This window comes from Bombina bombina, chromosome 12, assembly GCF_027579735.1.
Source record: "Bombina bombina isolate aBomBom1 chromosome 12, aBomBom1.pri, whole genome shotgun sequence".
NCBI classification, from domain to species: Eukaryota; Metazoa; Chordata; class Amphibia; order Anura; family Bombinatoridae; genus Bombina; species Bombina bombina.
Genome location: NC_069510.1, coordinates 106,731,610 through 106,875,788, shown reverse-complemented (window position 1 = coordinate 106,875,788; position 144,179 = coordinate 106,731,610). Strand labels below are relative to the sequence as shown.

General features: G+C 40.3%; 6 protein-coding genes across 9 annotated transcripts in view; 4 read left to right on the top strand and 2 right to left on the bottom strand.

Annotated features, from left to right (window-relative positions):
* Positions 1 to 6,428, top strand: part of IKBKG (inhibitor of nuclear factor kappa B kinase regulatory subunit gamma) — a 66,519-nt gene extending 60,091 nt beyond the window's left edge. For all 4 annotated transcript variants that reach the window (XM_053695935.1, XM_053695934.1, XM_053695937.1 and 1 more), the window contains 5 exons: positions 4,692 to 4,791; positions 5,299 to 5,424; positions 5,499 to 5,605; positions 5,688 to 5,746; positions 5,828 to 6,428. In XM_053695935.1, coding sequence (XP_053551910.1) covers positions 4,692 to 4,791; positions 5,299 to 5,424; positions 5,499 to 5,605; positions 5,688 to 5,746; positions 5,828 to 5,979 — 544 coding nt within the window. In that variant the 3' untranslated portion in view covers positions 5,980 to 6,428. The remainder of the gene's footprint in view (positions 1 to 4,691; positions 4,792 to 5,298; positions 5,425 to 5,498; positions 5,606 to 5,687; positions 5,747 to 5,827) is intronic.
* Positions 6,429 to 10,360: 3,932 nt separating this feature from the next.
* LOC128642960 (selenide, water dikinase 2-like) lies at positions 10,361 to 23,360 on the bottom strand. The gene is made up of 8 exons (XM_053695857.1): positions 23,102 to 23,360; positions 20,323 to 20,426; positions 15,834 to 15,941; positions 15,174 to 15,328; positions 13,727 to 13,817; positions 13,542 to 13,641; positions 11,575 to 11,787; positions 10,361 to 11,010 (listed from the first exon to the last, which is right to left on the bottom strand). The coding sequence occupies exons 1-8, from the start codon at positions 23,316 to 23,318 to the stop codon at positions 10,787 to 10,789; spliced, it is 1,212 nt and encodes a 403-aa protein (XP_053551832.1). The 5' UTR covers positions 23,319 to 23,360; the 3' UTR covers positions 10,361 to 10,786.
* Positions 23,361 to 23,467: 107 nt separating this feature from the next.
* Positions 23,468 to 26,620, top strand: INVS (inversin). Its single transcript, XM_053695856.1, has one exon. The coding sequence runs from the start codon at positions 23,595 to 23,597 to the stop codon at positions 26,532 to 26,534; it is 2,940 nt and encodes a 979-aa protein (XP_053551831.1). The 5' UTR covers positions 23,468 to 23,594; the 3' UTR covers positions 26,535 to 26,620.
* Positions 26,621 to 28,515: 1,895 nt separating this feature from the next.
* On the bottom strand, positions 28,516 to 34,720 carry UBL4A (ubiquitin like 4A). Its single transcript, XM_053696203.1, has 4 exons — positions 34,534 to 34,720; positions 32,210 to 32,315; positions 30,631 to 30,803; positions 28,516 to 29,197 (listed from the first exon to the last, which is right to left on the bottom strand). The coding sequence occupies exons 1-4, from the start codon at positions 34,579 to 34,581 to the stop codon at positions 29,087 to 29,089; spliced, it is 438 nt and encodes a 145-aa protein (XP_053552178.1). The 5' UTR covers positions 34,582 to 34,720; the 3' UTR covers positions 28,516 to 29,086.
* LAGE3 (L antigen family member 3) lies at positions 34,640 to 38,390 on the top strand. The gene is made up of 3 exons (XM_053696204.1): positions 34,640 to 34,772; positions 37,737 to 37,865; positions 38,019 to 38,390. Exons 1-3 carry the CDS (start codon positions 34,750 to 34,752, stop codon positions 38,134 to 38,136), a joined length of 270 nt encoding a protein of 89 aa, XP_053552179.1. The 5' UTR covers positions 34,640 to 34,749; the 3' UTR covers positions 38,137 to 38,390.
* Positions 38,391 to 51,637: 13,247 nt separating this feature from the next.
* SMC1A (structural maintenance of chromosomes 1A) lies at positions 51,638 to 120,375 on the top strand. The gene is made up of 25 exons (XM_053695814.1): positions 51,638 to 51,870; positions 59,526 to 59,714; positions 60,172 to 60,284; positions 64,132 to 64,335; positions 72,487 to 72,725; positions 74,864 to 75,122; positions 75,235 to 75,375; positions 76,012 to 76,094; positions 76,225 to 76,432; positions 76,688 to 76,873; positions 77,007 to 77,186; positions 77,501 to 77,647; positions 77,801 to 77,938; positions 89,342 to 89,458; positions 89,591 to 89,697; positions 96,043 to 96,184; positions 97,193 to 97,338; positions 99,265 to 99,418; positions 107,294 to 107,404; positions 107,512 to 107,668; positions 108,873 to 109,027; positions 109,101 to 109,252; positions 119,428 to 119,497; positions 119,613 to 119,723; positions 119,834 to 120,375. The coding sequence occupies exons 1-25, from the start codon at positions 51,762 to 51,764 to the stop codon at positions 119,909 to 119,911; spliced, it is 3,696 nt and encodes a 1,231-aa protein (XP_053551789.1). The 5' UTR covers positions 51,638 to 51,761; the 3' UTR covers positions 119,912 to 120,375.
* Positions 120,376 to 144,179: the final 23,804 nt, after the last annotated feature.

Below are 144,179 nucleotides of genomic sequence, written 5' to 3'. Positions count from 1 at the left end.
GCATCTCAGCAAAGTTAAGCTGATGTGAAAAGTTACGGTTTAAAATTTAAAGTGACTAACGTTTTTTTCTGTTTAAATTTTTATTAAAAAATGTAAGCCTTTTATTTGATAATTTGATCCATTGTGAGTCAGAATGCACCAAGAGGCCCTGCAAAATATCAATTGTTCTTTTTGTTTTGATGCCAATGTGGAACCACCAATCCCTTTCTGTTCTTTATGTATTGTGAGAACTTTAAATTATAGGGATAGACTTTTTTCTGAGCCAACATTTTTCAAGGAGGATACTGTTCAGGAGTCTAATGACAATGTTCAATATATGCTGCAGCTTTCTCCTCAAGCGTCCCAAATGTTATGGAGTGCCCTGCGCTTCCTCTCTAACTTCTCCTGGAGTTACTTTGCAAGACATCGCTTCCCTCATGTCTTCTGCAGTCTCTGATGCGTTGTCTGCTTTTCCCATGTTGCAGGGAAAGCTGAAGAGGAAGAATAAACATTCAGTAAGCAAGGTTACTGATGCAGTTGTTGCTATTTTGAATGCCCCCTCTCCGAAGCCTGAGGAGGAGGATACTTCGGTAGCATCTGAGGGTGAAATCTCAGATTCTGACGGTGTAATTCCTCCTACTGATACTGAAGTTGTATCTTTCAGGTTTAAGCTAGAACACCTCCGTCTATTACTCAAGGAGGTTTTAGCTACATTGGACGACACCGACACCATGGTCGTAGTTAATCCTAAAAAATCCAGTAAGCTAAACAAATATTTGATGTACCTTCCTTGGTGGAGGTTTTTCCTGTACCAGATCGAGCTACTGAGATCATTGCTAAAGAATGGGAGAGACCAGGTATCCCTTTTTCTCCATCCCCTATATTTAAAAAGATGTTTCCCATAGCGGACTCTATCAAGGAGTCTTGGCAAACAAGTACCCAAGGTGGAAGGAGCAATTTCCACTCTAGCCAAGAGGACTACTATCCCCATAGATGATAGTTGTGCCTTTATGGATGCTATGGACAAAAAATTGTAGGGTTTACTCAAAAAGATGTATGTACACCAGGGTTTACAATGGCAACCTGCAGTGTGCATTGCTATCGTCACTAGTGCGGCGGCATACTGGTTTGATGCGTTGTCTGATTCTATTGTGACAGACACTCCCCTTGAAGAGATCCAGGATAGGATAAAGGCCCTTAAGTTGGCTAATTCCTTTATTATGGATGCTTCCCTACAGGTTATTAAACTGGGAGCAAAGAGGTTTTGCTGTGCTAGCCCACAGAGCTTTATGGCTAAAATCTTGGTCTGCGGACGTGTCATCTAAGTCTAAACTTTTGGTGATTCCTTACAAGGGAAAGACCTTGTTTGGACCGGGTTTGACGGAAATAATTTCGGACATTACGGGAGGAAAGGGCCATTTCCTCCCTCAGGATAAGAGAAACAAACAAAAGGGACGTCAGAGTAATTTTCATTCCTTTCGAAATTTCAAGGGAAATCTTTCCACTTCCTCTTCCAAACAGGAACAGTCCAAACCCTCCTGGAGACCCAATCAGTCTTGGAACAAGGGAAAACGATCCAAAAAGCCTGCTATTGAATCAGACAGCATGAAGGGCCTGCCCCCGATCCGGGACCGGATCTTGTGGGGGGCAGACTTTCCTTCTTCACTCAGGCTTGGGTTCGAGATGTTCAGGATCCCTGGGCGGTGGACCTCGTGTCCCAGGGATACAAACTAGAGTTCAAGAACTTTCCTCCCAGGGGCAGGTTTCTGCTTTCAAGATTATCTGTAGACCAGACAAAAAGAGAGGCGTTCTTACACTGTGTACCGGACCTCTCCTCCCTGGGAGTGATAGTTCCTGTTCCGAGGCAGGAACGGGGTCTAGGGTTCTATTCCAATCTGTTTGTGGTTCCCAAAAAGGAGGGAACCTTCAGACCAATTTTAGATCTCAAGAGTCTAAACTAATTCTCAGAGTACCATCTTTCAAGATGGAAACTATTCGTTCCATTCTTCCTTTGATCCAAGAGGGTCAATTTATTACAACCGTGGATTTAAAGGACGCGTACCTGCATGTTCCCATCCACAGGGACCATCACAAGTTTCTAAGGTTGCATTTCTAGACAAACACTTCCAGTTTGTGGCTCTTCCATTCGGCCTTGCCACAGCTCCCAGAATTTTCTCAAAGGTTCTGGGATCCCTGTTGGCGGTGCTCTGATTGCGGGGCATTGCAGTGGCGCCTTATCTGGACAACATTCTGGACCAGGCGCCATCCTTTTAACAAGCAAGATCCCATACAGGAATGTTGTTATCTTTCCTGCGAGCTCACGGATGGAAGGTAAATTTGGAAAAGAGTTCCTTAGTTCCAAATACAAGAGTAATTTTCTTGGGAACCATAATAGATTCCTTATCAATGAAGATTTTTCTGACAGAAGTCAGGAAATCAAAGATTTTTGATTCTTGCCTAGCGCTTCAGTCCTCTCCTCAGCCATCAGTGGCTCAGTGCATGGAGGTAATCGGTCTGATGGTAGCGGCAACGGACATCATCCCGTTCGCCCGTTTCCACCTCAGACCTCTGCAGTTAGACATGCTCAGTCAGTGGAACGGAGATTTTACTGATCTGTCTCTGCGAATACAGCTGGAGCAGGAAACAAGGGATTCTCTTCTTTGGTGGTTGTCTCAGGATCATCTCTCCCAGGGAACATGCTTTTGCAGACCTTCTTGGGTGATTGTGATAACAGACGCCAGCCTTCTGGGATGGGGAGCAGTCTGGGGCTCTCTAAAGGCTCAGGGAACTTGGACTTGGTCAAAATCTGTTCTGCCCATAAACATTCTGGAGCTGAGAGCAATCTACAATGCTCTTCTGGCCTGGCCCCAGTTAACCTCGGCCCGGTTAATCAGGTTCCAGTCGGACAACATAACTTCAGTGGCTTACATAAACCATCAAGGAGGAACGCGGAATTCCTTGGCCATGACAGAGGTAGCCAAGATAATTCATTGGGCGGAGACTCACAATTGCCGTCTGTCGGCGACCACATCCCAGGAGTGGACAACTGGGAGGTTGACTTCCTGAGCAGACAGACCTTTCACCCGAGGGAGTGGGAACTCCATCCGGAAGTGTTTTCCAGCCTGATTCTCAAATGGGGTCAGCCAGAATTGGATCTCATGGCATATCGACAGAATGCCAAGCTTCCGAGGTACAGATCGAGGTCAAGGGACCCTCAGGCTGTACTGATAGATGCCCTGGCGGTACCTTGGAATTTCAGTCTGGCATACCTATTCCCTCCGTTCGCTCTGCTACCTCGGGTCATTGTTTGAATAAAGTAGGAGAAGGCGTCGGGGATCCTCATTGCACCGGCGTGGCCTCGCAGGATTTGGTATGCAGACCTGGTGGACATGTCATCTCTTCCACCTTGGAGACTTCCGTTGAGGAAGGACCTTCTACTTCAAGGGGCCTTCCTTCATCCAAATCTAGTTTCTCTAAAGCTGACTGCTTGGAGATTGAACGCTTAATTTTATCCAAGCGTGGATTTTCGGAATCGGTCATTGAGACCATGATTCAGGCTTGTAAACATGTGACTAGAAAGATTTACCACAAGATATGGTGTAAATATCTATATTGGTGTGAATCCAAGGGCTACTCTTGGAGTAGAGTTAGGATTCCTAGAATTCTGCACTTTCTCCAATAAGGTTTGGAGAAGGGCTTATCGGCAAGTTCCCTAAAGGGTCAATTATCTGCCTTGTCTATTTTGTTACACAGACTTCTGGCGGACGTACCAGACGTGCAATCCTTTTGTCAGGCCTTGGTCAGGATCAGGCCTGTGTTAAAACCAGTTACTCCTCCCTGGAGTCTTAATTTAGTTCTTAAGGTGGGCTCCGTTTGAGCCCATACATTCCTTAGATATTAAGTTGTTATCTTGGAAAGTTTTGTTTCTTATTGCTATTTCATCTGCTCGTAGAATGTCAGAGCTCTCTGCATTACAGTATGAGTCTCCTTAGCTTAATTTTTAATTTGGATAAGGTAGTTTTACTTGTGGCTGAAGAGTATCATTCGCTTTGCCTATGAAACTGCTGGACAGCAGCCTCCCGGGAGAGTTACGGCTCATTCTACAAGGGCTCTTTCCTCTTCCTGGGCGTTCAAAAATGAAGCTTCTGTGGAACAGATTTGCAAGGCTGCAACTTGGTCGTCTCTTCACACTTTTTCAAAATTCTACAAATTTGACACTTTTGCTTCGGCTGAGGCCGCTTTTGGGAGAAAGGTTCTTCAAGCAATGGTGCCTTCCGTTTAGGTTCCCTGTCTTGTCCCTCCCTTATCTGTGTTCTCTAGCTTCTGTATTGATCCCCAATAGTAATTAGATGATCTGTGGACTCATTGTGTCATTAGAAAGAAAACAAAATTTATGCTTACCTGATAAATTTCATTATTTCTTGACACGATGAGTCCACGGCCCGCCCTGTTCTTTAGACAGGTTGTTGGTATGTTATAAACTTCAGGCACCTATGTACCTTGTTGCTTCCTTTCTCTCCTTTACTTCGGTTGAATGACTGGGGTTGGAGGGAAGGGAGGTGATATTTAACAGCTTTGCTGTGGTGCTCTTTGCCGCCTCCTGCTGGGCAGGAGTGATATTCTCAGTAGTAATTAGATGATCCGTGGACTCATCGTGTCAAGAAAGAAATAAATCTATCAGGTAAGCATAATTTTTTATTTTATTTTTTCAGGAGAAAGCTTGCACAGTTACAAGCAGCATACCATCAGCTGTTTCAAGAATATGATGCACATATCAAGAGCACTCTGCAGGTCGAGAAACACGGCGGAAGGGTGAGATAACATTTTTCGGGCTTTGGGAGGGATGCCGTATCTGGTGTGTGTTGTGATTTAAATACATTTAAAGTACATGGGTCTTAAAGCATTGTAGGGTTGTTTATAGATAACTGATGGGTTGTGTAGACCAGAAGGTGTATGGATAATTAATGGTTTACACGAGGCTTGCAGGAACAGGGGGTATAGGTTGTGTGATTGGTTGTGTACAGAAAGTAGGGTAAATGGTTATATGTGAAGGACTTTATGCAGCATGGAGTAGGTATATTGGTATGTAACGGTTTATTTACAGTTCATAGGTACGGAATGCGTTTGTTATTAGTAAGGGAAATGGGGTATATGAGATGGTCTCTATACAGCATAGAGGGCAAATGAGTCGGGTTAAGAGGTCATATACAGTGAAACATATGGTGCATTAGTTATGTACAGAATGGCTGGTACATGGTAATATAAGATGCTATATAACTTGTAGTAAATGTGACCTGTATGGGCCTAATCTGCTCACAGGTTCAGGAGCTGAAGCAGCAGTTGCAAGAAGCAGAAGAGGCTCTTGTGGCCAAACAGGATCTTATAGATAAATTAAAGGAGGAAGCAGAAAAAATGAGAGAGACCACGGACGTGCTGAAGGCCCAGGTAAGTCGCACACAACTGGACTGCCAGTCTACACCACTGAATAAGCCAGTATAATACCTGTACCACATTCACAGGTGGAGATCTATCGTCTTGATTTCCTGGCAGAGAGGGAGGCGCGGGAGAAGCTGCATGCGGAGAAAGAGAGGCTTCAGGAACAGCTGGAGGGTCTGAAGCAAGAAAGGTGGATGTCTTATTCTTATGGGGGGGGGTGTGTGACAGGTTGTTGGCTTATGTATGTGATGTATTTCCCCTTAACGTTTCAGGTCTATCTTTGAGGGCATAAGGAATCGACATTTAGACATCCGTCCAACTCTAATCCCAGGTGAGTGGTACAAGGTCTACACTCACACACCAACCCACACAATCACTTAGTTTTGCCTCTAATATCCTGTTTCTTCTTTAGGTCCTTACCCTGGGTCAGGATCTTACGCACACCCCCCTATGAGTTCATTTTCTACAGTGATGGAACCTGAACCGTATTGCTGCCCCAAGTGTCAGTACAAAGCTCCGGATATGGATACGCTGCAGATACATATAATGGATTGCATCAAGTAATACCCCCCAAACACTATGGACTCAGCCTTGTAGAGCAGGACACGTTTATGCTGCTGATGATGATTGGTCTCAGGACCGTGCTGAAGCTCATGTTTAAAGAGAAATAACTGTACACAAAGCTATATTTTGAAACAAATCTAGTTTATTAATGTAAATATTGATTTTATTGTTGCTGGACCAGAGCCGCCGCCGCCACCCCCCCCCCCCCCCCCCTCCATAATTGCTCATTGTAGAACTATAAACTTCTGGAAGGAATGTCTGTCGTGGAAGTTTGTATGTGAATTTATTGCAGGGAATCAAACATGGCTTCTGTACCCTTATCCCTATTTTCCAACGTCGCCTTGTAAAATGCTGTAAACACGTGAAAGCTGAGAATTATTTTATTCTGTATGTACTAATATAATGCTGCTAAGGCAAGGTCGTAAATAAAAATATATATTTTAAAGTCATGGTTAATCCAGGCCTTCAAGCCTGCCAGATTTGTATGATCTCCCATGTACCTGTGCACGTGTACTGCCTACTGATCATTAGTAGGAAGTGCACGTGTACTGCCTAGTGATCATTAGTAGGAAGTACACAACAGATTCTGGTATACTAGTAACTTCTGCTTAAAGGGACATAAAACATGTAATATTAAATAACTTTCCAATGTTTTTCTATTACCTAAATTGTTTCATTCTCTATATCTTTTGTTGAAAAGTATATCTAGGTAGGCTCAGAAGCTGCTGATTGGTGGGTGCACACATTATATATATATATATATATATATATATATATATATATATATATATATATATATATATATATATATATATATATATATACCTTGTGTCATTGTCTTTCAGCTAACTCCCAGTAGTGCATTGCTGCTCCTTCAACAAAAGGATACCAAGAGAATGAAGCAAATTAGATAGTAGTACATTGGAAAATTGTTTATTGTATGATCTCGGGCTCTGCCCATTGCAGAATTGGGTTTATATTAACTGGAGCCTTTTAAAAGGGACGTTGTATTGTAAAATGTGTTCCTAGTTACCTGTTGGGGACTATAGTTTAGAAATAGATCCTTAATCTTTAGTTTGTCATTTGAAATATGTGGTTTTGGTGGTGGAAATCACCACCTACACTGAAAAATATGAATACTGCAGTATTGGTTATAGCAAAACTGTTGATAAGAAGCAGCAACCTAAAAATACCCCGTGGGGAGTAGTAGAGCCCATCCCAATGTAAAAAGTGTTCCTGCAGCTTGCTTATAATATAATGTAGTCTTATCAGCTACTTGCCTAAAGTACACTGTCCCTTTAACCTTTTATGTGCCAAAATATAGGATTTGCTATGGATATGTTTTGTACTTTTATATCCATGAAAATGTGTGAGTACAATGTCCCTTAATAAAACTTTACACACTGAAATAGCAATATGCTGTAGTAAAGTCATTTTAATATTTACATAGACAATTCTGCTCTATGTTGTAAAACATTTACATAAAAGGGACATTAAACTATTTTTTTATGATTAAAAATAGAGCATGCAATTTTAAGCAAATTTCTAATTTACTCCTATTTTTTTCTTTGTATCTTTATTTGAAAAATCAGGAATGTAAGCTTAGCAGCCAGCCCATTTTTGGTTCAGCACCCTGGGTAGTGCTTGCTGATTGGTGGATACATTTAGCCACCAATCAGCAAGTGCTACACAGGTGCTGAACCAAAAATGAGCTGGCTGCTAAGCTTACATTCCTGATTTTTCAAATGAAGAAAAATTGATAATAGGAGTAAATTAGAAAGTTGCTTAAAATTGCATGCTCTATTTTTAAAAATGTTAAAAACTTTTTTTTTTTAGCAAACAGTTTATTCCAGGTTTTTCAAATGTTATCTTCTTTGTTGGGGCCAGATGCAAATAAGCTCTTGTACTGATCAATCATTCATGACGAAGCATGTTGCAGGGTCAGTTATGTACAAGGAGCTAAGAGGGACTACATGCACAAGCATTGCCCAGATACATTTCTTTATCTTCATAGTTCTCTACTGTAGTTGGATCCTTATGTTCTGGCCAATAGTTGTGCAGAGTGTCGGTATGACGGCAACTTCTCTCTCACCTATTTCTATGGCAAAGTCAAGGCATTAACCCTCTCCCTTCCCAGCATTGCACATTACCCAAGAGACAGAGTGGGACCCTCCATTTGTTCAGGCCCCCCAATCCGCCCATGTAGCGACTAAAGCAGAACTGTCCAAATGAGAGACTCTCGCTACAAACCGGCATGCTGTGCTTTGCTTACATAGACCTCTGTCCTTTCTAGATATCACTACTGCGCTACAGAGCAACTGAAACTTGTATGATAACACACGGGGCAGTTAGTTTTCCAGCCCATGTGTAGCAGAAAGTAATCTCTTAAAAGGGACATGACACCCAAAATTTATCTCACGATTCAGATAGAGAATGCAATCAACTTTCTAATTTACTTCTATTATAAATTTTGCTTAATTCTTGTGGTAGCCTTTATTGAAGAGCTACTGGGAACTAGTTGAACTCATCCAATGACAAAAAGGCATATATGTGCAGCCACTAATTAGCAGCTAGCTCCCATCTCTTAAGCCTACCTCTATGCTTTTTTTTTTTCAACAAAGGATACCAAAAGAATGAAGCAAATTAAATAGAAGAAAGTTGTTGTATGTTCTATCCGAATCATGAAACAAAAAGTTTGCGCTTCATGTCCCTTTAAAAAAAAAAAAGGAGTTATAAAGGAGAAACTGTATTGTTGGATTTGTGTGCGATATCCTTTCCCCAGCGTTACTAGGAGCCATGTTTGATACTTCTGAGGTCTGAATATGTGACAAGCTGTGTGTTAAATATGTTTGTAACTTTGATAAAACACAATGGACTTCTCTGTGCCGTTAGGTTTGCTACATTTTTGGATATAGGAGGGAAATTGCTCCAGCTCCTAAACTGAACAAATAATTTGAGCCATCTTGTAAGACATCAGTCTACCCCTCCCCCTCTTAAATGCAACAGAGGAACTGTAGTAATTTACACTTAAGGGATACTAAACGCAAATTTTTTCCTTTCATGATTCGGATAGAACAGTAATTTTAAGCAACTTTCTAATTTACTCCTGTCATCAATTTTTCTTCGTTCTCTTGCTATCTTTATAGATTTTTGGTTCAGTACTCTGGACAGCACTTGTTTATTGGTGGGTGAATTTATCCACCAATCGGCAACAACCACCCAGGTTGCTCATAAAAAATGGGCCGGCATCTAAACTTACATTCTTGCTTTTCAAATAAAGATGCTAGGAGAATGAAGAAAATTTGATAATAGGAGTAAATTAGAAATTTGCTTAAAATTGCATGCTCTGAATCACGAATGAAAAAAAATTGGGTTCTGTGTCCCTTTAAGGTTATTCCCCACTCCCCTCTAGTCATGGATGTCGCCATGTTGAAATCTAACCTTCACTGATGAGTTTGCACGTGTGAAGCATCTCTCCTTCAGAGTAACCTAAGTTCCAAAATGGTTGCCCCCATAATTTAAAGGGAGATGCAAAGTGTCTTGTGCTTAAAGGAATATTAAACAGTACGATATTTTAATATAAAATTCTTAATTATGGGTAGTTAAAAAAACAACTTTGCAATATTTCATTATTTATTTTGTCCCCTTTTCCTGTAATTTAACTGAAATTTTTTTTTTTTTTTTCAATGCTACTGAGTTTCTGTAAAGTAATGGACACCACCATGTCTAAACTTTACTTTTAACCTTATATCACAGTCCTGCTGCAAACAATTAGGAACGAATATATAAGGAAATACAATAGACTTTACAAACAAGGTTGTGTGGCCTTGTGTACATTTTGTCTGGTTTTTACATCATTCCCTAATGGTTCTTAGCAGAAGACAGAGATAAATAGAAAACTAGTTCAAACATGGCAGTACCTATTACTTTAAAAGGTCGATTTATCAAGCTGGGGCGTACATACGCGCCTCTGTCTGTCTGCCACAGCTCTCCTCTGACGGGCTGAATTCCGCTGCCGGAATTCAGCATGGCACAAGAACGCAATTTTGCGCCCTTGTGCAATGCTGCCCGTGCACAGCTAATCACGCGCAGGCAGGAGCCGTCAATCTTGCCAGTCGGAAGAGACCGGGAGATTGTAATTCGCCACCTAAGAGGTCGCGAAGAGGTTAGGAAAGCAGCGGTCTGACGACCACTGCTTCATAAATATGGACTGCAGGTTCTCTTGTGAGAACCTGTAGTCGTAGGCAGCCGAATCATTTAACTTTACACTTAAATTGTCCATATTTAAACAAGTAATATAATAGTAAAAAGCTACAGCTACATAGTATTCGAAGACTAATCTTTGATTTGAATACATTATCAAAAAACACAGAAGTCTGCATTTGTTTCTACTGTGCATGATGTTTATTGAAAACAAGTAGGAAGATTTTGGTCTTTACCCTCTTCTGAGATATTCGGCTACTTCCAGCCCTGGCACGGGTTTTAGAAAAAGTAGCGTCATGGATAGACGAGGGCTTCCCAGTAGCTCAAATCCTAACTCCCCAACCCTTTCCCCTCCACACTTGCAGACCCAGCTGCTCAGTTCTGGACTCATGATAGGAGGGGATCTAGAAAGGACTCAGCTGATGCCCCCTACCCGTTACAAGTCTCCATCATGAAAACAGAATTATCAGGATCAAAAACAGTAGAACAGAGTTCCAGCCAGCAGGTGCTCCTGGTTCATACTCTCTTTAATTCCAGTTGCTCTGACTAAGACACACAAACCAATTGAGTTCTGATTCAGATTATACTTGGTCTTCCTCTATATTTAGCATGGTGCATCCAGATTGGCTGCAGTACTGTTGTCGCTAGTCCCAGCTCCCCGGGGGGCAACTTCAATAATACGTGGCTTTTCAATGATGCGGGCTGAGCGGTTGCCCTTCTCCACAATGCCAATGATCCAAGCTTGGTGACCTTCTCCGTGTTTTGGAGACTTTATCTCTGCACAAAAGCGCGCTGCTTGTTCGCGGGGGAGGCAGATGAGTAGGCCACCTGCATTGGCGACAGAGCAATGAGAATGTTCAGTTATGACAGGGAATGATTACTCTTATTTCAAAGGGATACTAAACCCAAATCTTTTCTTTCATGATTCAGGCAGAGCATGCAATTTTAAGCAACTTTCTAATTTACTCCTGTTATCAATTTTTCTTTGTTCTCGTGCTGTCTTTATTTGAAAAAGGAGGAATGTAAGGTTAGAAGCCGGACCCTTTTTGGTTCAGAACCTAGGTAGTGCTTGCCAATTGGTTTGCTAGATTTAGCCACCAATCAGCAAGCACTACCCAGGTTCTGAACCAAAATGGGCCGGCTCTTAAGCTTACAGTCCTCCTTTTTCAAATCAAGACAGCACGAGAACAAAGAAAAATTGATAACAGGAGTAAATTAGAAAGTTGCTTAAAATTGCATGCTCTGCCTGAATCATGAAAGAAAAGATTTGGGTTTAGTATCCCTTTAAGCACGGCCGTGCCTCTATCATTGAGGGTGGAAGCAGAGGAAATAAATGGGATTTTACAGCGATACTAAAAATATAGGTTTAAAACACGGTAAAAAAATTCTTACCAGATGTCTCTGGGGAGGTTCCTTGCAAAAGGTTAAATCGGTTGCCGCAGGCTTTGGTGATAGCGGCCATCTTTGCGATAATGGGCAAGTTATGAATGACAAAGCTCACTTCAGCATTCTGCTGCTGTGCCATGTTCTGAGCGTGGCCCAAGATTCCAAAACCAGTTATGTCTGTGGCAGCGTGGGCATTAAACGTATGCATGAGGGCTGCGGCTGGAGACAGAATACAATATCGTAGATTTTAAAAGGATATGAAACCCAAACATCCAATTTTTAAAAAGTTCCAATTTATTTTTATTATTAAATTTGCTTTGTTCTCCTGGTATCGTTTTATAAGTAGGTACCAGGATTAAATGGATAACATTCTTGCAAAACAGCTGCCATATAGTGTTCCAGATCGTGCAACCCCTGAGTTTACCTCCCTCTTTTCTTAACAAAAGATACCAAAGAACAAAGAAAGCGATAGAGTATGCAGTTTTAAACAACTTTTTAGTTTACTTTATCTCAAGGGTTTTCGACCTGACCTCAGGCCTCCCTAACAGGACAGATTTTCAGGATTACCTTGGGTGAGAGCAGGTAAAATAACAGTTTACTAATCAGCTGATTATTTTGCCTGTGCTCCAGTTCAGATACCCTGAAAATCTGGTCTGTTAGGGAAGCCAGGTTTGAAAACCAGTGTTCTATCTGAATAAAGTCCCTTTACAAAAAAAAATAAAGTATATATAATTTTTGTATTATATTAGGGTATAGAAACAGCTACACCGCATTTATTTAAAGCACACTACCGTGATCTGACAGCTAGATACCTTGCTCCCCAATCTTAAAAAGGGAAACAGTGATTCAAAGGGGCAAATGAAATACAGGATAAATTACATATATTTTGTGAAGCAAAGAAGAAAAATATATATATATCTTGGGCTTAAAGGGACATGAAACCCAATTTTTTTATTTTGTGATTCAGATAGAGAATACAATTTTAAACAACTTTGTAATTTACTTCCATTATCTAATTTGTTTCATTCTCTTTGTATCATTTGTTGACAGAGAAGCAATGAACTAATGGTTTCTAACTGAACTCATGGTAGGCCAATGACAATCAGTATATATATGCAGCCACCAATAAGCAGCTAGAACCTAGGTTCTCTGCAGCTCCTGAGCTTACCTAGATAAACCTTTCAGCAAAGGATAACAAGAGAAGGAAGCAAATTAAATAGAAGTGCATTGTTAAGTTGTTTAAAATGGTATTCTCTATGTGAATCATGAAAAGAAATGTGGGGTTTCATGTCCCTTTAAGGTCATATTTAAATGACAATAAAAGGTTTATAAGACATGGGTACACCTATAAATTCACCAGCACAGAATACAGATAATTTGTTTAAATGACTATTATATAGCGAATAGGCAGCCCTACAGAATGTGAGATGCGCACAGGATTATGGAACAGAGAGACAGTCTAGTCAAAATTAAACTTTAATGATTCAGATAGAGCATGTCATTTTATACAACTTTCCAAATTTACTTTTATCATTAATTTTGCTTTGTTCTCTTGGTATTCTTTGTAGAAAGCTAAACCTAGGTAGGCTCATATGTGAATATCTAAGCTCGTGAAGGCTGCATCTTATTAGCATTTTGACAGTTTTTCACAGCTAGACTGCTAGTTCATGTGTGACATTTAGATATTATGATCACTCATGTGGAGGTATTTAGGAGTCAGCACTGATTGGCTGAAATGCAAGTCTGTCAAAAGCACTGAAATAAGGGGGCAGTCTGCAGAGTCTTAGATACAAGGTAATCACAGAGGTAAAACGCGTATTAATATAACAGTGTTGGTTATGCAAACTGGGCAATGGGAAATAAAGGGACTATTTTTTAAAACAATAAGAATTCTGGGAGTAGACTGTCCCTTTAATTCCTGTTTTTGTTGCAGTACACACCCCTCGCATGTAATTGTATATGGGCTCCCTCACCTGTACGGTTAAGTGTAGCCATATTGAACATGGCTTCCTGATAGGCCAGCTCAACATCCTCTTTGGTAACCACAAGGCGGATTTTATTCCACCGATCCGGCTGAGAATAAAGAAAAAATATGAAATCTACAATATTCAGCGCATAAGGCAGAGCAGGTTACATAAAGTTCCACAAACACACTTACAATTTCCAGCCACTGATGCGCGTTCACAGCCACCTGAGTCCCTAAAGGTTTGGTCAGAACAAGGACATCCCCAGCCACAGCGTTGTTAGGCCTAGGGATAAAACATAGGCTGTTATCACCCAAACGTACGCTCTATTCCTCAAACATGATTGGTTAGAGTAAAAATATGCATCCCCTGCTGCTACAGTGATGCAGAAACTCTTGAAGGGACTTTAATTTAACCCTTTGAGTGCTAAGCTTTTTTTTTTTTTTTTAAATCCAGATCCCAAGACTTCTACCGTTGGAAAGGTTAGGCGATTGCCTTTCTAACGGTGGGTCTTGGGGGTCTTTAGCTGCTTAGATGCCTGAGATGCAGGCTTCTAAGCAGCACGCCCCATTTCCCTATACTTTTTTTTTTTTTTTTAAATAAAGTTGTGCGGTGACGTCACTATACAGGCCCGATCGCTGGGGTAGGAGCGGGTGGTGGGAGCCCCCAGATCTCCCTCAAGGTGGGAGAGTGCTAGTGACGGCTCTAAATCCGTCATTAGCACCTGACAATTTGCGACAGCTCTGAACCGTTGTTGGCACTCAAGGGGTTAAACTCATACTTTATCAGTAAATATGAAACCCAACATTTTTCTTTGAGTCAGATAGAGCGTGTGATTTTAAACAACTTTCTAATTTACTCCTATTATAAATTTTTCTTCGTTCTTTTTCTATCTTTATTTTAAAAGCAGGAATGTAAATCTTAGCAGCCAGCCCATTTTAGGCTCAGCACCATGGATAGCTCTTGCTTATTGGAGGCTTACCCACCAATAAGCAAGAATAACCCAGGTTCTCAACCAAAAAGGGGCCGGCTCCTATGCATCACATTCCTGCTTTTTAAATAAAAATAGAAAGAAAACGAAGAAAAATTTATAATAGGAGTAAATTAGAAAGTTGCTTAAAATTGCATGCTCTATCTGAATCATGAAAGAAAAAAAATTGGGTTTAGTGTCCCTTTAACTTGCTGCTCTAGCTGAATCATGAAAGTTTAATTTTGACTAGATTATCCCTTAAAGGGAAAAAAAACTATTTTACTGTACACTGTCCCTTTAAGGGGGCAGAGGAGTGTAATATGACAGCAGGGGGACATTAAAAAAAAAAAAAAAAAAAGTGGTAGAGAATTATAAAATATTCATCAGCCAAAATAATGTGTTACAGGCGACAGCAACCCCACAACACTAGTGCCCTGTGTGGGATTCCGAGTGCTGCATATGTTATGCCAGGTGCAGAGCAACCGAAAGCCGCAGTCTCCTGTAAGCACCTGGAAAAAGTACTTGGGCCACAGGTGTGAGATCTTTATTGCATGGCAGAAACATGAGGAGAATAATCTTCTCCCATAAATACCCTCAGCGTGTTAAGCAGGTATGAGACGTGTTTGTTCACAAGGAGCGTTAGGTTAGAGGTCAGAGATAAGGTAACTCACATGATGAATTCATTTGATTGGCAGACAACTGTGGCTACTCCTCCTATGATGATCCAGGGGTTAACCACAGTCTGTCCTCCTGTCACTGACGTCCCTCCCTCCTCTGCTGCGTCTCGGAAACCTTTGATCATCAGAGGCGTCACCTTCTCGCGCTCCTGTAGGACACAGCAGCTTGTTTTTTGCCAACATCAGCACATTGTTTAAGAAACCAATGCTGCATTTTCATTTATTTACTATTAAAGGGATACTAAACCCAAAAAAATTTGCTTTCACGATTCAGATAAAGCATTCAATCTTAAGCAACTTTCTAAATGTACTCCTATTATCAATTGCCTTCATTCTCTTTGTATCTTTATGTGAAAAAGCAGGAATGTACAGCTTACGGGCTGGCCCATCTTTGGTTCAGCACCTGGGTAGTGCTTGCTGATTGGTGCATAAATGTAGCCACCAATCAGCAAGCACTACCAAGGGTGCTAAACCAAAAATGGGCTGGCTCGTAAGCTTACATTCTTGCTTTTTCAAATAAAGATACCAAGAGAACGAAAAATAGGAGTAAATTAGAAAGTTGCTTAAAATGACATGCTCTATATGAATCACGAAAGAAAAAAAAATGGGTTCAGTATCCCTTTAAGTTATTTGTGTACAGAATCCGTCACTGACCTCTTCACTCATCTTCTGGCTAACACTCAACAACATAAGCATGTTGTCACACTCGGTGATGCCCATCGCATACAGGTCACTCAGCACATTGGCACAAGCTATACGGCCCTAAAAAAACAAACAAAAAAAACACCCTGATTAAACAAATCTCGCCAATATCCAGTTATTCTGTACATTTACTTGCTCATGCAGATGGCGTGCAATGTGTCTTGTCAGATTAACCAGCTAGTAAGAGTCAGCTATAGTGCGTCAATGGACTGATGTTGGTCTAAATCTGACATTAAAAAGGAACATGACACCCAATATTTTGTTTTCATAATTCCAATAGAATGTACCATGTTTTTAAAAAATTCCAATTTACTTGTATTATCAAATTAAAGGGACATTGTACACTAGATTTTTCTTTGCATAAATGTTTTGTATATGATCCATTTATATAGCACATCTGGGAGTGTTTTTGTAACAATATATAGTTTTGCTTTTTATTTTTTTTTATAAAAGTGCTGATTTTCAGACTCCTAACCAAGCCCCAAAGTCTCAGATGTATACATGCGTTTACAGACTACTGCTGGCTCCTGTTTGTCCAATCTGTCTTTTCATATGCAAGGAAGGGGGTGGGTCAAGAGTGTCTGCTCCCGGCCCCTTTCACTGGGTGTCCCAGTCTAACCTCGTCAACAGTGCTAAACTTGGCGCTTCTAAGTAAGTTTTTAAAAAGGTTTTATACTGGATTTTTAGATCAGTATCTGTGCATATTCTTCTTTATAGTAGTGTCTATTACATGCATGTATATGACAATTGGTGTACACTGTCCCTTTAAATAAATAAAATAAAAAAGAGGGAACCAAGTTAAAGACACTAGATGGCAGCAGTGTTGCCAAAATGTAATGTATATCTGGAACTGTGGACGCATGACAAGAGTGGCTCAGGGGGATCACCTATCAGAAGCCATTTTCATCAATCACCTGCACTACAGGTCGGGGATAGTTAGTGGTCTAATAAACGGCACTTCCAAGCCTTCAATAAGAGCGCCGGTGACACTGCCACAAACGGGCAATGCCTATATAGTGTTTGAATTAGCATGTCCCTTTAAATTAAAATTAAGAAACTCAGTTCATAATAATTCCAGCTTTTAGATTTCTGTTACTATTTCACAATTGTTCCGCTAGAGCGCGGAGTACTATATCCTGAATGAGCGAGGATTTCACATCACTTCCCTTTAGTTACAGCCGAGTGATGCCCCTGCTGTGGGTTTAAGGAAGAGAAAGCACTGTACATAATAGCAATCTATAAAGGCATAACCTTATACAGAGAGAACAGAGATATAGTGTTTATGGGTAATTATTTCAGCGCTAGTTCATCATAACTGCAGTATAGTTGTTAACCTTTAGAGCAAGCAGACTAGAGATAAAATATAAAAATAGCCTGTGACAAAAGAGTACACTGTACAGCATGAAAAGCTTAAGGGACAGTTTACTCAAAAAATGTCTTCCCTTTAATTTGTTCCCAATGATCCACTTTACCTGCTGGAGTGTATTAAATTGTTTACAAGTATTTCCTTTACCCTTAGATTGGCATTTGAAATAGTTTATTTAGCCTGTGGTATCCCCACCCATCCTGAAAGTTTTTGGCCTCAAGGCCAAGCTGTGTTAACACAGCCAGTAGAAGAAATTACACTCCCTGTGGGGTATAGAAGAGATAAGGTAATAAAATGTTAATTTTCCATTGTGCTTTCCAAGTATTGGTGATTGGTTTACAGACAGATATAAGATAAAGAAGCAGGTATATGTACACAGTGTGATAAAGTAATGAGATCTGATTATACCTACAGATATACGATAAAGAAGCATGTATATGTACACAGTGTGATAAAGTAATGAGATCTGATTATACCTACAGATACATGTATATGTACACAATGTGATATAGTAATGAGATCTGATTATACCTACAGATATAAGATACAGACACATGTATATGTACACAATGTGATATAGTAATGAGATCTGATTATACCTACAGATATAAGATAAAGGCACATGTATATGTACACAATGTGATATAGTAATGAGATCTGATTATACCTACAGATATAAGATACAGACACATGTATATGTACACAATGTGATATAGTAATGAGATCTGATTATACCTACAGATATAAGATACAGACACATGTATATGTACACAATGTGATATAGTAATGAGATCTGATTATACCTACAGATATAAGATACAGACACATGTATATGTACACAATGTGATATAGTAATGAGATCTGATTATACCTACAGATATAAGATACAGACACATGTATATGTACACAATGTGATAAAGTAATGAGATCTGATTATACCTACAGATATAAGATACAGACACATGTATATGTACACAATGTGATATAGTAATGAGATCTGATTATACCTACAGATATAAGATACAGACACATGTATATGTACACAATGTGATATAGTAATGAGATCTGATTATACCTACAGATATAAGATAAAGACACATGTATATGTACACAGTGTGATAAAGTAATGAGATCTGATTATACCTACAGATATAAGATACAGACGCATGTATACAGTATGTACACAATGTGATAAAGTAATGAGATCTGATTATACCTACAGATATACGATAAAGAAGCATGTATATGTACACAGTGTGATAAAGTAATGAGATCTGATTATACCTACAGATACATGTATATGTACACAATGTGATATAGTAATGAGATCTGATTATACCTACAGATACATGTATATGTACACAATGTGATATAGTAATGAGATCTGATTATACCTACAGATATAAGATACAGATACATGTATATGTACACAGTGTGATAAAGTAATGAGATCTGATTATACCTACAGATATAAGATAAAGACACATGTATATGTACACAATGTGATAAAGTAATGAGATCCGATTATACCTACAGATATAAGATAAAGGCACATGTATATGTACACAATGTGAAAGTAATGAGATCCGATTATACCTACAGATATAAGATAAAGGCACATGTATATGTACACAATGTGAAAGTAATGAGATCTGATTATACCTACAGATATAAGATAAAGACATGTATATGTACACATTGTGATAAAGTAATGAGATCTGATTATACCTACAGATATAAGATAAAGGCACATGTATATCTACACAATGTGATAAAGTAATGAGATCTGATTATACCTACAGATATAAGATACAGACACATGTATACAGTATGTACACAATGTTATCAAGTAATGAGATCTGATTATACCTACAGATATAAGATAAAGAAGCATGTATATGTACACAATGTGATAAAGTAATGAGATCCGATTATACCTACAGATATAAGATAAAGGCACATGTATATGTACACAATGTGATAAAGTAATGAGATCTGATTATACATACAGACATAAGATAAAGACATGTATATGTACACAATGTGATAAAGTAATGAGATCTGATTATACCTACAGATATAAGATAAAGACACATGTATATGTACACAATGTGATAAAGTAATGAGATCTGATTATACCTACAGATATAAGATACAGACACATGTATATATACACAATGTGATAAAGTAATGAGATCTGATTATACCTACAGATATAAGATAAAGACACATGTATATGTACACAATGTGATAAAGTAATGAGATCTGATTATACTTACAGATATAAGATACAGACACATGTATATGTACACAATGTGATACTGTAATGAGATCTGATTATACCTACAGATATAAGATAAAGACATGTATATGTACACAGTGTGATAAAGTAATGAAATCTGATTATACCTACAGATATAAGATAAAGAAGCAGGTATATGTACACAATGTGATAAAGTAATGAGATCTGATTATACCTACAGATATAAGATAAAGACACATGTATATGTACACAATGTGATAAAGTAATGAGATCTGATTATACTTACAGATATAAGATACAGACACATGTATATGTACACAATGTGATACTGTAATGAGATCTGATTATACCTACAGATATAAGATAAAGACATGTATATGTACACAATGTGATACTGTAATGAGATCTGATTATACCTACAGATATAAGATAAAGACATGTATATGTACACAATGTGATAAAGTAATGAGATCTGATTATACCTACAAGTTAACCCATTTTATTAGGTTGTGGCTTCAAAACACAAAACCAGCTAATTCATAGACACAAATAAACCTTAAAAAAAGCAAATCTCATACATTTTATACTCTGCAGTTGGTAAAAAAAAAGTAATAGGAAACACATTAAGGGAAAAACAATTATATAGTGTACTGCCTCTTAAGCACATTCCCTCCCCCTCTGCTAGCACTTTTAAGCAACTGATTATTCTGAATGACTCAGCAACAAGTTACAGAGAAAGAAACAAGCTCAGAAAATTGCCATTTCCTACGAAAATGACAAGCAGAAGTTCAGCCAGTCTTTGGTACAGTTACCTGCATATAGGGATCCTCTACAGAGGGGTAGAAGAAATCTGTGGTCTGCACTAGCGAGAGCCCCCTATATCTCAGTGGGATCACACATGAATCCATCCCAATACCTAAGACAGAGATGTGGTGTTATAAAAGGGACACAAATTGTGACACTAGAGACAACATGTATTCCCACAGCCACAATTACTTTAAAGGGACATAAAACACAAAGTTTTCTTTTATGATTCAGATAGAGTATACCATTTTAAACAATTTTACTTCTACTATCTAAATTTGCTTAGTGCTTGTGATATCATTTGTCAAAAAGCATATCTACGTAGTCTTAGGAACTGGGAGCTAGCTGCTAATTGGTGGCTGTGCATATATGCCTCTTCATTGGCTTACCTATGTGTTTAGCTAGCTCCCAGTAGTGCATTGCTGCTCCTTCAATTAAGGATACCAAGAGAATGAAGCAAAATTGATAATAGAAATACATTGGAAAGTTGTTTACAAATGTATATCTGAATCATGAAAGAAAGGTGTTGAGTTTCATGTTCCTTTAAAAAGGTGGTCATAGGTGGGACTTTGTTTAGTGTCAGTTATTTTGTTTAGCCAACATAGCAAATGTTATATTCCTTAATATGAGCTCTCTGTTGCAACACAAAACCAGAACTTTCATGGATGAAGAAGACGCCACCAATCTACACCCCCTTGTAACTCTCTGAGCTCCATCCTTCCACCTAAGTTCCATACAGATGTCCTACACTTTTATTGAAGGTTAAGATGGCATTTTCACTAACAGAACAAGGTCATGATCTCGGGTTAGTGGGGAGCAGTCTCGGGTAAAGTCCCTGGAACAGTTTTTTTCTTACATTAAAGGGACGCTGAACCCACATTTTTTTCTTTCGGGATTCAGATAGAGCATGCAATATTAAGCAACTTTCTAATTTACTCCTATTATCAAATTCTTTCCATTCTCTTGGTATCTTTATTTGAAATGCAAGAATGTAAGTTTAGATGCCGGCCCATTTTTGGTGAACACACTGTGTTGTTCTTGCGGATTGGATGATAAATGCACCCACCAATAAACAAGTGCTTTCCATGGTTCTGAACCAATAAAATTGCTTAGATGCCTTCTTTTTCAAATAAAGCAAGAGAACAAAGAAAAAAATTGATAATAGGAGTAAATTAGAAAGTTGCTTAAATTTGCATGCTCTATCTGAATCACAAAAGAAACATTTTGGGTTCAGTGTCCCTTTAAGGGTAATATAGGCAATGGCCTTTTAGCATAAGAGGTAGGAATAATACTAAAACAATATAGTGGGGCAGGCATAACATTATCCTTACACTGTGGAAAAGTAACGATTCCTGTAGAGACAGATTATAGGAGATGCGTGGAACGTTCCCACAGGGGTCAGCAACCTTCGGCTGCCAGATGTTTTGGAACTACATTTCCCACGATGCTGAGACACTCTTTAGGCTGAGCATCATGGGAAATGTAGTTACAAAACATCTGGGAGCAGAAGGTTGCTGACCCCTGCGGGCCTAGCAGATGTAGTATGGAAACGTTATGGCTCTGCCATGCCTGATTGAGCTGTACTTTGAGCAACCTTGAGCGCTGTAAACAAGGGTTGTTTTTTTTTTTACCAGCAGAGGCTGATCATAGGAGACACGCGCAGAGGTGACAGTGATAAGCATGATATAGCAATATAATGCCAAATCTGTGTATAAAGCTATCATAAACACTGTAGACAAGGGTTAGGGGTTGACTTCAGCGGTTGATCATAAGGTATACATGGCACAGCCCCCAGCAGGGGTGGTAGGGATAAGTAAGCAGTAACAGTGCTATGCTGGGAACTGCAGACAGGGGTTATGTTACAAGTAGAGGGTGATCATAGGGTATACATGGCACAGCCCCCAGCAGGTTTGGTAGGGATAAGTGAGCAGTAACAGCAATAGCAGACAGAGGTTATGTTACATTAGAGGGTGATCACAAGGTATACATGGCACAGCCCCCAGCAGGGGTGGTAGGGATAAGTATGCACTAATATACTGGGCACTGCAGAGTTTATGTTACAATTACAGGGTGATCACAGTGCATACGGCACAGCCCCTAGCAGGGGTGGTAGGGACAAGTATGCATTATCAGTACTATGCTGGGCACTGCAGAGTTTATGTTACAATTACAGGGTGATCACAGTGCATACGGCACAGCCCCTAGCAGGGGTGGTAGGGACAAGTATGCATTATCAGTACTATGCTGGGCACTGCAGAGTTTATGTTACAATTACAGGGTGATCACAGTGCATACATGGCACAGCCCCTAGCAGGGGAGGCAGGGAAACGTATGCATTATCAGTACTATGCTGGGCACTGCAGAGTTTATGTTACAATTACAGGGTGATCACAGTGCATACATGGCACAGCCCCCAGCAGGGGTGGTAGGGATAAGTATGCAGTATCAGTACTATACTGGGCACTGCAGAGTTTATGTTACAATTACAGGGTGATCACAGTGCATACATGGCACAGCCCCTAGCAGGGGAGGCAGGGAAACGTATGCATTATCAGTACTATGCTGGGCACTGCAGAGTTTATGTTACAATTACAGGGTGATCACAGTGCATACATGGCACAGCCCCTAGCAGGGGTGGTAGGGACAAGTATGCATTATCAGTACTATGCTGGGACCTAAGCTGATCATAGGAGATTCGTGGCACAGCCCCCAGCTGAGACAGATACAGAGAGGGAAACAAGTTCATGGACATTATAAGACCCGCCCCCTGTGATCTCCGAGTCTCACCCAGCTTGGGTCCCCCTAGGTCCGCCTCCGGTTCCCCGCCAGCCTCTTCCAGTCCCGTCAGGAGCCTGAGCAGCGTCTCCCGCGGGACCTTACACCCTCAGCCCTTCATCTCGGAGAACGAGGTGAGGCGGAAGCTAGCATCCAGCCCCACAGACTCTGGGTCAAACGGCCGGTAGCCGGGAAAGTGCGGAGACACTGGAAACGACCCTGCCGCCATGACAGCTACCAGTAATGATTGATGACACTTCCCGGGTACAAATACCGCGATATTAGTGGAGACGAAGTACGCATGCCCGCTGTTTCATACACTCATACCATAGACGAAAGACTCGTGGTAAACAGTCCTCTTACCATAGAGTCAAAGGGACCTGGACAGCCTATAGGACTGTAGATAATGTTAGAGAACACTCTACTGTTACCATAGGGACATGAATTAGTTGTCATAGAGACTGGAGCCTGTTTCTATATAAAGGACTGACTGTGCTGCTTGGCCATGATGAGTTGTGTGGCTCAGGGCTCCTCACTAGCCTCCCCTGTGCATGCAGCTGCTGTGACAGGGGACAAAGCCACTCTGATGCGGCTAATTGGCTCCAACCCCAGTTTACTTGACCAGGAAGACCAGCTAGGAAGGACTCCCCTGATGTACAGTGTGCTGGGAGATCGACGGGCATGCGCAGAGACTCTGCTACGTGCTGGGGCCCAAGTTAACCATTCAGATCGAAGTGGGCGCACTGCACTGCACTTGGCAGCCCAGACAGGCAACCACCGTCTACTCAAACTACTCCTCTCCCGAAGAGCTGACTGCACACACCGTGACATGCGTGATATCACTGCACTTCATCTCTCTACCCGCCATCAGGATACTCGTTGCCTTGCCCTGCTGCTAAAGCACACCCCTCCCGGGCAAGTAGATGCTCAAGATCAGCGGAAGCAGACAGCACTTCATTGGAGTGCCTATTACAACCGACCACGTCATGTCAAATTATTGGTGAGGCATGATTCTAATATTGGCATACCTGATCTGGAGGGCAAAATACCCTTGCACTGGGCAGCAGGTCATAAGGATCCCGAAGCAGTGCTGACTGTCCGGTGTTTGCTGGAGGCTGCCCCCACTGAATCCCTGCTCAACTGGCAGGACTATGAAGGCCGCACCCCTCTGCACCTTGCTGTTGGCGATGGTAACCAAGATGTGGTTCGTTTACTGACCTCATACCGAGGTTGCAATGTGGCACCTTATGATAATCTGTTTCGTACCCCGTTGCACTGGGCTGCACTGTTAGGCCACACTCCCATTGCTCATATTCTTCTTGAAGGAAATCATTCTCCCAATATCCCATCTGACAGTCAAGGAGCAACCCCATTACATTACGCTGCCCAGGGTAACTGCCCAGATACTGTGCGGGTGCTTTTGGCTCACCCCTCTGTGAGAGATGAAGCCGATTTAGAAGGCCGAACAGCTTTTATGTGGGCAGCAGGAAAGGGCAGTGATGAGGCTGTGAGAGCCATGCTGGAACTAGACTCTGAATTAGAATTGAATAGAACAGATAAATATGGAGGAACAGCTCTGCATGCTGCCTCACTGTCTGGGCAGATCAGCACAGTGCGCATCCTTTTGGAAAATGGTGCCCATGTGGATGCTGCAGATGTAATGAAACACACCCCACTGTTCAGAGCCTGCGAAATGGGTCACAGAGAAGTTATCCACACCCTGATTAAGGGGGGTGCAAAGGTGCATCTTGTGGATAAAGATGGACGCTCTCCCCTCCACTGGGCAGCATTGGGAGGTAATGCAAATGTATGTCAAATACTAATAGAAAACAACATTAACCCCAATGCCCAGGACTATGAGGGAAGGACACCACTGCAGTGTGCCGCTTATGGTGGCTACATTGGCTGTATGGAGGTCTTGATGGAGAATAAGGCAGATCCCAATATCCAGGATAAGAATGGACGTACAGCATTGCACTGGTCATGTAATAATGGATATTTGGATGCAGTAAAACTCCTTTTACATTACAATGCTTTTCCTAATCAAATGGAAAATACTGAAGAACGATATACACCCTTGGATTATGCATTGCTCGGTGGACACCAAGAGGTAACACAGTTCATGCTAGAACATGGAGCACTCTCAATCGCAGCCATTCAGGATATCGCAGCTTCCAAAATCCAGGCCGTATATAAGGGCCACAAAGTGCGGACAGCTTTCAGGGACAGAAAGAATCTGTTAATGAAACACGAACAGCTGAGGAAGGATGCTGCTGCTAAAAAGAGGGAGGGTGAGAACAAGAGAAAGACAAGAGTGGACCACGTAGATGAGAAACAGAAAGAAAATCTAGAACATGAAAAGATGCTTAGTGACGTACAACAGAACAAAAGTCCAGATGAAAGGAAAACAAAAAGGTCCAGTAATGATGACTGTGAAAAAGAGGTCACAAAGAAGGAAAATGAAAGAGAAATAGAACTTGAAATTCATATTAGTAATGATCAGCCCTTACAGGTAAAACATACCTCTCCTAGACAAAGAGATGCATACAGTGCACCTATACGTATCAGCTCTAGGACATCCTATACCCAAACTTCTCTATCTCTTAATGAAAAGTTGGAGGTACTACCTCTTAAAAACAGTCCAAGACAAAAATCTCAAAGAAGTTCTAAACATAAAAAGGAATCTTCAGAGGTTGTAATGAACACAAATGACAATGCTCGTCACAAAAAGGGTGTTAAACTTAAAAAAGAAGGTACAGAAATTGCAGTCGATCCCAGTCTTAAGGATACAGAGGCTTCAGAAGATGTGATCCATAGAGGCAAAGAGCACATGCAACCTGTAATAAAGAGCAACAGAATAAGCAGAAAAGGAACTTCTGATATTGCAATCCAAAAAGAGTCACACAGTATTCTAGAAGCTAAAGCTGAGAGTCCACCAAGAAAAGAGAAAGAAGGTTTGAAAATTGTAACCCACAAATTACAAGATGTCCAGAGTTCTCATAGGATAAAGTCTAGAGAATCCTCAGAGAGACACAGGGACAGGAAAAGTAGTTCAGCCAAAGTAGCACCTTATAGTCCAAATGATAAAGAGACATCTAATGAAGAAGACAGGACATTTAAGCCACATCGGAGTACATCTGTTTTAAAATCTTCCCATTCAAATCGCATTAAACCAATAACAGATTGCAAAGGTGCAGACTTCTCTACAACTAGTGACTTGGACTTCAGGAGAACACTAACAGTTCCACTACCAAGCGGTTCTGTTAAAGGGCAGAGTCATACTAAATGGCAGCAGCTAGACATTGAGCTGATTCCGTTAGAGGCAAGGTTGCAACTAGTGGAGAGGGAAAAATTCAGGAAGCAGTTGTTCCAGCGCAAGAACCAAGCAGCAATTATCATTCAGAGGGCTTGGCGAACTTATTGTAGGAGACAATATCCTGTATAAGACCATGTAATAGAATATATGTACTGGGGTAGCCTTCATTTTTCTGAAGGAGATAAGAACTGAGATCATTTTAGTTAAAATTATACCATATGATGAAACGGAAAATTACACTATCAGTCTAATTTCATAAATATTTTATACCTACTTTTTTTTATCTGTTTTGGAAACAATAGTTTATCTATTTTTATGAATATTTTATACCTGCATTTATATGTTTGTTGTGTGTTTATGCAGAATTTAATATATACAATTTATATATATATGTATATAAATACATTTACAAAACTGTCCATTGTAAGTTTGTCATGCCAAAGTTTATAACATTTGAAATGTACTTTACATTTGAAAATGTACTTTATATAAAAGTTGTAACAAAATGAACTTGTAAAATACGATATTAGGTCTATAATTGGTCACTTGCTGTAGTGTTAAAAAGATAAGAAATTCAAATTTTTTTCTTTCATGATTCAGATAGAGCATGCAATTTTAAGCAACTTTCCTAAATGTAGCCACCAATCAGCAAGCGCTACCCAGGGTGTTAAACCAAACATTTCTGCTTTTTCAAATAAAGATACAAAGAAAAAAATGATAATAGGAGTAAATTAGAAATTTGCTTAAAATGATAATAGGAGTAAATTAGAAATTTGCTTAAAATTGCATGCTCTATCTGAATCATGAAAGAAAAAAAAAATGGGTTTCATATCCCTTTAAGGAGTAGTTTACTACTGCACTGTCATTTACATTTAACTGTGTTTACCGCTTTGCAGGTGTTAAAGTCCGCTCCAGAGCAGCAATGCACTACTGGGAGATAAACATCTGGAGAGGCAATGGCATATGCAACCAATTGCTGCTTCTAACAAATTATATTAGGGAAACAAAGTGCATTTAATAAAATAAGTCAATTGTAAACTTTCCTAAAATTGCATGCTCTATCTGATCAATGAATATCTGTTCTGCATGTGAAAGAGCACTATTTAAAAAAAAAAAAATGCATGAGAAAATGGTTATGTTAAAGCAGTTTTTTTTTTTTTTTAAGGGATATGATACTTAAATGTTGAAGCTGTATAAACTGACTAGAAAATATCACCTGAATATCTCTATGTAAAAAAAGGAGGTATTTTACCTAAAAAATTTGACAGGAGCTACACCCCGTTGTAAAGGGATATTAAACAGCCAATTAGAATACTAGTCCCAGGATTTGCAAGAAAGCGTGCATCAGGTGTAATTAAATATAATGACATGCACAAGCATGATACTCAGCTTTACAGCAGTACTAGTAGTAGCAATATTCGGAACTCCGCCCCCCACTGCAACTACTCCCATTGCTACTACCAGTACTGCTGTAAAGCCGAGTATCGTGCATGTCATTATATTTAATTACACCTCCAATTCATTGTGCTCCTTGTTAATAAAAAAACTCATTTACTGCTGCAAAAAAAAATGTTTAAAGAAACAGGTTGTTATATTTAATTTGAGCCGAGGAGCCTAATAAACAGGCTTTCCATGAGCGCGCAATTTGGGATAGAAAATCCCACGCATGCGCTATAGAAAGGGTATGTAAATTTCACAGGGCTAAATATTTTAGCAGTATGTGGCCAGGTATGTGATGATGCTGGCACGCATGCGCATTTGCTCCAAAATGTGTGCAACAGCTGATGAAACGTCACAGGAACATTTTCAGTGAAATATCATGAGATCACAGCAAAGTAGTGTGACAGCACCAATGAAGCTGATTGGCTGTTTTTTCCCACCAATATACAGCTGACAATAGCTGAAGGATTTTCACAGATCACTTACTATTGTGGGTTAAAGAAATTGAGGTAAAATTTCCTTTTTTTTTTACAGAGATGATCATGTGATATTTTCTTGTCAGCTTTTTGCAGTTTCACGTGATTTAGCATATGGGTATTATGTCCCTTTAAGTTAACAAGAAGTGCATGTCTGTGCATGACTAGGCCTTAAGTACTGATTGCTCATTGGCTGATAAGTACAACTCCCAATTCTTTATTGGTGGATGACATGATTCACAAGCATAAAAAAACAAAACAGAAACATATGTTTTACAAAACACTAATAGATTTTAAAATGATCTCTTCCAGATACAGCAAAGAAAAAACACCGCTTGGTTTAATGTTAACAGACAGGTTAAAAAAGCAAATTCTGTAACCTGCATATGTTGCAAATGAAACGGCTGTTTTATGCAATTTGCAGCATTTTAGAAACCTAGGTTAAAGGTTTTGCTTTTTGGCCTTTCTATAGAGTGTGGGGCAACGCACAATTTTTTACATAGAACCAAGAGGTGCTTAATGTCTTTTTTCATGTAAATGTCTGAAATAAAGTTCATCTGTGGACGATATATGGCAGAGAATGGCTCAAATTAACTGATATAAAGAAGTTTAGCAAAAGGATGAGCCACACCTCTGAAATAAAGCAGCGAACAAAGGACAAGGTCATTTTTGATTTTTATTACTGCTGCACTATCACTCAGGGCTCTGTACATAGGAACATCACACGTGCATATAGGGGGCTGGGTCCCAACATCTCTGAGACGGTCAGTCCAGAAACCCAAGGTCGATAGCTTCTGGTAACTGCGGATGTAGAATGCGCGTAGCCAGACGCTCTATATCATCCAGGCTGAGGAGAGACAGGCTGCGCTCATAGTCCTGAAAGGGAAAGAAAATAGTTATGTGGCAGAACTCATTACAGGGACAGTTAACACCAGAATTTTTGTTGTTTACCCATTCCCCAGTTTTGCATAACCAATACGGTTATATTAATATACTTTTTACCTCTGTGATTAGCTTGTATCTAAGCCTCCGCAGACTGCCCCCTTATCTCAGTTATTTTGACAGACTTGCATTTTAGCCAATCAGTGGTGACTCCTAGGTAACTTCACGTGTGCGAGCTCAATGTTATCTATATATGACACACATGAACTAACGCCCTCTAGTGGTGAAAAACGGTCAACATTCTTTCAGATTAGAGGCGGCCTTCAAGGTCTCTAAAATTGGAAAGTTGTTTAAAATTACATGCCCGATCTGAATCATGAAAGTTTATTTTGGACTTGACTGTCCCTTTAAATACATAATAGGTACATTGCATAAATAAAAGCCACCATTTTAAAGGGTCATAAAACACAACATTTTTCTTTCAAGATTCACATAGAGCATGTAATTGTAAACAATTTTCCAATGTTCTTCTAGTATCTAAATATGTTTAGTTGTCTTGTTATCCTTTGTTGAAAAGAGTACTTAGGTAGGACCAGCAAAGTACTACTGGGAGCTAACTGCTGATTGGTGGCTGCACATATATATGCCTCCTGTCACTGGCTTACTTGATGTGTTCAGCCAACTCCCAGTAGTGCGTTGCTGCTCCTTTAACAAAGCAATTGTATGGTCTATCTCAGTGACTCTCAACCGCGGTCCTCAAGTGCCCCCAACAGGCCAGGTTTTCATTATAGCTGAACTAGAGCACAGGTGAAATAATCAGCTGATGGGTGAGAGCAGGTTAGTAACCATGGTTACTGATCAGCTCATTATTTCAATTGAGGACCGCGATTGAGAAACTCTGGTCTATCTGACTCATGAAAGAAAAACTTCATGTCCCTTTAAAATGATATAGTAGCTAAAAAATTCCATTGTCCATCTATTGTGAGACGGAACAAGTGGATTATCTGTGAGACAAGTTTAAAAAACCTCCTCTGTACTTTGGATAATTTATTTTTCATGCAAATAAAGCAATGTAAGATATTCCCTAACAACTTACAGTTTGAGCTCTGTACAACATTTAAACACCTTTAACTTTGGCCTCTTAAGGAGACTGGAGTTGACAAAAAGATGGCTAAGAAGAAGCCTGTTAAATTGAAGGTTGGAGTATTTGCATATTACATACAGCTGTATTAACTCTCATTGGCTGGTAAGGATAAGTCACAGCTGGACCAATACAGAACAGCATTTTCCTATTACAACAGAACTGCACGGTTTCAGGAAGACTGCTTAACTACTTACACATACAGTACAACCAAAACGCTAAGAGGTCAAATCTCAGGAGCCGTGCACCTGTTCATCAAATACACCAGCATAAGAGGCGACTTCACCTTTTGTACACATTCTAGTACCCTCTCTGCATCCGAGGGACTAAAATGCTTTGCCAAGAGGACTGACAGCGACTTCCACACTCCAGCCGATACATCCTGCGCTACCCGCTCCTTCAACATGAGGTTCAGCCTTGATCCAGGTCCTATAGAGTAATACGAGAGGCACTGCTCATCTGAAAGAAAACAAAACGTGCAGCTAGTTTCCCTGGTGCATAATATTTTCATTCTCTATACTCGATGCATTATTAGAATAAGCACCAATAGCAAATGTCCTTAAAGGGAGAGTATACTCAAAAATGTTATTGTTTAAAAAGATAGATAATCCCTTTATTACCCATTCCCCAGATTTGCATATCCAACACGGTTATATTAATATACTTTTTACCTCTGTGATTACCTTGTATCTAATCCTCTTCTGACAGCCCTCTGATCACATGGCTATTTATTTATTTATTATCTGTTGACTTGCATTTTAGCCAATAAGTGCTCTGTCAGGCACAACTCCACGGGTGTGAGCACAATGTTAATGTTAAACAGGCAGAAATTTAGAGGTTTAAATGTTATGAACTGTATTAATATAACAATGCTGGTTGTGCAAAGCTGGGAAATGGGTAGTAAAGACATTGTCTATTTTATTAAACAATAACCATTTTGGTGTAGACTGTCCCTTTAACTTGCTATTGTTGCCTAACAAGCTCCTACATTACAAGTCCAGTGTTCTCTCCAGAACCTGTTTCATGGGCACACAAACTGGCTGATTTTACAGGCCACCTGGCAAAATATGTAAGCAAATATTAAGCTAAAATTAGCTCATATTAAATTGTTTAAATGTTTGTTGCACCAATTATAGTTAAATCAATTTATTTTAAATTATGCAACTAATTTGTGCTTTGGATAGCTTTAATAACATTTATAAATATCATTTTTTTTTACAATATTGCAAAGGATTACACTGAACTCTACTTCATAATGCTGCCTGGCTGGAAAAAGTTTCTGTGAAGAAGATCTATGGATTCTATACTTCTGGACTAACAAGTAACTAAGGGCCAAGGTACAAGTAGAGCGCTAAGATTAATTAATTGCGCTAGAAGTAAGCTTTTTGCGCGAGTCTGGTTATCGTATTATGAGTGGAAAGTAAACTGTTTTTGCTTGCATATTGCGCATGCTTTCACGTATTTCCCTATAGAAGTCAATGGAGAAAAAAAAGTGGCGAAAAACAAACAAACACCCGACTCTTGCACAAACCCGATTACGTAATCTCATGTACGCAAACCCGAATTGAAAATATAATTATATTAAAAATGTAAGTGTACAATCCAGACAAGTCTAACACTTCTATATTCCACGAAGCCATTGTTTGAGCAACCTAGTAACTCATGTATGTCCCCAACTAGCCTAACTGGTTTAAAGGGAAGCCTAGGTTAGGTGGTGACACCCATTTATTTATGAAAAATAAAAAAACATACATCAACATTCTCAGGGTAATATTTGCTTTGGATACATAAATACATCATTATGCCCCTAGCTTTCATTTAGTATTTAACATCCCTTTAAGAGTTTCAAATTACTGGGTGCTCACCTGCAAGTGCTTTGCCCCTGTACAGCAATCGCTGTTGTGACACGGGTATCTGTAGCTTTTCTTCCACTAACCTTTTCACAGCCAGAACTGTGTCCCCTTCAGAGACCTGTATAAATCACAGCAAAAGCACAAATTACAACAGCAAGAACAATGAAAGCAGCAAACAGGACTCTCTCAATCCATTTTTTTTTATCCCCACACAGCATTAATAGGGAAAGTAAAGAAACGATCTCTTCCATAGCCTGTAGAGGATTTTCACATCTCAATATATTGCTCATCATGTACAAAAATGTTATATCACTGCAGATCTGACTACACAAATGACAAATACACTATATCTCTATTAAAGTCATTTCTTATCATCATTTTCATTATTTTGGTTCTCTAACACCAGTTGCCACTTGCTACAGCTAAAGGGACAGTCTACAATAGAATTTTTATTGTTTTACAAGATAGATAATCCCTTTATTATCCATTCCCCAGTTTTATATAACCAACACGATTTTAATATACTTTTTATCTCTGTGTTTACCTTGTATCTAAGCCTCTTCTGACAGACCACTGATCACATTACTTTTTATTTGTTATCTATTGACTTGCATTTAGTACTGTGTTGTGCTGACTCTTAAAGGGACACTGAACCCAATTTTTTTTCTTTTGTGATTCAGATAAAGCATGCAATTTTAAGCAACTTTCTAATTTACTCCTATTATCAATGTTTCTTCGTTCTCTTGCTATCTTTATTTGAAAAAGAAGGTGTCTAAGCTTTTTTTTCTTGGTTCAGTACTCTGGACAGTAGTTTTTGATTGGTGGATAAATGTATCCACCAATCAGCAAGGACAACCTAGGTTTTTCACCAAAAAATGGGCCGGCATCTAAACTTACATTCTTGCATTTCAAATAAAGATACCAAAAGAATAAAGAAAATTTGATAATAGGAGTAAATTAGAAAGTTGCTTAAAATGTAATACTCTAGCTGAATCACGAAAGAAAACATTTGGGTTCAGTGTCCCTTTAAATAACTCCTTGGGCGTGAACACATTGTTATCTATATTTCCCACATGAACTAGCAGTCTCCTGTTGTGAAAAGCAAATTAAAAAGCATGTGATAAGAGGCTGTCTGTAGTGGCTTAGAAACAGGCAGACATTTAGAGGTTTAAATGTTATAAAATATATTATTATAACAATGTTGGTTGTGCAAAGCTGGGAATGGGTAGTAAAGGCGTTATCTATCTTTTTAAACAATTTTTTTTTTAGTGTAGACTGTCCCTTTAACCTACCATCTGTACATACCCCTATCACACTGAGTGACTACCTTCTTTAGATTTTAAGCTTGTGATCTATCTCCCTGTAGACCATGTCATACTCAAGGGCTGTTTGGTACCGGCATTTCCCACCAACAGCCATATCACAGACCACTGATCACATTACTTTTTATTTGTAATCTATTGACTTGCATTTAGTACTGTGTTGTGCTGACTCTTAAAAGGGACACTGACTGAACCCATTTTTTTTTTCTTTTGTGATTCAGATAGAGCATGCAATTGTAAGCAACTTTCTAATTTACTCCTATTATCAATGTTTCTTCGTTCTCTTGCTATCTTTATTTGAAAAATAAGGTGTCTAAGCTTTTTTTTTCTTGGTTCAGACCTCTGGACAGTAGTTTTGAACCAAGTCACAAGTATGTCACAAGTATGTCACAGTAGCTATAATGTTGGTATGGACATAATGTGACCAATGATCAGAGCAATACCACAAATGTCATCACTGCCAGTGTACAGAACCGTGCTATCCCACTGTATGACAACAAAGAGGGTGACACATTGCCTCTCTGACATTTAACCCTGAGGATGACATAACAGATTTATAACACAGATATGGCCATGAAACTATGCATGATCACCTATGTAATAATTATAAACCCCTGTATCATACTGTTTATGATTAGTGTTAGTGCTGTATATCATGCAGCAATATTGTTCTGATGGTGAATTACTAAACAGGTAGTGCAGAACAGTAAATAAGGTTATATTACCTGTGCCTCATTACAGTACTAGGCCAGGCACTCCTGTGATAGGGAAGCAATATGTAATGCACAATGGCACCCAGCTGCAGATGTTGTTATATACCTACAGGTTACATACAGCATATACTGGGGCACTCATTTTTTTTAATAAAACGTATTGATAAGAATAATACACAAACACTTTAAGAATAACACACACACAATTAAGGGGGGGGGCTGCATGTTATATAGCAGCCATCTCACAGCTCCGTGCCCCTCACACCCAGCACACTCACATTACAAATCCACCTCACAGTACCTGGATATTGGTCTCTTTCCCTTTTAACGCCTTCACCGTCAGTTGCATCTCCAGCAGCAGCCGGGATTACCATAGAGTTTAGGTCCTCCAGTGCGGCAAGAGCGAGCGCAAGATGGCGGTTGTGAGTCCGCCAAGGAAAAACCATAGAGTTAGGGTCAGTGTGGGGATACTGTTTGGAGTTGCAGTACTCTATGTTTTGTGTGGTACCTGGGCACGATGGCGGGAACTTCATTGAACTTGTATCCTTGCTGGGAGTCATATGTAGGGGAATAGTACTCATGCGAGTGCTTTTGTGTGTGTTGCTCACGTTACATTTGAACAAATTATTGAATCTGATACTTTGAAAGTGAGCAACGATAGTTAGCAATATAAATTATACTTCCATGATGCCGTTTTGAGTGACGTTTTATTTTACTTCCGTTATCTAATTGTGCTCACTTTCTGAGTCACCAGTTATCACTGCGCATGTGCAAGAGGTCACAGGTATTATACTATATTCGTTTGTGATTGGCTGGTGGCAGTCACATGATACAGGGGCTGGCACATTAAAGTACATTTTGAAATGCCAGAATAAAATCTCATTTAAAATTCAGATTTCGTGCTATTGAATTGTATATTAAAGTGATGAAGAGTTTTTGAAACACTAGGATTTATCAGTGCTATAAATAAAAGGGACTTTCAGTAATGAAGTATTAAAAACTTCATGCTGCAAGTACCTTTATTTGCCCGCAAACTAATGCCGAGCTGAGCCCCTCTGGCCGCTTGCGGAAAAACGCAATAAGGTAATGTTTCCACCTATAAGCCAATAGCATGATAGCAATACAGCATAATGCCGATCTGCTATTGGCTAAGAGGTGGAATCGGTACCTCACTGAAAAAATAGCGTTTTGCCCGCGACGGTCAGTTTGGCATAAATGCGCAGTCAAATAAAGGTACTTCCAGCATGAAGTTTTTTTATACTCCATGACTATAAGTACACTTTATTAATTGTAAATCCTAACGATTCAAAAATGCTAGGATTTACCATCACTTTAATGATGGACTTGTAGGTAATGCAATTCTATTATATTTAACAGTCATACAAAATGAGATTCATAACAATTTCCTTTGTTTTCTTGTTATCCTTTATTGAAAAACAGGAAGGTAACTTCAGGAGTGTGCATGTCTCTGCAGAACTATATGGCAGCAGTTTCACCAAGATTGCTATGGATTAGCAAACGCACTAGACGGCAGCACTATCTCCTGTCATGTAGTGTTTTAGACTTGTGCACCCTACCTATCTAGATATCCCTTCCACAAAGAATAACAAGAGAACAAAGCAAATTTGATAACAAGTACATTGGAACCTTTTTTAAAAAAAAAATGTTATTCTCTATCTGAATCATGAAAGGAAAAAAAAAACTTGTTTCATGTCCCTTTAATTTATTTAAAAAATGTTTAGACTTAGCTGATATGTTATTCTATAGCGATACAACACAAAATGTCTTATATTTAAAGCGACATGAAACACTAAAATTGTTATGGATTAAAAAAGATAACATCTTTACTACCCATTCCCCAGCTTTGCACAACCAACATTGTTATATTAATATACTTTATAACATTTAAACCTCTACATTTCTGCCTGTTTCTAAGCCACTGCAGAAAGCCTTTTATTACATGATTTTTTACATGATTTTTTACAGGAGACTGCTAGTTCATGTGGACCATATAGATAACATTGTGCTCACACCGGTGGAGTTATTTACGAGTAAGCACAGCATCGCACTAATTAGCTACAATGATGCAAGTCAATAGATAATAAATAGTCATGTGATCAGGGGCTGTCAGAAGATGCTTAGATACAAGGTAATCACCAGAGGTAATAAAGTATATTAATATAACAGTGTTGGTTATGCAAAACTGGAGAATGGGTAATAAAGGGATTATCTATATTTTTAAACAATAAAAAGTTTAGAGTTGACTGTCCCTTTAAAATATGTTTACTGTACCTTTAAAACATATTTTATTATGAATCTATGCTATATCTAGACAATTAGTCTTTTTATGTATTGGCCGCATGTGTGTAATTTTCCCCAACTATTTTTTTTTTTTGTTGCATTGTGAATCATAATGACTTTTGTTATCTTACTCATCACCCCAGAGGCAGAACTTTTTTTCACTTTCTGCGATGAGATTTTTTTTAGTGAAACATTTTCTGCAGCTCATTTTTAAATAAAATACAATTTTAAATTAGGCAGTTACACTTAAGCACATGTTTAATTCCAATGTGTTGATTAACTGGAGACTAAAGCAATTTTTTAAGTTTTATAATATAGCGCAGTAGTTGAAAATTGAATTGCAAATTAAATGCAGCCAAAACAATAGAAAAAATATTCTCTTGGTCTAAATAGAAATCTACTGCATATTCAAACAACACTTTGCTCTGGATGTACTGTGATAAGGAAAACTTACACTGTGTAGCCAGAGCACAGAGCTGTTTGAAGAGAACAGCCTGATTTGGAGCAGTGCTGCAAAGTTAAATCTCTAACAGTTCCTGCATGTGTCCTGTTCTTTCTGCAGACGTGATGCATTTTCTGTGATGACATCTCAGATCACTGTATGTTCTGCCTTGGGGCTCATCACATTAAATCCTAATAGTTGAAATATGACATGCTCTCATTTGTTAAAGAATGTCATTTTAAGACACTACTGTGTGTTTAATCCTCACAAACGCAGTAGAAGTAGCGCTTGGAACCTTAAGAGCACTGCTGATTGGATCAGCATCAGTTTCTGTTCCGAACCCACAGTGCTCAACCATCGTTTCTGTGAAGAAGTTCTTCCTCAAATTACTCCTACTTCCCTTTGACGTGAGATCATGACGTCTTAGTATTGCCCGTCTAGTGATTCAGCCTCAGATTTATTAAGTCTCTTAATATATTTAAAAGTTTCTATTAAATTCCCACTCTCTCCCCTAAGTTATACATATTTAGGTTATCAAGTCTCTCTTTATAAGTTTTATTTTTTTGGATGGTGCGTCCAGAGCATGATTTTTCCGTGGCTTTGAAAAGAATGGGTAAAAATCAAATGCATTATTTGCAGATTTAATCCTTTTGATATTGATAGTCGTTTATTGCAGAGATACAGGTATTGTATCTTGATTTGACGGTTTGGTTGATATATCTGTTGCCCTACTACCCCTGGATTCCCTAACTCATACACAGCCAGCTACGTGTGCCTTTCCTGTGCCCAAGAGATGCTCTGATAGCTCATGATACGCTAAGTCCAGATGCAGAACCAAGAAAAGGGGGTGTTAGCAAGACACTAACGGTTACAGACAATATTCTACATGTGTAAGTCCTACGCTAATAATCTTTGTTTAAAAGGAAGTTGTGTTTGTATTATCTGTTATCTGCTTCTGTATATTCAACTGATAGTTTTTATATAGATGTGAGTTTTTGTCATATATAGAGATAAAACTGCTAACTATACTATATATGTGCCAGGTACTGGCAAGCGAATGAAGCCCGTATTCTACGTGTGTCCGTGAGCTCCTTCTTGGATCACCTTTCACTTGTGCTTCAGACAATGGACAGGTTCGATCTTCCAGCTGTGGACTCCTGATCTAGTTCTTTGAATATCATCACCTTCTCTGTTACTCTTGTGAAGTCTTAAGTGCATTTCTCCAAGATGTGGAACGTTAAGCAGTGACTCCAAGATTTCCATCTTATTACGGACTTGCTTATTTTGGATCTGCAAAACTAGAAGTGGGAAGCGAAATAGAGTGCTGCAGATGGGGGACATAATGCAAATAAAAGTTAAATTACTGCTTGTTACAAAAAAAAACATTTTTTAATTAAAATTATTTTTGAACTGGAGGTAATTTCAGATATTTGTAATGGATTATGTGGATTATTTTCTGTATACAATTTAGGAACTATAAAGATAACATATTGTCTTTAGGGTCATAATTATCATTTTAAGAGAAACACCATAGTCCAGGGCTCCATAAACCCAGGAACCAGGGAGCCACTGGCTCCTAGAATTTTACCGCAGGCTCCTAAATGTTTGGGTTATTCTCCATTTATCTATATACAAATAGCACTCTCTGGCTCCTAAACGTGTGTCTGGCTCCTAAATATTCTTACTGGCTCCTAAATATTAAACAGATTTTTCAACCACTGCCATAGTCAGCAGAATTACAGGAGGTGCAGTGATTACACTACAACATAACATTTACAAAACACGATTACTGATAGCAAAGTGGGAGGAACCCATTCAATGCTATACCCCTGTGATGCTCTTAGGAAAGATGGGCTCACAAGCATACAACAACAAATGAGATAAAAGGTGAGGGATCTGACTTGGAAAGAGTCTTTTGCATCTGTCTCTCTCTTACATAGCACTTAAAGGGATTCTAAACTCTTTTTTTTCTTTAATGGTTCAGATTCAGCATGCAATTTTAAGTAACTTTACATTTTACTTATATTACTTTGTTCTCTTGCTATCTTTATTTGAAAAATAGAAATGTAAAGCTTAGGAAACGGCCCATTTTTGGTTCAGCAAATTGGTAGCGCTTGCTGATTGGAGGCTAAATGTAGCCACCAGTAAGCAAGCGCTATCCAGGGAGCTGAACCAAAAATGGGCTGACTCCTAAGCTTTACATTCCTGCTTTCTAAATACATATAGCAAGAGAACAAAGAAAAATTGATAATAGGAGTAAATTAGAAAGTTGCTCTAGCTGAATCATGAAAGAAAAAAAATTGGGTTTAGTATCCCTTTAAAGTCTGAAAGCTTGAGGTACGTCACACGGCAATAGGTTTCATTTTCTGTTATTTATAAATGTTACTTGAATCGTGCAATTCATTTGATCTTTGGATTGCTTAACGTAAATTGATTTAATGATAATTTGGGCAACTAGGTGTTGCTCCTATTAAAAAAGGTCCTAGGGAGAACTCTGATTATTCAACTTACTTTGAGGGGTCTGTCTAGGATTTACAAAATCAGAGTTTCATCTGTGAAACTGGTGACTTGGAGATATTTTCCGAGAGCCCCAAATGCTGAACTAAGAAAGCATCAGTCTTATGGAAAGACAGAGGCCCCCAAGAAGCATTTGTGGGGAGATTAGTTCAAATGAAAGTCACCACCTTCAGAAAGAACACAGGCACATACTCCAGGTGAAAAACTAGGTAAGAGGTCTAGTAGGACAAGTCACCAATCTAAGAGATGCAACACTTACAATTAATGGCTTACAAGTTATTTGTCTTTCAAGTTAACATTTTCAGAACTTTATGGTCAGGGGGGGGCTAGGGGGAAAAAAGGGTAATTGTCTCAAAGCCTACATAAGGTGTTAGGCCTCAGGATGAAGTACCAAACCTGACTGAAAAAGCCAGGAGAGGGCAGTGAGTTGGGCTTTTATGGAACTTTTAGAAAGACCTTTGTCATAACTCACCTAAAGGAAATCCAGGATGTGAAGTATAGCCAGAGACTTCCAAAATAGTGACTGGATGGTGTGTTCCAGAATGATTCCCTATGAGAGTGAATTCTGATGCCAGCTTGCAATGAGGCACTAACCAGTATGTCTAAAAGGTAAAATGTTATTCAAAGAGTCATGAAACTCAAGGTTTTTTTAATGATTCTGATAGAACATATTTAAACAAATCCATTTTACTCCTATTATCAAATTTGTTTTAATTTAACGGTAATCTTTGTTGAAGGGAGCAGCAATGCGCTACTGGGAGCTTGCTGAACTCATCGGGTGAGACAATGACGAGGTATATATCTCCAGGCACCGAACAGCAGCTAGCTCCCAGTAGTGCATTGCTACTCCTGAGGCTAACATACAGTATCCTAGACACCTCTGACACATTTTTGCTCTATCTTTGTGAACTGCAAGGGTCATTTTATGCCTCTCTTAGTTGAAGAAACACAACTAAATCACAACATCTAGCCAAGTCTAGAACACAGTCCAGGAGGTAGGCGCATTATTGTCATAGTCTACAATCAAGAGAAGACTTCATGAAAGTTAATACAGAGGGTTTACCTTAAGATGCAAAATATGTTCTTTCTGAGATTTTTCGATGTGGAAGAAGGCGGCTGCTTACGGCATTTGTCTCTTTTTGTAGACAGATTTATTCTTGTGAAATTTCACAACACTAACATCTGCGGAAATCCAGATCTTATTGTGTTGCTCATTCACAAGACTAAATGAGACTCTGAAAAGAGCCAAATACGGCAAGTAGCCACCTTCTTCCACATTCGGAGGCATCTGAAACCTCCAAATGCACATATCTAGTGCAAACCACTAAGTCCACTTCTGTAATAGTATTCTTTGGACAAATTAAACCAAGTTTAAAGGGACATAAAACAAGTTGGGATAGAGACAAAATATAATATGTACTTACTTTACCTGCAAATTTATACTGCAGTGCCTCACCATTAACCCTTTCTATTAAGTTTCTGAATTGTACAGCGCTAACTACCCCCACACAATTCCTTCTATGACTGCATCTATATCTACTTTTACTTTGGTAGAATGCAGACTTGCACACTCATCTGCTGGAGCATGCGTAGAAGCAATAACGCAGCTGTGAACTCAGTTGAAATACAATGCCTGTGTGTCTGAAGCTAAACACTGATAAGGGAGGGGGGGTCAGACTACTCCAGACAGCATGGCTATGTAAGTAATTTTGCTTATTTTTGAAATTTATTTTAAAATACTTGCCAGCAATTTTAAAACAATTTTTTTATGAAAACTATTTTTACTCAATGAGCCCTTTTAGGATATGCACAGATCTCAATATGTTTTATGGCACTTTAACCTGTACAAGAATAATGGGAAGAATATGGAGAAGGGAAGGAATCACTCATGACCCGAAACATACCACATCATATAGAAAACATGGTGGATAAAGTGGGATGGTATGGGCATGTATGGCTGCCAGTGGAACTGGGTCTCTGGGGATTATTGATGATCTGACTCGAGTGCTGACAGAAGCAGCAGACTGAAGTTATACTGTCTGCTCTGATTCGGCCGCCCCCTGCATCGCAAATGCTAAACTAAACCTAATAACCCCTAAACGGCCAAACAACATCCTAAACTAAACCTATTAACCCCTAAACCGCCAAACACACACATCACAAATACTAAACTAAACCTATTAACCCCTAAACCGCCAAACACACACATCGCGACTACCTACATTAAACTATTAACCACTAAACCTAACACCCCCTAACTTTAAATTAAACTTACAATATAACTGCCTTCAAATAAATAGAAACTTACCTGTGAAATAAAAAAAATAAGCTTAAACTATAAATAAACCTAACATTACTATTTTAACAAAATAAAATATACCAAAAATAAAAGAACAAAATTAAAAAATCCTAACACTACGAAAAACAAAACAAACTAACATTACAAAAAAAACTGTGAAATTATGAAAAATAAAAAAAATCTAAGATTGCAAAAAATAATAAACGAAATTATCCAAAATAAAAAAAATTAAACCTAATCTAATACCCCTATAAAAAACAAAAAAGCCACCCCAAAATAAAAACACCCCCTAATCTAACAATACACTACCAGTAGGCCTTAAAGGGACGTGAAACCCACATTTTTTATTTCATGATTTAGAAAGGGCATGCAATATTAAACAACATTCTTATTTACTTCTATTATCTAATTTGCTTCATTCTATTGATATTCTTTGCTGAAAAGCATATCTAGATAGGCTCAGTAGCTGCTGATTGGTGGCTGCACATAGATGCCTCGTGTGATTGGCTCACCCATGTGCATTGCTATTTTTTAAACAAAGGATAATTAAAAATGAAGCAAATTAGATAATAGACATAAAATGGAATGTTGTTTAAAATTGTATTCTCTTTCTGAATCATGAAAGAAAATTGTTGGGTTTTTTACAAAGTCCCCCCCAACACTACACCCCGAGGGGCATTTGTATGGGTATTGCCCTTAAAAGGGATTCTGTTATATGTTTATTGTCAATAGTGTCTTTTGAATAAGCAGTTGACGATCCTGTAATATAAGAAAATCATCTAGATATACTAATTAGTGGATTTCCTAAATTTGCAAAGCGGGGAGGACTTTCTTTATTATCTTTGTGAAGCACAATGGAGCCAATCATAAAAGGAATGGTAGGTTTATGAATAGCCAAACTGTTCCTGAGACTGACATAGATCCGGGAGTTAACAAACAGTAAACAAACCACAGTGGACCACATTTAAAGGGCCATTATGGTTAAAAAAAGTACATTTTCAAATGAATTAGTGCAAGTAATTTTAATACTAGCAACACTGCACCTATGCGTTTAACGACCCAGCTGTGTAACTAATGCTGCTGATTCAGTGCTCTGTGGGTCCCAAATGGTACTTCTTCTGTGTGTTTAAGTCCTGCAAAGAGGTGCAGGGTCGCTTGTCTTAAAATAAGAGCATGTTATTTTTCAACTATAATGGCCCTTTAAGGGCTAGCTTACAAGTGGAGTGCTAATTTATTTACATGGGCGAATTTGCCCGTTTACGCGTGCGATAAATAACAAGTGGCTGGTTATTGCTACCGTGAGCTTGTGGTAGCAATTATCGCTCCGAAAATGAACCAGAGATCAGATCTCTGGTTAATTTTCTAAATATGCCCCAATTGCCCCCAAAATAAATAAAGTGTAGTGTTAGTTTTATTAAATAAAAAGTATTAGCATTTTTATTTTTCATTAAAATAACTGCAATAAGCAGATATGAGGGGTTAAAGGTGGCAGATGTGGGGTGTTAGATAAAAAACGGCACTTCCTTTAATACGTAGCATATGAGCCTACCTAGGTTTAGCTTTCAACTAAGAATAACAAGAGAACAAAGCAAATTTGATGATACAAGTAAATTAGAAAGTTGTTCAAAATTACATGCCCTATCTGAATCATTAAAGTTTAATTTAGACTTTACTATCCCTTTAAATCTCAGCAGATCATGAGAGTAGTTTGGTGTCCAGCCGGCCCAGTCTTTCCCTGAACTGATCCAGGGCCCACCGTATTAGATAAGGAGCCTGGGCCGCCTTAGTTTTTAAATATGTGGCCCAAGCTATGGATCAGGGTCTAGAACCTTTAGGGCACTTTAGAGTTTTCTATACACAAACATGATTTCTTTGCATATTTACAACTGAGACACTATCTTACTGAGTTAATGAGAAAATCTAATCTTAGCTGGGGACTAGGAAACCTGGAACTTGTTATAAATCTTTACAAGCAAGTGAAACATTCCATTTATTTTCTCTATAACATTTTGATAAATGGCTTGGACCAAAAATATTTGAACGTCCTTTCCTACCGACTTCCCGTCGATTACCTTGGAAGTTATCCAAAAAAGTTTTAGGCTTGCAAGGAAGGCCTCCTTATTGGTTTCATGGATATAATCTCATTGTACACCTATTAACAGGATGTGACTCCTTTCCTGGTAAGCAAATTGTTTCCAAATAAACCTATTAAATGTCCTAAATACAGTAATATCCAGGCTGATTTAACCCATTGTTTTTGGTTATGTCCAAGAATCAAGCAATTTTGGGCTAAAGTAAATTTTTGGTTGAAGATGGCATTGGATCAAGAAATTCAACTAGAGTGTCAATATATATTTTTTCTATGTAATCCAGGTAGATATAGGAACTCTACAACTATTAATTTTTATATTTTTATATTTAAAAGAATTTTCTTAGTTATTGTTTGTTTGATTCTTGAATATGTTATTTGAGTTATTATTTTTTATTTTTTTATATATTTTTTTTAATATAAATTTTATTTGTTTTTTTAATTAGAAATAACAATGGGGACACGCAGGTCCCCTGCTCTGATAGACACAAACAAAGGATCGGACACGCAGGTCCGGACACAAATGCTATCAAAACATTGATATATGAGGGAGTTTGGGGTGAAAATTGAACCCTAATATGGGCTCTGAGTATGGGGGGGAAGAGGAACTATAGCTAGAGCGTGTGACGTTAAGTACTCCAAAGGCCAATATTAAGGACATTTTCACATTTCAGGAAGAGAGAATTACAATCCAGCTGTACAAAGTATTATATCAATCTCTCTGTGTACTATAAATAAGAGAAAATTCCATTCCAGCTATACAAAGTATTACATCAATCTCTCTGTGTACTATAAATATAGACGAAGATACCTAAACAAAGCAACATGAAGGAGGTAGCATAGATAGGAAGGTTTCAAAGGGGTCTTGAGAATGCGTCTAGCACACACTGTATTTAGGGCCCACCACACCCAGTACCAACCGTACCCAAAACTCACTTAACCTAGCCCAAACAGTAACCAGCAAACTCAGTGCCTAGGGCACACAATACCCATCACACAAATGCCTAGCACACTCAGTACCTAGGACATACGGTGCACAGCAAGACAGTACCTAACACCAGCTGTAACTAATATATATAGCACCTAGCATGCTCTGTACCTAGCCCCTTCAGTACCTGGCCCATACCGCACATGGTACATACAGCACCTGATACAAACGGCAGCCAGCACATACAGCACCTGACACATCCAGCACACACAACACCCGGGACACACAGCACCCGGCACACACAGTACCTAGCACATACCTAGCACACACAGTAGCTAGCACATACCTAGCACATACCTAGCCCACACCGTGCCTAGCACATACCTAGTCCACACCGTATCTAGCACATACCTAGCACCCACTGTACCTAGCACATACCTAGCACCCACCGTACCTAGCACATACCTAGCACCCACCGTTCCTAGCACATACCTAGCACCCACTGTACCTAGCACATACCTAGCACCCACTGTACCTAGCACATACCTAGCACCCACCGTACCTAGCACATACCTAGCACACACAGTGCCTAGCACATACCTAGCACACACAGTGCCTAGCACATACCTAGCACACACAGTGCCTAGCACATACCTAGCACACACAGTACCTAGCACATACCTAGCACACACAGTACCTAGCACATACCTAGCACACACAGTACCTAGCACATACCTAGCACACACAGTACCTAGCACATGCCTAGCCCACACAGTACCTAGCACATACAGTACCTAGCACATACCTAGCACACACAGTACCTAGCACACACAGTGCCTAGGACATACCTAGCACACACAGTACCTAGCACATGCCTAGCACACACAGTACCTAGCACATACAGTACCTAGCACATACCTAGCACACACAGTGCCTAGGACATACCTAGCACACACAGTACCTAGCACATACCTAGCACACACAGTACCTAGCACATACCTAGCACACACAGTACCTAGCACATACCTAGCACACACAGTACCTAGCACATGCCTAGCCCACACAGTGCCTAGCACATGCCTAGCCCACACAGTGCCTAGCACATGCATAGCACACACAGTACCTAGCACATGCCTAGCCCACACAGTACCTAGCACATACCTAGCACACACAGTACCTAGCACATACCTAGCCCACATAGTGCCTAGCACATACCTAGCCCACACAGTACCTAGCACATACCTAGCACACACAGTACCTGGCACATACCTAGCACACACAGTACGTGGCACATACCTAGCCCACACAGTACCTGGCACATACCTAGCCCACACAGTACCTGGCACATACCTAGCCCACACAGTACCTAACACATACCTAGCCCACACAGTACCTGGCACATACCTATCCCACACAGTACCTAACACATACCTAGCCCACACAGTACCTGGCACATGCCTAGCATACACAGTACCTAGCACATACAGTACCTAGCACATACCGTACCAAGCACATAGCACAAGCAGTACCCAACACAAGCAGTACCCAGCACACACAGTACCTAGCACATACCTAGCACACACAGTACCTAGCACACACAGTACCAAGCACATAGCACAAGCAGTACCCAGCACACACAGTACCTAGCACATACCTAGCACACACAGTACTTAGCACATACCTATCACACACAGTACCTAGCACATATCTAGCTCCCATAGTACCTAGCACATACCTAGCATACACAGTACCTAGCACATACCTAGCACACAAAGTACCTAGAACATACCTAGGACACACAGTACCTAGCACATACAGTACCTAGCACATATCGTACCTAGCACATAGCACAAGCAGTACTCAGCTCATGCAGTACCCAGCACAAGCAGTACCTAGCACAAGCAGTACCTAGCACATACCTAGCACACACAGTACCTAGCACATACCTATCACACACAGTACCTAGCACACACCGTAGATAGCTCATACCTATCACAAACAGTACCTCTCATTCAGTAAACAGACATTATGAGAATAAGCATAACTATCTAAAATATGGACTAATCTATGATCCAGATGAGAAGCTAAAATTTACATCCAAGATCAATAACATCAAATATCTAAAATATGCTAGCAATGGCTAATGGGATGATATCAACGCTATATACTATTAATTGTTGGGTATGCTGCATCCCAAAATATCTCCAAGCAATGCTAATTCAGGATTTCCTAGAGCACCCTGTAAAAAGTTCTACATAAGTAGAGGATATGCGTATTATACCTGGTCTATGCATGTCTGTTTGAAACCTAATAATAAGTGAAGACCATCCATCCTAACGTGTACCTTAGACTCCAGTAGAAGAAATAACAGCTGTATACAACTATATAAGCCAAACAAATAATTACTAACAAGTTTCAGGGAGTCTGAACATTATGGTGGGGAGGGTATCATAGAAATGGTTAGCGAACTGGGAAAGTCATCTTCATATTTAGTCAAAGGGAATGGGGAACTTGTAGTCAGCGGTTTAGTGTGCACACAGCTTATTGAGTTATTGATTTGGCGGGATTATATGCAATTGTATCTTTTTATTCTAACAAATTTATGAGTCTTAATCTCTTGTATTACCTTTTGGGGTAACATTTAGGGTCTTTCTATATATGATTACACAATATGTGTTTTTTCTACAATTCCATTGAGATTAAGAGTATAGATTATTTTTCTGTTTACAACAGCTCCACTATGTCTGTAATACTCGCCCTATCAATGAAATGTGTTTTATTTTATTTTTACTGAATCTATTTCTTTTTTCTTTAAAAAACATAAATATCAACACTCTACTAAATATAGCTCCTGATGGTTGCTTTATATTCTATTTCAGAAATTATATGATGTGTAGTTTAGTTTGCAGTAGCATGCAGACTTGGCTGACATAATTTGCTGTATAAATTACATGTTCATGTTTTTCTTTGTTATTTTGTTTGCAACACTATGTTGTGTTGCTATATGTCAATGTATGTCTCTTTATTTTTCCTCTTTCTGTATTGAGTGTTGAATAATAAATAAACAAGAAAAAAAGAGGAGCCAAGCATCACTCTAGGTGTCCTGAAGTCTATGCATGCTGATAAGCCAGACCCCCACACACTTGACCAGAGTCCCAAATCCACCAGAACATAACTGATCCTAACAGCCTCCTGACGATCATCTAATGAAGTCCTCTCTCTCAGACGAAGACTGGAGCACTTTGCAATTCTGCAAGTGACCCAAGAACGAAGTAAATTGATCAAACTTTAGAAGTGATAGACTGTTCCAGCTACTTTCACAAAAAAGGAAGGAGAGAGAAAAGAGGTATTGAGTGGCACACTTAAATTAAGATTCTAGAAATGTATATCACAAGGAGTAAGCTGGAGGACCCTAAACACATAAAATATAACTTTTATTAGATTTTGATTAAAAATTTAGACAAAATGAATTAAAACAGGGTATACACATCATACACATGTCACAGATTTATCAGTACAATTAGCTATATTGGACCACAAAAGTTGAAATGATCCTAGGCCAACAAGCTGGATCAAGTACCTATATATAATGTGGAGATATGTTACAAAAAGACCGGTCTTAAATACATATAATCAATAGTAATTTGTATCTCAGGAGTTGAGATTTCTATTACCAATAGGTTTCAAATAATGTGATAACCACGAACTGTAAGTGCGTGTATATAGAAGAGATGACACTAAATGTTAGTGTCATCTACTACCTAATAGAAGAAAATGAAAGTTTATTTAAAAGAACAAAACCACAAAAAGTGTGTTAAAGAGAGAAAACACACTTGTAAAATTATCACTAGCTTCTCTCAAAAACAAGGAGGGACAAAGCCCCTATTAGCCAATATGGTTCTATTAAGGTGCGAGTAGATTAAAAGGTGGTATACCAGATACCGTAGTTAACTAAAATTGCAGATATTTAGGGGAAATTAGGGGAATAAGCAAAAAAACAGGACAAAATTAACTATTACTGTGTAGGTACCTGTGTTGCTTTCCATATAGGTTACCTTATACTAGTACCTCTGAACCATTATTATCCAGAACTTGTAAAACTAGTTTCGGTTTAACCCTCAAATCCATTATAGTTTTAACTCAGCCCTACTAAGTTCCCAATACCTAGATTTTCTATATCATTGTCGTTATCTAAGTTATAAGCCACCAGCTAGTCGTTATGTGCCAATTAAGGCCAACATATTATTAACATAAAATTATGAGGAGAGAAGCAGTGCGAACACCTGATGCGCGTTTCGCCAACTGCTTTGTCAAAGGCGCCGTTCCAGCTACTTTACCTGGGGCACCAAGGGGTGGGAGTGGATAAGTTCTGTTCACCATTGCCACCACAGTGCCCTTTCTGATCTGGTGCTAAATGCTCAAACTCTCTGTCAAATGTATATCAAGCTGTTCAACACATAACAGTATGACTGAATCTTTATCTATTGAAAGTGGATGGTATCTTTAATGAGAGATAAATAACAGATTGACCAGCCTATCTTGACAGCCTCAAACTAAGTTAGCCATTATGGATGCCCCCAGAAGCATCCCACAGTTGTGTATGTTTTTTTTTTTTTTTTTTTTTTAACTATGCATAGTTAAGCATTTCATGGAGGATTAAATATTGAGTGTATATTAATTCATATTGTGCATTAATTTGCATATCGGATGATGTCACACAGGAGTCCATCTCTTAATATTTATTTTACTTAAATTCACTTTCTTTTTTAAATGTTGGACAGAAGGATTCATTCAGCAGAATATGTTTGGTATTATTAAAACAACAATAAATAAGGGATATTGCATATTTATTTTAATGCTTAGAAGATAACAGGACCACTAAAGGCCCACAGCCAGCACGGGTAACACAAAAGGAATTGCATAGCAAAAAGTAAACTTGCGAGATGTCTGAGGCTACTATGTGATGAGACAGGAGACCCAAATGATTTGCTTAGTGACCTTTATCTCATAGTGTGAACACGTTTATCTATAGTATGATCTGAAGAATAGACCACAAAGTGTGTAAATAGTTGTCAGCTTTCTTGTAAAAATAAAGATACTGGCCATGCTCATGAGCATAAATTAGTATAAATAAACATGCAGCATAACTCAGGAACCAAAGCTACTAGGGTTGAGTTTAAATGATCATTTGTTTATAATTAGATTCTGTGGTAAATTTACCATCCCTGCAGTGAATCTGTCTGCCTGAAATCGCCACTTGCGATGTTTCATTACACAGCAAAATGTATAATTGCACCAGAGGATTCTTATGCAATGCGCTTGAGCAGGGTATGTGAATCAAACTGAACAAGTGAGTGCTGGGGTGATTGATTTTGTCACTTCTGAGGAGGTGGAGAGAAAAAAAGCAGTTTCTGCTCCTTAAATATGTGGCAGCAGACTTGCTTATGTGAACCTGCTCCACATAGCCGGTGTTCTGTTGATTTTTGTTAACCGTCAAATTTTGTTACTCCTCTCATGTGCACGCTTACGTCACTGCATTTCACATATGTTGTAAAAAGCATGTGTGGAATGCAGTGATGTATGCACGCTCATGCGCACTGAGAGGGGTAGCAAATATTGACGCTTTGTTTACTCATGCGCTGCTCACGCCATCCATATCTAAATAAAATTAAAGGGACAGTCTAGTCAAAATTAAACTTTCATGATTCAGATAGGGCATGCGATTTTAAACAACTTTCCAACTGACTTTTATCATGAAATTTGCTTTGTTCCCTTGGTGGTATTTTTGAAAAGCTAAACCTAGGTAGGCTTCAAACTGATTTCTAAACCGCTGAAAACCGCCCCTTAGCTCAGAGCATTTTGAAAGTTTTTCTCAGTTAGACAGTACTCGTTCATGTGTGTGGATATAGATAACATTGTGCTCACTCCCGTGGAGTTATTTAGGAGTCTTTACTGATTGGCTAAACTGCATGTCTTTCAAAAGCACCGAGATAAGGGGGCAGTCTGCAGAAGCTTAGATAAAAGGTAATCACAGAGGTAAAACATATATTAATTTAACTGTGTTAGTTATGCAAAACTGGGGAATGGGTAATAAAGTGATTATCTTTTTAAACCATTCAAATTCTGGTGTAGACTCAAATATGCAGCTAGTGGCAAACATTGACGCTTTGCCTGCTCATGCGCGCTGTACGTGCCCTCCATATGTAAATAAAATGAACTAAACTGTACAATTAGTTCATTTAGGAGTAATCTTTGTTATGACATATGGAGCTGCACATTACTGTTGGAGTAACAGTTTGATTATTTTTATTAACATATGGATTATGTGGAGGGTGCATGCAGCGCGCATGAGCAGACAAGAGCGTCAATATTTGCTAATGCTATCCGTCACATTTTGCTACCCCTCTCAGTGGGCATGAGCACACATTCCACACCTGTTTTACAACATATGTGCAATGCAGTGACGTAGCGATGGGTAGCAAAAATTGACAGAACACTGGAAAAGCATGTTCCTATGCACAATATTGTTGTGGCCCCGCCCGCCCCAGCTGAGATGATTCACAGTAACCCATAAGGGAAGTAAGGACAGTAGGCTATTGTATAAAAAGAATGTCTCCCACAGTTCTTTATTGACGTATATTGCCATATCATTACATAGTCTATCAACTACAGTTATACATCAGGTGTAGAAAGACAACACCTGAGTTTAGGTTCAGTGGATAGACCACTACATGCACCATGAGTACCAAGATGGCACCCAGCAGCCAGTGACGTAAAACAGTCCTAATGACGTAGCACGTCACGTATTCTCGCAGACACGCCGGTGACGTCAGTAGAAGGCGCGCTGAGTTTGGGCTGCGGGATTTGGCGGCTTGTTTACCTCCCCGGGCTCTGGTGCGAGGGGACCGGTCACACGGACTTAGGCGGGTCGCGAGTTTACCTCCGCCGAAATCATGGGTTTCCTCAAGCTTATAGAGATTGAGAACTTCAAGTCGTACAAGGGTCGCCAGATAATTGGCCCGTTCCGCAGGTTTACGGCTATCATCGGGCCCAATGGTTCTGGTGAGTAACGGGGATAACTACGGATATGAGGCGCTCCTGGCGACCACTGTTTTGACAGTCTGTGGGTGTGATACTGTATATGACACTTGTGAGAGTGCGCATGTGACATGGTATGTATCTGCAAGTGACATGGTATGACAGGGTGATATATATGTGACACCTTATCTGTAAATGGCCTGGTATGACAGGCAATGTATAAGTGACACTATCTGTAAGTGAGATGGTATGACAGGGGATGTATAAGTGACACTGTATCTGTAAGTGACATGGTATGACAGGGGATGTATAAGTGACACTGTATCTGTAAGTGACATGGTATGACAGGGGATGTATAAGTGACACTGTATCTGTAAGTGACATGGTATGACAGGGGATGTATAAGTGACACTGTATCTGTCAGTGACATGGTATGACAGGGGATGTATAAGTGACACTGTATCTGTAAGTGACATGGTATGACAGGGGATGTATAAGTGACACTGTATCTGTAAGTGACATGGTATGACAGGGGATGTATAAGTGACACTGTATCTGTAAGTGACATGGTATGACAGGGGATGTATAAGTGACACTGTATCTGTAAGTGACATGGTATGACAGGGGATGTATAAGTGACACTGTATCTGTAAGTGACATGGTATGACAGGGGATGTATAAGTGACACTGTATCTGTACGTGACATGGTATGACAGGGGATGTATAAGTGACACTGTATCTGTAAGTGACATGGTATGACAGGGGATGTATAAGTGACACTGTATCTGTAAGTGACATGGTATGACAGGGGATGTATAAGTGACACTGTATCTGTAAGTGACATGGTATGACAGGGGATGTATAAGTGACACTGTATCTGTACGTGACATGGTATGACAGGGGATGTATAAGTGACACTGTATCTGTACGTGACATGGTATGACAGGGGATGTATAAGTGACACTGTATCTGTACGTGACATGGTATGACAGGGGATGTATAAGTGACACTGTATCTGTAAGTGACATGGTATGACAGGGGATGTATAAGTGACACTGTATCTGTAAGTGACATGGTATGACAGGGGATGTATAAGTGACACTGTATCTGTAAGTGACATGGTATGACAGGGGATGTATAAGTGACACTGTATCTGTAAGTGACATGGTATGACAGGGGATGTATAAGTGACACTGTATCTGTAAGTGACATGGTATGACAGGGGATGTATAAGTGACACTGTATCTGCAAGTGACATGGTATGACAGGGTGATATATATGTGACACCTTATCTGTAAATGGCCTGGTATGACAGGCAATGTATAAGTGACACTGTATCTGTACGTGACATTGTATGACAAGGGAATATATATGTGACACTGTATCTGTAAATGGCCTGGTGTGGCAGGCAATGTATAAGTGGCACTGTATCTGTCAGTGAGATGGTATGACCAGGGAATATATATGTGACACTATCTGTAAATGGCCTGGTATGACAGGTAATGTATATGTGACACTGTATCTGCAAGTGACATGGTAACAGGGTAATATATATGTGACACCTTATCTGTAAATGGCCTGGTATGACAGGCAATGTATAAGTGACACTGTATCTGTAAGTGAGATGGTATGACAAGGGAATATATATGTGACACTGTATCTGTAAGTGGCCTGGTGTGGCAGGCAATGTATAAGTGACACTGTATCTGTAAGTGAGATGGTATGACAAGGGAATATATATGTGACACTGTATCTGTAAATGGCCTGGTGTGGCAGGCAATGTATAAGTGACACTGTATCTGTAAGTGACATGGTATGACAGGGGATGTATAAGTGACACTGTATCTGTGACATGGTATGACAGGGGATGTATGTGACACTGTATCTGCAAGTGACATGGTATGACAGGGTAATATATATGGGACACCTTATCTGTAAATGGCCTGGTATGACAGGCAATGTATAAGTGACACTGTATCTGTCAGTGAGATGGTATGACAAGGGAATATATATGTGACACTATCTGTAAATGGCCTGGTGTGGCAGGCAATGTATAAGTGACACTGTATCTGTAAGTGAGATGGTATGACAAGGGAATATATATGTGACACTGTATCTGTAAATGGCCTGGTGTGGCAGGCAATGTATAAGTGACACTGTATCTGTCAGTGAGATGGTATGACAAGGGAATATATATGTGACACTATCTGTAAATGGCCTGGTATGACAGGTAATGTATATGTCACGCTGTATCTGTAAGTGACATGGTATCACAGGGGAATGTGTATGTAACAATTTATGCGTAAGTGTCACAGTATGACAGAGTAATGTGTATGTGATACTATCTGTAAGTGACATGGTATCACATGGAATGTATAAGTGACACTGTATCTAAGTGACATGGTATGACAGGGGATGTATAAGTGACACTGTATCTAAGTGACATGGTATGACAGGGGATGTATAAGTGACACTGTATCTGTAAGTGACATGGTATGACAGGGAATGTATTAGTGACACTGTATTTGTAAGTGACAGGGAATGTATAAGTGACACTGTAGCTGTAAGTGACATGGTATGTCAGGGAATGTATAAGACACTGTATCTGTAAGTGACAGGGAATGCATAAGTGACACTGTATCTGTAAGGGACATGCAGGGAATGTATAAGTGACATGGTATGACAGGGAATGTATAAGTGACACTGTATCTGTAAGTGACATGGTATGACAGTGAATGTATAAGTGACACTATCTGTAAGTGACATGGTATGACAGGGAATGCATAAGTGACAGGGAATGTATACGTGACACTGTATCTGTAAGTGACATGGTATGACAGGGGATGTATAAGTGACACTGCATCTGTAAGTGACATGTTATGTCAGGGGATGTATAAGTGACACTGCATCTGTAAGTGACATGGTATGACAGGCCCCAAGACAGAACATACAGTGATGTGAGATGTCATCGCAGAAAATGCAGCATGTCTGCAGAAAGAACAGGACACATGCAGGAACTGTTAGCGCTTGAACTTTGTAGTGCTGCTCCACATTAGACAGTTCTCTTCAAACAGAGCTGTGCTCTGGCTGCACTGTGTAAATTTTCCTTAACATAGTGAATCCAGGGCAAAGTGATGTTTGAAGTGAGCAGACAAACGTGCAATAGCGCTGCAAAGCAGCAGCACATTGCTTTTTGACTGTCTCTCAGAGATTTTTTCAAACCCACCCTATAGCCTTTCCCAGTCTGCGAAACTGTTTATTCTGAATGTAAGAGCACAGAATCTTTTTATTACTTCGTTTCTATGTTAGACCGAGAGAAAAGGAAACAGACATTTTAAAATTTCTTTTTTTTGTATGCAGCTAACTTGCAATGCAATTTTCAACTACTGCACTATATTATAAAACATTAAAAATTGCTTTATTCTTCAGTTAACCAACACATTGCAATTAAACTGGGGCCTTAGTGTAACTTCCTAATTTAAAATGGAATTTTATTTAAAAATGATCTGCAGAAAATTTTTCACTAAAAAAAACTCATTGCAGAAAATAAAAAAAAATTTCTGCCTCTGGGATGACAGGGAATGTTTAAGTGACACTGTATCTGTAAGTGACATGGTATGACAGGGAATGTATAAGTGACACTGTATCTGTAAGTGACATGGTATGACAGGGAATGCATAAGTGACAGGGAATGTATACGTGACACTATCTGTAAGTGACATGGTATGACAGGGAATGTATAAGTGACACTGTATCTGTAAGAGACATGGTATGACAGGGAATGCATAAGTGACAGGGAATGTATACGTGACACTATCTGTAAGTGACATGGTATGACAGGGGATGTATAAGTGACATGTTATGTCAGGGGATGTATAAGTGACATGGTATGACAGGGGATGTATAAGTGCCACTGTATCTGTAAGTGACATGGTATGACAGGAAATGTATAAGTGACACTGTATCTGTAAGTGACATGGTATGACAGGAAATGTATAAGTGACACTGTAGCTGTAAGGGACATGGTATGACAGGAAATGCATAAGTGACACTGTAGCTGTAAGTGACAGGGAATGCATAAGTGACACTCTATCTGTAAGTGACACGGTATGACAGGGAATGTATCTGACACTTTAGCTGTAAGTGACATGGTATGACAGGGAATGTATAAGTGACACTGTAGCCGTAAGTGACACGGTATGACATGGAATGTATAAGTGACACTGTAGCTGTAAGTGACACGGTATGACAGGGGATGTATAAGTGACACTGTAGCTGTAAGTGTCATGGTATGACAGGGAATGTATAAGTGACACTGTATCTGTAAGTGTCATGGTATGACAGGGAATGTATAAGTGACACTGTAGCTGTAAGTGACACGGTATGACAGGGAATGTATAAGTGACACTGTAGCCGTAAGTGACACGGTATGACAGGGAATGTATAAGTGATACTGTAGCTGTAAGTGACACGGTATGTCAGGGGATGCATAAGTGACACTGTATCTGTAAGTGACACGGTATGACAGGGGATGTTTAAGTGACACTGTATCTGTAAGTGACACGTTATGACAGGGAATGTATAAGTGACACTATCTGTAAGTGACACGGTATGACAGGGAATGCATAAGTGACACTGTAAGTGACATGGTATGACAGGGCATGTATAAGTGACACTAGCTGTAAGTGACATGGTATGACAGGGCATGTATAAGTGACACTGTAGCTGTAAGTGACACGGTATGACAGGGAATGTATACGTGACACTAGCTGTAAGACACGGTATGACAGGGAATGTATAAGTGACACTGTAGCTGTAAGTGACACGGTATGACAGGGAATGTATAAGTGACACTGTAGCTGTAAGTGACACGGTATGACAGGGAATGTATAAGTGACACTGTAGCTGTAAGTGACACGGTATGACAGGGAATGTATAAGTGACACTGTAGCCGTAAGTGACACGGTATGACAGGGAATGTATAAGTGACACTGTAGCTGTAAGTGACACGGTATGATAGGGGGATGTGTATGTGACACTATAAGTGACATGGTATGACACGGGAATGGGTGTGGGGCACTGTGAGTGACAGGGGAATGTATAAGTCACACTGTATCTGTAAGTGACAGGGAATTTATAAGTGACACTATCTGTAAGTGACATGGTATGACGGAAATGTGTGGCACTGTGTCTAAGTGTCATGGTATGACAGAGGATTGTGTATGTGGCATTGTCTGTAAGTGTCACGGTATGACAGAGGATTGTGTATGTGGCATTGTCTGTAAGTGTCACAGTATGATAGGGGAATGTATATGACACTGTATCTGTAAGTGACATGGTATGACAGAGAAATGTTTATGACATGGTATGATAGGGGAATGTATATGACACTGTATCTGTAAGTGACATGGTATGACAGAGAAATGTTTATGACATGGTATGATAGGGGAATGTATATGACACTGTATCTGTAAGTGACATGGTATGACAGAGAAAGGTGTATGTGACATGGTATGATAGGGGAATGTATATGACAGAGGATTGTGTATGTGGCATTGTCTGTAAGTGTCACAGTATGATAGGGGAATGTATATGACACTGTATCTGTAAGTGACATGGTATGACAGAGAAATGTTTATGACATGGTATGATAGGGGAATGTATATGACTCTGTATCTGTAAGTGACATGGTATGATGGGAATGTATATGTGACATTATCTGTAAGTGACATGGTATGATGGGAATGTATATGTGACACTATCTGTAAGTGACATGGTATGATAAGGGAATGTATATGGGACACTGTATCTGTAAGTGACATGGTATGATAGTGTCACATATACATTCCCCTATCTGTAAGTGACATGGTATGATAGGGGAATGTATATGTGACACTATCTGTAAGTGACATGGTATGATAGGGGAATGTATATGTGACACTGTATTTGTAAGTGACATGGTATGATAGGGGAATGCATATGTGACACTATCTGTAAGTGACATGGTATGATAGGGGAATGTATATGTGACACTGTATCTGTAAGTGACATGGTATTATAGGGGAATGTATATGTGACACTGTATCTGTAAGTGACATGGTATGACAGGGGAATGTATATGTGACATGGTATGATAGGGGAATGTATATAACACTATCTGTAAGTGACATGGTATGACAGAGGAATGTGTATGTGACTATCCGTAAGTGACATAGTATGATGGGTATTTATATGTGACACTATCTGTAAGTGACATGGTATGATAGGGGAATGTATATGTGACATGGTATGACAGGGGAATGTGTTCATTGTATCTGTAAGTGACATGGTATGATAGGGGAATGTATATGTGACATGGTATGACAGGGGAATGTGTTCATTGTATCTGTAAGTGACATGGTATGACAGAGTAATGTGTATGTGACACTGTATCTGTAGGTTACATTGTAGGACGGGAATGGGTGTGGGGCACTGTCTGTGGGTGACAGGGGAATGGGTATATGACAGTGTCTGTGGGTGACAGGGGAATGGGTATGGGGCACTGTCTGTGGGTGACAGGGGAATGGGTATGGGGCACTGTCTGTGGGTGACAGGGGAATGGGTATGGGGCACTGTCTGTGGGTGACAGGGGAATGGGTATGGGGCACTGTCTGTGGGTGACAGGGGAATGGGTATGGGGCACTGTCTGTGGGTGACAGGGGAATGGGTATGGGGCACTGTCTGTGGGTGACAGGGGAATGGGTATGGGGCACTGTCTGTGGGTGACAGGGGAATGGGTATGGGGCACTGTCTGTGGGTGACAGGGGAATGGGTATGGGGCACTGTCTGTGGGTGACAGGGGAATGGGTATGGGGCACTGTCTGTGGGTGACAGGGGAATGGGTATGGGGCACTGTCTGTGGGTGACAGGGGAATGGGTATGGGGCACTGTCTGTGGGCGACAGGGGAATGGGTATGGGGCACTGTCTGTGGGCGACAGGGGAATGGGTATGGGGCACTGTCTGTGGGCGACAGGGGAATGGGTATGGGGCACTGTCTGTGGGCGACAGGGGAATGGGTATGGGGCACTGTCTGTGGGCGACAGGGGAATGGGTATGGGGCACTGTCTGTGGGCGACGGGGGAATGGGTATGGGGCACTGTCTGTGGGCGACGGGGGAATGGGTATGGGGCACTGTGTCTGTGGGCGACGGGGGAATGGGTATGGGGCACTGTGTCTGTGGGCGACGGGGGAATGGGGCACTGTGGGCGACGGGGGAATGGGGCACTGTGGGCGACGGGGGAATGGGGCACTGTGGGCGACGGGGGAATGGGGCACTGTGGGCACTGTGGGCTCCAGTTATTGAGCAGAGGAAGCCGCTTTGGAGCCCTTGCGTGAGGGGCTTCGTGATTAGGTGAGTCAAATGTTGCTAGAGGTTCATTTGATGTTTGTTGAGGACCTTTGTCACATCTATAATTTACAATATTACATGAGGTGAAGGGAGGACCAGCAGAGCTTGATAAAACCATACAAGGCAGGGAAAGCCATAGCTAGCTACTGATGTCTTACATAGAGAGAGACACCTTACCAGTGTGTATGCTCTTATTAAATCTGACCACAGCACACAAATGAGGTTTGTCATGGGGTAGCATAACCTTTCATGAGCGTATACGTTTGCATAATAGTTTTTTCTCATTTACAGGAAAGTCTAATCTGATGGACGCCATCAGCTTTGTGCTGGGGGAGAAAACAAGTAACTTGAGAGTAAAGACCTTAAGAGATCTCATACACGGGGCGCCCGTAGGCAAACCTGCAGCAAACCGTGCCTTTGTCAGTATGGTGTATTGTGAGGATAGTGGCGAGGATCGGGTCTTCTCAAGAGTCATTGTTGGTAAGATGTGAACCATTGTATCTAGCTGTTAAAAGGACATGAAACCCATATTTTTTTTTTTCTTTCATGGTTCAGAAAGAGCATATCAGTTCAAACAACTTTCTAATTTTACTTCTATTAATTAATTTGCTTCCTTCTCTTGTTATCCTTTGCTGAAAGGTTTATCTATGAAAGCTCAGGAGCAACAAAGAACCTTGGTTCTAGCTGCTAATTGGTGGCTGCATATATATACCGATTGTCATTGGCTCACCCATGTGTTCAGTTAGAAACCAGTAGTGTATTGCTGCTCCTTCAACAAATGATACCAAGAGAATAAAGCAAATTTGATAATAGAGGTTAACTGGAAAGTTGTTTTAAAATTGTATTTTCTACCTAAATCATGAAAGGAAAAATTTAATATCCTTTTTAAGTACAAAACCCCACTTTTTTTTTAAACCATAATCTTTTTGCTACTAAGGGGGTTCCTCAGAATATAAAATCAATAAAAAGGTGGTCCAACTGGCAGAATACAGTGAGCAACTGGAGAAGCTCGGCATCTTGATCAAGGCCCGGAACTTCCTGGTGTTCCAGGTAATGTGATTTAACAATTATCCCACAACAATGGGATCGCTAAACAAATGGTCGCTGTATGTGACGACGTATGTATGGGTGTATGTATAGTAATAATAAAATATATATATAATTTCTAGCTTTCCAGTTCTGCAGCATATGGGGTCTTGCTTGCAAACCTAGTGGTGATGATAGGCAACAAAAAGATTAGACGATTGCTGTATGGATGTTAGAGTTTAAAGGGACATAAAACAAGTTGGGATAGAGACAAAATATAATATGTACTTTATTGACTTTACCTGCAAATGTATACTGCAGTGCCTCGCCATTAACCCTTTCTTTTTAGTTTCTGAATTGTAAAGCTCTAACTCCCCCCACACACATTTCCTTCTATGGCTGTATCTATATCTATTGTTGTTTTGGTAGAATGCAAAAGTGCATAGGGATTATCTGCTGGAGCAGGCCTAGAAGCTGTTAAAATACAATGCCTGTGTCTAAACACTGATAAGGGGGGTGGAGTAGACTGCTCCAGACAGCTTAGCTTTGTAACTAATTTTGCTTATTTTTGAAAATTATTTTAAAATGCTTGCCAGCAATTTTTAAACATTTTGTTTATGCAAATTATTTTTACTTAATTAGCCCTTTTAGGATATGCACAGTTCTCAACATGTTTTATGGCACTTCAATATAGAGAACTGTAAAATATCCATGCCACATTGTCTGACATTGTAGAGAGTTGTATGGTTGGCCCTATAAATGACTTATATGGGAACATTTAAAACTTTCAAAAGATTTTAATTACAAGACACTTTAGTTATCTTGCTACAGAATAACAGCCAAGACTAAACATTTTTTTTTTTAATTGTACATCTTGTTTGCCTCATTTGTTTTTCAATATACAAACTCACCACTCGCCTCATTTGGAGGAGACAACCTGGGCTTTAGACTGCAGACAACCAAGGCTTTTGGTAGAAAAAAAGTTCATGAAAAGATGTAGCGGAGTTAGCCTTGATAAGTCTGCAGTGTGCATTTCCTTCTTTGATCATTAGAAAAGCTAACATTTTCAGAGCTAAATTAAATGGAAAGGGGGCAAAATAAAGTATATTGCAAAGTTGATTTACTACACCTATCAAAAACACTTTATATTAAAGGGACAGTCTACACCAGAATATTTGTTTAAAAAAAGAATCCCTTTTATCACCCATTCCCTAGTTTTGCATAACCAACACTGTTATATAAATACTTTTTACCTCTGTGATTATCTTGTATCTAAGCCTCTGAAAACTGCCCCTTATTTCAGTTCTTTTGACAGACTTGCATTTTAACCAATCAGTGCTGGCTCCTAGGGGTTCTCTATATGAAACACATGAACTAACACCCTCTAGTGGTGAAATACTGTCAAAATGCCCTGAGATGAGAGGCGGCCTTCAAGGACTTAGAAATTAGCATATGAACCTCCTAGGTTTAGCTTTCAACTAAGAATATCAAGAGAACAAAGCAAAATTGGTGATAGATGTAAAATTTAAAAATGTTTAAAATCACATGCCCTATCTGAATCATGAAAGTTTGTTTTGGACTAGACTGTCCCTTTAACATCTCTGTGCTTAGTGGCCATTTTAAGGCAAGAGTGAGAGATCCACTTTTATTTTCTTAAAAAAATATAATTTTTTCTTTTCCACTATGTAAAATAGTAATGAAGACGATGCAGTAAAATCATTTATAACTTAAAGTGATAATAAAACCTAGCATTTGTGAAACAAATAAAGGGGACTTTCAGTCATGAAGTATAAAATACTTCATGCAGAAAGTTCCTTTGTTTCAAGCGTTCGCCGAACTGATCTCCTCAGGGAGCCTACGGCAGAACGTTGTTTTGCTGAGAGGTGACGTCTCCACCGTGTGTTCCAGCTGGCGGATAGCTAGCACGCTATTGGCTAAGAGATGAAAACGTCACCTCTCAGCAAAACGGCGTTTTGCCGTGGGCTGCCTGAGGAGCTTAGTGCATCGAACGCTTCAAACAAATAAAGAAACTTCATGACTGAAAGTCCCCTTTATTTGTTCCAATGGTCAACCCTAACGTTTCACAAACGCTAGGTTTTACTATCACTTTAATGCTGTCACTTTTTTTAAATTAAATAAATTTAATACAATATCACTTGGTTATGAGAACAAAATTTCGTATGCTTTAATAGTTTAACATATTAATACTATATTAGATTCCTCAAATGTATAACAATCTAGAACATATATTATGGCTTGTAAGGTTTTATTAAGTGGCAAGGTCCCACAATGTGGATTACTAGGACTCCCTCCACTCTGAATTATACTTTAAATATAGAATAACCTGTTAAAGCAGTGCCTTGAGACCCTTACGGGTGATTAGCCGCGCTTTACGAGTACCCAATACATACAAAGTTCAAAGCTTGTCCCTCATACGCGTGAAAGAGAAGAGGAAACTGAGACAAGTGTTGTGGAGTAAGAATAAATAAAAAAACCTGTCAAACCTTTAGCGCTACGAAAATACAATCCATATCTTCAGTGAAAGTGAAGAAAAAAACATACAAAAAAAGAAAATAAATATGATAGTTGACTCTTTAAAGAAACAGTAAGCAATTTGTGATTTATTTTTTTTTAAATTGAAAAATAAAAATACTTTGTAATATACTTTCATTATTTATTTTGCCCCCTTTTCGTGTAATTCAGCTTTGAAAATATAGTGAATTCTAATTCTCAGAACATGAAATTGCACCCTGCTGACTTATCACGGATACCTCTGTTGGGTATCTGTGTCTATTTGACTTTATCAAATAACAAATGTAACACAGAGTACTTTATACTAACCTTATGACCGTAGTTAGCCTTGTTGTCTGCAGACTAAAGCCCAGACTGGCTCCTACAAATAAGGCAAATGGTAGGTGGAGTTTGGCTACTGAAAAATAATTGCAGTAAAAAGGATTTTAATGTTTAGACTTGGCTGATGTTCTATAACAACACGTGAGAAATGTCTTGTAATTACACCGTGTTTACTGTCAGCTTTACATCAAATACGTGAAAGTTGTGCGCATCAAGGGAAGAAAACACTGCCAGTCTATGTAAATTTAAAGGGACATGAAACCCACATTTTTTCTTTTATGATTTAGAAAGAGAATGCAATTTTAAACATCTTTCTAATTTACTTCTATTATCTAATTTGTTTTATTCTCTTGATATTCTTTGCTGAAAAGCATATCTAGATATGCTCAGTAGCTGCTAATTGGTTGCTGCACATAGAAGCCTCGTGTGATTGGCTCACCCATGTGCATTGCTTTTTCTTCAACTAAGGATATCTAAAAAATGAAGCAAAATAAATAATAGAAGTAAATTGTAATATTGTTTAAATTTGTATTCTCTATCTGAATCATGAAAGAAAGATTTTGGGTTTAGTGGCCCTTTAAAATAATTCATTATTTTCCTCTTTACCTGACATTTTTAAAACCCAAACATTTTATTTTGTGATTCAAACAGATCAAACAATTTTTAAAACAGTTTAGAAATTCTATTGTCAAATTTGCTTAGTTCTCATGATATTCTTTGTTGAAGAGATGCCTAAGTAGGCATCTTGAGCACTACATGAAAGGAAATAGTGCTGCGATATAGTGCTCCAGAAATGGGACGGCTCCTAAGCTTACGTCCCTGCTTTTTAACAAAAGATACCAAGAGAACAAAGAAGCAGTACTCGTCTAATCATTTTAAATTGGGATACATCTGACAAGTTTTCATTTAATATCAGTTTAGGTGGTGACTTCTCAAAGCTCCGTTCTTGTGTGTTTGCAGCAGAGTACCACTGTGAGCTTTTATCGTTTGCAATTTAACTTGCGCCCTTTTCTTTTAGGGAGCAGTCGAGTCCATTGCAATGAAAAACCCCAAGGAGCGTACAGCTCTGTTTGAAGAAATCAGCCGGTCTGGGGAGCTGGCGCAGGAGTATGACAAGCGCAAGAAGGAGATGGTGAAGGCGGAAGAAGATACGCAGTTCAACTATCACCGAAAGAAGAACATTGCCGCAGAAAGAAAGGAAGCTAAACAAGAAAAAGAAGAGGTATGTATTGTGATATAGAGAGAGAGATATATAGATAAAATATACAGCAGATGGATGTATATAATAATGCAACAAAAATTTCAAATAGATAAAACACAGAAATGAAGTTTAAGCAAATATTGTAAATAAAATAGTGGACACAGAGGCAATGTCCCTCTCTGTATGCACCGTAATTGACTCATGCTTTTTCCTTCAATCAAAGTCAAAGTCTTTAGAAGTACAACAATAACGGCACTTCCGGTATTGAAATCAGTCCGTTCTTCTTACTTGTCTGTCTAATGCGTTTCAAAGGCTTGTAAATGTGTCCTCCTTCCTCAGAGACTGATTTCCTTGCGGTCTAGTCCCGCTATGTTAGCCTCGTTTCTGGCTCGCACTTTCATTGGTCCAGAGACACACACCTCTCCTGACGTTTAAGAAGCCTTGTGATTGGCTCAGCTTGGGGGTGTGTGCGTGTATTCATACTTTTAGAGAACCGGTGCAGAGCTTTAGAAACTGGTGCATACTTTTCTTCTGTTAAGTGTGATCAGTCCACGGGTCATCATTACTTCTGGGATATTAACTGCTCCCCTACAGGAAGTGCAAGAGGATTCACCCAGCAGAGTTGCTATATAGCTCCTCCCCTCTACGTCACCCCCAGTCATTCTCTTGCACCCAACGACTAGATAGGATGTGTGAGAGGACTATGGTGATATATTTAGTTTTTATATCTTCAATCAAAAGTTTGTTATTTTATAATAGCACCGGAGTGTGTTATTCCTTCTCTGGTAGAATTTGAAGAAGAATCTACCTGAGTTTTTTCTATGATTTTAGCCGGAGTAGTTAAGATCATATTGCTGTTTCTCGGCCATCTGAGGAGAGGTAAACTTCAGATCAGGGGGCAGCAGGCAGATTAATCTGCAAAGAGGTATGTAGCAGTTTATTATTTTCTGACATGGAATTGATGAGAAAATCCTGCCATACCGTTATAATGTAAACTCAGCCTTGAATGCAGTAGATGTAGCTGATATCAGGCTGTCATGTATGTATATTTTACACTTCAGTTTTCTGGGGAATGGTACTTCCTGGTTTTTAGACTGTATACATAGACTTAACCTAATTTGCAGGGACTTGCAATAGGTTTTAAATGACAATTAATTATTGAGGTAAAACGTTTTTTTGCTGGCATGTAAAAACGTTTTTTTCTCTGAGGTACTGGGTGAAAAAATGTTTTGGGCACTATTTTTCCACTTGGCAATAGTTTTGATTTAAATTAGAGCAGTTCACTGATCCCTCTCACTGTTATGTGTGTGGGGGAGGGGCCGTTTTTGGCACTTTTACTATGCATCAAAAAAACTCAGTCAGAGGTTCATTTTCTTCCTGCATGATCCGGTTCATCTCTACAGAGTTCAGGGATCTCCAAAGCCTTTTTTGAGGGAAGTAATCATTACAGCAGAGCTGTGCTGATTGTATTGACTGTGATACACAAATAAACGTTTTTTTTTTTTTTTTTTTTATTTTTTTCTGCTGCCTGGGTTAGTTATCATTGCTGAGGGGAACAATCCTTTGCTAAAACTGTATATTCTGACAAAGATTGATGCTATAACTTAATTATTTTAACTGTTATAATTTTTTTCTGTGCTTCTTAAAGGCACAGTTCGTTTTCATATTATTTGTAAATTACTTTGAAAAGTATTTCCAAGTTGCTGTTTATTTGCTAGTGTGTTAAACATGTCTGATTCAGAGGAATATCTCTGTGCTATATGTGTTAATGCCAAAGTGGAGCCCAATAGAAATTTATGTACTAAATGTATTGATGCTACTTTAAAAAACAGTCAATCTGTACAAATTGAACATATTTCACCAAACAACGAGGGGAGAGTTATGCCGACTAACTCGCCTCACGTGTCAGTACCTGCATCTCCCGCTCAGGAGGTGCGTGATATTGTAGCGCCGAGTGCATCTGGGCGGCCATTACAAATCACATTACAAGATATGGCTACTGTTATGACTGAAGTTTTGGCTAAACTACCAGAACTAAGAGGTAAACGTGAACAGAGTGCGCTGATAATGCAAGGGCCATGTCTGATACTGCGTCACAGTTTGCAGAACGTGAAGACGGAGAGCTTCATTCTGTGGGTGACGGTTCTGATCCAAATAAACTGGACTCAGACATTTCAAATTTTAAATTTAAGCTTGAGAACCTCCGTGTGTTACTAGGGGAGGTATTAGCGGCTCTGAATGATTGTAACACAGTTGCAATCCCAGAGAAAATGTGTAGGTTGGATAAATATTTTGCGGTACCGACGAGTACTGACGTTTTTCCTATACCTAAGAGACTTACTGACATTGTTACTAAGGAGTGGGATAGACCCGGTGTGCCTTTCTCACCCCCTCCTATATTCAGAAAGATGTTTCCAATAGACGCCGCCACACGGGACTTATGGCAAATGGTCCCTAAGGTGGAGGGAGCAGTTTCTACTTTAGCTAAGCGTACCACTATCCCAGTGGAGGATAGCTGTGCTTTTTCAGATCCAATGGATAAAAAATTAGAGGGTTACCTTAAGAAAATGTTTGTTCAACAAGGGTTTATGTTGCAACCTCTTGCATGTATTGCGCCTGTCACGGCTGCAGCAGCATTTTGGTTTGAGTCTCTGGAAGAGACACTTCAATCATCCACACTAGATGACATCACACACAAACTTAAATTCCTTAAGTTAGCTAATTCATTTATTTCAGATGCCGTAGTACATTTAACTAAACTTGCGGCTAAAAATTCAGGATTCGCCATTCAGGCACGCAGAGCTCTGTGGCTGAAATCCTGGTCAGCTGATGTTACCTCTAAATCTAAATTGCTTAATATTCCTTTCAAAGGGCAGACCTTATTCGGGCCCGGCTTGAAAGAGATTATTGCTGACATTACAGGAGGTAAAGGTCATGCCCTGCCTCAGGACAAGGCCAAAGCCAAGGCTAGACAGTCCAATTTTCGTTCCTTTCGTAATTTCAAAGCAGGAGCAGCATCAACTTCCTCTGCACCAAAACAGGAAGGAGCTGTTGCTCGCTACAGACAAGGCTGGAAACCTAACCAGTCCTGGAACAGGGGCAAACAGGCCAGAAAACCTGCTGCTGCCCCTAAGACAGCATGAATTGAGGGCCCCCGATCCGGGACCGGATCTAGTGGGGGGCAGACTTTCCCTCTTCGCCCAGGCTTGGGCAAGAGATGTTCAGGATCCCTGGGCGTTAGAGATCATATCTCAGGGATACCTTCTGGACTTCAAATCCTCTCCCCCAAGAGGGAGATTTCATCTGTCAAGGTTGTCAACAAACCTAACAAAGAAGGAAGCGTTTCTACGCTGCGTACAAGATCTTTTATTAATGGGAGTGATCCATCCAGTTCCGCGGTTGGAACAAGGACAAGGGTTTTACTCAAATCTGTTTGTAGTTCCCAAGAAAGAGGGAACCTTCAGGCCAATCTTGGATTTAAAGATCCTAAACAAATTCCTAAGAGTTCCATCGTTCAAGATGGAAACTATTCGAACAATTTTGCCCATGATCCAAGAGGGTCAGTACATGACCACAGTGGATTTAAAGGATGCTTACCTTCACATACCGATTCACAGAAGTCATTACCGGTATCTAAGGTTTGCCTTTTTAGACAGGCATTACCAGTTTGTAGCTCTTCCATTCGGACTGGCTACGGCTCCAAGAATCTTCACAAAGGTTCTGGGCACTCTTCTGGCGGTACTAAGACCGCGAGGAATTTCAGTAGCTCCGTACTTAGATGACATACTGATACAAGCTTCAAGCTTTCAAACTGCCAAATCTCATACAGAGATAGTACTGGCATTTCTAAGGTCGCATGGATGGAAAGTGAACGAAGAGAAAAGTTCTCTCTTTCCACTCACAAGAGTTCCCTTCCTGGGGACTCCGATAGATTCTGTAGAAATGAAGATTTACCTGACAGAGGACAGGTTAACAAAACTTCAAAATGCATGCCGTGTCCTTCATTCCATTCAACACCCGTCAGTAGCTCAATGCATGGAGGTAATCGGACTAATGGTAGCAGCAATGGACATAGTTCCTTTTGCACGCCTGCATCTCAGACCACTGCAACTGTGCATGCTAAGTCAGTGGAATGGGGATTACTCAGATTTGTCCCCCACTCTAAATCTGAATCAAGAGACCAGAAATTCTCTTCTATGGTGGCTTTATCGGCCACATCTGTCCAGGGGAATGCCATTCAGCAGGCCAGACTGGTCAATTGTAACAACAGACGCCAGCCTACTAGGTTGGGGCGCTGTCTGGAATTCTCTGAAGGCTCAGGGACTATGGAATCAGGAGGAGAGTCTCCTTCCAATAAACATTCTGGAATTGAGAGCAGTCCTCAATGCTCTTCTGGCTTGGCCCCAGTTAACAACTCGGGGGTTCATCAGGTTCCAGTCGGACAACATCACGACTGTAGCTTATATCAACCATCAGGGAGGGACAAGAAGCTCCCTAGCAATGATGGAAGTATCGAAGATAATTCGCTGGGCAGAGTCTCACTCTTGCCACCTGTCTGCAATCCACATCCCGGGAGTGGAGAACTGGGAGGCGGATTTCTTAAGTCGTCAGACTTTTCATCCGGGGGAGTGGGAACTTCATCCAGAGGTCTTTGCCCAAATACTTCGACGTTGGGGCAAACCAGAGATAGATCTCATGGCGTCTCGACAGAACGCCAAGCTTCCGCGCTACGGGTCCAGATCCAGGGATCCGGGAGCGGTCCTGATAGATGCCTTGACAGCACCATGGACCTTCAGGATGGCTTATGTGTTTCCACCTTTCCCGATGCTTCCTCGATTGATTGCCAGAATCAAACAGGAGAAAGCATCAGTGATTCTAATAGCGCCTGCATGGCCACGCAGGACTTGGTATGCAGATCTGGTGGACATGTCATTCTGTCCACCTTGGTCGTTACCTCTGAAACAGGACCTTCTGATTCAGGGTCCTTTCAAACATCAAAATCTAACTTCTCTGAAGCTGACTGCTTGGAAATTGAACGCTTGATCTTATCAAAGCGTGGTTTTTCTGAGTCAGTTATTGATACCTTAATACAGGCTAGGAAGCCTGTTACCAGAAAGATTTACCATAAAATATGGCGTAAATACCTATATTGGTGCGAATCCAAAGGTTACTCTTGGAGTAAGGTTAGGATTCCTAGGATATTGTCTTTTCTACAAGAAGGTTTAGAAAAGGGGTTATCCGCTAGTTCCTTAAAGGGACAGATCTCAGCTCTGTCCATTCTGTTACACAAGCGTCTGTCAGAAGTTCCAGACGTTCAGGCTTTTTGTCAGGCTTTGGCCAGGATTAAACCTGTTAGACCCCCTCTGAGGAAGCGTTTGTGAAACGCGCGTCAGGGGTCCGATAGGGGCAGCTTTGTCTCTCCTATCGTCCGTTTTTAACTTTGCTTACTCATGTGACAGATTGTGTACTAAATAGTTAATACTATATCCTCATATCCTTTATTGCATATGTAAAAGTAAAACAGCCCTCGGATTGTAAGGGCTTAGTTAAGTTTAATCTATTTGGATTGAGGATATCTAATAGTGACATATTAACTTTAAGGCTATTATGCTAATCACAGAGTTCAAGTGGTTTTAATTCACAGCTTTTGCTACTTGTATGAGTGTGAGTTCCTTAGCCTAATAAACTATAATGTATGAATGAATGGGAACTAAGTTTTCAATACTATTTTTTTGGAAAAACCTTATGATATCAGTAGATGTGATAGTGTTATTAGACACTAGTGGATTTACTCTCTCTTTATAACTTTGTTGTACTCTCAGTTACAACTAGTTTGTCTAGTTGTTGTCAGGATTAAACCTGTGTTTAAAGCTGTGGCTCCACCATGGAGTTTAAACCTTGTTCTTAACGTTTTACAGGGCGTTCCGTTTGAACCCCTTCATTCCATTGATATAAAGTTGTTATCTTGGAAAGTTCTATTTTTAATGGCTATTTCCTCGGCTCGAAGAGTCTCTGAGTTATCAGCCTTACATTGTGATTCTCCTTATTTGATTTTTCACTCGGATAAGGTAGTTCTGCGTACTAAACCTGGGTTCTTACCTAAGGTAGTCACTAACAGGAATATCAATCAGGAGATTGTTGTTCCATCCTTGTGCCCAAATCCTCCTTCGAGGAAGGAACGTCTTTTGCACAATCTCGATGTAGTTCGTGCCCTTAAATTTTATTTACAGGCAACTAAAGATTTTCGACAAACGTCTTCCCTGTTTGTCGTTTACTCTGGTCAGAGGAGAGGTCAAAAAGCTTCTGCTACCTCTCTCTCTTTTTGGCTTCGTAGCATAATTCGTTTAGCTTATGAGACTGCTGGACAGCAGCCTCCTGAAAGAATTACAGCTCATTCCACTAGAGCTGTGGCTTCCACTTGGGCCTTTAAGAATGAGGCCTCTGTTGAACAGATTTGCAAGGCTGCAACTTGGTGTTCGCTTCATACTTTTTCCAAATTTTACAAATTTGACACTTTTGCTTCCTCGGAGGCTATTTTTGGGAGAAAGGTTCTTCAGGCAGTGGTTCCTTCTGTATAAAGAGCCTGCCTATCCCTCCCGTCATCCGTGTACTTTTGCTTTGGTATTGGTATCCCAGAAGTAATGATGACCCGTGGACTGATCACACTTAACAGAAGAAAACATAATTTATGCTTACCTGATAAATTCCTTTCTTCTGTAGTGTGATCAGTCCACGGCCCGCCCTGTTTTTTAAGGCAGGTAAATATTTTTTAAATTATAATTCAGTCACCACTACACCCTTGGCTTCTCCTTTCTCGTTGGTCCTTGGTCGAATGACTGGAGGTGACGTAGAGGGGAGGAGCTATATAGCAACTCTGCTGGGTGAATCCTCTTGCACTTCCTGTAGGGGAGCAGTTAATATCCCAGAAGTAATGATGACCCGTGGACTGATCACACTACAGAAGAAAGGAATTTATCAGGTAAGCATAAATTATGTTTTTCTTAACATTGAAATTGATTTGTAAAATCTTTTAGTTTAGGCCTAGCTGAGATGAGTCAGATGACAGAAACAGTTCCACCAACTATAGTACCAACAAGATGGAGCACATCTAGTTGGTACTATACTAGTATCGTTACACTGCTAGTATCGTTACTATACTAGTATCGTTACCGATACCAAGTATTTGCATGAGTACTTTTACTCGTGCAAATGCACCGATACTTAAACTGATACCTCCACTTCCTACCCATATGCTATCTTGTGGCGTTTTTTCAAACTGCATGTTCCCATTTCATTTTAAACTGGAGTGGAGACTAAACTAAAAATTGTTTACTACTGTTCTGCGAATACAAATTGCTGTTATTTGTATTATTGTAGTAGAGATCACTGTACCTCGTTCAAACAAACCCCTGAAGTACTGGGCAGTTAATAAACAGATTTCCAGCTCTGGCTAAAATGGCCCAAAAATATCTTTCTGCCCCATGCAGTATGGTGGAAAGTGAAAGACTGTTTAACTTAGAGTCGAACCTCCATACACATGTCAGATTGATGTTATATTCAGCCCTACAACCCAATTGCATCACCCCTTTAAATGTAATATTTTATTGTAATTTTTATTTATAAACATGTTCAGTAAACTTTTGACAAATAAAAAAAAAAAAAAAAAGAATTACAGTCCTTTATAATTATAAATAAGGAATCTTAAATAATTAGTCTGTATTGTGCTTGGTAAACTGTCACATGATATTAAAAAAAAAAAGTATCGTAATTGGTATCGGCGAGTATTTGAAAACAAGTATCGGTACTTGTACTCAGTCATAAAAAAAAATGGTATCGGTGCAATATATATATGTGATAGAAGGCAACGCTCATAGTAGCTTTTATTTAAGTGACGTTTCGGGGACAGCTCCCCTTCATCAGACCAGGATAGATTTAAAAAAAAAAAAAATTATATATATATATATATATATATATATATATATATATATATATATATATATATATATATATATATATATATATAAACATTTATTTAGAGTTTGATGCTTAATTTGATATTTGTGGTACAGTCCTTTTAAACCGTTTGCTAATAAATAACAAGATACATTTGTTCTATGGTTGTTTAAAAGTGGAAAGACTATGGTGTGATTTGTTCATGTCCTTCTTCTCTAGGCAGAACGGTACCAACGGCTAAAAGATGAGGTGGTGCGAGCCCAGGTTCAGCTGCAGTTGTTTAAATTGTATCACAATGAAACAGAGATTGAAAAGTTAAATAAAGAGCTGACCAGCAAGAATAAGGAGATTGAAAAGGACAAGAAGCAAATGGACAAGGTGGAGGAGGAACTGAAAGATAAGAAAAAAGACCTGGGCAAGATAATGCGGGAGCAGCAGTCCATTGAGAAAGAGATCAAGTAAGTGGGGGATGAGCTTATCTAATACCAAATGTTGTACGTCAGGATTTTAGCCCTGAACAGCACATTACATATCAACAATAGCTTACAGTGCAGTGGTGCAAAAATGGAGGTTTTCCATGTCGGTCTCCTTTATGTAATACATAAAAATTTATTTTTTGTCACATACTGAAACACACGGTAAACACTTGTATTTAGAAGTCAATTGAATGGCCCAAACCAGTTTAAGAGATCGTTATCTCAGGACCACATAAGTTTAAGAAAGGATCTGTCAGTGTCCTTAGACAAGTCTCCATATTATCCTAGTTCCCAGAGAGGCTGGCACAGGTAATGGAATAACCATACATATAATAAAAAACCACCATATTGCAATACAATTATTTTCAAGGTTCATCTCTGCTGCAGTAGCGCTTTGCTGTGTGCTAAACCAACCCTGGTAACGTCCAGCCCCCCATTTTTGCATTCACAGAACTGAACACTGAGAATTGTCCCCTCCGCCTCTTGCTAATGAACTCGCACTGGTGTAAAAAATAAAATAAAAAATGCATGCAGACCATATTGTGTGTGTTCTATATGCCAGAGCCCAAACTCCTGCTAGTTATCACAAGCCCAGTGTATTCCAGTCAATGTCTACCAATTTTAACCTCTTTCAGGATACATCTTATGCTACATACTACTTTACATATGCATCAATCTCCACATGTCATAGGGATTTTACATATGCATATTAGCTCATCTGATACTCTACTTTATCAAGGAGTAAATACAAAATAGCTCTCCATTATTAAAATAAATTATTTTGACATTTTTGTTTGATTTAATATGTGTGTTTACTGTAAGTTAGTATATGTATGGGAAGGAGTGTGGCCGTTAAGCTTCGGCTTTTACGCTATTATCATTTATTTGTATAGCGCTGCCAAATTCCGTAGCGCTCGGTACAATGATAGGGGGTATATAATGACAAAGATTTGTGATAAAATACAAAACATAACAAAACTGAACAAATCTAGCACAGGAGGAAGAGGGCCCTGCCCCGGAGAGCTCACAGTCTATAGGTTTAGGGTGCAGAGACATAAGGTTGGGGTAGCTTGTTACATTGGTTGTAGTTGCAGCAGTGAGTCAGGCAGTTCATGTATTAGTTTGGTTCGGATGCGGGATGGAGGAGCGATGGTAAGCCTCTCTGAATAGGTGGGTTTAAAAGGAGCGTCTTAAGCTATATAAGGTTGGAGACAGTCTGATGGAGCGGGGTAGAGAATTCCAGAGGACAGGAGCAGCACGTGCAAAGTCTTGGAGGCGGGAGTGGGATGTAGTGATAACAGGAGTGTAGAGACGTAGGTCAGAAGTTAATCGAAGAGGACGGGATGGGGAATATTTCAGGATGAGAGAGGAAATATAGTCGGGAGTTAGCCCTAACCCTCAAAGCACTCAACAGTCTAATACTTTAAATTGTATTCTGGAGAGTATGGGGAGCCAGTGTAGAGACTGGCAGAGCGGAGCAGCTGATGTAGATCGGCGACTTAGGTGGATGAGTCTAGCAGAAGCATTCATAATAGATTGGAGGGAGGAGAGGCGGTGTTTTGGAAGGCCATTTAGAAGTAGATTGCAATAATCAATGCGTGACAGGATGAGGGAGTGAATAAGTATTTTTGTCGTTTTTTGAGTAAGGAAGGGACGAATTCTGGAAATGTTGTGTAGGTGTGAACGGCAGGATTTGGTAAGCGCTTGTATATGTGGGTTTAATGTGAGTTCTGAGTCTAGTGTGACCCCAAGGCAGCTATGGTACCAAATTATATTGATGGAAACAGTCATTCTCCCCACGCTGTAGATTTTTTTTTTTTTTAAAGCTAGTTAAACTGCAGCCTTTTTTACTAAAGGCCTAATGAGTGTCATTAGTGCAGGACTATTTTGTGGTGATAGGTTTCATGGGCGAGTGCAGATATGAAGTAGTGATTCAGATGTAATGGCACCGTGTTTCGCTGTGGTGCAAAAAGAATTAAAGCTGTCAATACATCTGATGTGTTTACTTTACTCACCTTTCCTCAAAGCCTTGAAATGCCGTAGACTCACCAAGACCTCTTTAACTTTTGACTGCTTTTTCTTTTCTTATATAATTTATTTATCCCTTTTCTTGCATATAGAGAGAAGGATGCAGAGCTGAATCAAAAGCGCCCCCAGTACATCAAAGCGAAGGAGAACACATCTCATAAGATCAAAAAACTGGAGGCTGCAAAGAAGTCCCTTCAGAACGCCCAGAAACAGTACAAGAAACGCAAAGGAGACATGGATGAGCTGGAGAAGGAGGTGATGTCTGTAGAGAAGGCCAGGCAGGAGTTTGAGGAACGAATGGAGGAAGAGAGCCAAAGCCAAGGTCGAGATCTTACTCTAGAAGAAAATCAGGTAAGGGCTTGGCACTTCACCTGTTGGATGCATGGTACGATGCTGCTTCTGCAAGACAATGAATCACTGATGTTTATCTATGCAGTCTCTCATGAGTGTTTCTGTCTGTTAGGTCAAGCAATATCATCGTTTAAAAGAGGAAGCTAGTAAGAGAGCCGCCACACTGGCGCAGGAGCTGGAAAAATTCAACCGTGACCAGAAAGCCGACCAAGATCGTCTTGACCTCGAGGAGAGGAAAAAAGTTGAAACTGAGGTGTGTGCTTTTTCTTATTAATTGTTAATATTTGGCAGCTTTCATTTACTTTACTAAGTGTATGTATATATACATACCATTTATTTTTATTTTTTACTGTTCAGTTAAAGGGACACTGTACCCAAAAAAATTATTTTGTGATTCAGATTGAGCATGAAATTTTAAGCAACTTTCTAATTGACTCCTATTATCAAGTTTTCTTCATTCTCTTGGTATCTTTATTTGAAATGCAAGAATGTAAGTTTAGATGCCGGCCCATTTTTGGTGAATAACCTGCGTTGTCCTTGCTGATTGGTGGATAAATTCATCCACCAATAAAAAAGTGCTGTCCAGAGTACTGAAACCAAAAAAAAGCCTAGATGCCTTCTTTTTCAAATAATAGCAAGAGAACGAAGAAAAATTGATAATAGGAGTAAATTAGAAAGTTGCTTAAAATTGCATGCTCTTTCTGAATTGCAAAAGAAAAAATTTGGGTTTAGTGTCCCTTTAAGGGTGAGTCTCTCTGCTGATTAAAGACATTAGTACTGATCTGTTGTATGATGTCTGTTTTTTTTAAACACTCTTTTTAATGGAAAATTATATATTAATCTGTTTTACGCTATTATTGCCCGATCAATATAATGTTGCCTCTTCTAGGCCAAAATTAAGCAAAAGCTCCGTGAGATAGAAGAGAACCAGAAAAGAATTGAAAAACTGGAGGAGTACATTTCCACCAGCAAGTACGTTAATGTTTGTTTTGCTGCCAGTATCTGTAAAATGCCCAATGTTGTGTATGTGGGCTCAGCCAGCAATTGCCAGTGCTGGTCTGTTCACGTTGATGCTTCATGTAGTGTCTTTTCTATCACTTAGACAATCTCTAGAGGAGCAGAAGAACTTAGAAGAGACCTTGACAGACGAGGTAGAGATGGCTAAGAGGCGAATTGATGAGATCAATAAGGAGCTAAATCAGGTAATGGAACAGTTGGGAGACGCCAGGATTGATCGTCAAGAGAGCAGTCGTCAGCAGCGCAAAGCAGAAATCATGGAGAGCATCAAGCGGCTTTACCCTGGTTCTGTGGTGAGTAGAAAAATGTTATCTAAGGATTCCTCCATGAGCCACTTATCTGCTGCCATGAAAAGTATCTTCAGATCAGCAAAACAAACTATTTCGCCTAATTTTAGAGCAGCATATAGTACTGAGGAGTTGATAGTAGACTCTGCCACCTAGGAACTAAAGTTAAAATTCTAATTTAGATATCGAAGTAGTCCCCCCTCATGAATTTCCTTGTTTTGTCCAGTAAGGTCTGATTTAATCTGATTTTTCTTTTATCAGTATGGCCGTTTGATTGACCTCTGCCAGCCCACGCAGAAGAAGTATCAGATCGCTGTTACCAAGGTACTTGGTAAGAACATGGATGCCATCATTGTGGATTCAGAGAAGACTGGGAGAGACTGCATTCAGTATATAAAGGAGCAGAGAGGGGAGCCAGAGACTTTTCTCCCTCTTGATTACTTGGAGGTAACAATAGTTTCTCTCTACTTTTTAAAGAGATAAGATTTGCTAATACATTGTGAACCTTGTACGTTGGCATGTGTGTGATGCGTGCCGCCTTGTATGATCCAATGTTTGTGTATAATTATTTCTATCACAGGTCAAACCCACAGACGAAAAGTTGCGTGAGCTGAAAGGGGCAAAATTGGTGATTGACGTCATCCGCTATGAACCTCCACATATTAAGAAAGCGCTGCAGTATGCCTGTGGGAATGCTCTAGTGTGTGACAATGTGGAGGATGCACGTCGGATTGCTTTTGGAGGACACCAGCGACACAAGGTTGAGGCTGACTGCTTTCTCTAATGTAATATTTTACAATGTACGTATTGGAGCATTTAGGTTTTGCCAGGACCACAAGGAAATAGTAGCTTTGTTTCTAATATTCCACAAAAGTAATTTGGCTGCACAATAAGCTCCACCACTGCTTTACAGCACATTATTCTGTGTTCTAGTCCTCATAATAAACACATACTTTTACACCATTTACGTAGTGTGACCTGGCTTTAAACATCATTAGTTAAAAATTCACAGTAGTTTAGAGTCCTTAATATAAAGCAATATGGATGTGCAAACTAATCGCCTGTTATTTGCAGACTGTCGCCCTGGACGGCACCTTGTTCCAGAAGTCTGGTGTGATCTCAGGAGGTGCCAGTGATCTGAAAGCCAAGGCCAGACGGTGGGATGAAAAAGCTGTGGATAAACTTAAGGAAAAGAAGGAACGTTTAACTGAGGAGCTAAAGGTGAGAGGTTGGGAATAAAGAAACTTGTATACAAATGATTACATGTTTGCTTTGGTCCCTGTCTATACGCTGTGTGACAATGGATATTTTTATTGCTTGAAAAGAAGCAATGAAATTACGAACCTATTGACACTATTATTTTTTTTTTTACAGGAACAAATGAAAGCTAAACGCAAGGAAGCAGAGCTGCGGCAGGTTCAGTCTCAGGCTCACGGCTTGCAGATGAGGCTTAAATATTCCCAAAGTGATTTGGAGCAGACCAAAACACGCCATCTGGCAATGAACATGCAGGTATGTGTCGGCATGGAAAGGGTTCTGGTAAATAAGACGGCTGTTCCACTCTTTCCTCCGTACCACAATCACTTTTCATTTAACTTTCCTGCTTATCCATCACCTTACTTTTATAGAAGAACTTCTATTTAGGATTAAAGATTTTTTGATTTTTTTTTTGTCAATATGGATTGTACAAGAGTGCAGCAAATATAAATAGACTGGAGTAAACTATATTGTTACCCCTATTAGCAAACTATTAATATGGTTTTATGGGTTAGTGATGGCTGTTAAGGAGTAAGCTCAGAAACATAGAATTTGACAGTAGATAAGAACCAAAAAGGCCCATCAAGACTACCCATATTACATGTTACTTTTTTATTAGGATAGCCTTATGCATGTCCCAGGCATTTTTGAATTCCTTTACAGTCTTGACCACCTCAAATGGAAGTTTATTCCATGAATCCACCCTTGCTGTAAAAAAAATGCTTTCTCACATTTCTCCTGAATCTGCTACCCTCTAACTTTAGATTGTGACCTCTTGTTTTGGTATTTATTTTTTTGTCCCTTCATATATTTGAAGGTTTTTGTCATGTCGCCTCTTTCCCTTCTATCCTCTAAACCAGCGGTTCCCAACCTTTTTTCTCTCCCGTACCCCTTGATTAGGCTTTTCATTTGAGTACCCCCCTCTCCATTACCCCCACACATCCCTCAAAATAAAGGAAGCACTTTTTTATAGGGGAGGTAAGCTATACCTGAATTGCATACGACTGTACGTGTATCAACAGGGTTAAAGCTCAGATCTCATTGTCAGGAGGAGCCCTGCTGTGTGGCTGGTGCCCCTGACAGCTGCCTGGTTGTCCCTAAATTTAACAAGGCCCTGGGGGGGAGTCAAAGTGTAATGATCATAAAAATTAATATTTAAATTTGTGAGATCAGATCGATATTAACCACCCAGCCACTATGGACGTTTTTAGTTGGAAGTGAAGCAATCTGAATCAAGCAAGCACTAGCAGCAGTACTTTACTTACCAGCACTGACTATAACTTATTTGGGGATGCAGACCCGCCTCACCTGTGTGACTCGCTACCTCCACGACTCTACCACACGTGTCCATGCAGCTATGCTGCTGCAGTGCCGCTTCTAACTGCGCACTTGCAGTCAAAATTTTGTGCACGGGGGTGGGTGGAACAGGAGGCTTGGCTGTCTGGGGACACAAGGTGATCATTAATATGTGGACCGGAGTCATCCACACCCGGTCCACATATTTCAGTTGCAGGGGCTACCATCTGCCTATATGCCAGGCCAGGACTTCACTTGTCACTTTCCGGCTGAGCGCTCCTTCCTTCCACAGTTCCATGATGGATATTAGTTGATGACCCATTGAGAGTGCCCCGACCCTCCCCCGCATCTTCTTCCATTACCAATTATATTTTTTGCGTACCTCTAACTGGTCCGCCAAGTACCCCCAGGGGTACGCTTACCACAGGTTGGGAACCGCTGCTCTAAACTACATATTTAGATCATGGAGTCTTTCTTTATAAGTTCAATATATTTAGACCATGTACCATTTTATTAGCCCTCTTTTGGACAGCTTCTAGTTTATTTATATCTTTCTGAAGATATGGTCTCCAGAACTGTACACAGTATTCCAGATTTTGTCTAACTAATGATCTGTAAAGTGGCATAAGAACCTTGCAATTTCTGCTACTAATACCTCTTCCAATGTAACCAAGTATTCGACTGGCCTTACTGGCTGCACTTCTGCATTATGTACCATATTTTAAATTATCTGAAATATTTCCCAAGTCCCTTTCTTTAGTTACAGTCAGTAATGTACCATTGATAGTATAATTGGCCTTAGGGTTTTTGGATCCTATATGCATAGTTTTGCTCTTGGTAATATTAAATTTCAGATTCCATTTATTTGACCTGTCCTCTAGTTTTTGTTAATATCGCTGTTCATTTGATCGACCCCTGCTGGAACATAAACTCTGTTACAGATTTTTGTGTCCGCAAACAAGTAAACCTTCTCCTTAAGCCCACTTCCAATATTACTGATGAACATGTTAAACAAAACACTGACCGTTGGGGAACACCACTAGTAACCGACGCCTCATTTGAATGTACTCCATTAATTGAAACCCTCTGTCGTCTATCTTTAAGCCAGCATTCTACCCACTTAACAATCTTAGCATCTACTCCAATGCAATACATTTTGTGAATAAGTTTGTTTTGTGGGACGGTGTCAAATGCTTTGCTAAAGTCTAGATATGCAACATCTAAGGCTCCTCCCTGGTCTATTATTTTAGTTACATGGTCAAAGAAACCAGTTGGATTAGTCTGACATGATCTTCCAGCAGTGACACCATGCTGTCCTTTGTCTTCTAAGTTGTTTGTCTGAAGGAAAGATACAAGTCTTTCCTTTAAAAGAGTTTCCATTAATTTCCCTGCAATTGAGGTCAAACTGACTGGCCTATAGTTAGCAAAAACTTCCCTGCTACCCTTTTTATGAAGAGGGACTACATTGGCAATTTTCCAGTCTTTTGGAACAACTCCTGTTAGAAGTGACTGATTAAATAAATCCACTAATGGAGTAGCTATCACGGATCAAAGTTATCTTAGAACCCTTGGATGAATATTATCTGGATTACTCACATGATCATTTACAGCAGGGGTGGGCAGACTTTTGTAAGATGAGGGCTGTCTCTAATTTATTCCAAGTGACGTGATCACCTAACTAAAATAAACAAAAAAAACACCAGTCTTGATGATAATAAACAACACAAAGAATAGTCCAGCACACACTGTATTTCTTTTTAGTGACACGATGAGTCCACGGATCATCTTAATTACTAATGCGATATTAACCTCCTGGTCAGCAGGAGGCGGCAAATAGCACCACAGCAGAGCTGTTAAATAGCTCCTTCCTTCCCTCCCACTCAAGTCATTTGACCGAAGTTAAGGAAAGAAAGGAAAAAACAAGGTGCAGAGGTGTCTGAAGTTTACAATAACCCAAAACCTGTCTTACAAGAACAGGGCGGGCCGTGGACTCATCGTGTCAAAAATTAAATTTATTTGGTAAGCATAATTTTTCTTTTTTATGACATGATGAGTCCACGGATCATCTTAATTGCTAATGGGATTCAATACCCAAGCTAGAGTACACAGATGATACGGGAGGGACAAGACAGGGAACCTAAACGGAAGGCACCACTGCTTGAAGAACCTTTCTCCCAAAAGCGGCCTCAGCCATGGCAAAAGTGTCAAATTTGTAAAACTTTGAAAAAGTGTGAAGAGACGACGAAGTTGCAACCTTGCAAATCTGTTCCACAGAAGCTTAATTTTTGAATGTCCATGAGGATGCAACAGCCCTCGTGGAATGAGCCGTAAACCTCTCGGGAGGCTGCTGTCCAGTAGTCTCATACGCAAAACGTATGATACTCTTCAGCCAAAAAGAAAGAGAAGTAACCGTAGCTTTCTGTCCCTTACATTTTCCTGAGAAAACCACAAACAAAGAAGAAGACTGACGAAAGTCCTTATTCGCCTGCGGGTAAAACTTTAGAGCATGGACCACGTCCAAATTGTGCAGAAGTTGTTCTTTCTGAGAAGGAGGATTAGGACACAGAAGGAACAACAATCTCCTGATTAATGTTCCGATCAGAAACAACCGTAGGAAGAAATCCTAACTTAGTAAGTAAAACTACCTTATCTGAATGGAAAAAAAGATAAGGAGACTAATACTGCAATGCCGAGAGCTCTGACAGTCTGCGAGCAGAAGAAATAGCTACAAGAATTAAAAATTTTCAAGATAACTTAATATCTAAGGAATGCATAGGCTCAAACGGAGCCCCTTGAAGAACTTTGAGAACTAAATTAAGACTCCATGGAGGATTAACTGGTTTGAACACAGGCCTGATCCTGACCAAGGCCTGACAAAATGATTGTACATCTGGGATATCTGCCAGACGTTTGTGTAACAAAATAGATAAGGCCGAGATTTGACCCTTTAGGGAACTCGTCGATAAACCCTTCTCCAAACCTTGGAGAAAAGACAAAATTCTAGGAATCCTAACTCTACTCCATGAGTAGCCCTTGGATTCACACCAATAAGAGATATTTACGCCAAATCTTATGGTAAATCCTAGTTACAGGCTTATGAGCCTGAATCATGGTCAGAAAACCCCTGCTTGGATAAAATTAAGCGTTCAATCTCCAAGCAGTCAGCTTCAGAAAAGCTATATTTGGGTGAAGGAAGGGCCCCTGAATCAGGTCCTTCCTCAACGGAAGTCTCCAAGGTGGCAGAGATGCCATCTCCACCAGATCTGCATACTAAATCCTTCGATGCCAGGCAGGCGCTATGAGCAAACAGAGGATATAGGTATGCTAGACTGAAGGTCCAAGGGACCGCCAGAGCCGTGGCCGGACTGTTATCCGATGGACGCTTGTCCGACGGATAATATTCCGAAAGACATTTATCCGGCTGCTGGGTGGGAATGAAGCTTAAAAATCACGGTTTTAGCTAAAACATTTTTAATAGTGGACTGACAAAAGACAATTAAATCAACTTATATATATATAACATATATATAATCATCTTTGAGATATATATATATATATATATATATATATATATATATATATATATATATATATATATATATATATATATATATATATATATATATACACTCTATATTAACTTATAATTATATTATGTGTTAAAAGTACATCGTGAGGGTAGGGACCCATGGATAGGTTCCCAGAGGCAGTTGCGGCACCCGAGCCACTGATTGTAGCAGAACATTTTGGATCGTATCTGCCCTCGGCCGAATGTATCTTGATTTATTTAAGTAAATCTTATATATTATGTGCTATTGACTTAAAAGGCTAATCTTGAGTATTCACTGTATTTTTCTAAAATTTTCTTTATCCTGTTTATGATTTCATATATTTTTTTTGGTTTTCTCAGTTCAACTCCAGAATCAATTTTTTCAATTGTTAACTCCCATTCTGCTTGTTCCTTTCTTATTTTTGAAACTAGTCTGCAAATGCTTGGGTGGGTTATAGAGATTCGTTGGTCAAATGCTCTGTGCCATCCTTCTAGAGAGTTTTGTTCTAGGTAACCCTAGTTTTGTTCTTTCAAAAGTGTTCCATATCGTAATATCGAAAGTAGGTTTTCTTCTTGTACCTTGTTGTAGTTCGCCAATCCAGGTTTTTTTCAAAATAATTTAAAAATTCAGATAAAATGTTACTGTTTGTTTTTCTATTGATTTTACAAAGTCATTAAATGTTTCAACTACATCTTCCACTGGCACAAATGCTAATGCTTCTAAGCATTTTTATGATCAGAGCATTTTTTTTTCATTATTATACCATATTTTTAAGCCCAAAGATTGTATTTTTCTCCACAGGCATTGGGAAAAATGGAAAAAGCATCCATAAATTATTGTATTTTGTAAAAAATTTGTCAACCAATTTATTGCTGCTCTTTCAAAATCTACAGTAATTGATATAGGATTGATATCTGGATTTTTTTCTTTTATAATACTAAAAATTAAATTTATAAGTTTCCTGATTTTTATTTTTTGATATGCAGTATACTAATGGTATGGTATGGTTATCTTCTATTAAAACATGTATTGTATACAACTGTAAACCTAAAGGAGCTGAGTCAAATGTTCCGTCACAGAGCCAGTGTTGTTTTTTTGAAAGATCTACATTTTTTTTAGTAGACCGAATGATTAAATGTTCACTTTCGTGCATGATGAAATCTTCTCCTCTGGTTGTTTTTCTTAATTCATCATTTAAAATGTTTCCATTTGGTGTTGTTAGCTGTCGACGTACCATTCTGGCAAGAGTTTCTTTTTTTAGGTAGAGCTCCTGCTGCTTCAAGGGGGAAATTAGATGGGCAATTTTGTATTATGCTTGATGTTACTTCTGAATTTTTAGCAACTTCTTTTATTTTTTCAATTGTTTTCATAGATAAAATTCTTGCTGCATTAGGTGGATGTGAATGATTTGATGCATCTTTTTCAATTATTTTATTAATGGTTTTTAGCCTTCTTCCACAAAAACCTTTTTTTTCACATCTCCAATATGTTACATTTTCTTTTTTTTTTGTCTACATTGTATGCATAACCTTCATATAACATTTTTCTTCCTCCTTTACACGTCTTTATGAACTCCATTTTTTTAATTTGATATGTTTTTTTTAAATTTATTTAAGTGTTTGTGTTTTTTTTTTTTACCTCAGTAGCCACAATATATATTTAAATTATCTGCTTTTTTACTGATGACAATTACGCAATTGCGTGATTGCGTGATTGTGCTGTTCGGCGTGCAGTCGGAAGCAGTGTATCTCGCACATATGTCTGACGGACGAATCTGCTTCGGCATTTTGTCCGTCGGCATTTTGTCCGAGCACCCGCCAGAGCATCTATTAGTTCTGCCTCGGGGTCCCTGGACCTCGACCCGTATCTCGGGAGCTTGGCATTCTGTCGATGCCAAGAGATCCAATTCCAGCTGCCCCCACTTGAGAACCAAGTTGAACACTTCTGGATGGAGTTCCCACTCCCCCGGATGAAAAGTCTGCCTGCTCAAGAAATCCGCTTCCCAATTGTCCACCCCTGGGATGTGGATCGCAGATAGACAGCAAGAGTGGGCTTCCGCCCACTGGATTATTTTGGTTACTTCCATCATCGCTAAGGAAATCCTCGTTCCTCCCTGATGATTTGATGTAAGCCACAGAAGTTATGTTGTCCGACTGGAACCGGATAAACCGAACCGTGGCTAACTGGGGCCAGGCCAGGCGAGCATTGAAAATCGCTCTCAGTTCCTGAATGTTTATAGGAAGAACAGACTCTGACCGAGTCCAATCTCCCTGAGCTTTTAGGGAGCCCCAGACTGCCCCTCACCCTGAAAGGCTGGCGTCTGTTGTCACAATCGCCCAAAATGGTCTGCAAAAGCAAGTTCCCTGGGAGAGATGATCCAGAGACAACCACCATTGGAGAGAATCCCTTGTCTTGTCCAGAGTTATTTGAGGAGACAAGTCTGCATAGTCTCCGTTCCATTGTCTGAGCATGCTTAACTGCAAAGGTCTGAGATGGAACCAAGCAAACGGGATGATGTTCATTGCCGCCACCATCAGCCCGATTACCTTCATACACTGACGGCCGAGGAATAGACTGAAGGACTAGGCAAGTATCGATAATCTTTGATTTCCTGACTTCTGTCCGAAAAATATTCATAGACAGGGAGTCTATTATGGGTTCCAAGAAGGTTACCCTTGTGTCTGGAACTAAGGAACTCTTTTCCAAATTTACCTTCCACCCGTGAGTTCTCAGAAAAGATATCACCATGTCGGTGTGAGATCTTGCTTGTTGAAAGGATGGCGCCTGGACTAGGATGTCGTCCAGATAAGGCACTACCCCAATGCCTCGTGACTAAAGCACCGCCAACAGTGACCCCAGAACCTTTGTAAAAATTCTGGGAGCAGTGGCCAACCCGAGAGGAAGAGCCACAAACTGGAAGTGTTTGTCCTTGAAAGCAAACCTTAGGAACTTGTGATGATCCCTGTGAATAGAAACACATAGGTACGCGTCCCTTAAATCCACAGTTGTCATGAATGGAACGAATAGTTTCCATCTTGAAGGACGGAACCCTTAGAAATGTGTTTAGACTCTTGAGGTCTAAAATTGGTCTGAAGGTTCCTTCCTTTTTGGGAACCACAAACAAATTGGAATCAAAACCCTGACCCTGTTCCAGTACTGTAACAGTAACAATCACTGCCAGGCCGGAGAGGTCTCTTACGCAATGTAAGAACGCCTCGCTCTTTGTCTGGTTTGCAGATAATCTTGAAAGAAGAAACCTGCCTCTGGGAGGAAAACTTTCGAACTCTAGTTTGTATCCCTGGGACACAATCTGTATTGTCCAGGGATCCTGAACATCCTGAACCCAAACCCGAGCAAAGAAGGAAAGTCTGCCCCCTACAAGATCCGGTCCCGGATGGGGTTCATGCCCTTCATGCTGTCTTGGATTCAATAGCAGGCTTCTTGGTCTACTTTCCCTTAGTCCAAGACTGGTTAGGTCTCCATGCAGGTTTAGATTGTTCCTGCTTAAAGGAGGAAGAATTTCCTTTGAAGTTTCGAAAGGAACGAAAATTACTGTCATCCTTTCTGTTTGTTTCTCTTATCTTGAGGAAGATGATGACCCTTACCTCCCGTGATATCGGAGATAATTTCCGTTAGGCCAGGTCCAAACAAGGTCTTCCCCTTGTAAGGAATAGCCAGAAGCTTAGACTTGGAAGACACATCCGCAGACCAAGGTTTCAACCATAAAGCTCTGCGGGCTAGAATAGAGAAACATGAAATCTTAGCTCACAGTTTAATAATTTGAAGGGAAGCATCCGTAATAAAGGCATTGGCAAGCTTCAGAGCCTTTATCCTGTCCTGGATCTCTTCCAAGGAAGTCTGTCTTGAGAGACTCAGACAGTGCATTAAACCAATAAGCCGCCGCGCTAGTGACTGTAGAAATGTACGTAGCTGGTTGCCATTGCAGACCCTGGTGAACATAAATCTTCTTAAGTAGACCCTCTAACTTCTTATCCATAGGGTCCTTGAAAGCACAACTATCCTCTATGGGAATAGTAGTCCTCTTGGCTAAGGTGGAAACGGCCCCTTCCGCATTAGGAACGGTTTGCTAAGCCTCCTTAGAAGAGTCGGCTATGGAAAACATCTTTTTGAAAATAGGAGAGGGAGAAAAGGGAATGTCTGGTCTCTCCCATAGTAATATGGGAATGCCTGGTCTCTCGGAAGCTCTCTTTGGAACTGAAAAATCGTCTGAATAAGAAGGAACCTCAAAGTATCTGTCCAATTTACTAGACTTCTCAGGGATAACCACAACTATGGAGTCAGTCACCCAACCTCCCTAAGCAATAGGCAGAGGTGTTCTAGTTTAAATCTAAAAGTTACAACCTCTGAATCCGTCAGAGGCAAAGCACTTTCTGAATCTGAGATTTCCCCCTCAGATACTACAGCAGTATCCTCCTCTTCGTGTCCTTGGGAGGGTACCTCCGAAATTGCAACAATTGCATCAGAACTTACTGAATATCTGGATTTCCTCTTACGTTTGCCCTGCAACATTGGGAAAGTAGACGATGCATCATAAATTGTAGAAGACATAAGAGAAGCTAGAGTCTTTTAAAGTAACTCAAGCGAGAGCTAGAGTAGAAATGCAGGGCACTGCTTGTGCGGGCGGTAAAATTTGGGACGCTTGGGGAGAAAGCAGCGGCATACCTTGAATCTCGTCATTAGACTCTTGGACAACATCCCCTTTTGAAAAGTTTTGCTCAGGAAAATTCCCCCCCCCCCTATAACTTAAAGTCCTCTCAATGAGAGGGACAGGAAGAGATAGGTGGTTCCACATTTGCATCAAAACACAAGGAGCAAGTAACATTTTGCAAGTCTCCTTGGTCCATACTGATCACAATAGAATAATTGGGCAATAAAAACTTTAATTTTGACAAAAGAAATTCTTATGCAAAAAAACGTTACTGTGTCTTTAAATTTAAGTGTCACTTTTTTACTGTGAGTTGCAAAAAACGTTTTTAAACAACCATATATTAACAAAAAAAGGACACCCCTACACCTCAGCAGCTCTGCTGAGGTGCCTACCTTACAGCAAGACTGGAGAGTCACTCTAACTCCTAGCCAGCAAATCGGACTCGATAAATAACTGCTTCAGCTATCCAAACCTAGAAACGCTTGTTATACTTTTTTGTCAAAAAAACAAGCACTTCTAGGAAGAACAAACTATCCGGCTCGTATCCGGTCAGAACTGTGAGTTTAGATAAAGGCGCAGTGAAAAAGCACGCAATACAGGAGATCTGCCCATCGTGGGCGTGGCTAACTGTAAAGACTCCTGCAATTACGTAGTTTTAAATTAAACACTAACGCCATAAAACCACCAGCCTTCAAAGCTTATCTCCCATCCCCAGTGCCTGCAAAAACGCTGTCTGGTTCTCTCAGACTCTGAGAGCTACATCCCATAATAAAGTTCCAAGTATATAAGCCCTTTATATAGTGTTAATAAATAGTAAATAGTGAAGTGCTCCTTATCCTGTCAGTGTCCCAGGAAAATAACAAAGCACTTACCTCATATATCTGCCTGACAGCTAAGGCAGAGTTCACCAAGTTTGAGGGGTCCTATCCCCCACATGGACCTGTGAAGAAAAAAGAAATTCCTGAATAAGTATTCCTCAGGTTTTCAGGGTTAAGGCAGCAGAAATATATGGGAGGCGCAGTGAGAATTATGTCCCTCAAGTTCCCATTGCTCTAAAGCCACCACTGCTCTACTGAAGAGACTGATATCGACTACGGCTACACCCTAGAACAAAGCAGCACAATCTTGCACTACTTTAAAAATAATAAACTCTTGATTTAAGAATCTTATCTAACACCTCACTTTACCACATCCTTTCACTAACGTAGGCAAAGAGAATGACTGGGGTGGGAGCGAAGGGAGGAGCTATTTAACAGCTTTGCTTTGGTGCTTTTTGCCACCTCCTGCTGACCAGGAGGTGAATATCCCATTAGTAATTAAGATGATCCGTGGACTCATCGTGTGTTAAAGAAATTAGGTTTAGTGTCCCTTTTTAAATACTGAAAAAATAAGTGTTATGGTTTAGTATCCAAAAAGCAATAGGTGCCACCTTGGTTTACTTCTCCGCTAAGGTCAGTTAGAGACAGCTTTAAGTGGGTCACTAGAGTGTGCAACCAATGACTTGCAGAATATAGCAAGGAGCTTGCACTTCTGTTTCTAATAATTTATTGTAAAGCCCACAGTTTTAACAATTTTTAAATTACAGGAAAAGGGGACAAAATAAAGTACACTGCTAAGCTCTTTACTACACATAATTAAACGTACAGTAAAAATGAAAAGTCAAATGTAAACTTTCATTATTCAAACAGAGCATTCAGTTTTAAACAATTTTCCAATTTGCTTCAGTTATTAAATTTATTTATTTTACTCTTGGTATGTTTTGTTGAAGATAATACTTAAGTAGACTTATTTGCAGCAATTCACTGTCTGTATCTAGCTGAGCACATCAGATGAGCCAATGACAATGCTCCCAGCAGTACTTTGCTGCTCCTGAGCCCACCCAGGTGTGCCCTTCAATAAAGGATACCAAGAAAACAATGCATATTTGATAATAGACGTAAATAAGTTTAATTTTGACTTTACTGCCCCTTTTAAACATTTCACATTACAATCTTAAGGTGTCTTTAATATCCCTTTAACTTACCTACATTGTATTTTGCAAGTTTACTATGATTATTTTGATTGCTGTGTATAATGGTTGACCTGCATTTCCATGTTTTATTTGCAAATTTGTTTCACTTTTTGGTGGGTTTATTCATTTAGGAGAAATCCAAGCTGGAGAGTGAGCTGGCCAACTTCAACCCTCGTATCAACGACATCAAAAGAATAATTCAGAGCCGTGAGAAAGAGATGAAGGACCTGAAGGAAAAAATGAATCAGGTGAGTTCCAGAGCTGAGGAAGCAGGCGAGATCGCCCATTTATTCTTACTAACACCAGTCTGGCACCCCAGATCGTCACCCCAAGATAAGTCAAGCAGTCTTTTATAACTGATAACATGGTGTCTGTCTCAGGTGGAAGACGAGGTGTTTGAGGAGTTTTGCCGTGAGATTGGAGTCCGTAACATAAGAGAGTTTGAGGAGGAGAAGGTTAAGAGACAGAATGAGATTGCCAAGAAGAGGTGTGTAACCCTTTCATGCTTTATAAGCTTTCCCTCCAGGCTATAATGGGTAGTTGGTCTCAAATACCTGTGTATATTTCTCTATGGGACAATTTTGGTGGTGTGTTTTTAATTTCCTTTGTTATTGCTAAAATGATCCAGTGATTTTGTATATTTTGACTCTGTATGGTTTGTATGGAGTACTAAGATTCTATATTGATCTTTCAATTATAATAAAGTTGGATTTAAAATACAAAAAAATACTTTAAAATCGTTGCTACCCGATCGAATAGCAAATCTATATTTCTCCAACATAGGTGTGTCCGGTCCACGGCGTCATCCTTACTTGTGGGATATTCTCTTCCCCAACAGGAAATGGCAAAGAGCCCAGCAAAGCTGGTCACATGATCCCTCCTAGGCTCCGCCTTCCCCAGTCATTCTCTTTGCCGTTGTACAGGCAACATCTCCACGGAGATGGCTTAGAGTTTTTTAGTGTTTAACTGTAGTTTTTATTATTCAATCAAGAGTTTGTTATTTTAAAATAGTGCTGGTATGTACTATTTACTCTGAAACAGAAAAGAGATGAAGATTTCTGTTTGTAAGAGGAAAATGATTTTAGCAACCGTTACTAAAATCGATGGCTGTTTCCACACAGGTCTGTTGAGAGGAATTAACTTCAGTTGGGGGAACAGTGAGCAGACTTTTGCTGCTTGAGGTATGACACATTCTAACAAGACGATGTAATGCTGGAAGCTGTCATTTTCCCTATGGGATCCGGTAAGCCATTTTTATTACAGAAAGAAAAAAAGGGCTTCACAAGGGCTTTTTAAGACTGTAGACATTTTCTGGGCTAAATCGATTTATATATAAACATATTTTATACTCCATAGCCTTGAGGAATTATTTTAATCTTGGGAATTATGTAAAATAACCGGCAGGCACTGTATTGGACACCTTATTCTCTAGGGGCTTTCCCTAATCATAGGCAGAGTCTCATTTTCGCGCCTCTATTGCGCACTTGTTTTTGAGAAGCATGACATGCAGATGCATGTGTGAGGAGCTCTGATACATAGAAATGACTTTCTGAAGGCGTCATTTGGTATCGTATTCCCCTTTGGGCTTGGTTGGGTCTCAGCAAAGCAGATACCAGGGACTGTAAAGGGGTTAAATATAAAAACTGCTCCGGTTCCGTTATTTTAAGGGTTAAAGCTTCCAAATTTGGTGTGCAATACTTTTAAGGCGACACTGTGGTGAAATTTTGGTGAATTTTGAACAATTCCTTCATACTTTTTCGCAATTGCAGTAATAAAGTGTGTTCAGTTTAAAATTTAAAGTGACAGTAACGGTTTTATTTTAAAACGTTTTTTGTACTTTGTTATCAAGTTTATGCCTGTTTAACATGTCTGAACTACCAGATAGACTGTGTTCTGAATGTGGGGAAGCCAAGGTTCCTTCTCATTTAAATAGATGTGATTTATGTGACACAAAATTTAGAGAAAATGATGCCCAAGATGATTCCTCAAGTGAGGGGAGTAAGCATGGTACTGCATCATCCCCTCCTTCGTCTACACCAGTCTTGCCCACACAGGAGGCCCCTAGTACATCTAGCGCGCCAATACTCCTTACTATGCAACAATTAACGGCTGTAATGGATAATTCTATCAAAAACATTTTAGCCAAAATGCCCACTTATCAGCGAAAGCGCGACTGCTCTGTTTTAGAAAATACTGAAGAGCATGAGGACGCTGATGATATTGGTTCTGAAGGGCCCCTACCCCAGTCTGAGGGGGCCAGGGAGGTTTTGTCTGAGGGAGAAATTTCAGATTCAGGGAAAATTTCTCAACAAGCTGAACCTGATGTGATTACATTTAAATTTAAATTGGAACATCTCCGCGCTCTGCTTAAGGAGGTGTTATCCACTCTGGATGATTGTGAGAATTTGGTCATTCCAGAGAAACTATGTAAAATGGACAAGTTCCTAGAGGTCCCGGGGCCCCCCGAAGCTTTTCCTATACCCAAGCGGGTGGCGGACATTGTAAATAAATAATGGGAAAGGCCCGGTATACCTTTCGTCCCTCCCCCCATATTTAAAAAATTGTTTCCTATGGTCGACCCCAGAAAGGACTTATGGCAGACAGTCCCCAAGGTCGAGGGGGCGGTTTCTACTCTAAACAAACGCACCACTAGAAGATAGTTGTGCTTTCAAAGATCCTATGGATAAAAAATTAGAAGGTTTGCTTAAAAAGATGTTTGTTCAGCAAGGTTACCTTCTACAACCAATTTCATGCATTGTTCCTGTCACTACAGCAGCGTGTTTCTGGTTCGATGAGCTAGAAAAGGCGCTCAATAATAATTCTTCTTCTTATGAGGAGATTATGGACAGAATTCATGCTCTCAAATTGGCTAATTCTTTCACCCTAGACGCCACTTTGCAATTGGCTAGGTTAGCGGCGAAAAATTCTGGTTTTGCTATTGTGGCGCGCAGAGCGCTTTGGTTAAAATCTTGGTCAGCGGATGCGTCTTCCAAGAACAAATTGCTTAACATTCCTTTCAAGGGGAAAACGCTGTTTGGCCCTGATTTGAAAGAGATTATCTCTGATATCACTGGGGGCAAGGGCCACGCCCTTCCTCAGGATAGGTCTTTCAAGGCCAAAAATAAACCTAATTTTCGTCCCTTTCGCAGAAACGGACCAGCCCCAAGTGCTACGTCCTCTAAGCAAGAGGGTAATACTTCTCAAGCCAAGCCAGCCTGGAGACCAATGCAAGGCTGGAACAAAGGAAAGCAGGCCAAGAAACCTGCCACTGCTACCAAGACAGCATGAGATGTTGGCCCCCGATCCGGGACCGGATCTGGTGGGGGGCAGACTCTCTCTCTTCGCTCAGGCTTGGGCAAGAGATGTTCTGGATCCTTGGGCACTAGAAATAGTCTCCCAAGGTTATCTTCTGGAATTCAAGGGGCTTCCCCCAAGGGGGAGGTTCCACAGGTCTCAATTGTCTTCAGACCACATAAAAAGACAGGCATTCTTACATTGTGTAGAAGACCTGTTAAAAATGGGAGTGATTCATCCTGTTCCTTTAGGAGAACAAGGGATGGGGTTCTACTCCAATCTGTTCGTAGTTCCCAAAAAAGAGGGAACATTCAGACCAATCTTAGATCTCAAGATCCTAAACAAGTTTCTCAAGGTTCCATCGTTCAAAATGGAAACCATTCGAACAATTCTTCCTTCCATCCAGGAAGGTCAATTCATGACCACGGTGGATTTAAAGGATGCGTATCTACATATTCCTATCCACAAGGAACATCATCGGTTCCTAAGGTTCGCATTCCTGGACAAGCATTACCAGTTTGTGGCACTTCCGTTCGGATTAGCCACTGCTCCAAGGATTTTCACAAAGGTACTAGGGTCCCTTCTAGCGGTGCTAAGACCAAGGGGCATTGCAGTAGTACCTTACTTGGACGACATTCTGATTCAAGCGTCGTCCCTTCCTCTAGCAAAGGCTCACACGGACATTGTCCTGGCCTTTCTCAGATCTCACGGGTGGAAAGTGAACGTAGAAAAAAGTTCTCTATCTCCGTCAACAAGGGTTCCCTTCTTGGGAACAATAATAGACTCCTTAGAAATGAGGATTTTTCTGACAGAGGCCAGAAAATCAAAACTTCTAAACTCTTGTCAAATACTTCATTCTGTTCCTCTTCCTTCCATAGCGCAGTGCATGGAAGTAATAGGTTTGATGGTAGCGGCAATGGACATAGTTCCTTTTGCGCGAATTCATCTAAGACCATTACAACTGTGCATGCTCAGTCAGTGGAATGGGGACTATACAGACTTGTCTCCGACGATACAAGTAGATCAGAGGACCAGAGATTCACTCCGTTGGTGGCTGTCCCTGGACAACCTGTCACAGGGGATGAGCTTCCGCAGACCAGAGTGGGTCATTGTCACGACCGACGCCAGTCTGGTGGGCTGGGGCGCGGTCTGGGGACCCCTGAAAGCTCAGGGTCTTTGGTCTCGGGTAGAATCTCTTCTCCCGATAAATATTCTGGAACTGAGAGCGATATTCAATGCTCTCAAGGCTTGGCCTCAGCTAGCAAAGGCCAAGTTCATACGGTTTCAATCAGACAACATGACGACTGTTGCGTACATCAACCATCAGGGGGGAACAAGGAGTTCCCTGGCGATGGAAGAAGTGACCAAAATCATTCAATGGGCGGAGACTCACTCCTGCCACTTGTCTGCAATCCACATCCCAGGAGTGGAAAATTGGGAAGCGGATTTTCTGAGTCGTCAGACATTTCATCCGGGGGAGTGGGAACTCCATCCGGAAATCTTTGCCCAAATTACTCAATTGTGGGGCATTCCAGACATGGATCTGATGGCCTCTCGTCAGAACTTCAAGGTTCCTTGCTACGGGTCCAGATCCAGGGATCCCAAGGCGACTCTAGTAGATGCACTAGTAGCACCTTGGACCTTCAAACTAGCTTATGTATTCCCGCCGTTTCCTCTCATCCCCAGGCTGGTAGCCAGGATCAATCAGGAGAGGGCATCGGTGATCTTGATAGCTCCTGCGTGGCCACGCAGGACTTGGTATGCAGACCTGGTGAATATGTCATCGGCTCCACCATGGAAGCTACCTTTGAGACGAGACCTTCTTGTTCAAGGTCCGTTCGAACATCCGAATCTGGTCTCACTCCAACTGACTGCTTGGAGATTGAACGCTTGATCTTATCAAAGCGAGGGTTCTCAGATTCTGTCATTGATACTCTTGTTCAGGCCAGAAAGCCTGTAACTAGAAAAATTTACCACAAAATATGGAAAAAATATATCTGTTGGTGTGAATCTAAAGGATTCCCTTGGGACAAGGTAAAAATTCCTAAGATTCTATCCTTTCTTCAAGAAGGTTTGGAGAAAGGACTATCTGCAAGTTCCTTGAAGGGACAGATTTCTGCCTTGTCTGTGTTACTTCACAAAAAGCTGGCAGCTGTGCCAGATGTTCAAGCCTTTGTTCAGGCTCTGGTTAGAATCAAGCCTGTTTACAAACCTTTGACTCCTCCTTGGAGTCTCAATTTAGTTCTTTCAGTTCTTCAGGGGGTTCCGTTTGAACCCTTACATTCCGTTGATATTAAGTTATTATCTTGGAAAGTTTTGTTTTTGGTTGCAATTTCTTCTGCTAGAAGAGTTTCAGAATTATCTGCTCTGCAGTGTTCTCCTCCTTATCTGGTGTTCCATGCAGATAAGGTGGTTTTACGTACTAAACCTGGTTTTCTTCCGAAAGTTGTTTCTAACAAAAACATTAACCAGGAGATAGTCGTGCCTTCTTTGTGTCCGAATCCAGTTTCAAAGAAGGAACGTTTGTTGCACAATTTGGATGTTGTTCGTGCTCTAAAATTCTATTTAAATGCTACAAAGGATTTTAGACAAACATCTTCCTTGTTTGTTGTTTATTCTGGTAAAAGGAGAGGTCAAAAAGCAACTTCTACCTCTCTCTCTTTTTGGATTAAAAGCATCATCAGATTGGCTTATGAGATTGCCGGACGGCAGCCTCCTGAAAGAATCACAGCTCATTCCACTAGGGCTGTGGCTTCCACATGGGCCTTCAAGAACGAGGCTTCTGTTGATCAGATATGTAAGGCAGCGACTTGGTCTTCACTGCACACTTTTACTAAATTTTACAAGTTTGATACTTTTGCTTCTTCTGAGGCTATTTTTGGGAGAAAGGTTTTGCAAGCCGTGGTGCCTTCCATCTAGGTGACCTGATTTGCTCCCTCCCTTCATCCGTGTCCTAAAGCTTTGGTATTGGTTCCCACAAGTAAGGATGACGCCGTGGACCGGACACACCTATGTTGGAGAAAACAGAATTTATGTTTACCTGATAAATTACTTTCTCCAACGGTGTGTCCGGTCCACGGCCCGCCCTGGTTTTTTAATCGGGTCTGATAATTTATTTTCTTTAACTACAGTCACCACGGTATCATATGGTTTCTCCTATGCAAATATTCCTCCTTTACGTCGGTCGAATGACTGGGGAAGGCGGAGCCTAGGAGGGATCATGTGACCAGCTTTGCTGGGCTCTTTGCCATTTCCTGTTGGGGAAGAGAATATCCCACAAGTAAGGATGACGCCGTGGACCGGACACACCGTTGGAGAAAGTAATTTATCAGGTAAACATAAATTCTGTTTTTATATGAAAAGAACAGTTTTGTGTGCGCTAAGCAGTCTCGTATTACCCCTAATCATCTATATGTCTGCATTTTGTACCTTATTTCACATTCTTATTCGTTTTCTCGCAAAGATGGTTCCAACTGTTTTTTTTTCTTCATCCCGTTGGCTAAGCCAGAACTTAATTTATCTTTGTGCCATCCCCCAGATTGGAGTTTGAAAATCAGAAAACCCGTTTGGGAATTCAGTTGGACTATGAGAAGAACCAGCTGAAAGAGGACCAGGGCAAAGTTCAAACATGGGAGCAGTCTGTAAAGAAGGATGACAATGAAATAGAAAAACTTAAAAAGGTACATTTTGCTGTAAATATAAAATGTTATACTATATGAGGTTATAAAATGCCACATTTAAATGCACGTGTGCTTGCTCTAGGCAGATATGGGATTTTGTGTGTTTAATACATTGATGTGAATTTTTTTCCTCCACACACTTAAAGGGACAGCCTAGTCAAAATTTAAAGGGACACTGAACCCAATTTTTTTTTCTTCCATGATTCAGATAGAGCAGGCTATTTTAAGCAACTTTCTAATTTACTCCTATTTATCAATTTTTTTTGTTCTCTTGCTATCTTTATTTGAAAAAGAGGACATCTAAGCTTTTCTTTTTGGTTCAGATCTCTGGACAGCACTTTTTTTATTGCTGTTTGAATTTATCCACTAATCGGCAAGAGCAACCCAGGTTGTTCACCAAAAATGGGCCGGCATCTAAACTTATTCTTGCATTTCAAATAAAGATACCATGAGAATGAAGAGAATTTGATGAAGTAAACTAGAAAGTTGCTTAAAATGTCATGCTATATCTGAACCACAATAGAAAAGATTTGGGTTCAGTGTCCGTTTTAACTTTCATGAGTTAGATAGGGCATGCAATTTTAAACAACTTTCCAATTTACTTTTGTCAAATTTTCTTCGTTCTCTTGGTATTCTTTGATGAATGCTAAACCTAGGTTATGATTTCTTAGCCCTTGAAGGCTCCCCCTTATCTCAGGGCATTTTGACAGTTTTTCACAGCTAGAAAGCGTTATTTAATGTGTGCCATATAGATAACAACATTGTGGTCACACACGTGTTACCTAGGAGTCAGCACTGATTGGCTAAAATCAAAGTCTGTCAAAAGAACTGAGATAGGGGGCAGTCTGCAGAGGCTTAGATACAAGGTAATCACAGAGGTAAAAAAGTGTGTTTATATAACCGTGTTGGTTATGCAAAACTGGGGAATGGGTAATAAAGGGATTAGCTTTTTAAACAATAACAGTTCTGGAGTAGACTGTCCCTTTAACATCTCTGCTCTGGGTATAGGAAGAGCAGCGGCATATGAAGATCATTGACGAGACCATGGCCCAGTTACAGGATCTGAAGAACCAGCACCTGGCCAAAAAGTCTGAGGTGAACGATAAAAACCATCTCATGGAGGAAATCCGGAAAAAGCTCGGCAGCGCCAACAAGTCAGTAAACCTATAACACGCTTGCTACAGTGATTGTGTTATTGCGTGCCCAGAAATGTGTAAAAACTGGAAAACCAAAGGGTGCTTAGAGATGTATAGATCTAGGTGTGTTAGTAAAGTACTAGAGGGGGCAGCCTTAGAGATGTATAGATCTAGGTGTGTTAGTAAAGTACTAGAGGGGGCGGCCTTAGAGATGTATAGATCTAGGTGTGTTAGTAAAGTACTAGAGGGGGCAGCCTTAGAGATGTATAGATCTAGGTGTGTTAGTAAAGTACTAGAGGGGGCGGCCTTAGAGATGTATAGATCTAGGTGTGTTAGTAAAGTACTAGAGGGGGCGGCCTTAGAGATTTATAGATCTAGGTGTGTTAGTAAAGTACTAGAGGGGGCAGCCTTAGAGTTGTATATATCTAGGTGTGTTAGTAAAGTACTAGAGGGGGCAGCCTTAGAGATGTATAGAGCTAGGTGTGTTAGTAAAGTACTAGAGGGGGCAGCCTTAGAGATGTATTGATCTAGGTGTGTTAGTAAAGTACTAGAGGGGGCGGCCTTAGAGATGTATAGAGCTAGGTGTGTTAGTAAAGTACTAGAGGGGGCAGCCTTAGAGATGTATTGATCTAGGTGTGTTAGTAAAGTACTAGAGGGGGCGGCCTTAGAGATGTATAGATCTAGGTGTGTTAGTAAAGTACTAGAGGGGGCAGCCTTAGAGATGTATAGATCTAGGTGTGTTAGTAAAGTACTAGAGGGGGCAGCCTTAGAGATGTATAGGTCTAGGTGTGTTAGTAAAGTACTAGAGGGGGCAGCCTTAGAGATGTATAGGTCTTGGTGTGTTAGTAAAGTACTAGAGGGGGCAGCCTTAGAGATTTATAGATCTAGGTGTGTTAGTAAAGTACTAGAGGGGGCAGCCTTAGAGATGTATAGATCTAGGTGTGTTAGTAAAGTACTAGAGGGGGCAGCCTTAGAGATGTATAGGTCTAGGTGTGTTAGTAAAGTACTAGAGGGGGCAGCCTTAGAGATTTATAGATCTAGGTGTGTTAGTAAAGTACTAGAGGGGGCAGCCTTAGAGATTTATAGATCTAGGTGTGTTAGTAAAGTACTAGAGGGGGCAGCCTTAGAGATGTATAGATCTAGGTGTGTTAGTAAAGTACTAGAGGGGGCAGCCTTAGAGATGTATAGATCTAGGTGTGTTAGTAAAGTACTAGAGGGGGCAGCCTTAGAGATTTATAGATCTAGGTGTGTTAGTAAAGTACTAGAGGGGGCAGCCTTAGAGATTTATAGATCTAGGTGTGTTAGTAAAGTACTAGAGGGGGCAGCCTTAGAGATGTATAGATCTAGGTGTGTTAGTAAAGTACTAGAGGGGGCAGCCTTAGAGATGTATAGAGCTAGGTGTGTTAGTAAAGTACTAGAGGGGGCAGCCTTAGAGATGTATAGATCTAGGTGTGTTAGTAAAGTATTAAAGGGGGCTAGGAAGTAGTGTGGAGTTCTCATTTGCCATCTGATGCAAACAATCCAATTAACAAAGAACACGTCCTGACCTACGAGAGCATTCGCCAGTCATGAGGTTTAATACGCTGTTTGCATGCCACTCCTCACTCTCCGTGATGTCTTCTCACGTGCACCAGCATTTTAAACACAGCTCTTGAATAGAAAGCCTAAGGTGCTTGTACCATCTGGTAATGACTCAATTTGTTAATTGCCAACATGATACAAGCCCCTCTGGTGCTCTTAGCTGCTGCAGTATTTAAAATGCTGGTGCACTGAGAATAGCTATGTCTCAGTGCAGAGAAAAATGTTAACACTAAAACAGTGATACTGTTTACTAGAAACATTTTTGCCAATACATGTATATTGCAACTATGTTTCTATTCAAAGATGTAATTTATCTATGTGCATTTAAATTTTGACTGGAATGTCCCTTTAATGTTCCCTCAGAGAGATGACGCATCTGCAGAAGGAGGTCACAGCCATTGAGACAAAGCTGGAACAAAAGCGCAGTGACCGTCACAACTTGCTTCAAGCCTGTAAAATGCAGGACATCAAGTTACCGCTGTCTAAAGGGACCATGGATGACATTAGCCAGGAGGAGGTGAGGCAGGATCACATGTAGTAGGCCAATTAGACAGATGGGGAAGTAACAAAAAGGGCTGTGGAGTCGAAACAGAAAAACTTACTCTCCAATTTTTTTTTTAAAACTGACTTCTTTAGCCATGCAATGCGTCACATGGCTATAAAGAAGTCATTTGCACACGGGTCCAGATATTCATGATGTCTGTACAGCTTCTCCGCCGTTTCTAGAGATTATCAAAGGATATTGTCTCCTGGTCCGAGGCTGCTTCAGATCCGGTGTTAGAGGCAGTAAAAGTACGTTAGTGAATCTTAGAGGGCATTTTGTATTTTTAAAAATTTATGTTCCTATGCTGGAAATGTAAAGTATTTAATTATTTTACTTGTGGAGTGTAGATCTGTTAAAGGGATACGTGTGTATGCTCTTGCACAAATCGGTGTGCACTACCTGTTCGTTTTAAACTCAAATTAAGCAGCTTTAAATATATTTCTTCTGTTATGTGTGATCAGTCCACGGGTCATCATTACTTCTGGGATATAACTCCTCCCCAACAGGAAATGCAAGAGGATTCACCCAGCAGAGCTGCATATAGCTCCTCCCCTCTACGTCAGTCCCAGTCATTCTCTTGCACCCAACGACTAGATAGGATGTGTGAGAGGACTATGGTGATTATACTTAGTTTTTATGACTTCAATCAAAAGTTTGTTATTTTACAATAGCACCGGAGCGTGTTATTACTTCTCTGGCAGAGTTTGAGGAAGAATCTGCCAGAGTTTTTTACTATGATTTTAACCGGAGTAGTTAAGATCATATTGCTGTTCTCGGCCATCTGAGGGAGGTAAAAGCTTCAGATCAGGGGACAGCGGGCAGATGAATCTGCATTGAGGTATGTAGCAGTTTTTATTTTCTGAATGGAATTGATGAGAAAATCCTGCCATACCGTTATAATGACATGTATGTATACACTTCAGTATTCTGGGGATGGTATTTCACCGGAACTACTCTGTTAAAAGTCACTAATCCTTTTAATAAGTATTTATCATGTTAAACGTTTTTGCTGGAATGTAGAATCGTTTACATTGCTGAGGTACTGAGTGAATAAATATTTGGGCATTATTTTCCACTTGGCAGTTGTTTGCTTTTAATTGTGACAGTTTCGTTTCTCTTCACTGCTGTGTGTGAGGGGGAGGGGCCGTTTTTGGCGCTCTTAGCTACGCATCAAAAAATTCCAGTCAGTTCTCTTATATTTCCTGCATGATCCGGTTCATCTCTGACAGATCTCAGGGGTCTTCAAACTTCTTTGGAGGGAGGTAGATTCTCTCAGCAGAGCTGTGAGAATTTTATATTGACTGTGAATAAAAACGTTGCTCTGTAATTTTTATGTCAAATTTAATTATTGTTATTTTACTAATGGGAACAAACCTTTGCTAAAAGTTGTGTTGTTTTAAAGTTTGATGCTATAACTGTTTTTCAGTTCATTATTTCAACTGTCATTTAATCGTTTAGTACCTCTTTGAGGCACAGTACGTTTTTGCTAAAAAAGATTATAACCAAGTTGCAAGTTTATTGCTAGTGTGTTAAACATGTCTGACTCAGAGGAAGATATCTGTGTCATTTGTTCCAATGCCAAGGTGGAGCCCAATAGAAATTTATGTACTAACTGTATTGATGCTACTTTAAATAAAAGTCAATCTGTACAATGTGAACAAATTTCACCAAACAGCGAGGGGAGAGTTATGCCGACTAACTCGCCTCACGCGGCAGTACCTGCATCTCCCGCCCGGGAGGTGCGTGATATTATGGCGCCTAGTACATCTGGGCGGCCATTACAGATAACATTACAAGATATGGCTACTGTTATGACTGAAGTTTTGTCTAAATTACCAGAACTAAGAGGCAAGCGTGATCACTCTGGGGTGAGAACAGAGTGCGCTGACAATACTAGGGCCATGTCTGATACTGCGTCACAGCTTGCAGAGCATGAGGACGGAGAGCTTCATTCTGTGGGTGACGGTTCTGATCCAAACAGATTGGATTCAGATATTTCAAATTTTAAATTTAAATTGGAGAACCTCCGTGTATTACTAGGGGAGGTCTTAGCAGCTCTCAATGATTGTAACACCGTTGCAATACCAGAGAAACTGTGTAGGTTGGATAAATACTTTGCGGTACCGGCGAGTACTGACGTTTTTCCTATACCTAAGAGACTAACTGAAATTGTTACTAAGGAGTGGGATAGACCCGGTGTGCCGTTCTCACCCCCTCCAATATTTAGAAAGATGTTTCCAATAGACGCCACCACTCGGGACTTATGGCAAACGGTCCCTAAGGTGGAGGGAGCAGTTTCTACTTTAGCTAAGCGTACCACTATCCCGGTGGAGGATAGCTGTGCTTTTTCAGATCCAATGGATAAAAAATTAGAGGGTTACCTTAAGAAAATGTTTGTTCAACAAGGTTTTATATTGCAACCCCTTGCATGTATCGCGCCGATTACGGCTGCGGCAGCATTTTGGATTGAGTCTCTGGAAGAGAACCTTAGTTCATCTACGCTAGACGACATTACGGACAGGCTTAGAGTCCTTAAACTAGCTAATTCATTCATTTCGGAGGCCGTAGTACATTTAACCAAGCTTACGGCTAAGAACTCAGGATTCGCCATACAGGCACGTAGGGCGCTGTGGCTAAAATCCTGGTCAGCTGATGTTACTTCTAAGTCCAAATTACTTAATATACCTTTCAAGGGGCAGTCTTTATTTGGGCCCGGTTTGAAAGAAATTATCGCTGACATTACAGGAGGTAAGGGCCACGCCCTACCTCAAGACAAAGCCAAAGCTAAGGCTAGACAGTCTAATTTTCGTCCCTTTCGGAATTTCAAAACAGGAGCAGCATCAACCTCCACTGCACCAAAACAGGAAGGAGCTGTTGCTCGTTACAGGCAAGGCTGGAAGCCTAACCAGTCCTGGAACAAGAGCAAGCAGGCCAGGAAACCTGCTGCTGCCCCAAAGACAGCATGAACCGAAAGCCCCCGATCCGGGACCGGATCTAGTGGGGGGCAGACTTTCTCTCTTCGCCCAGGCCTGGGCAAGAGATGTTCAGGATCCCTGGGCACTAGAGATCATATCTCAGGGATACCTTCTAGACTTCAAATTATCTCCCCCAAGAGGGAGATTTCATCTGTCAAGGTTGTCAACAAACCAGATAAAGAAAGAAGCGTTTCTACGCTGTGTACAAGATCTGTTATTAATGGGTGTGATCCATCCGGTTCCGCGGTCGGAACAAGGACAAGGGTTCTACTCAAACCTGTTTGTGGTTCCCCAAAAAAGAGGGAACTTTCAGGCCAATCTTAGATTTAAAGATTCTAAACAAATTCCTAAGAGTTCCATCGTTCAAAATGGAAACTATTCGGACAATCTTACCCATGATCCAAAAGGGTCAGTACATGACCACAGTGGATTTAAAAGATGCTTACCTTCACATACCGATCCACAAAGATCATCACCGGTATCTAAGGTTTGCCTTCTTAGACAGGCACTACCAGTTTGTAGCTCTTCCATTCGGATTGGCTACGGCTCCAAGAATCTTCACAAAGGTTCTGGGTGCCCTTCTGGCGGTACTAAGACCGCGAGGGATTTCGGTAGCTCCGTACCTAGACGACATTCTAATACAAGCTTCAAGCTTTCAAACTGCCAAGTCTCATACAGAGCTAGTTCTGGCATTTCTAAGGTCGCATGGATGGAAAGTGAACGAAAAGAAGAGTTCTCTTTTTCCTCTCACAAGAGTTCCATTCTTGGGGACTCTTATAGATTCTGTAGAAATGAAGATTTACCTGACAGAAGACAGGTTAACAAAGCTTCAAAATGCATGCCGTGTCCTTCATTCCATTCAACACCCGTCAGTAGCTCAATGCATGGAGGTGATCGGCTTAATGGTAGCGGCAATGGACATAGTACCTTTTGCACGCCTACACCTCAGACCGCTGCAATTGTGCATGCTAAGTCAGTGGAATGGGGATTACTCAGATTTGTCCCCTACTCTGAATCTGAATCAAGAGACCAGAAATTCTCTTCTATGGTGGCTTTATCGGCCACACCTGTCCAGGGGGATGCCATTCAGCAGGCCAGACTGGACAATTGTAACAACAGACGCCAGCCTACTAGGTTGGGGCGCTGTCTGGAATTCTCTGAAGGCTCAGGGACTATGGAATCAGGAGGAGAGTCTCCTTCCAATAAACATTCTGGAATTGAGAGCAGTTCTCAATGCCCTTCTGGCTTGGCCCCAATTAACAACTCGGGGGTTCATCAGGTTTCAGTCGGACAACATCACGACTGTAGCTTACATCAACCATCAGGGAGGGACAAGAAGCTCCCTAGCAATGATGGAAGTATCAAGGATAATTCGCTGGGCAGAGTCTCACTCTTGCCACCTGTCAGCAATCCACATCCCGGGAGTGGAGAACTGGGAGGCGGATTTCTTGAGTCGCCAGACTTTTCATCCGGGGGAGTGGGAACTTCATCCGGAGGTCTTTGCCCAAATACTTCGACGTTGGGGCAAACCAGAGATAGATCTCATGGCGTCTCGCCAGAACGCCAAACTTCCTCGCTACGGGTCCAGATCCAGGGATCCGGGAGCGGTTCTGATAGATGCTTTGACAGCACCTTGGAACTTCGGGATGGCTTATGTGTTTCCACCCTTCCCGCTGCTTCCTCGATTGATTGCCAAAATCAAACAGGAGAGAGCATCAGTGATTCTAATAGCGCCTGCATGGCCACGCAGGACTTGGTATGCAGATCTAGTGGACATGTCATCCTGTCCGCCTTGGTCTCTACCTCTAAGACAGGACCTTCTGATACAGGGTCCATTCAAACATCAAAATCTAACTTCTCTGAAGCTGACTGCTTGGAAATTGAACGCTTGATTTTATCAAAACGTGGTTTTTCTGAGTCGGTTATTGATACCCTGATACAGGCTAGGAAGCCTGTTACCAGAAGGATTTACCATAAAATATGGCGTAAATACCTATACTGGTGCGAATCCAAAGGTTACTCCTGGAGTAAGGTTAGGATCGCTAGGATATTGTCTTTTCTACAAGAAGGTTTAGAAAAGGGTTTATCAGCTAGTTCATTAAAGGGACAGATTTCAGCTCTGTCCATCTTGTTACACAGGCGTCTGTCAGAAAATCCAGACGTCCAGGCCTTTTGTCAGGCTTTAGCTAGGATCAAGCCTGTGTTTAAAGCTGTTGCTCCGCCATGGAGTTTAAACTTAGTTCTTAACGTTTTACAGGGTGTTCCGTTTGAACCCCTTCATTCCATTGATATAAAATTGTTATCTTGGAAAGTTCTGTTTTTAATGGCTATTTCCTCGGCTCGAAGAGTCTCTGAGTTATCAGCCTTACATTGTGATTCTCCTTATCTGATTTTTCACTCAGACAAGGTAGTTCTGCGTACTAAACCTGGGTTCTTACCTAAGGTAGTCACTAACAGGAACATCAATCAAGAGATTGTTGTTCCATCCTTGTGCCCAAATCCTTCTTCAAAGAAGGAACGTCTTCTACACAATCTGGATGTAGTTCGTGCCCTCAAGTTCTACTTGCAGGCAACTAAAGATTTTCGCCAAACTTCTTCCCTGTTTGTCGTTTATTCTGGACAGAGGAGAGGTCAAAAAGCTTCTGCTACCTCTCTCTCTTTTTGGCTTCGTAGCATAATACGTTTAGCCTATGAGACTGCTGGACAGCAGCCTCCTGAAAGAATTACAGCTCACTCCACTAGAGCTGTGGCTTCCACTTGGGCCTTTAAGAATGAGGCCTCTGTTGAACAGATTTGCAAGGCTGCAACTTGGTCTTCGCTTCATACTTTTTCCAAATTTTACAAATTTGACACTTTTGCTTCTTCGGAGGCTATTTTTGGGAGAAAGGTTCTTCAGGCAGTGGTTCCTTCTGTATAATGAGCCTGCCTATCCCTCCCGTCATCCGTGTACTTTTGCTTTGGTATTGGTATCCCAGAAGTAATGATGACCCGTGGACTGATCACACATAACAGAAGAAAACATAATTTATGCTTACCTGATAAATTCCTTTCTTCTGTTGTGTGATCAGTCCACGGCCCGCCCTGTTTTAAGGCAGGTAAATATCTTTTAAACTCCTATAACAAGTGCATGTAACACCAGAGGGCGCTAATATGATTAAAAATTGTGTATACCCAATTTAAAAAGATTTTTTTTTTTTAAAAACAAATGAACAATGGTATATAGTAATGGATAATGGTACCTCATTAAATAAAATGTCCCAGTTTAAAAGTCCACTAGAAAATGTATAGTCTTATAATTGGACACATAAGTTCAAAATTTTTTCTTGACTGTCGGCAGTGGACTCTCCCTGATTCAGAATCAGGATCCTTCTTTTTCCAAAACGAAGCCAATCTGTGTAGGATTTAAACACAAACAAGATCGACCATTGTGTGTATCCACAGACCCAATATATTTCACACAGCAGTATTCAATTTCCAGGGTACTCACACTTTTGCAGAGCACACCAGTGTGCTTGTGGGAACGGACTGGTTATCAGAGCAAACCAGCTTGCTCTCTCCGGTATGCTCTCTCCTCGCAGGTGTGGATAATGACAGATCCTTAACAAGTGAGGTTCTCATTACCAAGCCGCTGCTAAGTGAAGTCTCAGTACACTGATTTACTGTGAGGCGCCAGTGGATCTGTCATTATCCACACCTGCGAGGAGAGAGCATACCGGAGAGAGCAAGCTGTGTGAAATATATTGGGTCTGTGGATACACACAATGGTCGATCTTGTTTGTGTTTAAATCCTACACAGATTGGCTTCGTTTTGGAAAAAGAAGGATCCTGATTCTGAATCAGGGAGAGTCCACTGCCGACAGTCAAGAAAAAATTTTGAACTTATGTGTCCAATTATAAGACTATACATTTTCTAGTGGACTTTTAAACTGGGACATTTTATTTAATGAGGTACCATTATCCATTACTATATACCATTGTTCATTTGTTTTTAAAAAAAAAAAATCTTTTTAAATTGGGTATACACAATTTTTAATCATATTAGCGCCCTCTGGTGTTACATGCACTTGTTATAGGAGTCTGATTCACTTTACTTTCATAGTATATGTGTTGAGAGGTGCAGCTGTAGTTTTATTATATATATCAGACTGTTAATTATCATTTGTCTGTAAAGGGTTTTTTATATATTTTTTCTCGTGTGAAGCCCATATTCATATGGGTTTCTTTGACTAGAGATATTCCTTCTAATTGCACTTTAGCGCCCTCTAGTGATTGTACATCACACATATTTGATCTAAATATCTTTTAAATTATACTCCAGTCACCACTTCACCCTTGGTTACTCCTTTCTCGTTGATTCTTGGTCGAATGACTGGGACTGACGTAGAGGGGAGGAGCTATATGCAGCTCTGCTGGGTGAATCCTCTTGCATTTCCTGTTGGGGAGGAGTTATATCCCAGAAGTAATGATGACCCGTGGACTGATCACACAACAGAAGAAAGGAATTTATCAGGTAAGCATAAATTATGTTTTTACTGTGTTTAAATAGTGCACTTTAATATGCCTGAGAATATTTTATATCGGAGTCGTTACGTTTTTTACTGACTTTGACTCTACTTTAAATGTCTTCTGACTCCACAGCCCTGGTAACATGAAGCATTTGATTGTGACACCTCATGCTCATAGATGTACTGTGTCAATTGGGTCAGTATATCACCTAGTGATTTGGTTGCATGGCGAGTGCGAACACTGTCACAGACCTGTTGTGTAATGTGGTTAAACTCATGATGTTTGGTTTTTTTGTGGGGGAGGGGTTTCTGTGGAAAGAATTGCATATTAAGAGATCTGTATAATCTACGTGTGTGGTTGTTTGCAGGGTGCGTCCCAAGCAGAAGAGTCTGCAAGCAGCTCGCAGAGGTCTTCCTCAGTCTACGCTAAAGAAGCTTTAATTGAGATTGACTACAGTGACCTGTCTGAGGACCTGAAGGTGAGAGCCTACAGCACATTCCTTCCCTTGCTAAAGGATTGTCAGTTGCACTTAGTATTGAGTTGCTGTGAGTATTTGCAATAATGCTACTGTTCTGCTGTGCGCAGGATGCGGTTGCAGATGATGACACCAAGCAGGAAATGAGCGCCCTTACGCAGAAGCTGAATGAGCAACAAAGTGTCCTACAACGTATTTCTGCGCCCAACATGAAGGCCATGGAGAAGCTGGAAAGTGTCAGAGACAAGTTCCAGGAGACCTCAGATGGTGCATTTTTAGTTTGTTTTTTCTGTATACTGTGTCTTAGAAGATGTATTTATTACTGGTTCTTCAGCTATGTTACGGCTTTACAGCGAGTCATTACATATGTCTGCCCTTTCTGTTGTACAATTTAACAGTCCGAGCAGTACAACTTAGGATGGTACATTTTTTTTCTATAAGGCTTAGCCATGTTCAATGATAAATTACTACAGTTCCTTAGTTTACGTTACCCAGTGCCAGGGCAGCATATTGTAAACGTGAGATACAGAATTCAATACTCACTGTCTTTTGGTCCCCTTCATCTCATCCAATTAAAAATAAAGTGCCCTTATGCTTCCGTTAAAGAGACTTGAAACCCAAGATTTTTCTTTAATTATTCAGATAGAGAATACATTTTTTTTTTTAAAGTTTCCAATTTACTTATATTATCAAATGTGCTTTGTTCTCATGTTGTTCTTTGTTGAAGAGATACCTAGGTAGGTAGCGTGCACATGCCTGAAGCACTACATGACGGGAAATAGTGCTGCCATCTAGTGCTCCTGCTAATGTATAACATGGTTATAAAAGTGCTGCCATCTAGTTCTCTTGCTAATGTATAACATGGTTATAAAAGTGCTGCCATCTAGTGCTCTTGCTAATGTATAACATTGTTATAAAAGTGCTGCTATCTAGTGCTCTTGCTATTGTATAACATTATTATAAAAGTGCTGCCATCTAGTGCTCTTGCTAATGTATAACATTGTTATAAAAGTGCTGCTATCTAGTGCTCTTGCTATTGTATAACATTATTATAAAAGTGCTGCCATCTAGTGCTCTTGCTAATGTATAACATTGTTATAAAAGTGCTGCCATCTAGTGCTCTTGCTAATGTATAACATTGTTATAAAAGTGCTGCCATCTAGTGCTCTTGCTAATGTATAACATTGTTATAAAAGTGCTGCCATCTAGTGCTCTTGCTAATGTATAACATTGTTGCAAAACTGCTGCCATATAGTGCTGCAGACACGTGCACACTCCTGAGCTTACCTTCATGCTTTTCAACAAAGGATAACAAGAAAACAAAGAAAATGTGGTAAAAGGAAGATGATTGGAAAGTTGTTTAAAATTGTATGTTCCATCTGATTAATGAAAGAACATTTTGGGGTTTAATGTATACATTTCTTATGATCTGTGAAGGGTGACATTTCAACTAGCGTTTATCCTTTTGCAGAGTTTGAAGCCGCTCGTAAAAGAGCGAAAAAAGCCAAGCAAGCATTTGAGCAGACAAAGAAGGAGCGATTTGACAGGTTCAATGGGTGCTTTGAGTCGGTAGCCACAAACATAGATGAAATCTACAAAGCCTTGTCCAGAAACAGTAGTGCTCAGGTAATCTCCTACTTTCTACATCGATTTCTGGGTTTGTATCCCTAGTGCCCTAACAGTGTCCCCTGGGTTGTAGGCTTTTCTGGGTCCAGAGAACCCTGAGGAACCTTACCTGGATGGCATCAATTACAACTGCGTTGCTCCTGGCAAGAGGTTCAGACCCATGGACAATTTATCTGGTGGGGAGAAAACCGTGGCAGCCCTAGCTCTGCTCTTCGCTATCCATAGGTAGAAACTCTTTATTTCTTAACACATGTTTTCTATAAATAAGTTATTATTCCGCCCTTTAAAAACACTACACGTTAATAGAAGTAAATATGCGGATTTCTCTTTCTCTGTAATGTTAAACATATGTTGCTGCGTCTCTCAGAAATCTTACATTAGATTAAAATCTTTTCCCATAAAACAACTTCCCGATTCATGCAGTTTCATTCCTTTCATTAAAGTGACAAGTAAGTACATTGAGATTTTAATATAAAAGCTTTAGTTATGTATAGTAAAACGGCTTTGCAGTATACTTTTCATTCTATTTTGCCCCCTTTTTATGTAATTTTGCTCTGAAAATTGTGACTTTTCTAATATTTAGAAGTAAACAAAAAGCACACTGCAGACTTATCAATGCTCTATATATCTCTCCCTAATTGGCTTTAACAGACCAGAACTACAAAACAATGCACTTTATACTAACAATACTTGTGATGAACTCTGGATACCCCGACTGGGTATCTCCACCAAACCTTTCTTTACCCTGGAACTTGTAGCTGTATAGCAAGAAAGTAAATATAGCAAGTAACCCACCCTAATAACCAGACAAGACCAGTATTAAGGTGAAACACGAACAGGCTTTATTGAGACAAACGCACAGCTTATATACACTTTTGCCATATGATAGGAGCCTTATCTGATCAAGAGAGCATTGCCCCTCCAGACAGGCTGGAGCCTCCATAGGCGCATAGAGATCCCACAATAGCTAGGTCGTAGTTTTGAGGTGATCCTGAGGGAGCGGCAGGTATTCCAGGGTACCATTAGAGAGCTCCGGGCCCCTAGATGTCCCAGTCCAAAAAGCGTCATAATCCATGGCTGGAGCTCGGACCGGTAGCCTGGCGAATGGGTATTCAGGACAGTCCGAGGTAGGGGGGTGTCAGAAACCCAGGTTCCCGAGTGAGCTCCCTCTTAGTAATCACCCCAACCCATGCCCATGAAAGGTAGGACAAGCGGAGCTCGGGGCAAAGGTCTTCGGGAGCGACCTAGGTTAAGTCCAGCGGGAATCTCTACTCGACAAGGCAAGAAGGGGCCAGGCGGGGTAGCGATCAGCTCTTTCAGGGCAAAGTTCAATCAGTGGAACAAGCATAAGGGAACTGGAGGGAAACACAATAATCCAAATAGGAGAGTGGGTGGGCTTGGCAGCCTGGTATCTGTGACAATACTATTGTCGCTAGCCTTGTCAGCTGCAGACTCGATCCCAGATTGGCTCCTCCAAATAAGGCAAGTGGTCTGCAGAGTTCAGCTGTTGAAAAGCAATTGCAGCAAACTAGATGTTTGTTTAAAAACGGTTTAGTCTTGGCTCATGTTCTTTAACAACACAACATAAATTACTCTATTACAAGGTATTAACTTTACTTTTTAAATGCTGTGAGTAGTTTAATGCCTGTTTATGGCAACTTCTATTTAAACACACAATACCCCTTATCTCTGTATGTTTCTATACGTTTGCCTTCTTCATTCTGAATGTTAAAGAAACATGAAATCCAAATGTTTTCTTTCATGATTCAGAGAGCATACAATTGTAAACAACTTTCCAAATTACTTCTGTTATCTAATTTGATTCCTTCTCTTGGTATCCTTAGTTAAATATCATCCCTTCTTAGGCTCAGGGCTAGTAATGCACTACTGGGAGCTAGCTGCTGATTGGTGGGTGCGCATATGACTTATCATTGGCTCATCTGATGTGTTTAGCCTACTCCCGGTATTGCATTGCTGCTCCTTCAACAAACTATATCAATAGAATGAAGCAAATGTTATAAGTAAATTAGAAATGCTATATCTGAATCATGAAAGAACAATTTGGGTTTTTATGTCCCTTTAAGATGAGCACTGATAATAAGTCACCATGTGATGTACAATATTGTTAGAAATGCGCCAGTGCTGTGTGGTGTCGCTATTACATTATATGTCTTGGTGTTTTCATGATTTCGTCAGTGACATCATAGTAGGGCTGCAACTAATGATTATTTTCATAATCGATTAATCGGACGATTATTTTTTCGATTAATCGACTAATCGGATAAAAAAAAATCTTTTTTTTTTTTATATTTAAAATAAAATCCACATACTGAGTGTTATAAATATAAACTTTAGACTAAAACTTTACATTGACACAACTGTTGGTCCAATTTTTTAAGCAGCAGTACATTCTGTTGTTCACTCTTTCAGAAACTTTGCATTGAAATGCAAAAATGTCAACATGTCCACATGCTCCTGGCTGAGGCTGGCTCTCTTTTTTGCAAGCTATTTTGCCTGGAGAAGAGAAGAGGCACTCAGATGGTGTTGAGGTGCCTGAGATGCATAAGTAGGGTTTTGCCACTTTCACCAAGGTGGGCTATTTATCTTTGTTGGATCTCCACCAATGCAAGGGGCCTCTTTACAAAGTAAGCCTGGACTTCATTCTGACATAAAAATATCTTCAATATCTATATGCAATGGTGAACAACCAGCTATAAGGTTAGGGGAAAAAAATATCTAGTCCACTCTTAAAATAAAATATATATACACTCAGAAGTTGAATTTGGTACATATTCCAATAATTAAAAATATAAAAAAAGGCAAAAGGGCTAAGACTATATATCAGTAACATGATTCAGCCTTACACATATCTATAGAGTACATATACTCTGCATAGTAAGAAAAAAAAAAACACACCCTCACACTAGCCACAGTCTTACAGTGAAGGCACTTATCATTACACTCCTCTCCAAACTAGCCAAGGCACTAGCCATAGTTAAGAGGAGAACCCAAGAGCACCCAATAAAAGGAATGGTTTCTCCTGCAGATACCCACAGCAACTAGTCTGTAGGCTGTATGTAGATGGAAAATGCAAGATTGACTTATTTGCTGCAGATCTGTCAGGTCCTGTCACACGGAAACATCCAGGATAAGGATACATATAGGAGATACCTCATGGCCAACACTCAGACTATGAGATGTTCAAAGGTATGCACGGTATTCAACCCTCTCTTCTAGGAACTATCCATTTGAGGGTTTGCCTATAAAAGTAATAATTTTTTTTTGTGCAGAGCACCACTATCTTTGCCTACCTCCTAGATGAGGCAAAGAACTACTGGCAGGGACGGGGGAAGTAGGAGGGATAGTTAAATGCTCTGGTTGGGGTGTCTCTGCCTCCCATATGTTAGATTGTATTTTTGTGGCCTCTCACTACCATTAGAAAGAAAGGAAAAAATATATAATATATATATATATATATATATATATATATATATATATATATATATATATATATATATATTAGAGAGAGAGATAGATATTAATAAAATAACATGTATAGGTTAACATTATACAATATGAGCATACGGAAAATATATTAGCTAGGGATTGATATCAAGTGTCCAAAATCACCAGTTAAAGAGGTTATCTCTGTTTCAGGTGCGCTTGTGAAAGGTATACAAAGGTAGTAACTTTGCTCCTCACTGACCCGCAATCTCGTCCGTATGACACAGTTATTAAAAGAATCAATAGCCACTTGAAGAAATAAATACAATTGAATAATAATGAAAACAAGTGGTCTCAATAAGATAAGAGCGATAAGTATATGTATAACTAGATGGATCTTGATCCTATAATAAAGAGCCTTAATGTGTGTTTAGGGCAATCTGTTATCACTGCTACTCAGTGGCTACTATAAATAGCTTTGCAAAACCGCAATAAGCGAAGTACAGAGTAAGAATAACTTGGATGAAAGTTAGCTGAACACTTGAAGATAACCCATATCAATAGGTTAACATTCAATTATGTTTCTTTGCCCCACAATATAGGGCAGCAATATACAGGAGAAGCATAGCTTTTGTTAACCTTTTCTAGTTATGTCCACTGCAGTCTTATAAGGAGTAGAAAACAAACTGTGTTGAAATGGTCCTTGAGGAGATGATGGCAAGGTAAAGATCTCTCACTAAAGGCACATCGATTAGTACATAAGGTGTATAGCTATCGTTCCCCTAGAAAAAAGGCAAACTTCTTCCACTCATAGGTATTATTCTGCTGTTGACACCGCGTCCCACTTGATGTGAAATGTAGGTTTGAGAGTGATAATTTTGCGAGATATAAAATTGAAGTTCATTTAAAAATTACCTGAAGAAAAAAATTCAATAAAAATAAAAAAAAAAGTGAAAAACATTCTGCCTCTGGGGGCCACAGTAAAGCAAAGTGTAAGCGCCATAAACCATTCAGATAAGTTACAAGAGTAGCTCTGGATCACAGAGCACTTTGGGGAGCTGAAAATGTCTTTAGGTAAAATATCTTCTCTTTTTTTTACCCAGCGATGATATTTTCTTGTCGGCTTTTTATATTTTATGCTGCATCACTTCCAAGTGATTTAACATATGGGTATTATGTCTCTTTTAATAAACAGTGCACCTCTTTGACTTTCGTGGACAGGTTTGCAAAAGGGCTGACAAGTGGAATAAATGATTATTAGCCTTAGATCTTTCAGGATTTTTATTCCTGGCACATTTAGGAGAATATTGAGGTTTAAACTTGGCTAACCCTCTGAACGCTGCCAGTTTGTGGTTTAACATGGAGGGTTATCGGACGGTATGGCAGATCACACGATAAATCCTTGAGATTTAGTTGTTTGCCACTCTTGAGACCAGCAGGGATCAGTATTTGTGTTGCTTTAGGATCCTTACCTAGTAAGGTGTAATTTCCTCTCTGTAGCCAAGTTCATAACAGTAACATGCAGTCATTCTGGGGGTTTCACCTGCAGTCATGGAGATTGGGTTTTGAGTTACAGGAATAGACTTAGGCCTAGATTTAGAGTTCGGCGGTAGCCGTGAAAACCAGCGTTAGAGGCTCCTAACGCTGGTTTTAGGCTACCGCCGGTATTTGGAGTCAGTGATTAAAGGGTCTAACGCTCACTTTTCAGCCGCGACTTTTCCATACCGCAGATCCCCTTACATCAATTGCGTATCCTATCTTTTCAATGGGATCTTCCTAACGCCGGTATTTAGAGTCGTTTCTGAAGTGAGCGTTAGAGCTCTAACGACAAAACTCCAGCCGCCGGAAAATAGCAGGAGTTAAGAGCTTTCTGGGCTAACGCCGGTTCATAAAGCTCTTAACTACTGTACCCTAAAGTACACTAACACCCATAAACTACCTATGTACCCCTAAACAGAGGTCCCCCCACATCGCCGCCACTCGATTTAAATTTTTTAACCCCTAATCTGCCGACCGCCACCTACGTTATACTTATGTACCCCTAATCTGCTGCCCCTAACCCCGCCGACCCCTGTATTACATTTATTAACCCCTAACCTGCCCCCCACAACGTCGCCGCCAGCTACTTACAATAATTAACCCCTAATCTTCTGACCGCAAAGCGCCGCCACCTACGTTATCCTTATGTACCCCTAATCTGCTGCCCCTAACACCGCCGACCCCTATATTATATTTATTAACCCCTAATCTGCCCCCCTCAACGTCGCCGACACCTGCCTACACTTATTAACCCCTAATCTGCCGAGCGGACCTGAGCGCTACTATAATAAAGTTATTAACCCCTAATCCGCCTCACTAACCCTATCATAAATAGTATTAACCCCTAATCTGCCCTCCCTAACATCGCCGACACCTACCTTCAATTATTAACCCCTAATCTGACGACCGGAGCTCATCGCTACTATAATAAATGGATTAACCCCTAAAGCTAAGTCTAACCCTAACACTAACACCCCCCTAACTTAAATATAATTTACATCTAACGAAATTAATTAACTCTTATTAAATAACTTATTCCTATTTAAAGCTAAATACTTACCTGTAAAATAAATCCTAATATAGCTACAATATAAATTATAATTATATTATAGCTATTTTAGGATTAATATTTATTTTACAGGCAACTTTGTAATTATTTTAACCAGGTACAATAGCTATTTAATAGTTACCTAGTTAAAATAATAACAAATTTACCTGTAAAATAAATCCTAACCTAAGATATAATTAAACCTAACACTACCCTATCAATAAATTAATTAAACTACCTACAATTACCTACAATTACCTACAATTAACCTAACACTACACTATCAATAAATTAATTAAACACAATTCGTACAAATAAATACAATTAAATAAACTAGCTAAAGTACAAAAAATAAAAAAGAACTAAGTTACAAAAAATAAAAAAATATTTACAAACATCAGAAAATTATTACAACAATTTTAAACTAATTACACCTACTCTAAGCCCCCTAATAAAATAACAAAGACCCCCAAAATAAAAAATTCCCTACCCTATTCTATATTAAAGTTAAAAGCTCTTTTACCTTACCAGCCCTGAACAGGGTCCTTTGCGGGGCATGCACCAAGAATTTCAGCTCTTTTGCCTGTAAAAAAAACACATACAATACCCCCCCCCCCAACATTACAACCCACCACCCACATACCCCTAATCTAACCCAAACCCCCCTTAAATAAACCTAACACTAAGCCCCTGAAGATCTTCCTACCTTGTCTTCACCATCCAGGTATCACCGATCCGTCCTGGCTCCAACATCTTCATCCAACCCAAGTGGGGGTTGGCGATCCATCATCCGGTGGCTGAAGAGGTCCAGAAGAGGCTCCAAAGTCTTCCTCCTATCCGGCAAGAAGAGGACATCCGGACCGGCAAACATCTTCTCCAAGCGGCATCTTCGATCTTCTTGCATCCGGTGCGGAGCGGGTCCATCTTGAAGCAGGCGACGCGGATCCATCCTCTTCTTCAGTTGTCTCCCGACGAATGACGGTTCCTTTAAGGGACGTCATCCAAGATGGCGTCCCTTGAATTCCGATTGGCTGATAGGATTCTATCAGCCAATCGGAATTAAGGTAGGAATATTCTGATTGGCTGATGGAATCAGCCAATCAGAATCAAGTTCAATCCGATTGGCTGATCCAATCAGCCAATCAGATTGAGCTCGCATTCTATTGGCTGTTCCGATCAGCCAATAGAATGCGAGCTCAATCTGATTGGCTGATTGGATCAGCCAATCGGATTGAACTTGATTCTGATTGGCTGATTCCATCAGCCAATCAGAATATTCCTACCTTAATTCCGATTGGCTGATAGAATCCTATCAGCCAATCGGAATTCAAGGGAAGCCATCTTGGATGACGTCCCTTAAAGGAACCGTCATTCGTCGGGAGACAACGGAAGAAGAGGATGGATCCGCGTCGCCTGCTTCAAGATGGACCCGCTCCGCACCGGATGCAAGAAGATCGAAGATGCCGCTTGGAGAAGATGTTTGCCGGTCCGGATGTCCTCTTCTTGCCGGATAGGAAGAAGACTTTGGAGCCTCTTCTGGACCTCTTCAGCCACCGGATGATGGATCGCCAACCCCCGCTTGGGTTGGATGAAGATGTTGGAGCCAGGACGGATCGGTGATACCTGGATGGTGAAGACAAGGTAGGAAGATCTTCAGGGGCTTAGTGTTAGGTTTATTTAAGGGGGGTTTGGGTTAGATTAGGGGTATGTGGGTGGTGGGTTGTAATGTTGGGGGGGGGGTATTGTATGTGTTTTTTTTACAGGCAAAAGAGCTGAAATTCTTGGGGCATGCCCCGCAAAGGGCCCTGTTCAGGGCTGGTAAGGTAAAAAAGCTTTTAACTTTTTTAATTTAGAATAGGGTAGGGAATTTTTTATTTTGGGGGTCTTTGTTATTTTATTAGGGGGCTTAGAGTAGGTGTAATTAGTTTAAAATTGTTGTAATAATTTTCTGATGTTTGTAAATATTTTTTTATTTTTTGTACTTTAGCTAGTTTATTTAATTGTATTTATTTGTAGGAATTGTGTTTAATTAATTTATTGATAGTGTAGTGTTAGGTTAATTGTAGGTAGTTTATTTAATTAATTTATTGATAGGGTAGTGTTAGGTTTAATTATATCTTAGGTTAGGATTTATTTTACAGGTAAATTTGTTATTATTTTAACTAGGTAACTATTAAATAGTTCTTAACTATTTAATAGCTATTGTACCTGGTTAAAATAATTACCAAGTTGCCTGTAAAATAAATATTAATCCTAAAATAGCTCTAATATAATTATAATTTATATTGTAGCTATATTAGGATTTATTTTACAGGTAAGTATTTAGCTTTAAATAGGAATAAGTTATTTAATAAGAGTTAATTAATTTCGTTAGATGTAAATTATATTTAAGTTAGGGGGGTGTTAGTGTTAGGGTTAGACTTAGCTTTAGGGGTTAATCCATTTATTATAGTAGCGATGAGCTCCGGTCGTCAGATTAGGGGTTAATAATTGAAGTTAGGTGTCGGCGATGTTAGGGAGGGCAGATTAGGGGTTAATACTATTTATGATAGGGTTAGTGAGGCGGATTAGGGGTTAATAACTTTATTATAGTAGCGGTGCGGTCCGCTCGGCAGATTAGGGGTTAATAAGTGTAGGCAGGTGTCGGCGACGTTGTGGGGGGCAGATTAGGGGTTAATAAATATAATATAGGGGTCGGCGATGTTAGGGCAGCAGATTAGGGGTACATAGGGATAACGTAGGTTGCGGCGGTTTACGGAGCGGCAGATTAGGGGTTTAAAAAAAATGCAGGGGTCAGCGATAGCGGGAGCGGCAGATTAGGGGTTAATAAGTGTAAGGTCAGGGGTACATGTTAGAGTGTTAGGTGCAGACGTAGGAAGTGTTTCCCCATAGGAAACAATGGGGCTGCGTTAGGAGCTGAACGCTGCTTTTTTGCAGGTGTTAGGTTTTTTTTCAGCTCAAACAGCCCCATTGTTTCCTATGGGGATATCGTGCACGAGCACGTTTTTGAGGCTGGCCGCGTCCGTAAGCAACTCTGGTATCGAGAGTTGCATTTGTGGTAAAAATGCTCTACGCTCCTTTTTTGGAGCCTAACGCAGCATTTGTTTGAACTCTCGATACCAGAGTTAAATTTATGGTGCGGCCAGAAAAAAGCCCGCGGAGCGTTAACAGCCCTTCTACCGCCAAACTCCAAATCTAGGCCTTAGTTTGCCCACCAGGATTACAGCACATCCATCAGGATTACAGCACATCCATACATGGGTTCTGTCACATTTGCTTTTTGGAAATTGTCAGGCAGGAAAAAAAAAGGTGCCAATCCTAATAAGTACATTATTGAAGGCCAGTGCTTGTTTATGGGGGTGCATGTGTGCTTGCCCAGCCAAATTATGAAGGCAAGTGACATAATCCGCTTAACCCTCTAATTGGCACTGGGTTTGGTGCCACAACAACGACATATGGTTATGAACTGTCTGGTTTATTACAGTGGTTCTATTAAAAACCCAACAGCTGTTGCTAGACCCTATAATCTGTTAGCCATTCAGACCATATTCAATAAAGTACCCCACTCCCCTGAAGCATTTAGCGTAATGATAATCGGAACTATAAAAAGGCATTTGTACAATGCATATGCACAACTGATACTGCTGTATGTTCCCTGATTGATCAGCAATGCAAATTCAGCTGGAATCGCTTAAGAGACACTTTTTTATCATACATATGAGAGGGTGAGCAAGCTGTGTGTGTTCTGAACATTTTTGCCTGAAAAAGTAAAATCTGCTTAAAGGGACACTGAACCCAAATTTTTTCTTTCGTGTTTCAGATAGCGCATGCAATTTTAGGCAACTTTCTAATTTACTCCTATTATCAATTTTTTTCATTCTCTTGCTATCTTTTTTTTTAAAAAGAAGGCATCTAAGCTTTTTTATTAGTTCAGACCTCTGGACAGCACCTTATTGATGGATGAATTTATCCACCAATCGGCAAGAACAACCCAGGTTGTTCACCAAAAAAGGGCCGGCATCTAAACTTACATTCTTGCATTTCAAATAAAGATACCAAGAGAATGAAGAAAATTTGATAATAGGAGTAAATTAGAAATTGGCTTAAAATTGATTGCATGCTTTATCTGAATCACAACAGAAAAAAAATTGGGTTCAGTGTCCCTTTAAAGATTGAAGGAAGCCACAAATGCATGTGCACAAATCATACTGCAATATTACTCCTTGTGTGACAGAGGCAACTGTCACTGCTATATGTGCTGCTTTTTGTTTTTGTTCCAAATCTCTTCACTGTTCTTTTATAAAGCTCCCATCTTGTTAAATGAATTGAGCATAGCTCATCTGACATACGGTCTCTCTCCGATCCACAGTTACAAACCTTCTCCGTTCTTTGTCCTGGATGAGATTGACGCGGCTTTGGACAACACTAATATTTCAAAGGTATGAAAGTCTTCAGTATACAGCAGATTCCCTTTATAAGCTTATTCTCTCTGCAAGGTGTCCCGACCGTTAAAGCCATTCTCCATCCAGTTATTTATTCTGGTGATTTCTTCAGGTTGCCAATTACATTAAGGAGCAGTCTATGACCAACTTCCAAGCTATCGTTATCTCGCTGAAGGAAGAGTTTTATACCAAGGCTGAGAGCTTGATTGGAGTATACCCGGAGGTAATAATGACCCCCAACATTTTTTCCTACTGCATAAAACACACCCAGTTTACTTCTACCCTTGCCCCTGAAAGCTTTCTTCCTAATCGTGTTTTGTTTTTCGTTTTCAGCAAGGAGATTGCGTAATCAGTAAAGTCCTGACATTTGACCTTACAAAGTATCTAGACGCCAACCCAAATGAACAGTAGACGCTGCACGTTTGATGTGACAACGCTTCTCTTTGAAAATGTTTTTATTTTTGAGGATATTTTTATTATGTGGTTTATATATGTGATGTCCTTTTATGTGTTCTATTTTTAGTCATGATGCCAATAGTTGCTGTAGTGTGGGACACTGCAGGCAGTAGCTATATTTGCCCTGTGAGCAGTCAGCATAAACATGGGTACATGCCGGCACTAACAGTATAGAGGCATCGTCCCAACCAAGCTACTTTTAATCCCTAATCATGGTGTAATATACCAGTTGTTGACCATTTTAGCTATTATCACGTTATTCTATTTGGCACAGAGCCATCTTCTTTTTTTATGGAAGGTTGGTACTTTTAAAGCTTTTACGGTTTATTGTTGCTGTGGCAGTTTTTACTGTTTTTAGTGTTTCATCTGTTGCAGCTACAAAAACATCAGGGTTTTTCTAATAAAGATCTTAACATTTATTTGGGGAGTCCCTTTGTTTATCATTAACATTAGTCATCTTTACTAAACAGGTAAGTGGTCATCTAACTACTTGGCTTTATTTAGAATTTGCCCGTCCTAAAATCTTCATCTCTAGTTTGTGTCAAGTTCACCTTAAAGGGACACTGAACCCAAATTTTTTCTTTCATGCAATGCATGCAATTTTAAGAAACTTTCTTTTGCATGATGTACCGAGTCCACGGATTCATCCTAACTTGTGGGATATTGTCCTTCCTGACAGGAAGTAGCAAAGAGAGCACCACAGCAGAGCTGTCTATATAGTTCCTCCCCTTAACTCCACCCCCTAGTCATGATCTTTGCTGGCTCTAAGCAGGAAGAGTAAAGAGAAGAGGTGTTAAACTGTTAGTTTTTATTTCATCTTCAATCAAGAGTTAATTTTTAAATGGTACCGGTGTTGTACTATTTACTCTCAGGCAGGACATAGATGAAGATTTCTGCCTGGAGGAGGATGATCTTAGCATTTGTAACTAAGGTCCACTGCTGTTCCCACATGAGCGGAGGAGTACAGGAAAACTTCAGTGTGAGGAACGGTTCTTGCTATATAGCAATGAGGTATGTTCAGTCATTGTTTCTGCAGAGACTGTGTTAACTCAGAAAGGCTGACAGTATCCCCATTAGGGGAAGGGTAAGCAGTAATCCTAGTATGATAGAGGTTTTACTAGCTTGCATAAAGGGCTAAAAAAAAATTGGACACTCAGTTTGTTTATGTAAAATTGGTACAAACATTTGTGTGTGCTGGGAGTAACGTTTATGTTTATGGGACGTTTGCTGGAGGGGTCATTTGGCTTATTTTGGGTTTGTTATAACCCACATGGTTTTCAAACTAGGTTTGTTCGATTTGAGTAGGCCCCAGTAACATCGAGTGAGGTGGGCGGGGCCTCTTTTCGCGCCTCAGTTGCGCATTTAGTTATACAGACAAGCAGCAAGCAACTTCTCCTGAGGTCCTGATGATCTTCTGAGGGCCTATTCAAAGCTTTAACCCCCATATTATCGTTCCTAAGGGCAGGTAGGGCCACAGCAGAGCTGTGGCAAGGTGCTTATAGGGGTGTTTAACCGGTTTTAGACATTTTTGAATCTGTTTTTTTTTCATTTGGGGGTTTATTGCTTATTAACTTGTGGTGCAATCCTTCTAAAGCTTAGTGGGTACACTGTTAAAATTTCAGAAAAATTGAAGCAATTTTAACCTGTTTAGCAGTTTGTGGATGCCTTTTTTTCTCTTAAAGGCACAGTACAGTTTTTGCAAATTGTGTTTTTTTTTATTAAAGTGTTTTCCAAGCTTGCTTGCTTTATTACTAGTCTGTTAAACATGTCTGACACTGAGGAAACTCATTGCTCAATTTGTTTAGAAGCCATTGTGGAACCCCCTCTTAGAATGTGTTCCACTTGTACTGATATGTCTATAAATTGCAAACAGCATATTTTGACTTATAAAGGTTTGGCATTAGATGATTCTCAGACAGAAGGAAATTGGGTTTTGCCATCTAGTTCTCCCCAAGTGTCTCAACCAGTAACACCCGCACAAGCGACGCCAAGTACTTCTAGTGTGTCTAATTCTTTCACCTTGCAAAGATATTGTTTCAGTTATGAATACTACCCTCGCAGAGGTTTTATCTAAGCTGCCTGGTTTGCAAGGGAAGCGCAGTAGCTCTGGGTTAAGAACAAATGCTGAGCCTTCTGACGCTTTAGTAGCCGTATCCGATATTCCCTCACAATGTTCTGAAGTAGGGATGAGGGATTTGATGTTTGAGGGAGAGATTTCTGATTCAGGAAAGACGCTCCCTCAGACAGATTCAGATATGACGGCATTTAAATTTAAGCTAGAGCACCTCCGCTTATTGCTCAGGGAGGTTTTAGCTACTCTGGATGATTGTGACCCTATTGTAGTTCCAAAGAAATTGTGTAAAATGGACAAATATTTAGAGGTTCCTGTTTACACTGATGTGTTTCCGGTCCCTAAGAGGATTTCGGACATTGTTACTAAGGAGTGGGATAAACCAGGTATTCCTTTCTCTCCCCCTCCTGTTTTTAAGAAAATGTTTCCACCATTTCTGACACCATAAAGGACTCATGGCAGACGGTCCCTAAGGTGGAGGGAGCTATTTCTACTCTGGCTAAGCGTACAACTATACCTATTGAAGACAGTTGTTCTTTCATTGAGCCTATGGATAAAAAATTAGAGGGTCTCCTAAAGAAAATTTTTGTTCAAGGTTTTCTTCTTCAACCTATAGCGTGCATTATTCCTGTAACCACTGCAGCTGCCTTTTGGTTTGAGGCTCTTCAGATGGAGACCCCACTAGATGATATTTTGGACAGAATTAAGGCTCTTAAGTTGGCTAATTCTCTTATTACAGACGCCGCTTTTCATCTTGCTAAATTAGCGGCTAAGAATTCAGGTTTTGCCATTTTAGCGCATAGAGCGTTATGACTTAAGCCCTGGTCAGCCGACGTGTCATCTAAATCTAAGCTTTTGTCGATCCCTTTCAAAGGTAAGACCCTATTCGGGCCTGCATTGAAAGAGATCATTTCAGACATTACTGGAGGGAAGGGTCATGCCCTCCCTCAAGATAAGTCAAATAAGACAAGGACCAAACAAAATAATTTTCGTTCCTTTCGAAACTTCAAGAGTGGTCCCTCTACCTCTTCCCCTGCTGCAAAGCAAGAGGGGAACTTTGCTCAATCCAAGCCAACCTGGAGACCTAATCAGGCTTGGGACAAGGGTAAGCAGGCCAAAAAGCCTGCTGCTGCCACTAAGTCAGCATGAAGGGGTAGCCCCCGATCCGGGACCGGTTCAAGTAGGGGGCAGACTCTCTCTTTGCTCAGGCCTGGGCAAGAGACGTTCAGGATTCCTGGGCAGTAGAAATTGTAACCCAGGGATACCTTCTTTGATTTAAAAAATTCCCCTCCAAGGGGGAGGTTCCATCTGTCTCAATTGTCTGTAAACCAGACAAAAAGAGAGGCGTTCTTACGCTGTGTAGAAGGCCTTTTAACCATGGGAGTAATCTGCCCAGTTCCAAAAGCAGAACAGGGGCAGGGGTTCTACTCCAATCTGTTTATAGTTCCCAAAAAGGAGGGAACCTTCAGACCAATTCTGGATCTCAAGATCCTAAACCAATTCCTAAGAGTTCTATCTTTCAAGATGGAGACCATTCGGACTATCTTACCATTGATCCAGGAGGGTCAATATATGATCACTGTGGACTTAAAGGATGCGTATCTACACATTCCTATCCACAAAGATCATCACCAGTTCCTCAGGTTCGCCTTTCTGCTAAGGCCACGGGGCATAGCAGTGGCGCCTTATCTAGACGACATTCTAATTCAAGCGTCGTCCTTCCAACTAGCCAAGTCTCACACGGACTTAGTGTTGGCCTTTCTAAGGTCTCACAGGTGGAAAGTGAACGTAAAAAAAAGAGTTCTCTTTCCCCCCTCACAAGAGTTTAATTTCTAGGGACTCTGATAGACTCGGTGGACATGACAATATTTCTGATGGAGGTCAGGAAATCAAAGATTTTGTCCACCTGCCGAGCTCTTCATTCCATTCCTCGGCCGTCAGTGGCTCAGTGTATGGAGATAATTGGACTAATGCTAGCGGCAATGGACATAGTTCCATTTGCTCGCTTGCATCTCAGACCACTGCAACTATGCATGCTCAATCAGTGGAATGGGGATTATGCAGATTTATCTCCTCGGATAAATCTGGATCAAGAGACCAGAGACTCTCTTCTTTGGTGGTTGTCACCGGATCATCTGTCCCAGGGAATGTGTTTCCGCAGGCCAGAAGGGGTTATAGTGACGACAGACGCCAGTCTTCTGGGCTGGGGTGCATTCTGGAATTCCCTGAAAGCTCAGGGTTTGTGGACTCTGGAGGAGGCTCTCCTACCGATAAATATTCTGGAATTAAGAGCGGTATTCAATGCTCTCCAGGCATGGCCTCAGCTGGCTTCGGCCAGATTCATCAGGTTTCAGTCAGACAACATCACGACTGTGGCTTATATCAATCATCAGGGCAGAACAAAGAGTTCCTTAGCGATGATAGAGGTCTCAAGGATAATCCAATGGGCAGAGGCTCACTCTTGCCATCGGTCAGCAATCTATATCCCAGGTGTAGAGAACTAGGAGGCAGATTTTCTAAGTCATCAGGCTTTTCATCCGGGGGAGTGGGAACTCCATCCGGAGGTGTTTGCTCAGCTGGTGCGCTATGGGGCACACCAGAGTTGGATCTGATGGCGTCTCGTCAGAACGCCAAACTTCCTCGTTACGGCTCCAGGTCAAGGGATCCTCAGGCTGTACTGGTAGATGCTCCAGCAGTACCCTGGTTGTTCAACCTGGCTTATGTGTTTCCACCTTTCCCTCTCCTTCCATGTCTGATTGCTAGAATCAAACAGGAGAGAGCGTCAGTGATTTTGATAGCGCCTGCGTGGCCACGCAGGACTTGGTATGCAGACCTGGTGGACAGGTCATCCCTTCCACCATGGTCTCTGCCATTGAGACAGGACCTTCTGATTCAAGGTCCAGTCAAACATCCAAATCGAATTTCTCTGCAACTGACTGCGTGGAGATTGAATGCTTGATTCTATCAAAGCCGGGTTTCTCTGAGCCAGTCATAAATACCTTGATTCAGACTCGAAAGCCTGTTACCAGGAAAATTTATCATAAGATATTTCGTAAATATCTTTTTTGGTGCGAATCCAAAGGCTTCTCCTGGAGTAAAATCAGGATTCCTAGGATTTTGTCTTTTCTCCAAGAGGGATTGGAGAAAGGATTATCAGCTAGTTCCCTAAAGGGACAGATATCTGCTCTGTCTATTTTTTTGCACAAGCGTCTGGCAGATGTTCCAGACGTTCGGGCTTTTTGTCAGGCTTTAGTTAGAATTAAACCTATGACTCCGCCATGGAGTCTAAATTTAGTTCTTAGAGTTCTTCGGGGGGTTCCGTTTGAACCCATGCATTCCATAGATATTAAGCTTTTATCTTGGAAAGTTTTGTTCCTAGTTGCTATCTCTTCAGCTCGAAGAGTTTCTGAACTATCTGCTTTACAATGTGACTCACCTTATCTGGTGTTCCATGCTGATAAGGTGGTTTTGCGTACCAAGCCTGGGTTTCTACCTAAGGTTGTTACTAACAGGAATATCAATCAAGAAATTGTTGTTCCTTCTCTGTGTCCTAATCCTCCTTGTAAGAAGGAACGTCTGTTGCACAACTTGGACGTGGTTCGTGCTTTGAAATTTTATTTGCAGGCAACCAAAGATTTTCGTCAAACACCTTCTTTGTTTGTAGTCTATTCTGGAAAGCGTAGGAGTCAAAAGGCTACGGCGACTTCTCTTTCCTTTTGGCTGAAAAGCATTATCCGTTTGGCTTATGAGACTGCTGGACAGCAGCCTCCTGAAAGAATTACAGCTCATTCTACTAGAGCGGTAGCTTCCACATGGGCTTTTAAAAATGATGCTTCTGTTGAACAGATTTGTAAGGCTGCGACTTGGTCTTCGCTTCATACCTTTTCAAAATTTTACAAATTTGATACTTTTGCTTCTTCAGAGGCTATTTTTGGGAGAGAGGTTTTGCAAGCAGTGGTGCCTTCTGTTTAGGTTCCTGTCTTGTCCCTCCCTTCATCTGTGTCCTAAAGCTTTGGTATTGGTATCCCACAAGTTAGGATGAATCCGTGGACTCGGTACATCATGCAAAAGAAAACAAAATTTATGCTTACCTAATTTCTTTCTTTTGCGATGTACCGAGTCCACGGCCCGCCCTGTCTATTCAAGACAGACAGTTTTTTTTTATATAAACTTTAGTCACCTCTGCACCTTATAGTTTCTCCTTTTCTTCCTTAGCCTTCGGTCGAATGACTAGGGGGTGGAGTTAAGGGGGGAGCTATATAGACAGCTCTGCTGTGGTGCTCTCTTTGCTACTTCCTGTCAGGAAGGACAATATCCCACAAGTTAGGATGAATCCGTGGACTCGGTACATCGCAAAAGAAAGAAATTTATCAGGTAAGCATACATTTTGTTTTCTAATTTATTCCTATTATCAATTTTTCGTCATTCTCTTGGTATCTTTATTTGAAAAGCAAGAATGGAAGTTTAGATGCCGGACCATTTCTGGTGAACAACCTGGGTTGTTCTTACTGATTGGTGGATAAATTTAACTTACCAATAAACAAGTGCTGTCCATGGTCTGAACCAAAACATAACTTAAAGTGAAGGTCAATTTTTACCCGATGCTCACCACCTATGTAAACCAGTATGCTCTAACTAATACAGTCGGTAAGATAAAATTTGAAAAAAAAACCCAATTATTTATTAAATTTTATATATAAAAAACCTTTGTTTCGTCTGTTTACTCCTCCCCCGATCCACTTCCTTATTTGGCCCTGTTGACATAGCGATCGTCACTCCCAAGCTCGTGCACAAGACTGGTTTCAAACTGTGCATGCGTATTGTAAGAGCATTCGCGCATGCGTGGCAATTTCAAAGAACGTAGCACTGTTACATTGTAATATAATTACCAGTTTTGATGATTAGAAACGGCAAGCTGTAAATTCACTTCCTTTCTTCTCTAGCGCGCTGTAACTGACTGAGTCAATGTATCTAAGGAAAGCATAAAGCGTAATACGCATGCACATATCGTGCACGCGCATGATGTATTTGACGAGAGCCGCAATTAGATGCATGTGCTATTGTTACCGATGACGTGGGTAGAAAGGGGCAGGTGAAGCTAAGGAATTGGAGAAAAAGATGAAAAAAAATGTCAATCAAATGGGGGAAGATGTCGGGCGGACAGTTGCAGTGAAACGGAGGGTAATTGAGAAATAAAAAATACAAGTACAAAATTATTTATAAAGATTTTGATGAATGAACATGTTATTTTACATGTTAATGATAATGCTGGGATCGAGTGAGGCGGACTTGACCTTCACTTTAAATGCAAATAAAGAGAACGAAGAAAAATTTATAATAGGAGTAAATTAGAAAGTTGCTTAAATTTGCATGCTCTTTCTGAATCAGGAAAGAAAAAAAAATGTGTGTTCAGTGTCCCTTTTAAGTGCCATAAAACATGTTGAGATCTTTGCATATCCTAAAAGGGGCTGATTAAGTCAAAATAGATTGCATTAAAAAAAATTGTTTAAAAATTTCTGGCAAGTATTTTTAAATAATTTTCAAAAATCAGCAAAATTAGTAACATAGCCATGCTTTCTGGAGTAGTCTAATCCACCCCCCTTATCAGTGTTTAGCCACAGAAACACAGGCATTGTATTTCACAAAATCTTATTCGCTTCTAAGCATGCTCCAGCAGATCATCACTGTGTACTTCTGCATTCTACCAAATCAATGGTAGACCTAGATACAGCCATAGAAGGTAATGTGTGCGGGGAGTTAGAGCTGTACAATACAGAAACTTAAGAGAGAGGGTTAATGGCGAGGCACTGCAGTATAAATTTGCAGGTAAAGTACATATTATATTTTGTCTTTCTCCCTACTTGTTTTATGCCCCTTTAAACTTGCTTGCTGGCAGAGCAAGTAGAGAGAGAGGATGGGGCAATGCAGTGTGATTTTTCATCCACGCTGGTGTAATGAGGAGATAATTTGAGTCAGAAATTGCAGGAAACAAAGAAACAGATTTTATTACAAATAAGAACCAGAAGGTTCATCAAGTCCTTACCATATTTCCTTCTGAAGATGCATATCCCAGTTCATGAATTACCATTTGTCTGTCCCTACCACCATTGTTGGAAGTCTAGTCCATAAACCTACCACCCTTTCTGTGAAGAAGTGCTTATAAAGAATTCTCTTAAAAATTAATACCGCTCATTATGGTGTTTGATCTTTTTGTGGCAAATGCTCTCATCCTCTGCTTTATTAAATCCTTTTTTGTATGCTCATTAAAACCTTTTCTTTCATGTAATTAGCAAGAGTCCATGAGCTAGTGACGTATGGGATATACATTCCTACCAGGAGGGGCAAAGTTTCCCAAACCTTAAAATGCCTATAAATACACCCCTCACCACACCCACAATTCAGTTTTACAAACTTTGCCTCCGATGGAGGTGGTGAAGTAAGTTTGTGCTAGATTCTACGTTGATATGCGCTCCGCAGCAAGTTGGAGCCCGGTTTTCCTCTCAGCGTGCAGTGAATGTCAGAGGGATGTGAGGAGAGTATTGCCTATTTGAATGCAGTGATCTCCTTCTATGGGGTCTATTTCATAGGTTCTCTGTTATCGGTCGTAGAGATTCATCTCTTACCTCCCTTTTCAGATCGACGATATACTCTTATATATACCATTACCTCTGCTGATTCTCGTTTCAGTACTGGTTTGGCTTTCTACAAACATGTAGATGAGTGTCCTGGGGTAAGTAAATCTTATTTTCTGTGACACTCTAAGCTATGGTTGGGCACTTTATTTATAAAGTTCTAAATATATGTATTCAAACATTTATTTGCCTTGACTCTGAATGTTCAACATTCCTTATTTTTCAGACAGTCAGTTTCATATTTGGGTTAAATGCATTTGTTTCAATCATTTTTTCTTACCTTAAAAAATGTGACTTTTTCCCTGTGGGCTGTTAGGCTCGCGGGGGCAGAAAATGCTTCATTTTATTGCGTCATTCTTGGCGCGGACTTTTTTGGCGCAAATTTTTTTTTCTGTTTCCGGCGTCATACGTGTCGCCGGAAGTTGCGTCATTTTTTGCGTCAAAAATGTCGGCGTTCCGGATGTGGCGTCATTTTTGGCGCCAAATAATGTGGGCGTCTTTTTTGGCGCTAAAAAATATGGGCGTCATTTTTGTCTCCACATTATTTATTGCTTCTGGTTGCTAGAAGCTTGTTCACTGGCATTTTTTTCCCATTCCTGAAACTGTCATTTAAGGAATTTGATCAATTTTGCTTTATATGTTGTTTTTTTTCTTTTACATATTGCAAGATGTTCCACGTTGCAACTGAGTCAGAAGATACTTCAGGAAAATCACTGCACAGTGCTGGAGCTACCAAGCTAAGTGTATCTGCTATAAACTTTTGGTATCTGTTTCTCCAGCTGTTGTTTGTATTGCATGTCATGTCAAACTTAATGCAGATAAAATTTCCTTTAGTACTGTTACATTACCTGTTGCTGTTCCGTCAACATCTAATTTTCAGAGTGTTCCTGATAACATAAGAGATTTTATTTTTTAAATCCATTAAGAAGGCTATGTCTGTTATTTCTCCTTCTAGTATACATAAAAGTCTTTTAAAACTTCTCTTTTTTCAGATGAATTTTTAAATGAACATCATCATTCTGATACTGATAATGGTTCTTCTGGTTCAGAGGTTTCTGTCTCAGAGGTTGATGCTGATAAATCTTTGTATTTGTTCAAGATGGAATTTATTCGTTCTTTACTTAAAGAAGTGTTATTTGCATTAGAAATAGAGGATTCTGGTCCTCTTGATACTAAATGTAAACGTTTAAATAAGGTTTTTAAATCTCCTGTAGTTATTCCAGAAGTGTTTTATCTCCCTGATGCTATTTCTGAAGTAATTTCCAGGGAATGGAATAATTTGGGTAATTTATTTACTACTCCTAGACGTTTAAGCAAATTATATCCTGTGCCATCTGACAGACTAGAGTTTTTTGGGACAAAAATCCCTAAGGTTATGGGGCTGTCTCTACTCCTGCTAATGTACTACTATTCCTACGGCAGATAGTACTTCATTTAAGGATCCTTTAGATAGGAAAATTGAATCCTTTCTAAGAAAAGCTTACTTATGTTCAGGTAATCTTCTTAGACCTGCTATATTTTTAGCGGATGTTGCTGCAGCTTCAACTTTTTGGTTAGAAGCTTTAGCGCAACAAGTAACAGATCATAATTTTATAGCATTATTATTATTCTATAACATGCTAATAATTTTATTGGTGATACCATCTTTTGATATCATTAGAGTTGATGTCAGGTATATGTCTCTAGCTATTTTAGCTAGAAAAGCTTTATGGATTAAACTTGGAATGCTGATATGTCTTCTAAGTCAACTTTGCTTTCCCTTTCTTTCCAGGGTAAATAATCATTTTCGTCCCTTTCCTTACAACAAGGAACAAAAGCCTGATCCTTCATCCTCAGGAGCGGTATCAGTTTGGAAACTATTTCCAGTTTGGAATATATCCAAGCCTTATAGAAACCTATAGCCAGCTCCTAAGTACCTATGAAGGTGCGGCCCTTATTCCAGCTCAGCTGGTATGGGGCAGATTACGTTTTCTTCAAAGAAATTTGGATCAATTCCGTTCTTAATCTCTGGTTTCAGAAACATTGTTTCAGAAAGGTACAGAATTGGCTTCAAGTTAAGGCCTCCTGCTAAGAGATTTTTTTCTTTCCCGTGTCCCAGTTAACACAGCAAAGGCTCAGCATTTCTGAAATGTGTTTCAGATCTAGAGTTGGCTGGAGTATTTATGCCAGTTCCAGTTCTGGAACAGGGGCTGGGGTTTTATTTTATCTCTTCATTGTACCAAAGAAGGTCAATTCCTTCAGACCAGTTCCGGATCTATCATTATTGAATCGTTATGTTAGGATACCAACATTCAAGATGGTTACTGTAGGACTATCCTGCCTTTTGTTTAGCAAGGGCATTATATGTCTACAATAGATTTACAGGATGTGTATCTGCATATTCCGATTCATCCAGATCACTTTTAGTGTCTGAGATTCTCTTTTTAGACAAGCATTACCAGTGTTGTGGCTCTACCGTTGGCCTAGCCTCAGTTCCAAGAATTTTTTTCAAAGGTTCTCGGTGCCCTTCTTTCTGTAATCAGAGAACAGGGTTTTGGTATTTCCTTATTTGGACGATATCTTGGTACTTGCTCAGTCTTCTCATTTTCGAAGAATCTCATACGAATCGACTTGTGTTGTTTCTTCAAGTTCATGGTTGGAGGATCAATTTACCAATCAGTTCATTGATTCCTCAGACAAGGGTAACCTTTTTAGGTTTCTAGATAGATTCAGTGTCTATGACTCTGTCCTTGTCAGACGAGAGAAGTTTAACATTGATATCAGCTTGTCAAAACCTTCAGTCACAATCATTCCCTTTGGTAGCCTTATGCATGGAAATGTTGGGTCTTAGGACTGCCGCATCAGATGCGATCTCCTTTGCTCGTTTTCACATGCGACCTCTTCAGCTCTGTATGCTGAACCAATGGCTCAGGGATTACTCAAAGATATCTCAATTAATATCTTTAAACCGATTTTACGACACTCTCTGACATGGTGGACAGATCACCATCGTTTAGTTCAGGGGGCTTCTTTGTTCTTCCGACCTGGACTATAATCTCAATAGATGCAAGTCTTACAGGTTGGGGAGCTGTGTGGGGGTATTTGACGGCACAAGGGGTTTGGGAATCTCAGGAGGTGAGATTTCCGATCGATATTTTGGAACTCCGTGCAATTTTCAGAGCTCTTCAGTCTTGGCCTCTTCTGAAGAGAGAGTTGTTCATTTGTTTCCAGATAGACAATGTCACAACTGTGGCATACATCAATCATCAAGGAGGGACTCACAGTCCTCTGGCTATGAAAGAAGTATCTCGAATTTTGGTTTGGGCGGAATCCAGCTCCTGTCTAATCTCTGCGGTTCATATCCCAGGTATGGACAATTGGAAAGCGGATTATCTCAGTCGCCAAACGTTGCATCCGGGCGAATGGTCTCTTCACCCAGAGGTATTTCTTCAGATTGTTCAAATGTGGGAACTTCCAGAAATAGATCTGATGGCTTCTCATCTAAACAAGAAACTTCCCAGGTATCTGTCCAGATCCCGGGATCCTCAGGCGGAGGCAGTGGATGCATTATCACTTCCTTGGAAGTATCATCCTGCCTATATCTTTCCGCCTCTAGTTCTTCTTCCAAGAGTAATCTCCAAGATTCTGAAGGAATGCTCGTTTGTTCTGCTGGTAGCTCCGGCATGGCCTCACAGGTTTTGGTATGCGGATCTTGTCCGGATGGCCTCTTGCCAACCGTGGACTCTTCCGTTAAGACCAGACCTTCTGTCTCAAGGTCCTTTTTTCCATCAGGATCTGAAATCCTTAAATTTAAAGGTATGGAGATTGAACGCTTGATTCTTGGTCAAAGAGGTTTCTCTGACTCTGTGATTAATACTATGTTACAGGCTCGTAAATCTGTATCCAGAGAGATATATTATAGAGTCTGGAAGACTTTTATTTCTTGGTGTCTTTCCCATCATTTTTCTTGGCATTCTTTTAGAATACCGAGAATATTACAGTTTCTTCAGGATGGTTTAGATAAGGGTTTGTCCGCAAGTTCCTTGAAAGGTCAAATCTCTGCTCTTTCTGTTCTTTTTCACAGAAAGATTGCTATTCTTCCTCATATTTATTGTTTTGTACAATCTTTGGTTCGTATAAAGCCTGTCATTAAGTCAATTTCTCCTCCTTGGAGTTTGAATTTGGTTCTGGGGGCTCTTCAAGCTCCTCCATTCGAACCTATGCATTCATTGGATATTAAATTACTTTCTTGGAAAGTTTTGTTCCTTTTGGCCATCTCTTCTGCCAGAAGAGTTTCTGAATTATCTGCTCTTTCTTGTGAGTCTCTGATTTTTCATCAGGATAAGGCGGTGTTGCGAACTTCTTTTGAATTTTTACCTAAGTTGTGAATTCCAACAACATCAGTAGAGACATTGTGGTTCCTTCATTATGTCCTAATCCTAAGAATTCTAAGGAGAAATCGTTGCATTCTTTGGATGTTATTAGAGCTTTGAAATATTATGTTGAAGCTACTAAGTCTTTCCGAAAGACTTCTAGTTTATTTGTTATCTTTTCCGGTTTTAGAAAGGCCAGAAAACTTCTGCCATTTCTTTGGCATCTTGGTTGAATTCTTTAATTCATCTTGCCTATGTTGAGTCGGGTAAAACTCCGCCTCATAGGATTACAGCTCATTCTACTAGGTCAGTTTCTACTTCCTGGGCATTTAGGAATGAAGCTTCGGTTGATCAGATTTGCAAAGCGGCAACTTGGTCCTCTTTGCATACTTTTACCAAATTCTACCATTTTGATGTATTTTCTTCTTCTGAAGCAGTTTTTGGTAGAAAAGTACTTCAGGCAGCGGTTTCAGTTTGAATCTTCTGCTTATGTTTTTCATTAAACTTTATTTTGGGTGTGGATTATTTTCAGCAGGAATTGGCTGTCTTTATTTTATCCCTCCCTCTCTAGTGACTCTTGTGTGGAAAGATCCACATCTTGGGTAGTCTTTATCCCATACGTCACTAGCTCATGGACTCTTGCTAATTACATGAAAGAAAACATAATTTATGTAAGAACTTACCTGATAAATTCATTTCTTTCATATTAGCAAGAGTCCATGAGGCCCGCCCTTTTTTTGTGGTGGTTATGATTTTTTTGTATAAAGCACAATTATTCCAATTCCTTATTTTATATGCTTTCGCACTTTTTTCTTATCACCCCACTTCTTGGCTATTCGTTAAACTGAATTGTGGGTGTGTTGAGGGGTGTATTTATAGGCATTTTAAGGTTTGGGAAACTTTGCCCCTCCTGGTAGGAATGTATATCCCATACGTCACTAGCTCATGGACTCTTGCTAATATGAAAGAAATGAATTTATCAGGTAAGTTCTTACATAAATTATGTTTTCTAGTTTTGTTGATGTCCTGGAGATTGGGTCTCCAGAACTATATACAAAATTAAGGATGTGCGCTAACTAATGATCTGCAAAGTGGCATTAGAACTTTCCTGCTGCTGATACATTTACTATGCACCAAGCGTTCTAGTGGACTTTTTGCACTTGAGTTATTAAAGGGACTGTCAAGTCCAAAATAAACTTTCATGAATCAGAGAATGTAATTTCTTCTACAAGATACGAGTCCACGGATTTCATCCTTGTGAGATATTATCTTCCTGCTAACAGGAAGTGGGAAAGAGCACCACAGCAGAGCTGTATATATAGCTCCTCCCTTCCCCTCCACCCCCAGTCATTCTCTTTGCCTGTGTTATACTAGGAAGAGGTAACTAAGATCCACGCTGGATCCCACAAGACTTCTGAAGGTAACACAAGAGACATCTTCAGTGTGGAGACTGGTTTCATTCTACAAGCAGCATTAAGGTATGTGCAGCCTTTTTATTTCTGAGGAGACTTGATATATCCGAACTGGCTGACGTTTATTTCCCTGTATGGGAATGGGGTAAGCAAGTAGACCTGTTATACATAGGGGTGTTACTGGAGTCCCTTGTTTTTTATTTTTTGCTTGTTGGCATTTTAAGGGCATTATATGACACTATGGGAGAGGCAAAGAAAAAACGGTTCATAGAGTTTTTTTATTTTTGCATATGACTTTCCCTTACTAGGATGTGTTTTGGGGTGTATGTTTTTCACTTAACTTGTGTGTGAAACCGCTTCTCCATGCGGTTGTGTTTGGGCCTACTCCGGCATCGGCCTTAAGGGGCGGGGCTTGTTTTCGCGTGCTCAGATGCGCAGTTCCTTCTGACTAGGCTGCAGTAAGCAGTAACTCTGGTTGCTCCTGGACAGTGTATCTCTGGTCCGGAGTGTTGGCAAGTCGTTCCGAAGTACCCTGGGGGCAGGTAGGCGCCGCAGCAGAGCTTTGGCGAGGTGCAGGGGGTATTTTTGGTATAGACTGACATTTTGCTGATCTAAGTCATTTTAGAGCTTTATTCTCCCCTTACTATTGGGGTGCAGTAATTTTTGGATAAACCAACGAGTTTGAGTTAAATTTTGAGACAATTTAACGTTATTTAGGCAGTTTTGGAAAAATTGTTAACTTTTTATATTCTTAAAGGCGCGGTACATGTTTTTCAAAAGTTTATTTTAAGCAATAAATAAAGTGTTTAAACGACTTCTGTGGTTATTACTAGTCTGTTCAACATGTCTGACATTGAGGAATCTCATTGTTCTATGTTTTTAGAAGGTATTGTGGAACCCCCTCTAACATTGTGTACCTCCTGTATTGAAAGGGCCTTACAATGTAAAGACCATATTTTAGGTCAAGAAAGTGTGCCTAAGGATGATTCTCAATCTGAAGAGAATCAGGATATGCCATCCAATTCTCCCCAAGTGTCACAACCTTTAAGACGCACTCAAGCGACGCCAAGTACTTCTAGTGCGTCTAATTCTTTTACTCTGTAGGAGATGGCTGCAGTTATGTCAACTACCCTTACAGAGGTATTATCTAAATTACCAGTGTTGCAGAGTAAACGCAGTAGGTCAAGTATTAATGTTAATACTGAATCCTCTGATGCTTTATTGGCTATTTCCGATGTACCATCACAGTGTTCTGAGTTGGGGGTCAGGGAATTGATGTCTGAGGGAGAAATTTCAGACTCAGGGAATGTATTACCTCAGACAGATTTGGATGTTATGTCCTTTAAATTTAAGCTTGAAAGCTTGAACACCTTCGCATGTTGCTTCGGGAGGTTTTAGCGACTCTGGATGATTGTGACCCTATTGTTATACCACCAGAGCAATTGCGTAAGATGGATAAATATCTAGAAGTACCTACTTACACTGATGTTTTTCCGGTTCCTAAAAGAATTTCGGAAATTATAAAAAAAGGAATGGGATAGACCAGGTATACAGTTTTCTCCCCCTCCTAATTTTAAGAAAATGTTAACCATATCAGACACCATTCGGGACTCGTGGCAAACGGTCCCTAAGGTAGAGGGAGCAATATCTACCCTGGCTAAGCGTACAACTATACCCATTGAAGACAGTTGTGCTTTCAAAGACCCTATGGATAAAAAATTAGAGGGTCTTCTAAAGAAATTATTTATTAATCAGGCTTTTCTTTTACAACCACTGCAGCAGCCTTTTGGTTTGAGGCTCTGGAGGAGTCTCTTAAGGTTGAGACCCCGTTAGATGACATTTTGGATAGAATTAAGGCTCTCAAGCTAGCCAATTCTTTTATTACTGATGCCGCTTTTCAAATTGCTAAAATAGAGGCGAAAATTTGCTATTCTAGCGCGTAGAGTGTTGTGGCTCAAATCTTGGTCTGCTGATGTGCCATCAAAAACTAAGCTTTTAGCTATTCCATTTAAATGTAAGACCCTTGTTGGGCCTGAATTGAAGGTAATCATTTCCGACATTACAGGAGGTAAAGGCCATGCCATACCTCAAGATAAGTCTGTTAAGATGAGGGGTAAACAAAATAATTTTCGTTCCTTTCAGAACTTTAAAGGAGGACCCTCCACTTCCTCTTCCACAATGCAGGAAGGGAATTTTACCCAATCTAAGTCAGTCTGGAGACCCAACCAGAACTGGAATAAAGGTAAACAATCCAAGAAGCCCGCTGCTGCTGCTAAGACAGCATGAAGGGGCGGCCCCCGATCCGGGACTGGATCTAGTAGGGGCAGACTCTCTTTCTTTGCCCAGGCTTGGGCAAGAGATGTTCAGGACCCCTGGGCACTAGAAATAGTGACCCACGGTTATCAATTGGAATTCAAGGACTTTCTCCCAAGGGGGAGATTTCATCTTTCAAGATTATCTGCAGACCAGATAAAAAGAGAGGCGTTCTTATGCTGTGTAAAAGACCTTTTTACCATGGGAGTAATTTGTCCCGTTCCAAAATCGGAACAGGGACAGGGGTTTTACTCAAATCTATTCATGGTTCCCAAAAAAGAGGGAACTTTCAGACCCATCTTAGACCTCAAGTGTCTTAACAAGTTTCTCAGAGTCCCATCGTTCAAGATGGAGACTATACGAACAATCTTACCAATGATCCAGGAGGGTCAATATATGACTTCCGTGGACTTGAAGGATGCTTACCTTCATATTCCTATCCACAAGGATCATCATCAGTTTCTAAGGTTTGCCTTTCTGGACAAACATTACCAGTTCGTGGTTCTTCCCTTCGGGTTGGCCACAGCACCCAGAATCTTCACAAAGGTTCTAGGGTCTCTTTTGGCGGTTCTCAGACCGCGAGGCATAGCAGTGGCGCCTAACTGGACGATATTCTGATACAGGCGTCCACATATCAACTGACAAAATCTCACACGGGCACAGTGTTGTCTTTCCTGAGAACTCACTGTTGGAAGGTGAACATAGAGAAAAGTTCACTTGTTCCACAGGCAAGGGTTCCCTTCTTGGGAACTCTGATAGACTTGGTAGCTATGAAAATATTCCTGAAAGAGGTCAGAAAATCAAAGATTCTAAATACTTGCCGAGCACTTCAGTCCATTCCTCGGCCATCAGTGGCTCAATGTATGGAGGTAATTGGATTAATGGTAGCGGCAATGGACATCTTTCCATTTGCTTGCTTTCATCTCAGACCACTGCAGCTGTGCATGCTCGGAAAGTGGAATGGGGATTATGCAGATTTATCTCCTCTGATAAATCTAGATCAAGAAACCAGAGACTCTCTAATTTGGTGGTTGTCGCCGGATCATCAGTCCCAGGGGACTTGTTTCCGCAGACCCTCGTGGGTGATAGTGACAACGGATGCCAACCTACTGGGCTGGGGGCAGTCTGGAATTCACTGAAGGCTCAGGGTGTTTGGACTCAGGTGGAGTCTCTACTTCTGATCAATATGCTGGAACTGAGAGCAATATTCAATGCGCTTCAGGTGTGGCCTCAGTTGGCTTCGGCCAAATTCATCAGATTCCAATCAGACAGCATCACGACTGTGGCATATAGCAATCATCAGGGGGAACAAGGAGTTCCTTAGCGATGATATCAAAGTATCCAAGATAATCCGATGGGCGGAGGCCCACTCTTGTTATCTGTCAGCAATCTACATCCCAGGAGTAGAGAACTGGGAAGCGGATTTTCTAAGTTGACAGACCGGAATTGGATCTGATGGCATCTCGACAGAATGCCAAGCTTCCAAGATACAGGTCCAGGTTGAGGCATCCTCAGGCCGAACTGATAGATGCCTTGGCAGTTCAGCCTAGCTTATGTGTTTCCAAAGTTTCCTCTCCTTCCACGCCTGATTGCTCGAATCAAACAGGAAAGTTTCACAAACGTTTGGCAGATATGCCAGATGTTCAGTCTTTTTGTCAGGCTCTATCTAGAATTAAGCCTGTATTTAGACCAACTACTCCTCCCTGGAGTTTGAATTTAGTTCTTCGAGGGGTTCCGTTTGAACCCATGCATTCTATAGATATTAAATTGTCTTGGAAAGTTCTGTTTTTAGTTGCTATTTCTTCTGCTCTAAGAGTTTCTGAGCTTTCAGCGTTAGTGTGATTCTCCTTATCTCATTTTTCATTCTGATAAGGTGGTGTTAAGTACCAAACCTGGATTTCTTCCTAAGGTTGTTTCAAATAAGAATATTAATCGGGAAATTGTTGTTCCTTCCTTATGTCCTAACCCTGCTTCGAAGAAGGAGCGTATGTTGCGTAATTTGGATGTGGTCCGTGCCTTAAAGTTTTACTTACAGACAACTAAGGATTTCCGTCAATCATCTTCATTGTTTATTCTGGAAAGCGTAGGGGTCAGAAAGCTACGGCTACGTCTTTCTTTTTGGCTGAGAAGTATCATTCGCCTGGCATATGAGACTGCTGGACAGCAGCCTCCTGAAAAAATTACGGCTCATTCTACTAGGGCTGTGGCTTCCACATGGGCTTTTAAAAACGATGCATCTGTTGAACAGATTTGTAAGGCTGCGACTTGGTCGTCCCTTCACACTTTTTCCAAATTTTACAAATTTGATACTTTTTGCTTCTTCTGGGCTGTTTTTGGGAGGAAAGTTCTTCAAGCAGTGGTGCGTTCCATTTAGGTCTCTGTCTTGTCCCTTCCTTTCATCCGTGTCCTGTTGCTTTGGTATTGTATCCCACAAGTAACGATGAAATCCGTGGACTCTTCTATCTTGTAGAAGAAAAGGAAATTTATACTTACCTGATAAATTGATTTCTTCTACGATACGAGTCCACGGCCCTCACTATCAATTTAAGACAGATTATATTTTTTATTATTTACAATTTCAGTCACCTCTGCACCTTTTTAGCTTTTCCTTTCTCTTCCTATAACCTTCCGGGGAATGACTGGAGGGGAAGGGAGGAGCTATATATACAGCTCTTCTGTGGTGCTCTTTGCCACTTCCTGTTAGCAGGAGGATAATATCCCACAAGTAGGGATGAAATCTGTGGACTCGTCGTATCATAGAAGAAATCAATTCATCAGGTAAGCATAAATTTCCTTTTTAAACAATTTTCTAGTTTACTTTTATCACCAATTTTGCTTTGTTCTCTTGGTATTCTTCGTTGAAAGCTAAACCTAGGAGGTTCATATGCTAATTTCTTAGACCTTGAAGGCCGTCTCCTTTTCTGAATGTATTTTGACAGTTTTTCACCACTAGAGGGTGTTAATGCATGTGTGCTATATAGATAACATTGTGCTCACACCTGTGCCGTTACCTAGGAGTCAGCACTCATTGGCAAAAATGCAAAATTGTCAAAAGAACTGAAATAAGGGAGCAGTTTGCAGAGGTTTAGATACAAGGTAATCATAGAGGTAAAAAGTGTATTAATATAATTGCGTTGGTTGTGCAAAACTAGGGCATGGGTAATAAAGGGATTATCTATCTTTTAAAACAATAACAATTCTGGTGTAGACTGTCCCTTTTAAAGATACTACTTGTTTGTCTTGTTTTACAGTTTATTCTCAATACTCATTTGATCCACTATTTTACTGGAATATCAACCATTAGATTTTTGTAGTAAGCCAACAACCATTATCACTCATGAATGTTAAACATCACAAGCTCCAGCATTAAACCCTGAAGCACACCACTTATGACTCCATAATTTGACAGTGTTAAATAAAACCGCACATTCAGTCATGTAGGGTGTCAGCCTCTCGGTTACTTTGTCATCTGCTTCATTTTTTCCTCACTGAACTGGCATAAGTAATGAATGTGTGAAGCCTGTGAGCCCTATTTACATAGTTATGTGCAATCTTTCTATGATTTAAATAAATCCACAAGTCTCTGAAGCTTAGAAGATGGAGTACCTAGAATTCTTGCTTACAACATTTTGGACTTATCTGTGTAGAAATTCATTTACCCGGCTCTTAACCCTTTGAGTGCAAATGACTGCTCTGAGCCGTCCGTTTCCCACTCTGGTGCTAATGACGGCTCAGAGCCGTCACTAGCACTCTCCCACCTTGAAGGAGATTTGGGGGCTCCCACCTGCTCCTACCCCGGCGATCGTGCCTGTAGAGTGACAGGCATTGTCGGGGCTTCCCGTTTTGCGTGGTGACGTCACCGCACAACTTTTATACTTAACAATGTTAAGTATAGGAGCAAGGGGCATGCTGCTTAGAAGCCTGTATATCAGGCATCTAAGCAGCTACAGACCCCCAAGACCCACCATTGGAAAGGTAATCGCCTTTCTAACAGTGTAAGCCTTGGGGGTCTGAAAAAAATAAAATGTTTAAAAAATAAAACATTAAAAAGTCTTAGCACCCAGGTGGGAAAGTGCTTAGCACTCAAATTAAAAGGTAAGGAAGTCAAAATATGACATTTTCGTAATTCAGAGCATGCTATTTTAAGACCATTTCCTTTTATCAAACATACTTTGTTCTTTTGGTATCCTTTGCTGAAAAGCACACCTAGGTAGTTCATGAGTAACAATGCACAGCTCGGAGCTAACTGGTAATTGTTGACTACTTGCATATGCCTCATAGCATTGGCTCACCAGACATGTTCAGCTGTCTCCTAGTATTGCATTGCTGCTGTGGGTTGGATTTAAACTGTTGAGGCTGGCAGTATTGATGCAAGTACAGAAAAAAGACATTGAAACTTTTATTTTAGCTCGCTAGAATGTCACACGTAGGATTTTATTTCCTGTCTAAGTGATGGCAAAAACACCCTTACAGTCCAGAACTTTGCCCCACATTCCCAGCAATCCTCCAATATAATTTGTTGCTTCCAGAAAGAGGGGAATTCTGAAGTTCTCCAATTCTTCTAGTAGTTGAGAGGGGTTCTCTTACCAATCTGAGACCCATTATCCACCTCATTAGTGCTTCGTGGACAGATGGTTTAGCCAGGAAGCAAAAAAACTAAATTTATGCTTACCTGATAAATTCTTTTCTTTCCTGGCATGGAGAGTCCACTAATCCATTAAATTACTTGTAGGGATTCAACTGGCCACCAGGTGGAGGCAAATAACACCTCAGCAAAGCTTAAAGTATCCTCCCACAATCCACAGTCATTCAGCCGAGGAATCATGGAAAGAGAAGAGAACACAAAGGGTATAGAGGTGCCTTAGGTTTAGAAAGAAGCGGTCTTAAAAAAAAAAAAGGCGGGTCGTGGACTCTCCATTCCAGGAAAGAAAAGAATTTCAGGTAAGCATAAATTTTTTTCTTCTTTCCAAAGGCATGGAGAGTCCAAAAATCCATTAAATTACTAGTGGGAACCAATACCCAAGCATGAGGCCACAGAATGGAAGGGAGTGAGACACAAGACGGGCGAACCTTAACAGAAGGTATGACCGCTTGAATAGCTTTCCTCCCAAAGGAAACCTCAGCTGAGGCAAAAACATCAAACCTGTAAAATTTGGAAAAAGTATGCAATGAAGACCAAGTGGCCGCCTTACAAATGTGTTCCACAGAAGCATCATTTTTAAAGGCCCAAGTAGAAGAGACAGCCCTAGTGGAATGAGCCGTGATTCTCTCTGGAGTCTGCTGTCCAGCCGTCTCATAAGCCAACTAAATAACACTTCTCTGCCAAAAGGAAAGAGTAGAAGAAGTGGCCTTCTGACCTCCCTGCTTACTAGAAAATACAACAAAATATGCAGTAGATTGATGAAAATCTAATAGAAACAAATAGAACTTCAGAGCACGCACAACATCCAGATTGTGCAACAACCATTCCTTCTGAGAGGAAGGATTAGGACAAAATGAAGGAACAACAATTTCTTGGTTAATCTTGCGATCCGAAAACACCTTAGGTAGGAATCCTAATCTAGTACGAAGAACCGCCTTATCCGCATGAAAAATGAGGGTCACAATGTAGAGCCGAAAGCTTCGAAACCCTATGGGCAGAGGAAATAGCCAGAAGAAACATAACGTTACAGGACAATAATTTAATATCAACAGAGTGCATAGGCTCAAACGGAGCCTGCTGCAGAACCCTAAGAACAAGATTAAGACTCCATGGCAGAGCAATTGACCTAAACACAGGCCTGAACAAAAGTGAACATCTGGCAAGATTGCTAGCACCTTTGCAAAAGAACTGACAGACGAAATCTGACCCTTTAGAGTACTGACTGATAAACCTTTCTCCAGGCCCTCCTGAAGAAAAGACAAAATACGGGGGAATTCTCACCTTACTCCAAGAGAAACCTATAGATCCGCACCAATTAAGGTATTTACTCCATACCTTATAGTAAATCTTGCGAGTAACAGACTTACGAGCCTGAATCATAGTCTCAATAACCTTCACAGGAAAAACCTTGTTTGGACAAGATTTATAAGCATTCAATCTCCAAGCAGTCAGCTTCAGATAAATTAAGTTCGGATGGAGGAAGGGACCCTGAAGTAGAAGATCCTTCCTCGGAGGCAATTTCCACAGGGGAAATGATGACATCTTCACTAGGTCCGCAAACTAAGTTCTATAAGGCCACACTGGAGCGATAAGAATCACTGAAGCCTGCTCCTGTTTGATATGGGCTATTACCCGAGGAAGTAGGGCAAACTGAGGGAACAGATAAATTAGACTGAAATCCCATGGCATCGCCACGGCGTCGACCAGAGCTGCTTGAGGATCTCTTGATCTTTCTCCGTATTTTGGAAGCTTGACGTTTAGACAAGATGCCATCAGATCCAGCTCTGGAACTCCCCACTTGAGAGTTAAAGGGACAGTCTACACCAGAATTTTTATTGTTTTAAAAGATAGATAATCCCTTTATTACCCATTCCCCAGTTTTGCATAACCAACAGAGTTATAATAATATACTTTTAACCTCTGTGATTATCTTGCATCTAAGCCTCTGCAAACTGCCCCTTTATTTCAGTTCTTTTGACAGACTTGCAGTCTAGCCAATCAGTGCCTGCTCCCAGATAACTTCACGGGTACAAGCACAGTGTTATCTATATGAAATATGTGAACTAACACCCTTTAGTGGTGAAAAACTGTTAAAATGCATTCTGAAAATTGGTGGCCTTCAAGGTCTAAGAAATTAGCATATGAACCTCCTAGGTTAAGCTTTCAACTAAGAATACCAAAATTGGTGATAAAAGTAAATTGGAAAATTGTTTAAAATTACATGCTCTATCTTTATCATGAAAGTTTATTTTGGCCTAGACTGTCCCTTTAACATCGAGAATACTTCCGGATAGAGGTCCCATTCCCCTGGGTGAAAAGTCTGCCTGTTCAGATAATCCGCTTCCCAGTTGTCCACCCCTAGGATTTGGATGGAAGAAAGATGACAATTGTGAGACTCCGCCACTGAAGAATGCGAGTCACCTCTTTCATAGCTAATAAGCTCCGAGTATCTCCTTGGTGGTTGATATACGCCACCGAAGTGATGTCCGATTGGAATATGATAAACCGAACTAAAATCAGTTAAAGATTGCTCTCAATTCTAGGATATTTATAGGGAGGGCAGACTCCTCCTGAGTCCAAAGTCCCTGAGCTCTTAAGGAACCCCAAACTGCTCCCCAGCCTGACAGGCTAGCATCTGTGGTCACAATCTCCCAAGAAGGTCTCAGGAAACAAGTGCCCTGAGACAAATGGTCCTGGGAGATCTACCAGGACAGAGAAACTCTTGTCTCAGAGTCTAAAACTATCCTCTGAGAGAGGTCTGAGTGGTCTCCAGTCCATTCTCTGAGCATGCATAACTGTAG

Coding starts and splice junctions, on each gene's coding strand:
- UBL4A (XM_053696203.1), bottom strand. CDS start 34,581: ATGCAACTGACGGTGAAGGCGTTAAAAGGGAAAGAGACCAATATCCAG. Junction 30,804..32,209: donor CAGGGGCAAAGCACTTGCAG/GTGAGCACCCAG, acceptor GTTTTCTTTCAG/ATGAGCAGTGCCTCTCGTAT. Junction 29,198..30,630: donor TACTAGAATGTGTACAAAAG/GTGAAGTCGCCT, acceptor TTTCCCTTTCAG/GACTATGAGCGCAGCCTGTC.
- SMC1A (XM_053695814.1), top strand. CDS start 51,762: ATGGGTTTCCTCAAGCTTATAGAGATTGAGAACTTCAAGTCGTACAAG. Junction 51,871..59,525: donor CATCGGGCCCAATGGTTCTG/GTGAGTAACGGG, acceptor TCTCATTTACAG/GAAAGTCTAATCTGATGGAC. Junction 77,648..77,800: donor GTTTAACTGAGGAGCTAAAG/GTGAGAGGTTGG, acceptor TTTTTTTTACAG/GAACAAATGAAAGCTAAACG.
- LAGE3 (XM_053696204.1), top strand. CDS start 34,750: ATGGCGGGAACTTCATTGAACTT. Junction 34,773..37,736: donor GCGGGAACTTCATTGAACTT/GTATCCTTGCTG, acceptor ACTCATACACAG/CCAGCTACGTGTGCCTTTCC. Junction 37,866..38,018: donor ACAGACAATATTCTACATGT/GTAAGTCCTACG, acceptor TATATGTGCCAG/GTACTGGCAAGCGAATGAAG.
- INVS (XM_053695856.1), top strand. CDS start 23,595: ATGATGAGTTGTGTGGCTCAGGGCTCCTCACTAGCCTCCCCTGTGCAT.